The sequence below is a fragment of the Anomaloglossus baeobatrachus genome, chromosome 5, assembly GCF_048569485.1.
Source record: "Anomaloglossus baeobatrachus isolate aAnoBae1 chromosome 5, aAnoBae1.hap1, whole genome shotgun sequence".
Lineage (NCBI taxonomy): Eukaryota > Metazoa > Chordata > Amphibia > Anura > Aromobatidae > Anomaloglossus > Anomaloglossus baeobatrachus.
Window position 1 is genome coordinate 392419974 of NC_134357.1, and position 144179 is coordinate 392564152.

Sequence of the window (144179 nt, forward strand, 5' to 3'; positions counted from 1 at the left end):
TAATCGTATCATCGGTGTAGCCTCAGTCATTTCCATGAATTGGGAATGACCGATGTGATGATGTTGTTCCTCGTTCCTGCGGCAGCACACATCGCTGTGTGTGAAGCCGCAGGAGCGAGTAACATCTCCTACCTGCGTCCCGGCCGCAATGCGAAGGAAGAAGGTGGGCGGGATGTTTACGTCCCGCTCATCTCCGCCCCTCCACTTTTATTGGCTGCCTGCCGTGTGACGTCGCTATGACGCCGCACGACCCGCCCCCTTAATAAGGAGGCGGTTCGCCGGCCAGAGCGACGTCGCAGGGCAGGTGAGTGCATGTGAAGCTGCCATAGCGATAATGTTCGCTACGGCAGCTATCATCATGATATCGCAGCTGCGACGGGGGCGGGGACTATCGCGCACGGCATCGCAGCATCGGCTTGCGATGTCATAGTGTGCAAAGTACCCCTTAGTGTCACTGACAGTGCCCCATTTGATTCTTGCAGGTACTTTGAGTGGGTGTTATGCTTCTCTGATTTGCTTGGGTCTGTGATCACACCCTGCTGTTTGTATTTAACTCCTTTGATGCTGCTCTATGCTGCCAATTGGCTGCTCCTGTAATGAGGTGTTCAGGCTTCACTATATTAACCCAACTAGTTCTTTTTTCTCCCTGAACGTCAGTTCGCGTCAGTCTTTACCTATAGTCAGTTACGTTCTCTTCTGATTGTGTTTGACCCAGCACTGTTCCTAAACTTTGCCTATTGCCGAACCCTTGTCTGATCCTTGCTTATTGCCTAACCATTGCCTAAACCTTGTTAATGTGGTCCTATACTTGGACCCTGACCTTATTGTACTCCTGGTAACACTCATGCCTTATCCTTTAGCTAATTTGTATGGAACTTGTAGTTTCCTAACAACTGGTTTTGATGATGCCTAAGAGTATGTGCGTATTACATGCAGTTACGCTGCGTTCTGCACCGCAGCGTAACTGCATGCATCCTGCGTCCCCTGCACAATCTATGAAGATTGTGCAGGGGCCGTGCGCACGTGGCATGTTAGAACGCAGCGATTCGGCTGCTTGCCGAATCGCTGCGTTCTAAGAAGTGACATGTCACTTCTTTCGTGCGTTCTGCATGCTGTCTATAGGGAGAGGCAGCATGCAGAGCGCACGTTCCCTGCCGGCACCATGAGCTTCAGAACGCAGCTTTTCAGCTGCGCTCTGAAGCGCACATTTTCGGTGCGGTGCAGAGCGCACACGTGCGCACATAGCCTAAAGCGGGCTTTACACGCTACAACATCGCTAATGCGGAGTCGTTGGGGTCACGGAATTGGTGACGCACATCCGGCCGCATTAGCGATGCCGTTGCGTGTGACATCGATAAGCGATTTTGCATCGTTGCAAAAACGTGCAAAATCGCTAATCGGCGACACGGGGGTCCATTCTCAAATCTCGTTACTGCAGCAGTAACGAGGTTTTTCCTCGTTCCTGCGGCAGCACACATCGCTGCGTGTGACGCCGCAGGAACGAGGAAGCTCCCCTTACCTGCCTCCCGGCCGCTATGCGGAAGGAAGGAGGTGGGCGGGATGTTACGTCCCGCTCATCTCCGCCCCTCCGCTGCTATTGGGCGGCGGTTCAGTGACGTTTCATTGACTTCGCTGTGACGCCGCACGGACCGCCCCCTTAGAAAGGAGGCGGTTCGCCGGTCACAGCGACGTCGCCGGACAGGTGAGTATGTGTGACGGCTCTGGGCGATGTTGTGCGGCACGGGCAGCGATATGCCCGTGTCGCGCAACAGATGGGGGCGGGTACCCACACTAGCGATATCGGGACCGATATCGCAGTGTGTAAAGTAGCCTTAAGAGTATGTGCACACAACAGCTTTTTCAACTAGGTACGCTCCATAACCCGCTTGAAAACACATTAAATAAATGCTGACAAAAATGAACATGTGCACTGCAATGTATAAACGATTTGCTGTGAATATGTTCAGTATTTGTAGCTTTTTTTAACTGTATGATATTTCTAAAGATGTGAAGCAGTTAAAAGAGGGGACATGACCATTTTGCAGATAGTTTCCACTTGAAGCCGCTCACTGTTTATACAGTATAAGTAAAAGAAACGCAGATGGCAAAGACGTGACCAAAAAAAAACACTTCAGGGAAAAAGAAATGTCAGCGTTTCCTGAAGAAACATACAATGACTCCATCCAACAGTACGTCTGCCGCGTGGCCACTCTCAAGTCCTGGTCTCTATAATGGCTTGTGTCTTCATGCTGTATCCATCTGCTAACTGGTGTTCATAGTCTGGAGACTGCAACCTGAAGATACCCTGAGGCAAAGCCAAACTCCCTTTCAAAGTTACAGGAGGAAAATAATTCTATCTTAGACATCTGCACATCAGTTTAGCCAGCTTAAAACCAGTTGAAGCCACAACAAACCACCATCTTGTCTAGTGAAAACTTCACAGGATCTACCTTTGAGAAATTCTCTGGATACGTCATTAATGTCTGAAGTGAGAATAACCATAGAAATACATGAAGTCCAATATTTCAGATATGTAAACAATAAAACTAGCAATAAATCTTGTTATGAGGTAAGGGTACACTTCACACCATATTAGAGCACAAGATTGCAGGTAATTCTTTAGCATTACAAACTCATGCACTAAAGCGTGGCCACAGGTGGGCATAGCTGTCGGCCGCACTGTGAGATGCCAGGCATACAAACTTGTGGTATATAAAGACAATACAGTATATGCACCCGATATTACCTTTATGTTTCTTGTCTTGATGGAAGACTTATTGTCCTACTGTAATGTAAGAGCTCGAGCAGCAATATATTTATAAAGTTACTTAACTATTCGCTCAGATTATATATATATGCCGTGAAAGTGTATTTCCAAGAAAACCTGATTAATAATTCAGTATAGGGAATGGTATGGGGCGTTGCTGACTAGCGCCTTTTTCCTATTCTTAGTAGCAGAGGATGAATTTAACTTCAAGCAATTCAACCAAGTCATGGCCTCTGAAAGCAGGGAAGAAGCTTATCGGATGGACTGTCTTTGTTTCCTTTTTATATAGTGTAATACAAGGCTGGCTCAAGTCATACTTTGTTAGAGCTGTTGTATATTAGTGGATCTCCACCCTGGCTTATAGAGGGTGGTTCTCAGCTGGGGATCTCCGCTATTGTGTCTATGTATTCTAATGGAGTATATGGACAGAGGTTGTCTCTGTCCATATGCTCTATTAGGCTTTTAAAGGAGTATATTTACCTTTTACATTTATGGCATATCCATAGGATAGTCCACATATGTATGGTAGATGTCGGTCCCACCAATGCTACCCTTATCTATCTCAATAATGAGGCCCTGCTGTTCACTGCTTTCGGAATTCCCATTCAGATGAATAATAATTCCGATCACCTCTCCGCTGATATTGGCATGTCTCAGATGCCAATTCTTGAGATATATGCAGGCCACATTGTTGTAAGGGCAGTGCGGGAAACTATTGAAAGAACTGCTCCTATAGCTTTATATGGGATCATTCCTATTTATTGGGCACATCACTTCTTGTGTACCCTTCAAGAAGCCAGATCAGAGAATGCTACATGTTTCATTTCTTGATCCTGCTCACTAGTTTTGCATTAGGAACTGGTGAAAAAGATTGATAACAACTAATGTTGTTTTTACATCAATAATAATCCGTTGAGAAACAAGAAACCTGATCTGAATGGTACAGATATTTTTAGAAACTCAGCTTAAGAAAGGGATAGAGGGACCAAGTCTTCTTCCTTTATAGGAACCCCCGGACAAAAGAAGGGAAAAATGATCCCAGAAGACTTCCATCCAGACATCTCAGAAATCAACTCTGTGGTATCTGCATTATAAAAAGCGATGTAACTACTGAAAACGTCCACAAATACCCCAATTCTCATGGGTGAGACCGTAAGTTTAAGAACTGAGAGGTCACATCCATAGTACATGTTGTTTCCTTGTTTACGCACCACTAAAAACCCATGATCGTTGCTTAGGATATGAGGTCCCTTTAACGGTACTGAGTCTTTCACAATACCAAGTATCCAGTTGGTTTTATGACCAACATCCACCTCCCAGTAATGTTCACCACACCGAAACCCAGGCATTCCTAGTACATAAAGCCCTGGCTCGAAGAAAGTGTTGGTATATCTCGCCTGAGGGAAGGATGTGTATCTGACTTGTTTAAGATTTTGTGATACAAAGAGATTAGGGTTAGCACTGATGGGGTTGAAGTGTAGTGTTTTTTCCATTGGTTTTACAATATGGCGTATTCCTCTCCATTCTTGGACATGGTATGGTGATATGTGATTTATAAGTGGTACACTGAATTTGGACATCTCCTTCAGTTGATCTTGGAACTTCTTCAAATGTTCCGTGGTCTCATTTACCATTTCTCCTTTTTCCAATTTAATCAGAAAATTAGTAATGGAGGTGGACAAGCTTAACAACGAATGGACTCTGGATTCCAAATCCTTAATAGATGTTTGCACTGAATCCCCCTGTTTGGCAATACGTGTTTCTTTTTCATTTTCCAGATACCGGTGGACGTGGTGAAAGGATTCTTTAAGCCTTTCTCTATGAAGATTTCCATTGAAACGCATCGTGTGCAGTTGTTTTTCATAGTCTTGAAACAGCTTCCATGCTGCCTCCTGCAGGTATGTCCGTTTGAGCAAAACTTGGGACTCTTCATTTTCTTGGAGGACAAGGCATGATGGACTCTATAAAGAGGACATAAGTAAGGTTCTTATCTTATTTACCAGATGTTACTGCCACAATCAAGCCACTATAAATATATTGATGTGATATATCGCTTTTTTAATCTAAACTGAACAGTCAATGAATCCTTCTTCTAAACCCCATTAGTTCTCCCTTATGGTTCATAGCAGGGTCCAAAACAAGCAAGACCCCTCTAGAAATTTCCTATGTATTAAAGAGGTTGTTCACTAATAGGACCCCTTCTGATTTCACATGAATCCCCAAGTAAAATAAGAAAGCCTATATTAAGTCCCGTAGCGGCACACTTCCAACGGTGTCTGTGCTCGCAGTGTGGGCGCTCACATGGGGTTGTGACATCATGCGAGCCTCGAGTCCAATCTGCGCCTGCTTCCTTCTCCCAGACTTCGGTCCAAATGAACAATCAACAGGAAATGAGCGCAGCTGCAGCACTCACTTACTGTTGATTAACTCATTTGATGCGAAGGTGGGGAGAGAGAACGTGGGGCTCGCGTGACGTCACAGCCCCACGTGAGCCCCCACACTGCGAGCCCGAACACTGCTATAACAGTGCTGGTTTGGGATGTGAGTATAGGCTTTATTATTTTTCCTGGGAGAAACGTGTAATCAGAAGGGCTTGTCCTTGTAGTGTACAACGCCTGTAATAGGGCATATATATTTTCTTCATTGAAAACCTTTTTTAACTTCAGCTTAAAGGAAATTTTGATCTTTCCAAGGAGAAGGGATCATGAGCATACATGTGTTAGGCTAGAGTCACACAGACATATGACTCGCATGAGTACAAAGTGAGAAAATCTCGCATTGCACTCGTCCCCATGTAGGACAATGCTGCAGCTCCCATCTGCAAGTTTTTCCTTAGCCCTAATTGAACTGAGGAAAAAATTACAGCATGCTGCGATTGTCTGCGAATCTCGGATCATTCGCACCCATACAAGTCTATGGGTGCGAGTGAAACATCGGACTGTACTCGGATGACATCCGAGTTCAGGGCGATATACACACAGGCTGACAATGGAGGAGATGGCGAGATTAATCCCTTCTTCTCATCTGCAGCTCCCCACCTCTCCTCTGCAGCTGACATCCGAACGCAAGATCGGATCACAGTTGCATGACACTCGGCTCACACTCGCAGCAAAGCTTGAGCTGGGGGTCATTACCACACGCTAATGTGACTCCAGCCTTACGCATAGCTCTATCTCCCTGACCAAACATTGAATACTGTATGTCATGTATATTAAATGCCGCTAATAAGGGGGAAATTTGAGTCTTCTATCAAATAGATTAATAGTTAGCATGGTTAACCTATACGACAAATCATAGTCATAAGAAGTATAACCTGATACTTGGGCCCCAATGAAAAATCTGTATAAGAACCCCAAACTTCTTCCATTTATAATACACGGAGGAGGCATCTTTTGGCTACCTTATGACCCAATGCCCGGGTGCAATATTTACCTCTACATTCAATGTAGGCACACCTGTTACGCTAAGCAGGCATGTATTAGCAGACAATATCTTTTTTTCCTCCTTCAGCGGATTATCTTGATGACTTGTCTGTGGTGGAGTGCTCGCATCTTCTCCATTTATTACACCGAAGATGCTATCTGCCTGAAATAAACAAAGTATATAATATTACTTTACACAAATTCATTTCTGACTATTAACATTAGTTAAAGATAAATTGTGAATATACAGTTTATTTAAGAACATCCCAACATGCCTTAACTCCATAATGAACGTTGCACGTACAGAATATACTCAGGAACTCTGCCTGTACCCTACATGTCAAGGTTGTACAGCTGATACCAGCTTCTAACAGCATTATTTGGAGCTGACTCTGATCATCCACTGTCACTACAGCATTTTAGTGGTGCAATCTGAGGGGAGAGGGTGCGTTTTGTCATAGGATTGCAGGGTGCCAATGGCTTACTTGGCAGCAAGGGCCTAACGAAGTTTCCTATTTATGTATTTTACTAATGTAGCACTTTTGAGAGTCACAATCTAAATCTAATGTTTGCAGGTGCGAGCGGGAAGTGGATCCACTGGGCCACAGCACACAGAATACCTGAGAGGCGTGACTATGGCGCACACCAGGTTTTTACCAGAGCCTCTGATGATGAGACTGAATTTGCACTGCAGGTAGAAACCAGGTGCCACTCAAGGAGACTTGGTGTTGCGATTGCTGACCCCACGTGCATGGACAGACCATCTCTAATGAGACTGGTGCAGCCGGGACGGATGATGTGGCAGGCTAAGTCAATAGGGTAAGATGCAGCAGCGGCTGGTAACAGCAGGCTTGGTCGATAATGTACAATGCAGCTGTAACACCCCGGGGTTTTCACCCGACACATCGCCGGGCCGAGGGTCACGGGCTGGCCTGGCCCGGTTTCAAGACCCAGAGAAAGTAGGGAGGGAAGGCGGTGTACGAGACGCAGGATGGATGATGCGGGTGGTAGTGATGGTTAGGAAAGTCTTTTATGATCGTGACGCCACCTATGGTACGTGGCCAGTGACGGGCCACCACTGTGGGTGCTGCTCTCCGGGGCTGATGGTGAAGGCCGCAGCCGGGATGGTGTCGGTCCCAACAGGCAGAGCGGGATTACCCCAGGGAGGATGATGGAGGACGGACGGGGTGGTGGTGGTCCCCGATGGCGCCGCAGCGCTGGGCGACGGTAAAAGAGAGCCAGAGACAGGGGCTGCGGTTCCAGGTCTTTTACTCACTGATAGTTCAGGCACTGCCCCACAGTACAGGTCTCCGCTACAGTGGGCTCCAGCCGATCCTGGATCTGTGAAAGGTCAAGTCCGGTGTGTGTCAGCCTATGGGCCCTTCCACCTTTGATGCGCTAAGTATCGGACCCTGTGGCGGGAAGCACTTGGGGATCCTGGTGTCAGTAAAGTGTCCCGTTCTGTATGCTGACAGCGCGGTTCCAATGTGGGGCCCAGTCCAAAAACTGTGCTTACGGCTCACTCCAATCGGCCTCTCCTGCAGACGGTCACCACCGTCTGCCAACCTTGCTGTACCGTCCGGGCCACACACCCGGACCGCTTTCTGTCTACTCCTTTACCACTTCACTCTTCCAAACTTCCACCTCAAAACTCCACTCCTCACTAACTAACTGCCTCCTTTTCCCGCCACCAGGACTGTGAACTCCTCGGTGGGCGGGGCCAACCGCCTGGCCCACCCCCTGGTGTGGACATCAGCCCCTGGGGAAAGGCAACAAGGATTTTGTGTTTTGGCTTCGGTGTGCCTGACCGGGGTGTGGGGTGTGTTGGTGTTGTTCTGTGACGACCTGGCTTGTCCAGGGCGCCACATATCCGCAGGACTTTTTCCCCGTGGGCACATAGCCTGAAGGCTGATTAATAGTTTGCACCTCGTGGTGAACCCATTGTGTTTGCGCTAATAAAGTCTTCTCTTTATGGTAGACTTAGATACTGAAATACATCCTGGGGAATGTTATTCACTTGGGTGTATATTGTAAAGGAGTTTTTCTTCACCATGGAAAGGATTCTGTGATCATCCACCACTGTTATCTTCCGTGGATGTCTAGGCCTTTTTGAATTCCCAGACTCGCCAGTGACCACTTTTTTTTGTGTAGAACGCACCAAGCTGTTGAGTTGGCCACTCCTAATATTTCTGCTCTCTCTCTGATGGATTCCTCCATTTTTTTAGACATTCCATTGAGAGCTCCTTTGCATGTTGTGGGTTCACAGCAACAACTTCCAAATGCAAATACCACACCTGGGATCAGCTACAAAATTTTTACCTGCTCAATTGATGATGGATTAACTAAGGAATAGCCCATGCAGCCCATTAACCCCTTAATGACTTCCAAATGCAAATACCACACCTGGGATCAGCTACAAAATTTTTACCTGCTCAATTGATGATGGATTAAATAAGGAATAGCCCATGCAGCCCATTAACCCCTTAACTACCTAGGACGTACCGGTACGTCCTAAGTCATGTCGTGGTAATCATCTGCGGCTGCCGCGATGAGCCGGTGGTGTTTCTTGCACATGTCTGCTGATTTCAATCACCAGACATGCGTGGCTAACAGACGTGGGTGGATCCACGATCCACTTGTGAATGTTAACCCCTTACATTGCGCTGTCAAATGTGAGTGTGATTTAAATAGCCGCGGCAGGGAAATTGTTGTTCCCCGCTGCCATCAGACTCCCTGTGGCGCCAACATGGGGCCGATGGTTGCCATGGTAGCAACGGGTCATGTGATGATTCTTGTTGCTATCATGACATATTTCCTGTTAGAGCCGACAGAGCAGCGGCTCTAACAGTAACGCTGCACTTCTGCTGATCAACAGAAATGAACAAGCAATCAGACTGCTGATTCTTATAGTCTCCTAGGGGGACTAGTAAAATTTAAAAAAAAGTTTTAAAAAAATTGAAAAAAAAATCTAAAAAAACCTATCTTGTTTTTCCAAAAATAAGACCACCCCAAAAATAAACCCTAGCAGGAATTTTCAGTATTTTCGGAGCAAGGCTTAAACATTTAACCCTCCCCCGAAAATAAGCCCTAATCGCAGTTCAATAATGAAGTGTCCATGCAGCTAAAAAAGTTAACAAATACTGCACTTCATTATAGACAGCGGACACCCTGTAATCACACTCACCAGACGACGAGCAGAGGACCTGCAGTGATCGCACACATCCGATCTCACACACACACAGTCAGATCGTGCACATTAACTTCGGATGACACACACAAACATCAGATCGCACACACAATCAGATCACACACACAATCAGATCACACACACAATCAGATCGCACACATAATCAGATCGCACACACAAACATCGTATCACACAAACAAACATCAAATCACAGACACAAACATCGAATCACACACATATCACTTCGCACACATACTCACCACATCCAGCGACATTGATTTCTTCTTGCCGGCAGAATCCTGAGAGGTAGTGCAGTGGAGCGCAAGGACCTGCTGCAATGCTAGCTTACAGGACCTGCGGACACACGTAACTTCCTCCCATCATTCCCTGCGGCCGGAAGCATTCTTTAACGCTGGATGTGATGTATGTGTGTGTGTGTGTATATGTGTGTGTCATCTGCGATCTGTGTGTAAGTGTGAGCGATCTGCCGTGTATCAGCGTGTCAGTCAAAAGCAGGGAAGGACGGCATGCAGCACCCACCGGAGATCAGAAGGAGGACCTGGGAGCCACGCAGACTTCTGGGTTTGGTAAGTATGAGTCTCCTGGGAAGTGAGGGGTCTGCTTTTTTGGGGGGTAAACTTACCCCCCTGTTCTGTTGTTGTGTCTCTCAGTAATCACACTCAGTGGAGATCTTCAGGCCATTTATTAGGTGGTATTGTCAGCCATTGCATGTCTCCCTGCTGCCTGCACTCTGTCTGCAGTACCAGTGACTTCCCACTTGCTTGTGAACACATACAAGAAGAGAGACCCCTAGAGGCCCCTAGAGGACATACAGCATATACATATTGCTACATCCTTTTGTGGCGCCCTGGACAAGCCAGGACGTCACAGGTACTACAGCAACACACCCCACACCCCGGCTAGGCACATCGAGGTCAAACAAAAATCCTTGTTGCCTCCCTCCAGGGGCTGATGTCCACACCAGGGGGTGGAGCCAGGTGGTTGGCCCCACCCACCGAGGAGTTCACAGTCCTGGAGGCGGGAAAAGGAAGGCAGATCAGTTTTGAGTTGGAGGAGTGAAGTGGTAGTGGAGCAGACTGACCGTGTCCGGGTGCGTGGCCCGGGTACATACAGCAAGGTTGGCAGACGGTGGTGACCGTCTGCAGGAGAGGCTGATTAGAGTAAACTGTAAGGACCGGGGACGGGCGGTGCCCGCCGGTACCGGATCGGGGAGCGAAGAGAAGCCAGCACCATTCGGCAGGGCTTACGGACCCCAACCAGGCTAGGAGTCATTATAAAACCGGTCAAATCCGTTAGTGAAGGGAACCTCCGGGGTTTCCCAGCAGTCAAGACCCGATTGAAGGCAACAGCTCAAACCGTGAAGGGAAACACAGTCACCGCCAAGGCTACAGTTCCCAGGGCCAGAGCCTGTGGGCAAAAGGGGCTCCCTCAGCATCCATCCAAGCTGGGGAGCGGGTTACCGGTGGGAAGCCATTGGAACCGTGAACATAGCACATGTGCAGGGAAAGGCAGTCACCACCAACCTACCGGGAGGAGAAACACTGCAGCCGTCTGTGGGACCCGTCCATCCAGCCGTTTGTTTTACCGGAGACTTTGCATTCATCATTGGCTGAGTGAGTACCACCGTGCCGTGCGGCACCGCGCTGCCCCCGCAACCCTGCACCTCACCAGGCCCCGTAACCCGCCTGCCATCCCTCCCTCACCGGGCCCCGGGACAACCAACCCCCCTACCCACGGAGGGGGAGAAAACAACATCATCCAAGCTGCTCCCCGTCATCGCTCCCGGGATCCCTGTCCAGAGCAGCGGTGGTGTCACAACCTCACCACAACCGTGGGTGGCTTCACGGACAATAAACCCCCAATACCGTTTCCCCTTTTCACTCACGGGCGAGGAACGCCGCTCGAGTCCGCGGGATCCGGCCCACCGCTCGAGCCACCAACCGAGCAGCAGCAGCAGCAGCCGGACCCGAGCAGTGGGTGAGCGCAGCGTCCCCTCCCCGCCCGCGACACTTTCTCTTTAAACAAGAAGAACAATCAAACTTAATAAACACAACAGTTAATCTGACCAAGTAAAAGAGAATTACAATATATACAGTTAGATATAATCCTTGAGGTGCGCAGGCTTTCTGATCATTCTGCCCGCCCTAGTAACATAAGAAGAGTCAATGTCCACCTCTGATAGTTGTTCTGATTCTGGTAATGTGCCTTCTGATATTGCCTGTCTCTGGTTAACAGTCTCACCCTGATGGTCAGCAGTCACTGGTACTGGTACTTGGCTTGGACTTGCTGCCTCGTTATCTTGGGTATCAGGATATTGTTCAAAAGGCCAAGAATCATCTTGTTCTTGTGTTTTCCTCAAATATCTCCTATTTCTCCTTAGGCTTCTTCCGTCTTCTGTTACAATTTCGTAGGACCGAGGTCCTAGTTTCTGGACAACCTTTGCCTTTTGCCAGTGTTTGTCGTATTTGCTGCTTGGCTGCAGCCGTATGTTGTCATTCCTCTGGAGATCTGGCAGATCCTTTGCAGATTTATTGTAATAGAAAGCTTGCCTATCTAGATTTTTCTTTAGTTGAGCTTTAATGTTTTCCACCAACTTTGGCTTTAACAGATGACTAGTGGTTGGTATGAGTGTCTTTGTACGTCTACTCATGAGCCTCTGTGCCGGACTGCTGTCTATGCCTTGGGTGGGTGTGTTTCTATGATCCAGTATAGACAGATATACATCAGTACCTGCCTGTTTTGCTTTTTTCAGGAGTCTTTTGGCTGTTTTTACTGCGGACTCTGCTTTGCCATTACTCTGTGGATTTCTTGGAGAAGACGTCTGGTGTTCAAATTCCCATCTCTTGCTGAAAGTTTTAAACTCTTCTGAAGTAAACTGAGCAGCATTGTCAGAGAACACGATATCTGGAATGCCATACCTGGCAAAATGGGCCTTGAGTTTTTTAATCACTGTTCTCGCCCTTGTGTCCTGTAACAAATCAATCTCCCAAAAGTTAGATAAATAGTCCACTGTAATCAGTGTGCTGTTTCTATTTGTCTTAGTTAAAACTGTTATTTAATGTTTTTCATGCTTGTCTCTGCTGCCATCTACTGGTCAGACCTTTCGGCTCCCCTGTTTCTTTTGTCCAGCCCATGGGAGTGTCTGATGACCCTCTTGCATCACATCCTGGTATGTTCATTCCAAACCAGAGATTTGTGAGAACAACATCCCTTATAGGAGCTACTAGGAGCAAAGTCTTCTGACCACGTAGTAGCTTCAGAGGCAAGCATCGCTGGAGAATTACAATGCCAAGTACTTGGATTACTGCACTCTACATGTCCTAACCTTTGGAGAAAATAAACCACCATTGTTTCATGTCAGCATGTGCATGTTTAACTCTGGAGTGCTCTGGTCCTGTCTGCCCCACCTATAGGAAAAACGAAGGTAAGACTCTCACAACCTCTCACAACTATGCACCTTCCATCGCCTTTAAGTGGGGACAGAACAGTCAGAAGACTGCTTAAGAGCTCAAAACCCCGGCTACAGATCCCTAAGAGCCCTGTAACTTCCCATGTATTCTGCCTAGCAACAAGCCTTGTGCACTGGTCTGCCTGCACAGTGCATGCCTGGACAAGCCTAAGGGGAAGCTCTCCCATCTGCCACGTCCTGTATCACCTCTGCTTGCATTGTAAAGGGACAGTTTATGCACCTGCTGTTTCTCTCTTGCTATACCCCTTCTATAGACTTGCCATACATTACACCTCATTACTGCATATTACTGGATTGCGAACCCCAAGTTTTGCTAAAGACACCTTGGGAATCTCATCAGGGAGTCCTTGCAGAGCTGCACAATGATTTTTGGACCCCTATTCAAAAGTCAAGTTTCTTAAAGAGACAGTACACCTTAAATCAAAATGGCTGAAAAAGACCTTGGACAGTTCCCCACTGCTGAAACAGAGCACATACAATCTGATACTGTCCATTATGAAGCCCAGGAGGCAGAGCCCACGCTTTCAGCAGACCAAGTTGTCCGACCGAAGCGCTCTTCCAAACCCACGATAAAGGCCGCTGAAAACTATCACACTATGAAAGATGAGCTATGTGAACACCTGGAAGAACAGTGGGAACGAGTCACCTATTACATGCCAAGACTTGAATCCTCATCAGGTGATGCCGCATGCTTACAAGCCGCTCTGGAACGGCTGAACACAGCTCATGAAAGATACAAGAGACTGTCAACAAGGTACATTACCTTTCTAAAAGACTCTAAAATTGATGAAGCTCTTTCAGACCTGAGCAAGGCAGAAGAGGTAAACAAGGAAAGAGATGCCAAGGTGCAAGATGCCATAGACAAGGCCAAACACCGTATCTCTCACCAGCAAGAAACCAGATCACACCGATCAACCTCATCTAGACGTTCCTCTCGGTCATCCGGGTCATCATCCTCAAGAAGCTCAGCCCTGAGCGACAGGATACTAGAGGCCCGCATAAGAGCAGAGGAATCCAAGGTGAGACGTTCCTTCACAGAAAGAGAAGTAGAGGAAGAAGCCAAAAAGGGCAGAAGCAGAAGCCCATGGAAAAGCAGAAGCTGCTAAAGCGGAAGCCAAAAGGGCAGAAGCGGAGGCTCGGATAGAGATTCTTCGGTCACAGATGGAAGAGGAAGTTGCGCTAGCTAAAGTGAGACTACCTGAGCAAGCATTGATCCAAGGTCCTGATCCAGCTGACTCGCCACCACTGGAAGCAGACAATCCAGTTGATCGCACAAGAGACTATGTACTGAATCAGTTACCTGTAGCAACCCCGGTTTGTAGTACCGTCCAAGCCGACAACACCGAAACATCCAACTTACCTCTACCAGTGCCAATGCCACCTAAAGCACCCAAGCAAATTAATAACAGTCACCAAGAGGTGCCCTCTCAAACACAGCCACCACAGCAAGATGGCAACCAAGTGTTTCCTGACCCACTTCCACAGCTCAAGCAGCGGTCATCAGAATCTACAGAGGCTAAACCACAGCTCAACCCTGCAGCAACGTCATTTTACCCGGGAACATCTCATCCATTCACGCCAGGCAGCCCATACGCCCCAGGGGCATCACGAGTCGTCGTGGCAACAAGTGGTGAGAAATCAGATATGTCTGAGTTTGCCAGGTTCATGGTGAGCAGAGAGCTAATTAACACTAGTCTCACGAAATTCGATGATCGTGCAGAGAGCTACTTTCAAGGCAGCCATCGCCAATCTCAACTTCACTGCGGAACAGGAGCTCGACCTCCTGATCAAGTTGTTGGGCCCAGGCTCTACAAACCGTATCAAGAGCCTCAGAACCGTCTATGTGGGACAAGCAGAAGCAGGTCTCGCTGCTGCATGGCAGAGACTGGAACGCACCTTTGGCAGCGCAGAAGCAATAGAGAAAGCCCTATTCAAGAGACTGCAGGACATCCCAAAGATCAACCTTAAAGAAGTCCACAAGCTTCAAGACCTAAGTGATCTGCTCATGGAGCTGGAGCTCGCCAAAAGAGACCCTCGTCTGTCTGGGCTGTGCTACCTGGATACAGCCCATGGAGTGAACCCAATCGTGGTGAAGCTGCCATACAGTCTGAAGGAGAAATGGGCAACGTCAGTCTCAAGGTACAAAAGAATGAATGATGTCACCTTTCCCCCATTTATTCAGTTCTGCAAGTTCATTGACGAGCAGGCCCAGATGAGGAACGACCCCAGCCTCGACTTCCTACAGTTCAACACTTCGGCAGCTGCAACATCATCATCATCAAGGTATGAAGGTGCCATACACAAACGCAGAGACATTAAGAACACTGTGAGTGTCAGGAAGACTGAGCTACCATCACCTGCAGCACGCACAGATAAACAGAACACCATCTCGTCACGAGATAAGTCTTTCAATCAATAATGTCCCATCCATAAAAAACCGCATTCACTGAACAAGTGCAGAGGGTTTAGATCCAAAACCCTACAGGAGTGCAAAAAAGTCCTCACAGAGCTTGTGATCTGTCTCAAATGCTGCGCATCACTTGAGCACATGGCCAAGGACTGTAAATCCATCGTCAAGTGTCAGGAGTGTCATAGTGAAAAACACGTTTCAGCCATGCACCCAACCCAGCTAGCTAGAGACACACCGGCTGCAGTCACCACCACTCCCACTCCAAGTTATGGCGGGGAGCCCAAGAATCAGACTGACACCACCACAGCCGTCTCCTGCTCATGCTCAGAGGTATGTGGAGAGGGCCAAACACAGAAATGTTGTGCCCGAATATGCCTCATCAAGGTTTATCCCGAGGGACATCCAGAAAAGGCAATGAAGGTGTATGCCATCATAGACGACCAAAGCAACCGGTCCCTAGCAGAAACCAACTTCTTTGAAGCTTTCGGAATTAATGGACCATCAGAACCCTACACCTTGAACACCTGCTCGGGTCGCATAGAGACTAGCGGCAGAAGAGCCCAGGGATTCATTGCTTCTCCTATCAATAGGAAGACTGAAATACCTCTACCAACGCTTGTTGAATGTGACCAAATACCCAGCCACAGGAATGAAATTCCTACCCCAGAAGCTGCATTTCATCAACCACACCTAAGACACCTCGCTAGTGTTATCCCACCTCTGGACAATAACGCAGAGATTCTACTCCTGCTCGGCAGAGACAATCTAAGGGTACAGAAGGTGCGACAGCAGTGTAATGGGCCTGACTATGCACCATACGCCCAGAGACTGGACTTGGGATGGGTAGTCATAGGAAATGTGTGTGTTGATCGATCAGAAATTGATTCCTTCAAGACTTATGTGCATGGAGATGGGCGCACAACCTACTTAAAGCCATGTCCTCATCACTATGGAGTGAAAGAGAAGTCTCCAGACACAATACAGCTACCTGACATCGCTTCTTCTCTGCATATCGACAACTTGGGAAGATCAGTCTTTCACACAACCAAGGACGACGATAAAGTAGCCTTGTCAGTAGAGGACAGAGAATTCATCGGAATAATGGACTGGGAGTTTTCTAAAGACAAAACCAACCACTCTCCATTACCCTCCCGATCTACCAGGGGAAGACTCCCAAACAACCGAGATCAAGCTCAGACTAGGTGTAACTCTCTTCAGCATTCCATGAACAGCAAGCCTGAAATGAGAGAACATAGCGTCGCCTTTATGGACAAGGAAGTCCGCAACAACCTAGCAGAACCCGTACCAGCTGAACTGAATCCAGCAGATCACGCAACTAGACCTATGTCTATAAGTTCTTTTGCTAACTCTTCTTGGCTTACAGGTCCAGAGTTCCTGCTGAGACAGTCAGAAGAAGGTGTCCAGGAAGCCTTCAGCATCCTAGATCCGGACAACGATCCGGATGTCCGAGCTGAAGTCAATACCCTGGCCACCAGTGCAGAAAAAACTTCCAACTTCGGTTGCCAACGTTTTGAACGTTTCTCCAGCTGGATGAGGCTCGTCAGGACTGTCGCTAGGTTAGTGCATATCGCCAGATGCTGTCGTACTGACCTTAAAACCAAAGACTGTCATCGCTGGCATGTCTGCCACAAAGCCCTTTCTGCTGAGGACATCTCCCATAGCGAGTCCCTCATAATACGCCACCTCCAACAGGGTGAATTCGCCATAGAATGGAAGTGTTTATACAACAAACAGCAGATTCCATTAAGAAGTCCTCTCGCCAATTTAAACCCAGTCATCGACAGTTTCGGCTTACTGAGAGTTGGTGGTCGTTTAAATCAGGCTCATCTTGGAGTTGCAGAACAAAATCCTCTCATCATTCCCAACAAACACCATGTTACAGTCTTGCTGATCCGACACCACCATGAAAAGACTGAACACCAAGGCAGGCAAATTACAGAAGGTGCTTTACGGTCTGCAGGCCTCTGGATTATTGGAATGAAGAGACGTGTAGCACAAATACTACATGATTGTGTGCACTGTCGTAAAGCGAGAGGAAAACAACTGTACCAGCAAATGGCTGACTTGCCTACAGACAGACTTTCCACAGAGCCACCTTTCGCCTACGTGGGCCTAGACGTTTTCGGACCATGGATGGTGTCCACAAGCAGAACTCGCGGAGGCCAAGCAAACAGCAAGCGGTGGGCTGTGTTATTCACCTGCATGAGTGTTCGAGCCGTTCACATTGAGGTGTTAGAGTCCATGGATACCTCCAGCCTAATCAACGCCTTGAGAAGGTTCCTTGCCATCAGAGGACCAGTGAAACAGCTGAGGTCTGACCGTGGAAGCAACTTCGTCGGTGCATGTAGAGAACTGAACATCGACACCAAACCTATCCAAGATCAGCTGGCAGAGAAAGGTTGCACCTGGATCTTCAATCCCCCTCACAGTTCTCACATGGGAGGCTCCTGGGAGAGGATGATTGGGATTTCACGCAACATCTTGAACTCCATGCTAATGGACGTCAATTCCTCAAGACTCACACATGAGACTCTAGTCACTCTTTTAGCTGAAGTCTCAGCCATTATCAATTCAAGACCCCTTGTGCCGGTGACCATGGATCCAGAAACACCAACCATATTAACTCCTACTATTCTCATTACCCAAAAAACTGACAACGCGGTAATGCCCAGCGGAGAGTTCACCCAAGCGAACACTTATCAAAAACACTGGAAACGGGTTCAATACTTGGCTGACTACTTCTGGAACCGATGGAGGAAGGAATACCTTACCATTCTTCAAGGAAGAAAGAAGTGGCGACATCCCAAGCCGAACCTCAAGGAAGGAGACCTAGTCCTCATGAAAGATCAGACCACAGAAAGGACTGACTGGCCTATGGGACTAATTACTAGGATACTGCCTAGTCAGGATGGCAATGTTCAGAAGGTGGAGCTAAAGGTCATCAGGAAAGGTGAGACGAAGACCTTTGCAAGGCCAATCCACGAACTTGTTCTGCTTTTGCCCATAGAGAGCGTCCCTACAGGATGAACGCTACCGGACCTGAACTTTGAGCCATCCTTCTTGTTTTGGACTCAATTGAGCTTGTTTTTGCATTTAACATGCCTTTCCTTTCAGGTTGTATTATGGACTCAATAGTGAAATCCCCAAAGTGAATTTCAGACGGGGAGTGTGCTGTTTCTATTTGTCTTAGTTAAAACTGTTATTTAATGTTTTTCATGCTTGTCTCTGCTGCCATCTACTGGTCAGACCTTTCGGCTCCCCTGTTTCTTTTGTCCAGCCCATGGGAGTGTCTGATGACCCTCTTGCATCACTTCCTGGCTTGTTCATTCCAGCCAGAGATTTGTGAGAAACACATCCCTTATTGGAGCTACTAGGAGCAAAGTCTTCTGACCACGTAGTAGCTACAGAGGCAAGCATCACTGATTACAATGCCAAGTACTTGGATTACTGCACTCTGCATGTCCTAACCTTTGGAGAAAATAAACCACCATTGTTTCATCTCAGCATGTGCATGTTTTCACTCTGGAGTGCTCTGGTCCTGTCTGCCCCACCTATAGGAAAAATGGAGGTAAGATTCTCACAACCTCTCACAACTACGCACCTTGCATCGCCTTTAAGTGGGGACAGAACAATCAGGTATTCTTTGTCATTCCATGTGAACACATCTGTTCCAATTTTTGACCAAGGCCTCTGTGGAATTTCATGAGGTTGCAATGTCTCCTTTTGTTGCTTATCACTGCAGGATGCACATATTTCACATTGTGCTATATAGTTTTTAATGTGGTCATTCATTCCTGGCCAATAAATAGATTCTCTTGCTCGCCGTAGACATCCTTCCCTGCCTAAGTGCGAAGAGTGCAGTGTTTCCAGTATGTCTCTTCTGAGTGCTTCTGGTATAACAGATCTGTCTCCTTTAAAGATGATTCCTTGCTGCACTGAGAGTTCCTCTCTTATGTGGAAGAATGGAGAAACTTCCCTAGGCACATGCTGCTTGTATTTTGGCCAGCCCTGCAAGATGACAGTCTTTAAGATCTGGAGTATTTTATCCTTCTCTGTACAAGTCTGTATTTGCTTAAACTTGTCTTTTGACACTGCCAGGTAGTCACACATATTAATGGTTTCTATTTCATTCTCCTCATCATTTGTGACAGGTAGGAGGTATGCTCTGCTTAGAGTATCTGCAATCAGTAAGTCTCTTCCTGAACAGTAACAGATGACAAAATCGTATTTCTGAAGTCGTAACAGCATGCGCTGTAGTCTCTTTGGGGCATTTAGTAGTGGTTTCTTTGTAATGCTCTCCAATGGCTTGTGATCAGATTGCAGGGTTACTCATCGAGCATAGGTGTACTGGTGAAACTTCTCCATCCCAAATACCACAGCCAGTAACTCCTTCTCAATCTGAGCATATCCCTGCTCTGTTGTTGTTAGGGCTCTGCTTGCAAACGTGATTGTCTGTTTGTTCTGCATTAGTGTAGCTCCAAGGCCTTTTTCTGAAGCATCACATTGTACCACCACTTCTCGATCTGGGTCGAAATACTTCAGGGTTGCTGCATCTGCAATAGCCTTCTTTACTGACCGGAAAGCAGTTTCCTGGTTTTCTGTCCATTCCCAGAGCACATCTTTGTGGGTTAGCTGTCTCAGTGGCTCACACATATCTGACAGATGCTTGCAAAACTTGGAGAGATAATTTACCATGCCCAGAAATCGTTGTACTCCACACACATCAGTTGGGGTTGGCAAATCTTGAATTGCTCTCACCTTTTCTGGATCCACTTTTACACCATTTGAGGTCAGAAGATGTCCAATATATGCAACTTCTGTCGTTTTCAGTTTGAATTTGTCCAAGTTCAGCTTTATTTGTTTTGCTCTACATTGGTCCAAAAATTGTATCATCTTCTGATCATGATCCTTGATTGCAGATTCCATATCTTCGCCTTCTCCCACTATAAAGATATCATCTGCTATTGTTTTTACTCCAGGAAGTCCTTCCAAAGCCTGCATCTATTTCTGCTGGAACATCTCCGGAGCAGGTTTTAGTCCCATGGGCAGTCTCAGCCATTTATAGCGTCCAAATGGTGAAGAAAATGTTGTCAGTAAACTTGATTCTTCAGTCTGTTCCACATGCCAGAATCCATTTTTGACATCACATACAGAAAATATTTTAGCCTTTGATAGATCTGGGAGAATATCGTCCAATGTTGGCATCGGGTAATGATTTCTTTTCAACGCCTTGTTGAGTGGCTTCGGATCAATGCATATTCTTAACTTTCCTGATGGTTTCTGCACTATGACCAAACTGCTGATCCAATCTGTACTCTTCTGGGCTGGTTCTATCATGCCTCTTTTCTGTAAATCTTGTAGCTCTACTTTCAGTGGTTGCATTAAAGCTACAGGCACCCTTCTTGTAGGTAATCTGGTAGGCTGCACGGTTTTATCAATTTGTAGCCTGTATTTACCTTTAAAACACCCATCACCTTCAAATAAATCAGCATACTCCATTTTTATTTTTTGAAAGTCCAAATTGCGCTCTGCATTTAGTTTGGGATTTGGTATATCTGTCACGCTCCCCGGGTCCCCTGTCCAGCTCCCCGGCTCCCCTGCCACGCTCCCTGGCTTCCCTGGCTCTCTCCCCGGCTCCTCTGTCCGGCGTTCCCCGCTCCACAGCCTCCAGGCCTCCTCACCTAGGATCCCCAGGCGTCCCGGTCCCCGCTCCCAGCGTCCGCTGTCAGCTTCGCTCCAGCCCGGCTCCCCTGCCTCCTGTTCGCCGCTCCCTGCCCTGGCTTCTGGCACCAGGGCCTCGCGCATGCGCATTAGGGCGCGCGCGCGGTCATTGACCCTTTCTTAAAGGGCCAGCGTCCACATACAGGATATTGAACACACAGGTACAGGGTATAAAGGGGTTTAATGTCCAAGTGGGCGGGGCCTGTTCTTCGTGTTTCCTAAGCTAGGAGTCAGGTCTCCTTGTCTCTGTGATATACTCACCTCTCTCTCTTCTAGAGCCGCTCCTGCCTCGCCATCCGGTCCTGCCGATTCCCGAACCCCGCACGCTGACTATCTGCCATCCCGTCAGTCCGTACCATCTTTGATCCCTGTGGTGACCCGTCCTCTCGCTCCATCAGTTCTGGACTCTGCCTGACAACATCTTGGCCTCCGAACCTGAGCTCCGTCACCCGGACTACCATCTGTGACTCCGTGGTCCCAGGGACTTCTACATTCCATTATTTTGCACGGACTATCCTGCTACCTGTAGTGCTCCGGCTGTGAAGATGTAATTTACCCTCTCACTGTATATGCTGTACAGATTCCTATTTCAAGCTGGGTTCATTGTCTTATTTGAACTACTTCTGTGTACATTTCTATTGTTGTAGGTAATCACCCCCCTAAAATGCAAGGTTATATCCTCTTGAGGCACTTCCATCCCTGGGAGTAGGGGGAGGTGGGCCTAGAGTCCAACTAGTGTAAACTCTGCTTACCTGGGAGATTCAGGCAGAGTGAGCTGAAACTTGAAGGGAGCAGGAGCTCCAGCCTGTGTGGCTGTGGACACGGACGGAGCTAGGCCTGTGTGGCGGCCCGTGGGATTGTGTGGAACTCTTTGGACTACTGTAAGGACGATTGCTTTGTAATCCGGTCCGAGGATTGTCGGGAAGGGCCCCCGAATCTGTTTTACGTGGACTTATCGTGTGCTGTTCTTGCATTCCTGTTAATAAACCTGTTGGATCGTCCCTCGGCCTCGTCCATCCTTTGCTCTGTTGTACACCCCCGTCACAAACTGGTTGGCAGCGGCGGGATCAGAGCAGAAGAAATGGAGGACAACAGCCAATCGACGTCTGAAACCAGAACCTCAGGATACAGGAACTGGACTGTGGCGAGTCTACAAACAAAAGGCCCGTGAATTAGGTGTCGGCTACAAAGGACTCTCTAAGGAGCAACTAATTGAGGCATTGGAACACGCTTGCCTGCAAGATGGCACCGAGGAACAATTTCCACAGCAAGGGGAGCAAAGACGGGAGCCGGAGGTGAATACCCAAAAAAGTCAATGGGTTGTGTGGTACAAGGAAAAGATGGCACTGCTTGGAGATGAGGCCACCATAGAAGATAAGAGGGAGGCCATGCGTGGAGCTGAAAAGAAGGAGCGCAGGATGGAGGAGATGGCATTGCTGGATAAGCAGCTCGCTGTGGAAGCCGCGAGAGGTTCCAGACAGACTGTAACCCCAGCACCCATCATGAGGGAACTTCCCAGAGTGTCCCGCAAAGACTTCAAGCAGTTTAATGAGGCTGCTGGTGACATTGAGGGCTTCTTCCAGGACTTTGAGCATCAGTGTCGATTAATGGAAGTCCCAGAAAGGGAGCGCGTCCGGCATCTGGTTGGGCTCTTAGAGGGTGGAGCTGCTGCAGCCTATAGAGCTATGGACCATCAGTGGAACTGTGAGTATGCGGATATTAAACAGACTATTCTAGAACATTATGCTGTAACGCCAGACACTTACAGGACTCAGTTCCGTACTCTAGCATGTGATGAGGAAGTGTCCTTCAAGATGTATGCCCACAAACTCAAACATCTGTGGCATCGTTGGTTGGAGGCAGAGGAGGCCTTAACCTTGGAGACCGTCCTCCAGGTCCTCCTAAAAGAGCAGTTTTACTTCAAGTGCCCCGCTGAGATCCGGGAATGGGTGCGTGAGAGAAAACCAGCGACAGTGGAGGAAGCTGCTGCTCTAGCTGATGAGGTGCTCACCATCAAGCCTCAGTGGAGGGTTCTGTTGGAGGATGGAGAGACGCCTAACAGCTCCACAACACCGGATGCCCCCAGTTATTCTGTCCCCATTGTTCCCCGTTCCTCTAAGCCACCACATGTTGATACCCGTGTTAATGTGCCTCCAGTTGCTTCTACTGCACTTTCTGGAATACGCCGGGGAGAGGAAGTAACAGAGCGCAGGTGTTATGTTTGTAGGCATCCCGGGCATTTGCAGGCCTCATGCCCAGCCAGGCCATGGAGGAATCATCCTCAAACCCCTACAGCACCTTCAGGTGGGAGCCGGCCTCCAAGTTCCCCTACCCCTTACCCAAGAGGACGCCTTGGATGGAGGGAGACCCAGCTCAGATGCTATCAATGTGGACAGCCAGGGCATCGGCAAGTCTCCTGCCCAGCTGTTCAAATGAGGACTGATCCTGCGCCCAATCGGATTGTTAATTATTTACAGCCCAGCGCCATGGAGGAAGATGTGGCACCGCTATGTGAGGACTGGCCTAGTGACTCAGCCCATGTTGCACCACCAGGAGTTTACGGGGTGCGACCTGCAGTTATGACGACTTCTGCTCATCGAGGTAAGCACTTGTAGGAGGTTGTGCTGGATGGACAGAGACTTGTTGGATTTTGTGACTCGGGTGCTTTCCTCACACTGGCTGATCCCCGAGTGGTTCGGCCTGAGGCAATCCATAGAGGACCTGGGATTGTCATTGAACTGGCTGGTGGACAATGGAGGACTATTCCCACAGCCACTGTGGATCTGAGCTTTGGTTTTGGGGTCAGGCGATGTGTGGTTGGGGTGATGGGTGGTCTGCCTGCAGCTGTTCTCCTGGGCAATGATGTGGGAGAGCTACGATGCCAATTCGTGGCTGCATGAAGCCACATGTAAGTAACGCTCTGCCTGTGTGTACTTAACCAGTGACCTGTAGAGGTCCCTAGTACGTACACAAGTTGGGAGGGGGAGGGATTGTGAAGATGTAATTTACCCTCTCACTGTATATGCTGTACAGATTCCTATTTCAAGCTGGGTTCATTGTCTTATTTGAACTACTTCTGTGTACATTTCTATTGTTGTAGGTAATCACCCCCCTAAAATGCAAGGTTATATCCTCTTGAGGCACTTCCATCCCTGGGAGTAGGGGGAGGTGGGCCTAGAGTCCAACTAGTGTAAACTCTGCTTACCTGGGAGATTCAGGCAGAGTGAGCTGAAACTTGAAGGGAGCAGGAGCTCCAGCCTGTGTGGCTGTGGACACGGACGGAGCTAGGCCTGTGTGGCGGCCCGTGGGATTGTGTGGAACTCTTTGGACTACTGTAAGGACGATTGCTTTGTAATCCGGTCCGAGGATTGTCGGGAAGGGCCCCCGAATCTGTTTTACGTGGACTTATCGTGTGCTGTTCTTGCATTCCTGTTAATAAACCTGTTGGATCGTCCCTCGGCCTCGTCCATCCTTTGCTCTGTTGTACACCCCCGTCACACCGGCTACCGGACCCCTTGCCTTCAGTGAGGAGTTCGGCCAAGTGGATCCACCTCCTGGGTCTGCCCGTCCACCTGGCCCTAACAATATCCTGGGAAACTTCAACAGACATAATGTTCTGAGACTGTACTTTTATTAAGTCCATTGCCTGCACTGCTTTTACTCCCAGTATTGGTACATGGTTCCCACCATGCAGCATGGTAAATTCAGCTCTGTAACTTTTCCTGTTACATGGGTTCCGTATTTTGAGCTTACATGTCCCCATAGGTTTCAGAACACTTTTGTTGTACATCACCAGTACCTTGTCCGTTGGCTCAATGGAAACCTGTTTGTTCAGCAGAGCACTTGGAATTACATTACAGCTTGCTCCACAATCCAGCTGAAATCTAATGGGCTTCTCATCCAACAGGAAGGTTGATTACATTGACATTCTCTGTTGCAGGTTGCAGCTGTAGCCATGTAATGTCCTCTGCAGTGTCAGTGTCTGGTGTCACAGTGTGGACCTGTCCATGCTGTTTGCTTGTTCCCAGCCTGCAGACAGCTGAGAAATGATTCTTCTTGCCACATAACCTGCAGGTTTCGCCATATGCTGCACACTTGGTCTTATCTCTCTCATGTCTCTTACCACAATATTTGCAGTGGATCGTGCTTATAGGGGAGCTTGGTCTTGTCTTTCCTTTCATAGATACTGCATGTACCTCATCAGAAGAGTAAGTAATGGCATACACAAGTTCTGCATAACGATGATAAAAAATTATCACAATAAGAATATAATGTGCAGAATGAGGACTACAATGACAGGACCAAATCGCTATTATACTACAGAAAAAACACACAGGACAAAAGGCGATCAACTAGGTCCAAATATATTTTATTAATAAAGAGTGCAGACAGGTGGAGGGGGTCAAAAACCGGTGTACATCACTGCAGCTAACATATGCAACCAATGTGCAAGACAATATACGATGTCAAGAGTATATATATATATGCACAGTCAAATAATGCAATATGCACTCAGTACAGAGAATTTTAAATTATTAGCATGTTCACAAAGAGGACATATATATCCCTTAGTGGTATACGCAGCTCAATTATCTTCAGTGCACACAAAAGGATTTAGGTGTTGTATATAATGCAACAATAAATGCCACAAAACTTGCTCCGGACTCAAATCATGGAGCACATTGTAAATCGTAGGCATAGCCACAATGAGTATATATCAGTCAATCCTAAAGTGCACGCCCCCTGACGAAGGTTAATACCGAAATGCGCATTGGGCGCAATCCACTGCAGCTATCCATATCTTCAGGTAATATGTAGGTCTTGTTTTGCCCTTCAGCAAATGCCCTTACTTATCTGCTCTCTTATTTGTGGACAATTTCTATATCCCTTATGGCTCACTCTCAGTGCACTTTAGGATTGACTGATATATACTCATTGTGGCTATGCCTACGATTTACAATGTGCTCCATGATTTGAGTCCGGAGCAAGTTTTGTGGCATTTATTGTTGCATTATATACAACACCTAAATCCTTTTGTGTGCACTGAAGATAATTGAGCTGCGTATACCACTAAGGGATATATATGTCCTCTTTGTGAACATGCTAATAATTTAAAATTCTCTGTACTGAGTGCATATTGCATTATTTGACTGTGCATATATATATATATACTCTTGACATCGTATATTGTCTTGCACATTGGTTGCATATGTTAGCTGCAGTGATGTACACCGGTTTTTGACCCCCTCCACCTGTCTGCACTCTTTATTAATAAAATATATTTGGACCTAGTTGATCGCCTTTTGTCCTGTGTGTTTTTTTATGTACCTAATCATCATCATCATTCTCACTGGTGCCTGCCATCATCTTCAGGCTGCGCTTTGTCAGCTCTGCAGCCCTGCAGATTTGCATGCATCTCTCTAAGGTCAGCTCTTCGTCTCTGAGTAACCTTTCTCTGAGGCGAGTGTCCATATTGCCACATACTCTTATGAGACTATCTCTTATTTCCCCAAAGCCACATGTTGCAGCCAATGTCCTCAGCTCTGTCACATATCTGTCTACATTTTCACCATCCGCCTGCTGTCTTGTGACAAACCTGTATCTTTCCACAGTCTCATTTCTCTTGGGGTCACAGTGCTTATCAAATGCCTCCACAATCTCTGCTAGGACGAGGTGGTCTGTGTCTGGCAGTAAGGTCTGGGCTAGTTCTCTGCCTTTTTCCACAATTAAGTAATAAAACAGCTTTACTTTACGTTTGTCATCACTGGGGGCCACTGTCAGATCCACATACAGAGTAAACTCCTCTTTCCAATGTCTCCATGTCTGGGATAGATTACATGATGAGACATCCAGTTTCTGAGGGGGCTTCAGACCAGTCTCCATCTTGTATAATGACAGAAAATCTGTACTCACAGTTGCTATGATGTTCTGTACAGTCCCAGTCTCACACACACGCTCTGAGGATTTGCAGGTGTGTCACATAAAGGTTCTGTGTCCAGCTGCCACCATGTTCTGTTGTGTCTCTCAGTAATCACACTCAGTGGAGATCTTCAGGCTATTTATTAGGTGGTATTGTCAGCCATAACATCTCTCTCTGCTGCCTGCACTCTGTCTGCAGTACCAGCGAGTTCCCACTTGCTTGTGAACACATACAAGAATAGAGACCCCTAGAGGCCCCTAGAGGACATACAGCATATGCATATTGCTACACCCCCAACCGTGTTTCTCCAAGAATAAGACCTCCTTCAAAAATAAACCCTAGTGCTTTTTTGGGGGGCAAAAAAAGTATAAGACTGTGTCTTATTTTTGGAAAAACACGGTAAAAGTTCAAATCACCCCCATTCGCCCCATTGAAAAGTAAACGGTGTAGTGGCAAAAAAATTCCAAACGCCAAAATTACGTTTTTTGGTTGTCGCAAATTTTGTGCAAAACGCAATAACAGGTGGTCAAAATGTCACATCTGCACAAAAATGGTAGCATTAAAAACGTTAGCTTGGGACGCAAAAAATAAGCCATCACTGAGGCCAAAATGAGAATGCTACAGATTGCGGAAAACGGCACAAAAATTGCGCCTCTCTTTTTGGTCATTCTTCTGAATTTGTTTTTACTCTTTAGACAAAAGTAAACCTATTTGGTATCTACAAATTCGCACCGACCTGAGGCATCATTCTGACACATCAGTTTTACCATATAGTGAATGTGGTGAATAAAATACACCCAAACCAATCGTGCAATCAAACTTTTTTTGCAATTTTTCCAGGCATGGATTTTTTTTTGAAGTTTTCCATTACATTATATGGTAAAACTCATGGTTTCATTGAAAAGTGCAACTTGTCCCGCAAAAAAACAAGCCCTTATATGGCAAGATTGACAGAAAAATATAAAAGTTACGGCTTTTGGAAGAAGAGAAGCAAAAAACAAAATTGAAAAATGGAAAATCGCATAGTCCTTAAGGGGTTATAGAGCTTTTGAGATAATTGTTCAATTACTTTTGGTCGCTTGAAAAAGTTGCAGCTACATGTTAGGCCTCCGACACACATCCGTTAAAATCACGCACGTGTAATACGGGCCGTTTTTCAGGTCCGTGATCCGTTTTTATGGCCGTTTTTATAGTACGTGTGGCATCCGTGTGAACAGTGTATGCTAGCCGTGTGTGCGTGTGGAATGTACGTGTGTGCGTGAGATACATAACTGACATGTGAGTGTGTTTTGTCCGTGTGAAATGGTACGTGTGTGATGTAAAATGACGTTGATGCTTACCCGCTGACAGCAGACAGTGTTGCGCATAGAGAATGAACTCAGGTGGCCTTCACCCAACTTCATTGTCATACCGCGGCTCTGTCTGTGTGTCGCATAATGATTAGCGGTCACCCGTGAAGGAATCACCGGTGACCGCTAGTCCCCAGAGTAACTGAAGTGAGCAGCGCGATTTTCGCTGCTGTCACTCAGGTTACCAGCGGCCAGCTGGAGTCACCCACCCGAGACCGCAACTCACCTGTGACTTCATCACTGTTACTCGGGTGACTTGCTGTCACAGTTGGAGGATCCAGCGGTGGCCGCGAGTTACCTGAGTGATGTCATCGCTGATCGCGATACTTACATTAGTTGCTGCGTGGAGCTGACAGGAGCGGCGGTGTTCTTCCGCAGCTCCTGTCACCTTCATGTAGCAGAGCTGGAAGCGATGCGGGACCTCCGTGGATTACGCCGGACATGGATGGGTTTTTGGGGGTTAATAAAGTGGTGAACAAGGGTATTTGTTAGTGTTTATTATTGCAAATAAAGGATTTTTCATTGTGTGTGTTTATTAACTTTAAATTACAGGTTAATCATTGTAGGAGTCTCATAGACGCCTGCAATGATTAATCTAGGACTTATTGGCAGCTATGGGCTGCTGCCATTAACTCCTTATTACCCCGATTGCCAACGCACCAGGGCAATTCGGGAAGAGCCGGGTAGAGTCCCAGAACTGTCGCATCGAATGGATGCGGCAATTCTGGGCGGCTGCTGGCTGATATTGTTAGGCTGGGGGGCTCCCCATAATGTGGAGCTCCCCATCTTGAGAATACCAGCCTTCAGCCGTGTGACTATACCCTGGCTGGTATCAAAATGGGGGGGAACCGCACATCGTATTTTTTTAATTATTTTTTTTTTTTACTGCACATTATAGACCCGCCCACCGGCGGCTGTGATTGGTTGCAGTGAGACAGCGGTCACTCAGCGTGTGGGCGTGTCTAACTGCAACCAATCATAGGCGCCGGTGGGCATGGAAAGCAGGGAATACTAGATTGATTAATGAGCGGTCAGCATTTTCAAAATAGTAAAAGCCGCCGGAGCGGTGAGAACGCCGTGCAGCGCCGCGCGATCGGGGATCGGTAAGTATGAGAGAGGGGGTAGACTGACCGACAGAGAGAGAGGGACAGACAAGACAGAGAGAGAGAGACAGACAGACAGAGAGAGACCGACCGACGGACTGAGGGAGATTGACCGACATACACAGGAAAAGAATGAATGACTGACATCGCTAGACAACAGCACAAAACGTACACGGAGCATACTGAGATGCATCCGTGTCACATACTTGTGCGCACCAAACCATTGACTTTCATGGTGTCTGTGTGTGCATGTTCCGTGCAGGAAACGGACATGCTGCCGTGAATAACGGAAACACATATGGATCACGGACCCGGACATGATGAAAAATGTAAGTTTGACCACAAACATAGATTAACATTGGTGCACGTTTGTCCGTGTCTCCGGTATATACGGAAACGGACAAAACACGCACGTTTTTAACGGATGTGTGTCGGAGGCCTTAAAGAGCTATAATTTTTAAACCCTTACTCCATTTAAGATGTGAATACCCTCAAATTAAAGCTGAGAGTCTGCACTCCAAGGACACATTGATTATATAACTCTATCTTGGATATGTGTTGGTAAACAGCTAAAATGAAAAACGTAAGTTACTGTCCAAATATGTCTGGACCTAACTGTACATTGTGGATATTAACCTTTGTACCCTCCACTAGGGTAAAACATTAAACAACTTGCATCGAAGCCAATAGCAGGTCCGTGATCTGCATGGAAATTTCACGACCACTGTCTTATACCTAAAAACTGCCTTCACAGTGGGATATCAATTACACCGGGATGTCCATGATTAATCTATAAAACGCTCATAATGCTGCCTAGATTTAGCTTATTATGGAATGTTGCCAGGGATTTGGTGATCTGCCAAGTCACAATGTGTGACATTCAATGTGAAACTGTGTACACACAGAGACTGTTCATGGGAGACGCCTGAAACGGAATTATTTTCTAAAGAAAAGTTAGACAACTTTCTTACATACTTTGTATTTTAGTTTCTTAATATTTTTCAGATCTCTGCTTGTTTAATTTGGACTGAAACATTCTTGTTTACTTGAGGGTTTGTAACAATTTTTCCACTTTAGGCAATCCTTTGTGAAACAGATTGGTTGGTAGCATAAAGCCACCAATATACATTAGACTAATGTTGGCCGAACCCACCGATATTGACAGGTTTGTCCAACAGTCTAAAGTGTATGGGACCCAGGAAAATTTGTCTGGGAAAATAACAATCCAGCATGTCCAACTTCGGACTGTCCATTGTATTGTCTTTCAGAAATAGATGTCTCTAAAGATATCTGAGCATAGACGTGTTCTGGGGAGTTTTTTGAAGATCTACTCAAAAAACGATTGAAAGACTCTTCCTATTCATTTCAAATGTCAAAACACTTTGCTATTCATATATTCAGTCTTTTCAATGTATTTTCTCCAACTTTTAGTTTTGGAAAAAACACTTTGTGAGAAAATATAATGTGAATGTTCTTTGAAGCAGCTACTAATGGAAACGGTACCAAACTAACCTCTTTCCAATGAAAAAGCTGGAATAAAACCTCTTGCAAAAACTGCCCAAAGAAGGAATATTTTTTGCAGCGGTTTGCCATAGAAAGCTAATTAATTTTGGTTGCCTCAAATAATGTCTGTGTGCATACCCTTAGGGGCACTTTGCACACAACGACATCGCAGGCCGATGCTGCGATGCCGAGCGCGATAGTCCCCGCCCCCGTCGCAGCTGCGATACCCTTGTGATAACTGCCGTAGCGAACATTATCGCTACGGCAGCTTCACATGGACTCACCTGTCCTGCGACCGTCGCTCTGGCCGGCGAACCGCTTCCTTATTAAGGGGGCGGGTCGTATGGCGTCACTGCGACGTCACACGGCAGGCGGCCTATAGGAGCGGAGGGGCGGAGATGAGCGGGATGTAAACATCCCGCCCACCTCCTTCCTTCCGCATATCCTACGGAAGCCGCAGTGACGCCATTAGAAGTTCCTCGCTCCTGCGGCTTCACACACAGCGATGTGTGCTGCCGCACGAACGAGGAACAACATCGGACCGTCGCGTCAGCGTAATCATGGATTACGCCGACGCTGCACCGATGATACGATTACAACGCTTTTGCGCTCGTTAATCGTATCATCGAGCCTTTACACACTACGATGTCGCATGCGATGCCAGAAGTACGTCATTTTCAATTTGACCCCACCGACATCGCACCTACGATGTCGTAGTGTGCAAAGCCCGCCTTAGCCTCTCATTGCCTTATCTATCAGATGCAGGTTTTAGATGCAATAATGCTTGTGTTGTGAAAGAAGGATTTGCTTTGCTGCAAACGCCGTCTCCTTCACATTTGAATGGTACCCCTATATAGATGATTTGTTGATTGTATGTCAGGGAACGGAACATGAACTTCAGTGTTTCATGTCGGAATTAATAACAATACCCAGAAGATAAAATTAACATACAAGTATAATACTAAATGCTCAAAATTTTTGGATATTAACTTACTGGTTCAGGATAATGGCATGACTCACACTGACGTGTTCCGTAAGGAGACTCAGAGACATCAGTCAACTCACTTTTACATGTATTCCCAGCTCATACCACCTCCACTATTTGCCCCGTTCCAGTTGGGCAGTTTTTGAGGTTAAGACGGATCTGTTCTTCTGACAGTTATTTGAGAAACAGGATTTAGAGACCAAATTACTTGAAAGGAGTTATAGGAGGGGATGCATAAAACATGCTTTTAATTGTGCTAAACGCACTAGTCGTAGCGATTTGCTTAACCCTAATATAAAGAAACCAAATCAGGAGCCAAATATTCGCTTCATCTCAAAGTATAACCATCAGTAGGATACTCTGTAGACATTGGTCCATTTGAAGACGGATCTGTCGTCTGAATTTCTCCCTTGTGCTCCGTCTTTGATTGCCCGCCAAGGGAAACATCTAAAAGGTTTCCTCGTTAGGAGTCACTACGTTGCTAAACACCCCTAAATCTTTGGTGCAGGTAAACAAAAATTATACACAGTATATATACTGGTGGATTGAAAGGTTCACTCCTGAAGACTATGTGGACTCTTCCTGTCTGGATTCCATACACTTATGCATCTTAAGCATTTTGCACTTTTCTGTACATATATGTGTGTTTGCATTTATGTATGGGTTTATGTTATCTGTATTATGTGTTTTCATAGCACGTTTCACGTTAAAGGATTTGACTTTTTTTCTGGTGAACATTGTGCTTTTTTGCACTGTCTTCCCTTCATCTTTTTACTCAGTTTTTCTTTTCTCTTTTTTCACTATTCTCTTAGTTTTTTGCACTTTTGGCAGAAATGATGCCCTCAACCAAAATGGCATTGTTGAAATAGATACCTTCTCACTTTACATGGGTTTATATGATTTGTGACCTTCCTAAGATGGCGTCCATAGTAATATGTTGATTTTTGGACCCTCCAAAAATGGCGCTAGGCATCTACGCATAAGCAGTCCCTTCTCCATCATCTAGACGGGTGTATATAGCTTTTGATTTCTTCCCAATCGGCACAGCACTTTTTGGTTGCAGATTTGCAGCGAACATGGTGAGTTTTAAGACTGAAGATGTGCAACTAATTGCGGACTAACAGTGGACACCTGTGGGTTTTACTATTTATGACTGACCTGATACACAATTATGACGACCCCCAGAGAAAGCCCATGCGAAATGCACATCGAGGTTACACTGGTGCAGGCTGACACTTGAGTGACAATGAGTAAGCTGTGCTAGCAACTTTGCTTATATCCTGAATGTTTCTTAGCCTTACATTGGACTAACTTTATTTGTTAATTCTATTATTATGGATTAGGCTATGACTTCATATCTATATATGATGCACTATTCTTACCTTCCTATCCTTTTTGCAGCCTAATATGCACCTTTTGTGCTTAGTATCCCCATCAAGACTGCTGTTTTTCCATTGTCTTGTATGTAGTGATTTCAATAAAATAGGTTTTTAGGTATTTTCTTTGTGGATTAATGACTTCTATGCTTGTAGGAATTATGTGCCATATTGGGTGTTCATTATAGTTGACTTGTGATCTCAACTAGCCTGCACACCAAGCAACCATGCAAAATATACATCCAAGTTGCATGCCTAACATTCCTTTGTGTATAACTTTTCCTTAAATAAAAAGATTATGCAGCTCGTAAATGATACAGGGCGGCTTTTTTGGCAGTCTAGGTGTACAGTGGCCACAATTAGGCATTCCATAGAAATGGCCAGCATGAACTGAACAAAATCCAAGACTAGGCAACATAACTGGCTGGCGAGTAACTTTACTGCTCAAGTGCAAGACTTCGGTTCAAGGATAATATCTTGGTTGTGTCAAAATGTTTTGGTTTAACCCCCTTGCTATGTTGCTTTCATGGAAGCATTGGTGTCCTAAAGTGGTAAAACACTTCCAGATCTTATCTCACAGCAGTCAGTGTGGGGGGAGGGTCAGATCTGTCAGCACTGTAAGATAAGATCTGGAAGTGTTTGTAATGGTACATGACTAAGCTCTGCTGTATGTTTAACAGTAGCTTCAGAGATCAGGGAGGAGGGTGTATTCTTTTCACTCCTGAATAAAGCTGCCTACTTATGATTGGCTATCCTCTTGCAGGAGAAGTACACACCCCCAGAGACAAATCTCAGGTAACGATTAGTTAATCTATAACATAAACTATATAACCTAAACTTTACAAGCTAATATCTCCCCAATGAACTGGAGAAATAAAACTAAATAAATAAAATTACCGTAATTAATTAATTTTTAAAAAAACTACATTTTTACTCAGCTCCCCAGCTACTATTGCATGATGTGGTTAGTTTAACATGATCAAACTCCTCTTAAAGGGTGCTTTACACGTTGCGACATCGCTACCTATATATCGCTGGGGTCACGTCTTTAGTGACGCACATCCGGTGCTGGTAGCGACACCGCAGCGTGACACCAAGGAGCGACGATCAACGATCGCAAAATCGTTCAAAAACGGTGATCGTTGACACGTCGCTCCTTTCCTTAATATCGCTGCTGCCACAGGTACGATGTTGTTTGTCGTTCCTGCGGCATCACACATCGCTATGTGTGACACCGCAGGAACGACGAACATCTCCTTACCTGCGTCCACCGGCAATGAGGAAGGAAGGAGGTGGGTGGGATGTTACGTCCCGCTCATCTCCGCCCCTCCGCTTCTATTGGCCGGCCGTTTAGTGACACCGCAGTGACGTCGCTATGACGCCAAACACACCTCCCAATTGAGGGAGGGATTGTTCGGCGGTCACAGCGATGTCGCTGACAAGGTATGTTCGTGTGACGCTGCCGTAGCGATAATGTTCACTACGGCAGCGATCACCAAATGTCGCACGAGCGATGGGGGCGGGTGCTATCGCGCTCGACATCGCTAGCAATCGCTAGCGATGTCGCAGCGTGTAGAGCACCCTTTAGAGTCCCATTCATTTCTATTTCAATAGAAATAACTTGAAAAACATTCACTGAGCTGAAAAGTTGTACACTTTGGGTATTGAATAGCAAAGCTACAGAATGCTAACTTTTTTGCTTATACAATTATAATTCAGAAGAAAGTGGATCTGGAGGATTGAACCCATACTCTAAAGTATAGGTGTTGCTTTGTTTTCTTAGTTTGCGATTTGTATGCCCACACATACAGTGACTCTTCTCTGAAAAATGGGATTCAAAACTCCCAAAGTGTTGCAATGTAACTCAAAAATCTGACTTTTGTAATATGTCTGATTGGTATGGTAAGAAATATAGGTTTTTAGTAGCTACAGTTTAGGTGGAATAGCTCCCCTATTGGCATAAAGTCTTGTGAGACTGTGACCGGGGTTATCTATGACGGCCGGTATGTCTCGCCCCGGTTGTGCTCACTCCATGATAGAAAGTAACTCCACTCCAGGGTTAATGCTGTTTCCCTACAGGCTGAAGGAAGGGTTAAAAGGAAACAGGAACAAGGGCGGGGGTGCCGAGTGTGAGGGAGTGAACACAACTCCCTGAGTTCTCTGCCGGAGAGGCACATGTGTGGCACATGTGTGCTGTTGTGGACTTTTGTTTGGATATTAAACTGTGTGCTGTGACCCTTGGTGCCTGGATCCCGTGTCTTCTGCTGCGCAGCCGACCACGCTACCTCACATATGGTGGAGAATCGGCGGGCATGCCAGCCCGGTGAGGTGTAGCGTCCATTTCTGGTGACCCGGTAGCACATGTCCTGGATTCAAGCGGCTATACTACAGCCCAAACCCGGCGACGCCATGGAGGAAATACTAAAGCAGCAGCAACAGATCAATGCACACCTGCTCCGGTCGTTGGATCATCAGCAGCAATCTTTGAAATTGCAAGAACAAAGGCACCAAGAACAGATGGTTCTCCTGGCCAAGTCGATCCGTGCCGGACCGGCAGCAACAACCCCGGGACCGGGTGACGACGGCAGCGTCCGGAAAGCGGTGAGACAAGCGTTGCAAAAGATGACCCCGGGGGATGATGTGGAAGCGTTCCTGGCGGTGTTTGAGCGGGTGGCCGAGCGGGAAAAACTGCCGACCCCCCAGTGGGCTGAGGTATTGTCGCCCTATCTGACGAGGGAACCCCAAAAAGCGTACCTGGACCTCTGTACCGAGGACGCCATAGAATATGCGACTTTGAAAGCCGAAATACTGGCTCGGTTGGGGGTGAATACCTATGTACGGGCTCAGCGGGTAAATCAGTGGTTCTATGAGGAAGCCAAACCCGTACGCTCCCAGGCCTATGACTTGTTGCATCTCGTAAAAAAGTGGTTGCAGCCTGACACTCTGAGCCCGGCGCAAATGGTGGAAAGGGTAGTAGTTGATCGTTTTGTGCGCACTTTACCCGTCACCATTCAACGGTGGGTAGGACAGGGCGACCCGAGTACCCTGGACCAATTAGTGTCCCTGGTAGAGCGGCATGTGGCTACGCAGGACTTGATACGGGACACTGAGACTTTGCGTACCGCCCGTCGGTCCGGCCCCTCCAAGCCTAGGGCCAAGGACCCACCGCTGACACCGGTGCAGGAGTCCGCTACCGTCCCGTCTGAGGCCGCGCCCGCCGTCCCTGAGGTCCGAAAGGTACTGTACCCTAAACGACAACTCGTCAAGGGGGTTTCCTTCCCTATTAGATGTTGGCGGTGCCAGCGGGTGGGACATAGGGAAGCCCAGTGTCCACTCACCACGGAGCCCATGGATTGTGGGGTTACCCGGCGGGGTTCAATGTATGCTCAGGTGGTGTGTACCGCTGACCTGGTCTCCCCAGAGACTGAGCCCCACTTGTGCCAAATACAGGTGAATGGATGTCCGGTTACAGGATTGTTGGATTCCGGAAGCTTAGTGACCCTTGTGCGATCAACCTTGAGGGCTAAAGTAAAGGCCACAGGACGTACCGTGGGGGTGGTTTGCATACATGGGGACCGCCGAGACTATCCCACGGGGATTGTCACCATCACAGCACCTTGCGGTCAGGTGCAACATGAGGTGGGACTTATTAACACTCTTCCCTATGATGTGATCCTAGGAAGGGATCTGCCCTATTTTTGGACTTTATGGAAGGGACCTCCTAAGTCCCCTCAGATATTGGTCAGTCCGGGACCTGAGCCCTACAATCCTGAATCCGGGACGCCTGCCGTAGGGGTCCCCATGATAGGGACAGAATGTGAACCCGATAGGTCGCCCCTAGAGGTATTGGCAGGAGAGGCTGAGACGGTCGAGCCCATCCCGGAGTTGGAGGCGTCCCCGGATACGTTTGGGACAGCCCAACTCCAGGACCCTACATTAATACATGCCTGGAGTCGGGTGACAGTAGTTGACGGGGTGGCACAGCTGCCCGGTGCCCAGGTAAGGTACCCCCATTTCGCTCTTAAGCAGGATTTACTCTACCGGGTAGATGAAATACGGGGCGTGGGGGTAGAGCAGTTGGTGGTGCCCCAGCCGTATCGCCGGCGGGTCCTCGACTTGGCTCATCAACACCTGATGAGTGGCCACCTAGGGGTCAAGAAAACGCAGGAGCGAATATTGCAAAGGTTCTATTGGCCCGGGGTCTTTGGGGAGGTAAAACGGTTCTGCGAAACCTGCCCGGAGTGTTAGCTTACCGCACCCCTGACCCACTTTCGCAGTCCGTTGGTACCGTTACCCATTATAGAAGTCCCTTTTGAACGGATAGGGATGGATCTGGTGGGGCCCCTCGTAAAGTCTGCTCGAGGGCACCAACATATCCTAGTGATCGTTGACTATGCCACCCGGTATCCAGAGGCGATACCTCTCAGACATACTGCGGCGAAGCTTATAGCTCGGGAGTTGTTTGCTGTGTTCTGCCGGGTGGGGTTGCCCAAGGAGATCCTTACGGATCAGGGGACCCCATTCATGTCTAAAGTGACCAAAGAGCTATGCCGGCTACTCCAGATCAAGCAGTTGCGCACGTCTGTTTATCATCCTCAGACGGATGGGTTAGTAGAACGATTCAATAAAACCCTGAAAACCATGCTCAAAAGGGTGATCTCCAAAGACGGGAAAGACTGGGATATGATGCTTCCCTATTTGATGTTTGCCATACAAGAGGTGCCACAGGCATCCACGGGGTTTTCGCCTTTTGAATTGTTATACGGGCGACATCCCCGGGGATTGTTGGACCTGGCAAAGGAAACATGGGAGCAAGAGCCCACCCCCCATAAAAGTGTGATTGAACACATTTTAGGAATGCAGAACCGCATAAGCGCGGTCATGCCAATTGTGAAAGAGCATTTACAGGAGGCTCAGGCCGCGAAAAGCGGCCGCTACAATAGACAAGCCACCGTGCGGACCTTTAAACCCGGGGATCGGGTGTTGGTTTTAATCCCCACGGCGGAGAGTAAATTCCTGGCTCAGTGGCAAGGCCCCTACGAGATAAAGGAAAGAGTCGGGGTGGTCAACTATAAAGTATTGCAGCCCGGTAGGCGGAAACCTGAACAAATGTACCATGTCAACCTATTAAAACCTTGGCAGGAACGGGAAAGCCTGATGGTTGTTTTTTCCCCATCTCCCTCCTCTTCGTGTCGTTCACATCCGGCTCCAGCGACCTCCGGAGAGGACGAACCGGAAGTAAGGATTGGAGAAGCCCTCACCAAGACACAGAGGCGAGAGGCCAGACGGCTGGTTCAGCAGAACCCCGATGTCTTCTCCGAGCTGCCTGGTAGGACCAGTCTGATACGACATGATATTGTCACCGAGCCCCACCTGAAGGTAAGCCTGAAGTCATACCGCGTGCCGGAGGCTCGAAGACAAGCCATATCAGAGGAAGTGAAGACAATGCTACGCCTGGGGGTCATCGAAAAATCCCGGAGTGAATGGGCTAGTCCCATTGTCCTAATACCAAAACCCGATGGCTCCTTAAGGTTCTGCAATGACTTTAGGAGATTGAACGAAATATCCAAGTTCGATCTCTACCCCATGCCCCGGGTGGATGAGCTGATTGATAGGCTGGGACAGGCGCGATATTTTACCACGCTCGACCTGACCAAGGGGTACTGGCAGGTGCCACTGACGGAGTCCGCCAAGGAGAAAACCGCTTTTGTTACGCCGGAGGGTCTCTTCCACTATGTTGTCTTGCCTTTTGGGTTACATGGCGCTCCGGCCACGTTCCAGAGGTTGATGGACTTGGTGCTGGAACCCCACCAGGCGTATGCATCAGCGTACCTTGATGACATCATTATTTACAGCTCCGAGTGGCAGACCCACTTGGAACAGGTACAAGCGGTGGTGGACGCGCTTCGAACAGCCGGATTGACAGCCAATCCCAAGAAATGTGCGTTGGGACTCACGGATGCCCGCTACTTGGGCTACGTGATAGGCCAAGGAGTGATTAAACCCCAAATTAACAAGGTTGAGGCGATCCAGAAGTGGCCTAGACCCCTGACCACGAAGCAGGTTAGGGCCTTCCTGGGTATCGTGGGGTACTACAGGAGGTTTGTAAAAGATTTTGCAGGACTATCAGCCCCCTTGACGGACCTTCTCAAAGGCAAGAAGTCCGTCATGGTGCGCTGGACTCCGCAGGCCGAGGACTCCTTCCGGGCCCTGAAGGGGGTCCTGTGCGGACAGCCCGTTCTTGTAAACCCTGATTTCCGGAAGGAGTTCATAGTACAGACTGACGCCTCGGAGGTCGGCCTGGGGGCAGTGCTGTCTCAGGTGGTTCAGGGGGAGGAACACCCCGTCACCTTCTTAAGTAGGAAGCTCACCCCTCCCGAGCGGAATTATAGCGTAGTGGAGAAGGAGTGCCTGGCGATCAAGTGGGCCTTGGAGTCCCTACGCTATTACCTGCTGGGACGGCAGTTTCGCTTGGTGACGGATCACTCTCCACTGGTCTGGATGAGGTCCGCCAAGGAACGGAATGCCCGGGTTACCCGGTGGTTCCTTTCTCTGCAGAACTTCCGGTTTACGGTTGAACACCGGGCCGGTGGGTTGCAGGGCAACGCCGATGCCTTGTCCCGCGGCCCGTGTTTGATGGCGGGAGTTCAACCCCGCATGCTTGAACTGAGGGGGGGGGTATGTGAGACTGTGACCGGGGTTATCTATGACGGCCGGTATGTCTCGCCCCGGTTGTGCTCACTCCATGATAGAAAGTAACTCCACTCCAGGGTTAATGCTGTTTCCCTACAGGCTGAAGGAAGGGTTAAAAGGAAACAGGAAGAAGGGCGGGGGTGCCGAGTGTGAGGGAGTGAACACAACTCCCTGAGTTCTCTGCCGGAGAGGCACATGTGTGCTGTTGTGGACTTTTGTTTGGATATTAAACTGTGTGCTGTGACCCTTGGTGCCTGGATCCCGTGTCTTCTGCTGCGCAGCCGACCACGCTACCTCACACCAGTAAATCCTATGGGGAAAAAAAATGCTGTGCGCACTAGGCGGATTTTGACAGCCGCATGTTTTGCTGCGGGATTCCCGCAGCAAAAACAATTGCATGTCACTTCTTTTCCACAGATAGCTGCGGGATTTCACTCCATTGACTGTAATGTAATCGTGAAAATTCCGCAGGGAATAACGCAGGTAGCATATTCTGTGCAGTTCATTGCGTTTTCCTGCGTTATTTCCTGCGTTATTTCACGTTTTTTGGGACCTAATGTTCATCACTGCCCTGCGTTTTGCAGGGAAGTGATGTCATTATGACAGGAAGAGGAAGCGGAGCAGAGTAAACCCACACATCACACACACACATAGAACACACACAGATCACACTCACACACAGACATATAGAATACACATAGAAATCAAACGTACATATAAAAATTAAAAAAAAAAAAAAACCCGTGCTCCGCCGTATTTTTACCGTCCAGCCGAGGTAAACACACAGCGGCGGCCCGGTATTCTCAGGCTGGGGAGGGCGAGGGCCAGGTTTAATTCCCCTTCCCCCTATCGCAGCTGAGAATATCAGCCCGCAGCTGCCCCGAGACTGTCGCATCCATTATGCGACAGTCCCGGAGTGTCCCGGCTCTTCCAGATTGCTGTGATGCGGTGGCAATCCAGGTAATAAGGAGTTAAATGGCAGCGGATCACTGCCATTGAAGTCCAGGCTTAATCATGGCAGCGTCTATGAGTCGGCTTTCATTATTAACCGGTAATTAAAGTGAATAAACACACACACCGAAAAATCCTTTATTTTAAATAAAACACAAAAAGCCCCCTCTTTCACCCCTTTATTAACCCCTCCCAACACACAGCTCCAGCATAATACACCAAGGTCCCACGACGCTTGCAGACTGCTGCAGCCGCGTCTGACACACTGTACTTAATGCAGCCTCGTAACGAGCCTGTAGAGGTAATTACAGGTCATTTCTCATGGTCGGTAATGTGAACACATTACCGCTCGTGAGAACTGCAGTGTGTCCTCACAGAGACCCCATCTATTGATTGATCTGTCCTCTATCTATTGATTATCTATCTATCTATCCCTCTATCTATCCCTCTATTTATCCATCTATCTATCCATCTGTCCATTATCTATCTAATATCTATCCATTATTTATCTATCTAGCAATTTATCTATTCATCTATCCATCCTTCTATCTATCTATCTATCAAATGACTTTTTTTTTTTTTTTCCAATGTGCTTTATTGAATTGAATGCATTAAAACACATCTACCAACCCGCGGAAAAACCGCATCAAAACCGCACCAAAGCCGCAACAAAACCGCAGCAAAACATAACAAAACGCATGCGGATTTCGGTGAGTTTTTTTTGCGTTTTTTTTCCGCGGGTGCGGAAATCTTTCAGAGCCTGCGGAATTTTCTTAAGAAATTTCCATTTTCTAGTGCGCACAGGGCCTTAAGCTTCATGTTGAAAGATATGGTGTTCTACTTGAAAAGAGAAAGAAACATTGATATAGAATCAGCTGGTAAATTGATTGACAATTAGGAGTAGTAAAAATACAAATATATAAGAAAAGGGTCATGTAATGATTTGGGTCACATTATTTTATTACATGTTGCACGTAGACAATTCCTGTCCACATAGCTTAACTGCTGAAGCTTCAGCTAAATGTCTCAGTAATCCAACACAGTTTGCTGTATTCCCAGCCAATGCCAAAGAAAAGGCTTTGTCAGACAACATATCATTAGCAAACAGTCTCAAATTGCTCATCTGTTCTTACTATTTCTTATAACCATTGGAGCGTAATTTTCTTATACTGAGCTTCAATCCATCTGTTGTCACCACTAGAGGGAGCTTCAAATCTTATTGCATACTACTGGATTGTTAAGGAGAACTTGTCAGCAAAATGTAACAGTATATGGCGCTGTTATACTGATTGAACTGATACCTTAGGTGAAGGAATCCGATCTGTGGTTGTTTAATTAGCTTATGAATTTTTCTTCTAATTACAGCCCTGTGCATCAGGGTGGGACTGGGGGTAGGGTCTTCTTCTGGTCCTCAGCTTCTCCACTTGCCTCCTGTGTGTCTATAAGTCACTGATTATATATTGACCTGCCTCTTTTTGAAATTTCATGTCACCGCCATCATTGGGGTGGGTGGTGCATGCGCAATGTCATTCCATGGCAGGTCTTTAATAAAATGGTACCTAAAGTGGCACATGCGTAATGAGGCACTGGGTGGTAGTCATGGGTGAGGTGCAGTTTTCTTACGCCCCGATATGCTACATGAAAGATGTCGGAATGAGTGGACTTGTGTCATGAGAGCAGTACGCCCGTGCAGGCCACTTGGTGTCTATAACGTCTGCTGGCTAGGACAAGGACTACATGTTGATTCATTCAGGAAAGGAAACCACCAGTTCTTTAACAACAACATAGTTTTACTCTACATTCCTTTGATGACAACTATGTACATGATATAGTAGGTACACAGCTTCTCATTCGTTTCTAGAGCACAGAGCACCATTAAACAAACCTTTTCCACTTTCACCAGAGTTGTTCCTGTTCTCATGGTCAGTTCAGCACAACCCAACCTAGTGCAACACTAGTTTTATAGTTTCATAGTTTTTTTTTTTTTTCCAAAACGTTTTTTATTGATTTTTCAAATTTGTAAAAACATGACAAGTATCATTGCAAAAGAAGAACATTCGTCTGACAAAATGTGACATAGAGGTGGGTGATACCCCAATTTGGAGTTCCATGTTGCTGTTCGATTTAAGATAGTATACAGTAACATTAAACCAAAACATAGGTAATGAAATATAATATAACATATGCAATACAATTCGTTAAATCTCTGTGTCGTCCCTGAATGATTTCAATTTTGCTAGCGTGTCTTGGTATTCCCAACCGTCTCGTCTCCCCCTCCCGCCAGAGCCCCCTCCTAGGTGATTCTCAGTTTACCCAGGCTGTCCTGGATATCGCTCAGGATATACCACTCCGAGTGAACAAAAGGTGCCATCAGGTTAATTATTTCTCCCTGTGTGAATTGGCTTTCAATAAAATGTCTCCATCTCACAAAAAACTTGGCTGTCAACCCATCTTTATCCCTCTCCGCTTCTAGTTTTTCCCACTTCAGAAGGTTGTGTAGTTCGCCCACAACCTCCTTTATGGATGGGCCCTCCCTTTGAATCCAGTGTTTTAAGATGCAACGCTTAGCTATCAAGGCTATGTCATGCATTATTGCGTATTTCCTCTTTTCCTGCGTGCTCGGTCCTCCTCCTACTCCTCCCTCAAAGGAGTGGAAAATCCACACCATTAAGTCTAGTTTGCTGAAAATTCCCCATGTTGACTGGGCAAATAGTCTGACTTGGTTCCAGAACCTAGCGATTGTCTCACATTCCCATAGCCCATGCAGCATATCCGTTTTTTCTTTTTGACACTTAGGACACCACCTATCCCTACCTGGTATGTTGAAACCTATAATGGCCCTATGTAGAATTCTGAATTGAGTGTCTCTCCATCTCTCATTGGTAATGTGTTTCCGCACTTGTACCCATCCTCTCAGTATATCATCCACCACTTCTTCCCTTCCCAATTGTTTCCCCCACGCTTTTAAAGTCCGACTATCCTCCCGAGAGATAAGCACCCCCCTTAGCGATCGATAAATTTTAGAGACATTTATACTTGTTACATCACATTCCAGTAACTCATCAATCGAACTTCTGTTCAGCTCTCTTCCAACCACACCCAGGTCTCCTATTATTCCATGTTTCAATTGTTCATACTGGATGACATGTGAGCTATTAAGGTTGTACTTATCCAGCACTTCCCGACCTGTCATCCACCTCCTGTCCTCCACATTCATAACATCTATCATTCTCCTGACTCCCCTCTCTTTCCATCTAGTAAATAGCTTGTTTTCTCGTCCCAGGGGAAAATTTGGGAATGCCCAGGGGTTCAAGTACTTGGACACTTTCCATGAGAGCCCCAGTTTTTTCCTTACCGACTTCCATGTTAGCATGGTGTCTCGGAATATAATTGAGTTCCTTATGTGCCCTTCAACCCTGGATAGTGGGGAGTGCAGAATGGACGTCAGATCCCACGGTGACGCATATTTAGTTTCCATCGCATGATCTGAGTGCCTACTCGTTCCTCTCACCCAATCAATTACATGCCTCATGATACATACAAGATTATACCCTTGGACATCTGGCAAGTTTAGACCTCCCTCCTCTGCTGACTTCATCAGCGTACGCAGCTTTATTCTGGGTTTCCTTCCCCTCCACAGAAATTCTGTATACGCGGAGTTGAGCTTATTCACATCCTTTAGTTTTAGCAATAGCGGGATTGTCTGGAAGGGATACAGCAGCCTAGGAAAGCTCATTATTTTTATCAGGTGACATCTTGCCAGTAATGGAAGTGGCAGACCTTTCCATCCCTTTAATTGAACTATAATTTTCCTGATTAGCGGTCCATAATTCAAGTTATAGATTGTTTCCACCGATCTTCCTATATGCACTCCCAGGTATTTAATTGAAGATTGTGCTATAGGAATTCCACATAGACAGCCATCCCTTATTTGTCCCCCCATTGTCCCATGATGCCCCTTTAGGAACATGATCTCGCATTTTTTTTTGTTCAGTTTGAAACCGGAGAATGAGCCAAATTTTTCAATCAAGGCAAGAGTCTGTGGCAAATCCGCACCGGGGTCCCCCATATAAAGTATGATGTCATCAGCAAAAAGCGCTGTCTTTACTTCTGAACCCCTTATCTTGATTCCTTTAAAGCTATTTTGTCCCTGTAGTATTCTTGACAACGGCTCGATTGCCAGGTTGAATAAAAGAGGAGATAATGGGCAGCCCTGTCTTGTTCCCTTCATCAAAGGGAACACGTCTGATAGAAAGCCCGGAGTGTGAACCCTAGCTCCCGAGTTGGCATAAAGGTTTCTAATGTAAAGTCTCATCTTGCCTACAATCCCTATGGCCTCCATTACCCTGTCTAACCACCCCCAATTTACATTATCAAACGCTTTTTCTGCGTCAAGTGTAACTAGGGCAGGTCTAGCCCCTCCCTCAGTGAGACCCAGTCTAACCGCGTCTACCACTAGAATTGTCTTTCGGATATTGGTAACGGCATTTCTCCCCTTAATAAACCCCACCTGGTGATTCGTAATGATCCTAGGTAAGATCTCGGCCAGTCTATTAGCCATGATCTTGGACATAATTTTTAAATCCTGATTTATGAGCGATATAGGTCTATAACTAGAGGGATCATCCAGGTCCTTGGTTCCCTTGGGGAGTAATTTAATATATGCTATGTTGGAATTTTTGGGTATTTCCGCCCCTCCCAGGAAAGCATTAAAGACTGAGGTTAGATCCGGCGAGATCAGATCCTTCAGAGCCTTATAGAATTCACTATTGAAACCGTCAGGTCCCGGTGCCTTGTTGGTGTTAAGCTCCCCAATTGTTCTCGTCACCTCCTCTACTGTGATATCTGCGTTTAAGGCACTCAAATCTTCCTCCGTCAAGCTAGGCATTTGGGCTTGTCTTAGCCACTCTGCCTCATCAGTCATGTCGTTATTCCCTGACCCATATAGTTTTCTATAGTAATCTCCCAACAGCTTATTAATGTCCTTAGGATCCGTAGTCACCTCTCCCCCCTTTGTTTTCAGTTTAGAGATCACTGTCATCTTTCTGCTGCCCCTTGCCAGATTGGCCAACATCCTTCCCGCCTTGTTGCCAAACCTATGTAAGTCAACCTCCTTGTGCGACCAGAATAGAGTTGTTCCTTTTTTTTGGCCCATTCGTCAAATCCCTCTTTTGCCTCCAGCCATCTGCCTTTTGTCATGGGAGATCTATTTGTCACATAATTTGTATATGCTACCCGTACTGCTTCACTATGGAAATTATAATTCTCATTGGTTTTCCGTTTGATCATGGCTGCGTACCCCACCAGACGGCCCCTTAGGACCGCTTTTGCCGTTTCCCAAAATATCACTGGGGACTCTCTATGTTCCTTATTGTCCTCTGCGAATTCTCCCCACCACTCCTGTAGCACCTTGTGGAAATTATCTTGCCTGAGAAGGAACGATGGGAATCTCCATATGATATCTGTACCTCTCCTGAATTTCTCTCTAATGCCCAATCTCACCGGACTATGATCAGAGATCACCATATTCTCTATCACACAATCTTGCGTTCCACTCAGTAAGTCTTGCGAGATCCAGAACTGATCAATACGTGACCAGCTATCATGAGGGTGAGAGAAGTGTGTATACTCTCTGTCATGTGGGTGAGTTAGTCTCCAGATGTCTTTCAGTCCTACGTCTTCTAATGTTACATCCCTATTGTCTAAACTCCTGCCCACATTAGCTGTCCCCTCCTCGCCCCTCCTCCTATCTTCAGCTGAGTCTGGGACAGTGTTAAAATCGCCTCCCACTATAATGTTAGCCTCTCCATCTGCTAATATGGTGGCCTTTATGTCATCATGGAATGTGATTTGTTGTGAATTTGGGCCATAGACATTATAAATACTGAGTTTACCCGCTGGACTAACGATTGTTAAGTGCTGCCACCTTCCATGGTCGTCTGCCTCATGTGCCACTACCTCATGACTGAATTGTTTATTTATTAGAATCATAGTGCCCGCTTTTCTACCTTGTGCCGCTGCCCCGTAAACGGTGCCCACCCAATGTTTCTTCATGCGGAAAAAGTCCTCCCCCCCCAAGTGGGTTTCCTGTAATAAGGCAATGTCTGTCTTTAGTCTTTTCAGATGTCTCAATATCATTGCTCGTTTGTTAGGTGATCTCAGCCCTTTAACATTCCACGTAGTTATCTGTATCATGTTAACCTGTGTATTCTGCTTTTACTACTCCCTCCCCTATGGGCCCCTGCATCAAGGAAGACGAGATGTTCGACACTAGAATCACAGTTGGTACCACAAAATCGACACTCCCTTTCCCCACCTTGCAAATATAACAAATACAACAAAAAGCATGTAACTGTAAAACATATTTTCCCTTCCGAGAAATCCACGGCGTTTCCCGCCACGTTGGTGAGCTCCCCTATTCCTAGCCAAAATATGTAGCTCCCTAATCACCCCCCAAAAAATATATGTTCTATCCCCGGACTAACTTGAATAAGCCTTTGAAAATTATGCAAAAATTAGCACAGTATGTCAAAACCTCAGCAAGATTCTCCAGTCCTACTTATCTCTGACTCCAGGTAGCCATCAGTCCGCCCAGAACAGGCCCACTTCATTTGAATTTGGATGATGTTCCTGGACAAAGGAGAAAAAGAAAAAAAGAAAAAAAAAGACCAAGGGGAGAGAAGATGGAGAAAGAAAGGAGAAGAACAAAAAAAAAAAAAAAAAAAAAGAGGGGGGGAAGAGGACCCAGACTTTGGGATGTTTTCCTCTCTTTTCTCCCTTCCCCCTCCTCCTCTCACCTCCCCAACCCTCTCTCCGTAATGCATCCTCCTCAACGCCTCTCCCTGTTTGGGAAGAGAGAAAAAAAAAAAAAAAAAAACAGGCAAAAAAAGGAAAAACAATGAGCGAGTTCCAGTTCAGGTATCATGGTTTCTCTCCAAGGGTTGGTTCCTGTGTTCCAGGCGAGAATTATGCTGTCGACCCGGGCTTGGCCTCCTTTCCTCCCTGGTCTCGACTTGCTTTTGTCCCCCAAGACGTCCCACATCTCTTCCTGAGCTTGTGGGGGATCCTCTTCTATTATTCCCTTCTCCACTAGCTCCTTTTTCTTGCCTTTCTGACCTAGTCTTGTTGAGCTCTGCCATGAGAATGTTTTCTGCTTCTTTGTAGTCCTTGTAGTATACAAACGAGCCATTGGGGTTTCTAACTTTCAGTGTAGCAGGGTATAATAGCTGGCACTTTACTTTTTTGTTGTACAGAAATGAGCAAATTTTGGTAAATTCTTTTCTCCTTCTGGATACTTCCGCTGAATAATCCCCAAAAATTAGCAGTCTGTTGCCTTGATATTGTAGTGGACGCTTTCGTTCTCTAAAGGCCCTCAATATTTCCTCCTTATGCTTATAATCAAGGTACTTGACAATCACCTGCCTGGCTCTTATCGGGGTATTCTTGTTTGAGTTTTGGCCCTCTCCCTTATTCGCCTCCTGGTGTCTCAGTGGACCCACTCTGTGGGCTCTTTCAACTCTGAATTTCGCCTTTATGCCCAGGGCCTGCGGTAGCTCCAACTCGCATATATTATCCAACCGTCCAATCGACACAGACTCTGGCAACCCGACTATACGTAAGTTGTTTCGTCTCGATCTGTTTTCCAAATCGTCCGCTTTATCCTTCAAGTATTCATTAGATTTTGCTAGAGCTGCTATTTGTGCTTGCATAGCCAGTATTGTCTCCTCGGAGTCAGATATTCTCTGCTCTGATTCTGCCAGTCTAGAGGCATGGGCATTTATCTGTTTTTGCATATTAGCTAATGATGTTTGTATGGCTGCCTCAATGGCCACTTTAACCTCTTTTGACAAGTGTGATGTCACTTCTTCAGCCAGTTTTTTATAGTCCACATTAAGCTTTTGTGTGTACTTGTCTTGGCCTGCAGGTGGTGCTGTTTTCTTAGTTCTCTTTGTCTGGACTGGGCCACCACCTCCATCCCCCAATAGCTTGCAGGCTTGTGATGTTGGTGTAGTAGGCTGCTTTTTGTTTCCTTTGGAAGGGGTACTATGAATTCTTGCATTTGACTTCCTGTGAGTCTGAGTGGGATTAATCTCCCTGTGCTGTTTGTCAGTTTCATCCTCCAACACTGCTGTGTCTCTGAGCTGCCCTGCTTTGCCTGCATCTTCTCTCCCCTCTGCCTCCATATCTCCTTCATCCTCCCATTGCGATCCACCATCATCAGTCCCCTGCATCCACCTCTCTCCTGCTGTGTCCTCCTGTGACTCCTCGCTCATATCTTCCTTATCTCCTGTCTCCTCGCTCATATCTCCCTTATCTCTCCCCTTCCAGCTCTGTGTTTGCTTTTCTGTGTCTCTCACCATGCGTTCAGGCTCCTCCCCCATCAGGCTCGGTGCCATTATCTTATCTTCTCCTCTGTCCATATCAAAGCTTCTCCAGGCTGATTCACCGCTCCCAGAGCTTCTCAGGAGGTACCGTTCCATAGCTGTCTGCTTTAGGTAACCTCCTGTGCTGCTCTCTGTTTGGTGGCTCGTCCGGGGGGTCTGTTTTTAGTCGGTTTCTGTGAGGGGTGGCAGGAGCTTCTCCCCTAAGCTGCCACCTCAGCCAGGACAGGAACAGGAAGTCGTTTCATAGTTTTTAAGGTTGAAGGGAGACTCTAAGTCCATCTAGTTCAGGGGTGGGGAACCTCTTTTCTGTCGGGGGCCATTTGGAAATTTCTACCAACCTTCGGGGGCCGCACAAAATTATCAATGTTTAAATGACCCTGCTATATTGGGTGAAGCAATTAATTAACTGGGGGCATGAGGCTGGGGGGGGGGGGGGGCTGCACACAGGACTGGAGGGGGATGCACACAGGACTGGGGGGGCTGCACACAGGACTGGGGGGGGGCTGCACACAGGACTGGGGGGGCTGCACACAGGACTGGGGGGGCTGCACACAGGACTGGGGGGGCTGCACACAGGACTGGGGGAGGCTGCACACAGGACTGGGGGAGGCTGCACACAGGACTGGGGGGGCTGCACACAGGACTGGGGGGGCTGCACACAGGACTGGGGGGGCTGCACACAGGACTGGGGGGGGCTGCACACAGGACTGGGGGGGGCTGCACACAGGACTGGGGGGGGCTGCACACAGGACTGGGGGGGGCTGCACACAGGACTGGGGGGGCTGCACACAGGACTGGGGGGCTGCACACAAGACTGGGGGGTTGCACACAGGACTGGGGGGGTGCACATAGGACTGGGTGATGGGCTGCACATAGGACTGGGTGATGGGCTGCACATAGGATTGTGTGGGGGTGCACACAGGACATTGGGGGGCTGCACACAGGACTGGGGGGGCTGCACACAGGACTGGGGGGGGCTGCACACAGGACTGGGGGGGGCTGCACACAGGACTGGGGGGGCTGCACACAGGACTGGGGGGGGCTGCACACAGGACTGGAGGGGGGGCTGCACACAGGACTGGAGGGGGGCTGCACACAGGACTGGAGGGGGGGCTGCACACAGGACTGGAGGGGGGGCTGCACACAGGACTGGGGGGGCTGCACACAGGACTGGGGGGGCTGCACACAGGACTGGGGGGGTGCACATAGCACTGGGTGATGGGCTGCACATAGGACTGGGTGATGGGCTGCACATAGGATTGTGTGGGGGTGCACACAGGACATTGGGGGGCACACTGCGCTGAGAGTTTCATGCAACTCTGGGGGAGAAGGTTTACAGAACTGGTAAAAGGCACAAAGCATTGGGCAGGGCACATAGCAGCAGAGGGTCGGTGCTGGACTCACAGCAGCATTGCAATCACATCACCGGAGTGCAGGAGCCGGACACACTGCATCAGAAGGAGAAGGCAGGCACTGATCTCCGGAGGGCAGGGGGCGGACACACAAGGCTGGAAGCTGTGAGGCTGCTGTGGACCCGCCCACAATTGGCACTGGCCGACGGGAGAACACATTGCAGCACAAACAGCAATGTGTGGATTTAAAGGGCCGGCGGCAGCAAGACCGCGGTGACAGCACCAGCACTGCCTCCCCCGGGAATTTGCCCGGGGGCCACATAAAAGGTCATGGCGGGCTGCATGCGGCCCGCGGGCCGGAGGTTCCCCACCCCTGATCTAGTTCAACCCGTAGCCTAACATGTTGATCCAGAGGAAGGCAAAAAAAAAACCAATGTGTCAAACAAGCTCCAATGGGGAAACAAATTCCTTCCTGACTCCACATACGGCAATCAGACTAGTTCCCTGGATCAACACCCTGTCATAAAATCTAATATACATAACTGGTAATATTACATTTTTTAAGAAAGGCATCCAGGCTCTGCTTAAATGTTAGTAGTGAATCACTCATCACAACATCATGTGGCAGAGAGTTCCATAGTCTCACTGCTCGTACAGTAAAGAATCCTCGTCTGTGATTATGATTAAACCTTCTTTCCTCAAGATGTAGCGGATGCTCCCGTGTCCCAGTCGCAGGCCTAGGTGTAAAGAGATCTTTGGAAAGGTCTCTTTACTGTCCCCTCATATATTTTTACATTGTGATTAGATCCCCCCTAAGCCTTTGTTTTTCCAAACTAAATAACCCCCAAGTTTAATAACCTGTCTTGGTATTGCAGCCCACCCATTCCTCTAATAATTTTGGTCGCTCTTCTATCTACCTGTAAGATTATGCTATTTCTAACCTTCTATACTTTTGCTATCAAGAAAAGCATCCATTCCTCTCTTAAATTCATTCAGTGAATTGGCCATCACCACTTCCTCAGGAAGAGAGTTCCAGAGCCTCACTACTCTTACCGTGAAGAACCCTCTTCTATGCTGATGTAGGAATTTTCTTTCCTCCAATCGAAGAGAATGCCCCCTTGTTCTTGTCATAGTCCTTAGTACAAACAGATCATGGGAGAGATCTCTATATGGCCCTCTGATATATTTGTACATATTTATTAGGCCTCCCCTAAGTCTTCTCTTTTCTAGAGTAAATAGACCTAATTTTGATAACCTTTCCGTGTATTGTAATGCACCCACTCCATTTATTATTTTAGTAGCCCGCCTCTGAACCCTTTCTAGTTCAGTAATGTCTTTCTTGAGCACCGGCGCCCAAAATTGCACACAATACTCCAAGTGTGGTCTGACGAGTGATTTGTACAGAGGGAGAATGATGTTTTCATCTCGTGCCCCCAGACCTCTTCTAATGCATCCCATCACCCTATTTGCTTTGGTGGCTGCTGCCTGACACTGGGCACTCCAATTTAGCTTCTTATTGACTAATATGCCTAAGTCTTTTTCCATGTCTGATTTCCCCAGCAGTTTTCCATTTAGTAGGTAATCGTAGCATCTGTTTCTCCTTCCCATGTGCATAACCTTACACTTATCTGTGTTAAACCTCATTTGCCTTTTTTCAGCCCAATTCTCCAATTTACTCAAATCCATCTGTAGTTGCAAACTGTCCTCCTTTGTGTTAACTACCTTACATAGTTTTATATCATCTGCAAATACTGATATTATACTCTGTAAACCATCCACCAGATCATTAATAAATATATTAAATAGTAGGGGGCCCAATATAGACCCCTGTGGCACCCCACTAGTAACCCTGGCCCAATCTGAGTATGCGCCATTAATAACCACTCTTTGTTTTCTATCACTAAGCCAGCTACTTACCCATCTACACACATTTTCCCCGAGCCCAAGCTTTCTCATTTTACTTATCAGTCTTTTATGTGGGACAGTGTCAAATGCTTTACCGAAGTCGAGATAAATGACATCCAATGATACTCCTCGGTCCATGTGAAAGCTTACATCCTCATAGAAGCTGATCAGGTTAGTTTGACAGGAGCGATCCTTCATAAATCCATGTTGATATGGAGTTAAACAATTATTAACATTGAGACATTCTATAATAGTATCCCTTAAAAACCCTTCAAATATTTTACCCACAACAGATGTTAAGCTTACCGGCCTATAGTTTCCAGGTTCCCTTTTACACCCTTTTTTGAATATTGGTACCACATTTGCTTGCCGCCAAGCCAGTGGAACAGACCCAGTTTCTATAGAGTCTTTAAATATAAAGGAATAGAGGCCTGTCTATCACATTACCGTATTTTTCGCTTTATAAGACGCACTTTTGTTCCCCCAAATTTTGGGGGAAAGTAGGGGGTGCGTCTTATAAGCCGAATATACGGGGGGGGGGTGGTATATATATATGTACACTGCAGCGTCCAGGGGAGGTGGGGGCAGCAGCTCTGGAGCACAGGGGAACGCAGCCTTTGATCTCCTGCACCCGCTCATATAATATGCACAGCTGCTGTCCATCTCCAATGGTGCTGAAATCGCACCGCAGTGAGGGGCTGGTGAGCGGTGCATATTATATGAGCCTGCGTCCCAGTGTGATGGCACATGCCCACCCCTGTGTTAGATTTGGCCCCCAGGCTGCTGCTCATTCTAAAATAAAAAAGCTTTACTTACCCCTGCAGCGTTTCTCCCCGTGTCCCTGCTTCCACTGTGATCAGGCAGAGAGCTCAGCCTGCTGTGCCGATCACATGACCGCACTGAGAACCAGGAAGTGGAAGAACAGAAGCACGGAGCCAGACAGGAGGGAGCTCAGCGCTGGAGGAGATAAGGAAAGAGGGTTTTATTTTACTTTGGGCAGCAGCCTAAGGGCCATATCTGACACAGGGGGACTTGTGCGATCTATAGGGGCCATGGGCAGCACTATGGGGGCCATATCTGACACAGGGGGACTTGTGCGATCTATAGGGGCCATGGGCAGCACTATGGGGGCGATATCTGACACAGGGGGACTTGTGCGATCTATATAGGGGCCATGGGCAGCACTATGGGGGCGATATCTGACACAGGGGGACTTGTGCGATCTATATAGGGGCCATGGGCAGCACTATGGGGGCGATATCTAACACAGGGGGACTTGTGCGATCTATAGGGGCCATGGGCAGCAGCATGGGGGCGTTATCTAACACGGGAACGTGTGCAATCCATAGGGGACCATAGGCAGCACAGGGGAACGTGTGCCATCACAAGGGGGCTATATTCAATATAAGGGGGCCATATCCAGATTAAGGGGGCTAATTTTTTAGGATGGGGGGCTATGAGGGACATATACCCTATATGATTTGTTAGAGGGACACTGGCATTATAAGATGGACCCCATTTAACATTAAAAAAAAAAAATTCTCTTTTCCTTCACCAAATTTGGGGGTGCGTCTTATAATCAGGTGCGTCTTATAAAGCGAAAAATACGGTACTTAACTCCCTTAATACCCAAGGGTGAATGCCATCAGGGCCTGGTGATTTGTCAATTTTAATGTTACTAAGTCGGTTCTGCACTTCTTCCTGGGTTAGGCAGGTCATACTTAATGAAGCGTTTACATGATCACTCTGCATTTCCCGTGGCATATGCTTTTCCTGTGTGAACACAGTTGAGAAAAAAGCATTTAAAACATTTGCTTTTCCCACATCGCTTTCTATGAATTTACCCTCATTGTTCTTTAAAGGGCCAACACCATCAATTTTAACCTTTTTTCTGTTTATATAATTAAAGAATAGTTTGGGATTTGTTTTGCTTTCCTTAGCAATGAGTCTCTCAGTTTCTACTTTTGCTAAATGTATTTGTTTTTTAAACATTTTATTTTTTTCTCTATATATTTTTAATGCTTCTTCGCTGCCTTCTTGTTTTAGCTTTTTAAATGCCTTTTTCTTATTATTCATTGCCCCTTTTACATCCTTATTTAGCCACATTGGTTTTCTCCTGTTCCTAGCCCTTTTATTTCCATATGGTATGGCTCGCTCGCAGTGGGTGTTTAATACCGATTTAAAAATTTCCCACTTATTTTCTGTGCTCCCATTTTTGAGGACATTGTCCCAATCAATTTGGCAAAGGTCTTCTCTAAGCTGATCAAACTTTGCTTTCCTGAAATTCAGCATTTTTGTTACCCCCCTCCAAGGCACCTTACTGAAGGACAAGTGGAATTGTATTATATTGTGGTCTCTATTCCCTAGGTGCCCATCCACTCATACGTCTGTTATTCTATCTGGCCTGTTGCTTAAAATTAAGTCGAGAAGGGCTGCCCCTCTAGTTGGGCCCGGCACAAGTTGGGACAGATAATTATCCTTAGTTACTGACAGAAGCCGGTTTCCTTTCTGAGATACGCAGGTTTCAGTTTCCCAGTTTATATCGGGGTAGTTGAAGTCCCCCATAATAATCACCTCATTGTGATTTGCTGCTTTGTCTATTTGTTTCAATAATACATTTTCAGTGGTTTCTGTTATATTTGGTGGCTTATAACAAACCCCTATGAGGATTTTATTAGTTTTCCCTCCTTGTATCTCCACCCATAGAGACTCCACCTCTTCATTTCCCTCTTGGATATCTTCTTTTAGTCTGGGCTTTAAACTGGACTTTATATATAGACAGACTCTACCCCCTTTCCTTTTTTTACGATCCCTCCTAAACAATTCATATCCTTGCAGGTTAGCCGCCCAGTCATAATTGTCATCTAACCATGTCTCAGTTATTCCTACTATGTCGTATTTTTCCTCATACATTACCAGCTCCAGTTCTTCCATCTTATTGGTCAGGCTTCTTGCATTGGTCAGCATGCAGGAAAGAAGTTTTGCTCCCCTTTTCTTAGCTTCCTTCTTAGTACCCTGTCTTGGGTCCTCTTTACGGCATCTAGTGCCCTTGATTAGTTTGTCCTTCTGCTGCATGTTCTTGTCTGCTGTTTTTTCTCCCATCCCCTCTTCTTCTAGTTTAAAGCCCTCCTGATGAGTGTGGCAAGCCTTCTGGCGAACGTTTCCCAGGTTTTGTGAGGTGTATCCCGTCTCTTGCGAGAAGTCCATCGTAGAGGTAATTCACTCCATGGTCCAAGAATCCAAATCCTTGCTGCCTGCACCATCGTCGTAGCCAGTTGTTCAAATCTAGTATCCTATTCCATCTTCTGACACCATGGCCATCGACTGGGAGGATTGATGAGAAAACAACCTGTACGTCCCGTTCCTTTATTTTCTTCCCCAGAATTTCAAAGTCTTCGCAAATAGTTGGTAGATCATTTCTTGCCATGTCGTTTGTTCCTACATGTATCAATAGGAATGGGTATTGATCCTTGGATCCAAGGATAGTTGGTATCCTGTTGGTCACATCCTTGATTTTTGCTCCCGGGAGGCAGCATACTTCTCGTGCTGTTATGTCCGGCCTGCAGATAGTTGCCTCCGTGCCTCTTAGTAGTGAGTCGCCCATAACTACCACTCTTTTCTTTCTGGACGCACTGCTTGTTGCTCCTGAGTGTTTTTGAGTGTCTTTTTGTTTCTGCTTTTGTTGACAAAGTAACTTCTTTTGATGATACTGTGTCTTCTGTAGATATGGTATCATCCTGAGCTGTGCCATTTCCTTCTCCAGCATGAGGGCTTCATATTGGTTGCTAAGCTGTGTGGGTGGTGACGACCACTTGATACGCTGGCTTCGTTTCGTCACATGTGTCCACTTTTTAGCCTCTGTATGTGTTCTGAAGCTTTTCTCACTTTCCATATCCTGAATGGTTGCTTCTACCTCATCCAAGAAGTCCTCATGTTCTTTAATTAGCTTCAAAGTTGCTATTCTTTCTTCCAGTCCCTGCACTTTTTCCTCTAAGAGGGCAACAAGTTTGCACTTTTGACAGGTGAAGTTGTTTTTTTTGTGCGGCAGATCCGTAAACATGTAGCATGTGTTGCAGGTGACCATGTGGATTTTCTTCTCTTCCATATTGCTGATGTAGCATATGATAGGCGAAAGTTAAAGGAGTTATCCGACATACACTCCAAAAAAAATTGTAAGCTAATCTGTGCTGTATTGTCATATAAATCACCCCTACATTGTTATTTTTAGTTTTCTAACTTTTGTTCCTCTTGAATTCACCCTTTATTCTCTGCAGCACCTTGTTTACATTCAGCTCCAACAAACATGACAATTTCCTGTATTCTTGGTTGCCAAACCTCAGTCAGAGCTGGCACCACCCAGCCTCAGTGTCCAGAAACGCCCCCTGCCCGGCCTCAGTGTTCAGAAACGCCCCCTGCCCTCCCACTGCACATTCAATGGCTGTCAGTATTCTGCCCAGCACCTGACCTCTCAGCATGTGACAGAGCAGAGATCCAGCTTCTCTCATCTGTGACACAGCAATCACATCCCATCAACAATGGTAACAGAAAGAGTTGTTACATGTTCCTCACCCCTTATAGATAAATGAATACTGTGTAAGGCCCCTTTCACACGTCAGTGATTCTGGTACGTTTGTGCTTTTTTTTAAACGTACCAGAATCACTGACATACGCAGACCCATTATAATGAATGGGTCTGCTCACACGTCAGTGATTTTTCACTGCATAATATTTTTAATATTATATATATTTTTATTTTCAATATTTTGTTGCGAATCCTTTGGAGGCAATCACTGCCTTAAGTCTGGAACCCATGGACATCACCAAACGCTGGGTTTCCTCCTTCTTAATGCTTTGCCAGGCCTTTACAGCCGCAGCCTTCAGGTATTGCTTGTTTGTGGGTCTTTCCGTCTTAAGTCTGGATTTGAGCAAGTGAAATGCATGCTCAATTGGGTTAAGATCTGGTGATTGACTTGGCCATTGCAGAATGTTCCACTTTTTTGCACTCATGGACTCCTGGGTAGCTTTGGCTCTATGCTTTCCATCTGTACTATGAAGCGCCGTCCGATCAACTTTGCGGCATTTGGCTGAATCTGGGCTGAAAGTATATCCCGGTACACTTCAGAATTCATCCGGCTACTCTTGTCTGCTGTTATGTCATCAATAAACACAAGTGACCCAGTGCCATTGAAAGCCATGTATGCCCATGCCATCACGTTGCCTCCACCATGTTTTAGAGAGGATGTAGTGTGCCTTGAATCATGTGCCGTTCCCTTTCTTCTCCAAACTTTTTTCTTCCCATCATTCTGGTACAGGTTGATCTTTGTCTCATCTGTCCATAGAATATTTTTCCAGAACTGAGCTGGCTTCATGAGGTGTTTTTCAGCAAATTTAACTCTGGCCTGTCTATTTTTGGAATTGATGAATGGTTTGCATCTAGATGTGAACCCTTTGTATTTACTTTCATGGAGTCTTCTCTTTACTGTTGACTTAGAGGCAGATACACCTACTTCACTGAGTTCACTGTGTTCTGGACTTCAGTTGATGTTGTGAACGGGTTCTTCTTCACCAAAGAAAGTATGCGGCGATCATCCACCACTGTTGTCATCCGTGGACGCCCAGGCCTTTTTGAGTTCCCAAGCTCACCAGTCAATTCCTTTTTTCTCAGAATGTACCCGACTGTTGATTTTGCTACTCCAAGCATGTCTGCTATCTCTCTGATGGATTTTTTCTTTTTTTTCAGCCTCAGGATGTTCTGCTTCACCTCAATTGAGAGTTCCTTAGACCGCATGTTGTCTGGTCACAGCAACAGCTTCCAAATGCAAAACCACACACCTGTAATCAACCCCAGACCTTTTAACTACTTCATTGATTACAGGTTAACGAGGGAGACGCCTTCAGAGTTAATTGCAGCCCTTAGAGTCCCTTGTCCAATTACTTTTGGTCCCTTGAAAAAGAGGAGGCTATGCATTACAGAGCTATGATTCCTAAACCCTTTCTCCAATTTGGATGTGAAAACTCTCATATTGCAGCTGGGAGTGTGCACTTTCAGCCCATATTATATATATAATTGTATTTCTGAACATGTTTTTGTAAACAGCTAAAATAACAAAACTTGTGTCACTGTCCAAATATTTCTGGACCTAACTGTATATATATATATATATATATATATATATATATATATATATATATATATATATATATATATATATATATATATATATATATATATATATATATATATATATATATATATGCGCACATAGATTCTCCAGGCTTATCCCTCTATGTGTCACTATATGAATTGACACATCGGGCTCCGAATGTGGAGTGTGCAGATTGCATACGAGTGGTCACATGACCATTCATTCTGACTGTCGACAACTGTGTCTGCTGCATGTGATGTGAGGATTCACATATCTACACTGTGTAGCAGCAAGCAAGAAATAGTGCGATAATAATAATAATCATCATCATCTACAATAAAATATAGTTACTGCAGATTTTTGTGAAAAATCTTGACCACTATTTTTTCCTTGGGCTACATGATATTTTGGTCATGCTGTCATACATCACAGCATGGCTATGTCACTACTAGCATGATGCAGGTCTGTGAGGTGGCTTTCATTTCCGCACTGTCTCGTTCACCGTCTGTCTCTGTCTGTCTCTAGCTTTCCGTCTCTTTTCTTTCCCTGTCTGTCTCTCTCTATCCGTCTCCCCACTGACATCTTATTACCTCTTATACGAACACTGTCCTTTGTTACTATAGTAACCAATCACAGCTGAGATTAATAAACTGTAGTTCCAGGCTCCATTCACTTTAATGGAGTCATGTTTTTTGGAGAGTAACTGTAAAGCGCAGGGTTACATTTTCCTGTGAAACCGTAGTCTACGACGTTCCCTGGGTCACATGGGTCATCTGTGCAAAAAAACATTGTAAATGAGAGTGCGGATTCCTTTAGCGGACTCACACACACACACACACACACACACACACACACACACACACACACACACACACACAGCTTTATATATTAGATTATATATATATATATAAATATTTATTTAAAATTGAAAGATATATACAGTTGTGTACCGCTCATGGCGGCAGACCACGTTGCTACTAAGGGACCTGTGAGTCAGGGGGCCAGTTCCAGGGCCTGCACTGGACCCTCATCCGTCCTGTATTGCACGTTCAACTGAACGATAAATGCCAATATAATTGAAAGCAATGATCTGACGGCTCCCTCCTCCATTATTCTCCCTGTGCTTATGAGCTCTGATGTCTCAGTGCAGAGGGCACAATAATGTCACTTCAACGCACCCTCTGCAGACCAGTGCCGAACATTCAGGACACCTGCTGCGAAGATTGGAGCAGCGGGAGAATGGGGAGAGATGAGCAATTTTTTAATCATTAGGTGGGGCAGCCATTATACTGTTTTGATCTGTGTAGGGGCCAAAATATAGTTTGCTGGGCTGTATGAGGGGGACATTATAGTATTTGGATGTCTATGTGAAGCGCATTATACTGTGTGTGAGCCATTATAAAATGTGGTGGGTTGTGTCGGGGCTATCATACTGTGTTGATGAAACTGTACTTTGTGGGTTGTTGAAAATGGAGGTTCATGAAACTTTGCGTCATCTTTTCAGAGTAGCTACTGAAAAAACTCGTTCTATCAGTCAGTGTAGGGGTAAACAGCCCTCTTTTCAGAGTATCAGAGGCTATTGTTGGGCAGAACCAGGCCCTGGATTACGTATGTGTCATCCGGATCAGGCACTTGTGAAATTAAAAATTAATAGTAAAGTAAAAAAAAAAAAAAGAAGAAAGCGCTTCATACTGACCGAGGCTCCGTTGCAGCTGTACACTGCTCCCGTGGCTTCTCCTTCACTTGCTGGGCCGCTAATTACTGCTCATTCATATGCACTGCTTTCCCCGTCCTCCGGCTGTCCTGTCTCCTGTGATTGGTTGCAGTCAGACGCACCCTTAGCGTATGTGACAGCATCTGCCTACAACCAATCACGGGCGCCAAGACGGTCGATGAGCGGGAAAGCAATTCAACTCTGCGGATCATTATTGTGGTATAAAACGCATAACATTTTTCACTGTGTTTTTCTCCCATATTATGACACCAAGAACAGAAAAAGCATATGGCTACAGTATGCAGCCCCCAGCCGTACGCTTATCTTGGCTGTGTATCCAAATAAGAGGAACTGCATGCGGCTTTTTTCTTGATTTACAAAAATAATTTAAAAATAAATGAAATTCAGTCCCCCCGAATTTTGGTACCCAGGCATGATAAACCACAAAAGCTGGGGGCTGGTATTGTCAGGCTGGGGAGACCCCTATTTATTGAGCCGCCCCGTGCCTAAAAATAGCAGCCTGCAGCCACTCAGGATTGTCACATCCATTAGATGTGACAATCCCAGCACTTTACCTGGCTCTTCCTGGTTGCTCTGGGACGGTGGCAATCAGGCTAATATGAAGTTAATCACAGCCCACAGCTGCCTCTAAGCCAGATATTAATCGTTAGGGTCTATGAGACCCCCCCCCTTAGTAATCTGTAAGTGACAGTAAATAAACACATACACCAAGAAAAAACAGTTTTTTGTAATTAAATACATCACCCTCATAAGCCTCTTGATTAGGCTACATTCACAGGACTGCCCCGTTTTTGCGGTCTGCAAAAAAATGGTCATGTTTTTTCACGGATGCAACTGTGTGGCATCCGTTCCGTTCTGTATATGGTCCGTGTGTCATCTGCGTACCTTCCTATTTTTTTCATACTGCAAAAAAACGGAAGCAGCTAGATAGAGGGATAGAGACAGATAGCTAGAGGGATAAATAGAGGGATGGATGAATGAATCAAGGGATAGATAGAGGGATAGATAATAGATGAGAAAGACCAATATAATGTCCTACCCCCCTGCATATTCTAAGCTGGCACCCTTTAGTGCCTTTCATGTGGCACTAAAGGGTGCTTAGCCTTGTCTTTAGCCAATAAATAAATAAATAATTAAAAAAAAACCGACGTGAGGTCCCCCCTATCTTTTGTAGCCAGCTAGGGTAAAGCTGACGGCTGCGTGCTCCTCACCGTCATGTCTTAAATTCAGCTGTCAGAGACAACATGATTTGACTGGTTAATAGGATGTCTGATCCACCCACGACTGTTAGAGACACATGACGGCTGATTAATTCAGCCGTCATATGCAGGGAAAGATGTAGCAGGGACACGACCTTTGATATAAATGTACGTTAAAGCTTGTGAAAGTGGTTAAGGATCTGTAAGCTACTCGTGGTCTTGCTGCTACGCATACTTTCCCCAGACCCTCCTTATTGGGTCATTCTGTTCTTTGGTCAGTTCTGCCTGTGCTGGGGAAAACACAACCTCCTCACAATACAGAGCAACACAGTAATAGGCTAGGTGCCCACGTAGCGTATTTTCATGCAGTTACGCTGCGTTCTACACCGCAGCGTAACTGCATGCGTTCTGCGTCCCCTGCATAATCTATGAAGATTGTGCCTAATCCATGCCCATGTAGCGTATTAGAACGCAGAACGTCTGCTGCTGCCGAAGCGCTGCGTTCTAAAAAGCAACATGTCACTTCTTTCATGCGCTTTGGATGCAGGTCCCGCTCTGTCTATGGGAGAGGCTGCATCCAGAGCGCATGAAATCGGTTTTTCATTACGGACTGTTTCTGCAGCGATTTGAAGCACACGTGTGCTGTTCAAATCGCTGCAGAAATTTCTGCAGGGACAGAACGCAACGTGGGCACATAGTCTACATGTAAGCATGACAATTCACATTACACATTAATATGTATACAATGTAGTATAGTTCTACTATGTCTACTGATTCACTATGTCGCTTACCTCATGTGCAGGGCATTGCAGGACCTTAGGTATCCATGGTTATGACCACTAGCAACTAACTATCTGTCACTATACTGTATGTGTGATCATAACCATGGATACCTAAAGTACTGCACATGAGCTAAGCGACATTCACTTCACTTTATAGGGAACCTGTCCCCAGATTTGGAGACTATCAGCTGCGGCCACCACCAGTGGGCTCTTATATACAGCATTCTAACATGCTGTATAAGAGCCCAGGCCGCTGTGTGGAACATAAAAATAACTTTATAATACTCACCTAAGGGGCGTTGCGGTACACACTGGTCGGATGGGTGTCACCGTTCTCCGGTATTGGTGCCTCCTCTTTCGGCCATCTTCTTCTGAAGCCTGGTAGCATGACGTGTCCTACATTATGCACACAAGTCGGCATTGAGGTACCGTGTAGACGAACTACAATACTTTGATCTGCCCTGCTCAAGGAGACAGGGTACTGAATATTCAGTGAAATGTCATAGATACACAGAAAGCAAGTGGAGAGGCAGAGGAGCAGAAAATGATCCTATCCGCAGTCCTGCTCCGATGAACAGAGCTGTCATTAGATGAAAACTTCAAAGGCTAATTAAAAAACAACCAAAGATTGGATTCCTTCACCAAAGGTATCAGTTTCGCAGTGCCATTATAGCCATGCCTATAATTTATATTGCTATATCCTACTGACAGGTCCTCTTAACAGTATGCAGAAAGCTCCTAAGCTCCCTCTAGTGGTAGATGCAGATTGCCTACATGTTGTTATTGAACTTGGGGATCTGTACCTGACACAAAATAACAACACACCTTACTAAAGAGGTATTGCCGACATTTCCTGTAAGTTGCCTAATTACTGGCAACACTATAACAAATAACTATAACTCATCTTCCAAATCCACTGCAGTGCTTCTGATATTCTTGCAGTAATGATGTATCCAACATAATTCACATGACCACTGTAGCAAATCATTGGCCTCAGAGGCCACATTAATTATGTGCCATCATGAATGCTGAGGCCAATGATCGGCTGCAGTGGTAATCTGCATGATATAGATGGTATCATTGCTACTGGTGAGAGGTTTAAACATATGTTTTGGTATTTTTTATGTTATCATATTGCCTGCCATTAGACAACTTTCTTCAATTCTGTGCAGCATCATGTAGATATATCAGCACAGAAGTTGACACCTAAAAATAAGGAAGTGTTAAAAGTTGGAACGCCCCTTTAAACTGACCAGAGGAGAAAGCAGCAAGGCAGCCATCACATCATGCCATTTCTCAACCTAACTGTTTTCTATTTGTATTTTAAAACCTTATGTAGATTGAGCAAAAATTGTACTAAGAAGAGTCCAAAGCCAAAGGAAAACATTTTAAAGCAGAAATGGATAACAGTAAACAAAAAGGATATAAGGTGTTTCATCATATAGGGTTTCTGGATGTCTTCCTGACAGAATCTACTCTGGTTAGCCCCTATACATGTTAGATTAAAGTTTGCAACTCTATGATATTGGAAGTATCAAACTTTATACACCTAATGTGTATAAAGACTTCTCTGCCCTCCCCCGAAAGATAATGGAGATATTTTTTTTTTAAATTTGTTTAATTTAACTTATTGCAAAAGAAAATGCAATGAGCTAGAACAAGTTATGCAATCAATGAAGTGGTTACATATATAAAACAGAAGTCATATTATCACAGCCTGGAAGAACATATCCATGGAGCAGAAAAATATACAGGGTTCTTTGGCTAGAAAAGACATTAAGACTGATCAGAGACTCAAGCCATGAGCAAAACATCAGAGGAGTGTGGGTATCAGGTTCACAACACTTCAGGCTGAGATAAGGGAAGGAAAAAAAACCAGAACAGGTATAGCACAAATTAACATATCAAGAACGAAATTTAACTACCTGCTATAACTTGAGGGTCAAGAGGTTAGGAGACTACCCACCCAAACACCCCAAAATTTAGCTGGGAATTCCCTATTCTGAAAGATAATTTTGCAATATGAAATATTAATGTTAACTATGACTTTCCATCTACCAATTGTGGGGGGACAGTCAACGATCCAGTGGAGAGCTAAGGGTAAGATTTCACGGAGAAAGATTCAAGGGTGATGCTGTCAATGTTCTTAAATCGAACAACGCAACTAAGGCCAGTTTAGTTCTCTCACAATATAGTGATTGACAATAGAGAGGATAGCAACATAAAAACATTAATCCAAAAAGAGGGATTAACATATGCCAAAAGTCAGCATTAGGAGAATGGCCACATGGTATTCTACGGAAGGGGTCCTGCTCATCTTGTGTAGACGAACAGGAGTCAGATAAGTTTGATATCTATATATATAATTGCCTTATTCTGTCTGTCTGTCATGCTCCAAAATTGTGTCCTTATGGTGACCACAAAGCTGATTGGCCGCTGGGCTCGCCATGGCCCCGCCCCCCCACACGGATTGGCCTTTTCGCCCCGGCTCTCTGCAGGCCCCCGCCCCCCCTCACGCAATGCACGCTCGCTCTGGCTCAACTGACACGGAGCTACCCGACTCCCAGGTGAGTACACACACACACATCAGATCACACTCACTCTCACACACACCTCACACATCACATCCACACACTCACAACATCCTGGGATATCGCTTGCTTCTACACCGGCTCCGTCACGATCCCAGCAGCGCCAGACATAACCTTGCGATGCTGGGATCTTGACGGAGCCCCGGTGAACGCTGGTAACCATTATACACATCGGGTAACTAAGGTCCCTTGGTTACCCGATGTGTATCATAGTTACCAGTGTACACCGGCTCCGTCACAATCCCAGCAGTGCCAGACATAACCTTGCGATGCTGGGATCTTGACGGAGCCCGTGAACGCTGGTAACCATTATACACATCGGGTAACTAAGGTCCCTTGGTTACCCGATGTGTTTCATAGTTACCAGTGTACACCGGCTCCGTCACGATCCCAGCAGCGCCAGACATAACCTTGCGATGCTGGGATCTTGACGGAGCTTGTGAACGCTGGTAACCATTATACACATCGGGTAACTAAGGTCCCTTAGTTACCCGATATGTATCATAGTTACCAGTGTACACCAGCTCCCGGTACACATGTGCAGGGAGCCGGCATTATACTCCTCTCCCCCCCAGGACTACTTCCTCCTATTACAGTCCTCCTATTATACTCCTCTCTGAGTATAATAGGAGAACTATTATAGCATGGGGGATGTTAGCACGATGGGGGGGTGCGCAGCATGGGGGATGTAGCACGATGGGGTGCGCAGCATGGGGGATGTAGCACGATGGGGGAGGTGCGCAGCATGGGGGATGTAGCACGATGGGGAGAAGTGCGCAGCATGGGGGATGTAGCACGATGGGGAGTGCGCAGCATGGGGGATGTAGCACAATGGGGAGTGCGCAGCATGGGGGTTGTAGCACGATGGGGAGTGTGCAGCATGGGGGATGTAGCACAATGGGGAGTGCGCAGCATGGGGGATGTAGCACGATGGGGGATGTAGCACGATGGGGGATGTAGCACGATGGGGGGTGCTCAGCATGGGGGAGGTAGCACGATGGGGAGTGCGCAGCATGGGGGATGTAGCACGATGGGGTAGTGCGCAGCATGGGGGATGTAGCACGATGGGGGAGTGCGCAGCATGGGGGATGTAGCACGATGGGGAGTGCACAGCATTGCGGATGGAGCACGATGGCGGATGCGCAGCATGGGGGATGTAGCACGATGGGGAGTGCGCAGCATGGGGGATGTAGCACGATGGGGGATGTAGCACGATGGGGGTGTGCGCAGCATGGGGGATGTAGCACGATGGGGAGTGCGCAGCATGGGGGATGTAGCACGATGGGGAGTGCGCAGCATGGGGGATATAGCATGATGGGGGGGTGCGCAGCATGGGGGATGTAGCACGATGGGGGGGTGCGCAGGCATGGGGGGATGGAGCATGATGGGGAGTGCGCAGCATGGAGGATGGAGCACGATGGGGAGTGCGCAGCATGGAGGATGGAGCACGATGGGGAAGTGCGCAGCATGGGGGATGGAGCACGATGGGGGGTGCGCAGCATGGGGGATGGAGCACGATGGGGAATGCGCAGCATAGGGGATGGGGCATGATGGGGGGTGCGCAGCATGGGGGATGGAGCACGATGGGAGGTGCACACCTCCCCCCCAACACACACACACACACACACACACGGAACCACAAACACCGCCATACACAGACACCCACACACACAGACAACCGCTGCACACACACAACACCCAACACACAAACACCGCGGCATACATAAATATACGCACATACCGCACAACACACACATTGCACAAAACATACCTCCCCCCCAAAACCACACCACACCCACACAAAACCGCGCAAACACACACACACAACGCGACAGACACACAGCGCTCCACAAACAACGCAACACACATGCAACACCGCTCTCACCCCCCCGCCCACACCCAGACAACACCCAGAACATGTACAGCGCCCCTACACAAACACTTGGTAACTACACACAACAACATCTATATATATATATATATATATATATATATATATATAGTATATATATAAAATCTATAACAAAAATCATACATGAACTACACAATACGTAAATTCTAGAATACCCGATGCGTAGAATCGGGCCACCTTCTAGTATAATATTAAACTGGATCAGCTTATCAATAATCACAGATGAGGGCACAAAATTGTGAACAAATAACATCCATCCAGTCTTCCACCGACAATAGGTAATTGGGTGTTCTCCATCTCGTCTCCACTGGCATTGAGGAAAAAAACAACCTTGGCCAGCAAGAAATGTGTATAGTTAACAGAGATCAACTCTTTAGGGGCCCTGGAATCAAAGAATACCATTGAGGGGATATGTTGATATAGAGATGGCATGCTTCAACTGAAAAGTACCTAAACATGTATGGGCAAGGGATAACAGAGTTCTCAACTGTGGATATGCATAAGGTACATTATTATTGTACACATCGCCCAAACTTCTAACTCCCCGAGCAATCCATAAAGAACTGTTAATATGGATGGAAGGGTCAGATTGTGCCAAAGGGAATGGTCAGAAAATTAAACTGCAGAAGCTTTTTAGAATCCCACCAAACCTGGAGTGCCAATTGACGAATAGGTAGGAGATTATTATTATTAGTATAGGAAGGTCACTCCAGAAAACTTAGCAAACAGCCACCTGTCACATTAGTAGATAGAAAATAATCAGCCATGGGCATAGGGAAGGATTGAAACTACGGCATAACGTTACATAACTGGTTCTACTAGATAATTTGATAACAGAAGTCTTAAGCTGGGTTCACACACTGCAACATCTCAAACGACATCGCTGTAACGTCACCGGTTTTGTGACGCAATAGCGATGTCGTTTGCGATGTTGCAGTGTGTGAAACACATCAGCGACCTGGCCCCCTGCTGTGAAGTTGCTGATCGCTACAAATCGTTCAGGACCATTCCTAGGTCCTTTTGTTTCCCGCTGTGCAGCATGCATCCCCTACAAAGTTTCAGTGTGTGAAAGACTTTGCAGCGACTTCGTTAGCAACTTCCCTTTCAAAAAGCTGCTTATCAACGTCCCCCAACAACCAGCTAGGTCGCTCTGCAGGTCCGGATCGCTGTTGCGTTGTTGGCCAGGTTTGCCTGTTTGACAGCTCACCAGAGACTTAGCAGAGACTTAGGGGAGGTCGCTGTTACGTCACAAAACCGGTGACGTTACAGCGATGTCCTTTGCGACGTTGCAGTGTGTAAACCCAGCTTTAAGTTTCTCTAGATAACGGAGATATTTTGTTCTCCAAAAGATAAGCTGCCAGAGATGTTACAGGAGCTGATTTTTCTGCTATACCTATTGAAAACATATGGACACTGTTAATTTTTAATGGTGGAGTCAGCAGAGATAGCTCTTGGACAAATGAGCATTAGATCATATATGCATGGCAAATTGTAGTCAATCATCTAGAAATCTGAAGATCAACAGGTTGATATAGTAAAAATGATGCTTATATTCCTAGGCACATATACTTAGTGGGCACCAGTCGTCTTCTCTCATAGGATATCCAGGGCAGAAAAAAGGAAGCAATGTCTCCTTTACAAAACAGAGAGACACTTGAAAAATGATAGTTGTAGTATTGGCATCGTAAAAGACCAGGTGGCTTTTAAATAAATCCAAGCAGACTCCAATCCTCGTAGGAAAAGAATTATATGTTAGCCTTTCGCAAGTGTCCCCAATGCCATAATATACAGTGTCTCCTTGCTTACGTAAAACCCAGTAGCCATTTGATGAATTCAAGTCCCATAAGCCCTTGCGTTCCACTGACTCCTTTACAACCCCCTATGAGCCAATTACTTTTATTTTCCTACGTTTACTTCCCAGTAATGCCGACCAGACTTAAATCCTGGTGTTCCCAAAACATATAACCCTGGCTCAAAAGATTGTGAAGTTACTTTTATCGTTTGGGGGCTTGGCTCAAATCTCACTTGTTTGAAGTCTGGGGACAAGGCGAGATTCTGGATGTGCAGTTTGTGGATCCAATAGTATTTGTTCTGGTACTGGTTTCACCATATGCATCATCTGTTTTGAAGTTCGGAGCTGCCACAGGAGGCTCGGCTATATCTATGCTCTTCAGGTCTTTCTAAATTCTTCAACATATCTTCAATGACACTGAGTTGGTTTATTGTTTTTGTGCTTTCAATTTGTTCCATAAGTTGTAGAACCAGTTGTAATGATTTCTCCTCCAACCTCAACATGGCTTGGTCTTCTTGTTTCTTACTTTCGGCCATGCTCATCTCTTCCTCCATTTCCAGTAAGTGATGACAATCACGGTAGATTTTACAGAGATTTGACTGGTATAGTGCATGGTTCCTTTGCATCATGGTAATATTGCTGCGAATGTTACTGACGGTTTCCCAAGAAAACATCTGCATTTGGGAAAGTTGGAGATTTATATCACTTATCAATTGCTTGGTTACCTTTGGTGTTGGCTGTATTACTTCACCATTGATTCTTCTTGCAGTAGCAAGTGCATCACTCTTCGTCTATAGAGAAGAAGATAATTTCCTGTTAGGAAGCTTCATTTTACTAAATTATTAAGGCTTCACAATGAATGAGATAAATAGACCATACAGGCCCATTTCATTAACACATTTTATATTTTTTTCCACATTTCTTATGGATTTAAATAGAATCAGTTTAAGATCACTATGTTAATATTATGAGGCTGGATCCCAAAAAAAATTCAGATGGAGTAGCAAAAATCTACCAACTATAGTGGAAGGATATCCAAAACGTTTGACCCAAGTCATAAAGTTTAAGGGCAATGGTACCAAATACTAATGAAATGTATGTAACTTTTGACTTTGCAGAAAGTAATAAAAATGCCTTAAAACATTCTCTCTCATTATTCTGGCATTTGGCAAATATAAATAATCTTGGTTCCTAATTGACCTAAAACAGGAAAGGTTTATTATGATTTCATGTCAGATAGTGAGAAAAACATGCAGATGTGTCTTTTTAGATAGTGTATGTAAACTTCTAGTTTCAACTGTATATATATATATATATATATATATATATATACACATATATATATATATATATATATATATATACATATATATATTATATACACCGTGTGCAGAATTATTAGGCAAGTTGTATTTTGGAGGTTTTTTTTATTATTGATCAACAACTATGTTCTCAATCCACCCAAAAGACTCATAAATATCAAAGCTTAATATTTTTTGAAGTTGGAGTGGGCTTTTTTTAGATTTGGATATCTTAGGCTGGACTCACACGAGCGTATGGCATCCGATGCGAGATGCTAATGACCCCCAGCTCAGGTTCTGCTGCGAGCGTGAGCTGAGTGTCATGCGACTATGACCCGATCTTCCGATCAGGTCACAGCTGTGAAGCTGAGTGCGGGCGCTGCGGAGGAGAGGGAGGGGTTAATCCTCCCATCTCCTCCATTGTCAGCCTGTGCGTATATCGCACTGCACTGGGATAACATCCGAGTGCAGTCCGATGTATCCCTCGCACCTATTCACTTGAATGGGTGCAAGTGATACGGCTGTAGCAGAAAATCGCAGCATGCTGCTGCTTTTCTCGCATCCAGAATCTGGATGTGATAAAAGCTGCACAACTGCTCACCCTCATTGCCTAACATTGGTCAGAGTGCAATGCGAGATTTTCGAGTAATTCGTGTCATCCATGAACTGTCTCTTAGGGCTGCTGTATTATTTCACCTGGTATCACAGAGGACCCTCCCTTGCATTTTCTAAAGTGTCCCTGACAATCACAGTAAGAGAATCCATCCCTTGCCATTCCTTTGATTGTAAGGAGACATGTCTCCAGCTCAAAAATATTTCCTGGATTTGAATATTCCTTTCCCAAGAAGCTGTGCATGCCCTTATTATCTCCCGCATGGATTATTGCAACCCCTGCTCTGTGGCCTCCCTTCTAACAGTCTTGTACCCCTACAATCTATTCTAAACTATGCTGCCCGACTAATCCACCTGTCTCCCCGATACTTCCTGACTTCTCTCTGCCAATCCCTTCACTGGCTTCCCATTGCCCAATGACCCCAGTTCAAAACCCTATCCATGACCTACAAAGCATCCACAACCTGTCTCCTCCCTACATCTCTGACCTAGTCTCCCGGTACTTACCTGCACATAACCTTTGATTCTCACAAGATCTCCTTCTCTACTCCCCTCTCATCTTCTCTTCCCACACTGCATCGAAGATTTCTCCCGTGCCTCTCCCATAATCTGGAACTCTCTGCCACAACATATCAGACTCTTGCCTAGCTTGAAAAGCTTCAAAAGGAACCTGAAGACTCACCTTCTTTCGACAAGCCTACAACCCTCAGTCTGCTATAGCAACGCAAGACCATCTCTACCTTCACCTGTTTCCTCACTCATCCCTTGAAGACTGTAGGGCCTCGCGAGCAGGGTCCTCTCTCCTCCTGTACCTGTCTGCCTTATTTTGTTTATGATTATTGTACTTGTCCCATGTCCCAATAATTAAGGCAAAATAATGACAACCCTGCTCGTAAGAGCTTACAATCTACAATGAGGTGGGGTCACACAGAGTACAGGTGCTTATTTACAACGATGGTCCAGCCATCTATATCAACTTATAAACAAACCTTGCCATATGACTTAGGATAAAAACTGAACCCTCATCAATACAAATCATGAGATCTGATTTGGATGAATGAGAGGCTTCTGACTGAGATCTAAGATATAATGTTTCTATTGTGGAGAGTTTCAAATTGTCTCTCCAGTAAGGGTACTTTCACACTTGCGTTGTTTTTTTTTTTGGCGCAATCCGCTGTCTTGGGAAACAGCGGAATCCGTTAACGGATTCCGCTGTTTCCCATAGACTTGCATTGATGACGGATTGTGCCAAAAGTACCTGCGCTGCTTCCGTTGGCTGACGCTCCGTTGCTTCTGTGCGGAAGCAAAGCAGAATGTAACGTTAAATGCTTGCGTCAAAATGACGCCAACCAACGGATTCCGTTAAAATTTATAATGGTTCCCTGTGGTAGCGGATTCCGTTGCTAAGTGCTTAACAACGGAATCCGCTGCTGGATTCCGCTAATTTCTACTGAGCATGCCCAGAATGAAAAAAAATGAAAAAAGAAATAAAACAGAGCCGATTGATTCCGTTAGACGGATGCCTAACGGACGCCAAACGGATGCAACGGTCCATTATTTCACAGGAATCAGCTAACGGATTCCTGTGAAATAACGGATCCGTTGCATCCGTTGACACCACAAAAATAACGGATGCGTCAAAACGATGCAGCAACGGACCCAGCGGATTCAACCCAACGCAAGTGTGAAACTAGCCTAAAGGAGACAAACCTTAGCGCAGCGCCACCTATTGGAAGTAGCGATCCTAAAAGTCACAAGTGGATTTTTTAACAATCCTTTGCAATATGACTCAGGATATTTGCCAGATCAGAATCCCAATTTGCAGACACGGTGTTTCAGGGTGCTTGTGGAGAGTGACATGCCTGGCTTTTTTCTTAAGTCATATGGCAAGGGTAGATATTGACTTTTAGGATTGTTCTGTCCTATTGGTGGCCCTAGAGTTCACTTCATCTGCCTCTCTGAAGAGGCAATTTGCATATCTGTCTAGTGTGAAGCCTAATCTGGTATCAAGGACCAAATGTTTTATTTATTCATTAATGATGTATGTAAAACAAAACAATCACTGATCTCGGGGAGACCAGCCAGAGAAAACACCGCCAGCAGCCAGCGAGGGCGCTCAAGACAGTGAAATCCTAGGTACATTGCCCCCTGGGAAATATGCAAATCAAAAAGGTCCGTGGAGCCTCTGTTAGGAGTCTCAACACAGAAACCAGCCAGATATCCCTCCGGGAAGGGCCCAGCCAAGGGGTGACTCTTTTTAGGAGACCACCATAACCACCATATTAAGTGGCCCTTTTAGTCAATATCCAACTTTTTGACAAGTTTAAAGATATGACAAGGGAAATTGTTTTTGTTGGTCTACTAGGCATTGCTCCCACCCAGCCAGAATCCTACTCCACACTGATGAGGGGCAGTACCCCGAAACAGCTGTCTGTGGATGGATACCTGGCCTTGGTATTTCCCTTGTCATATCTTTAAACTTGTCAAAAAGTTGGATATTGACTAAAAGGGCCACTTAATATGGTGGTTATGGTGGTCTCCTAAAAAGAGTCACCCCTTGGCTGGGCCCTTCCCGGAGGGATATCTGGCTGGTTTCTGTGTTGAGACTCCTAACAGAGGCTCCATGGACCTTTTTGATTTGCATATTTCCCAGGGGGCAATGTACTTAGGATTTCACTGTCCTGAGCGCCCTCGCTGGCTGCTGGCGGTGTTTTCTCTGGCTGGTCTCCCCGAAATCAGTGATTGTTTTGTTGGTCTACTAGGCATTGCTCCCACTCAGCCAGAATCCTACTCCACACTGATGAGGGGCAATACCCCGAAACAGCTGTCTGTGGATGGATACCTGGCCTTGGTATTTCCCTTGTCATATCTTTAAACTTGTCAAAAAGTTGGATATTGACTAAAAGGGCCACTTAATATGGTGGTTATGGTGGTCTCCTAAAAAGAGTCACCCCTTGGGCTGGGCCCTTCCCGGAGGGATATCTGGCTGGTTTCTGTGTTGAGACTCCTAACAGAGGCTCCATAGACCTTTTTGATTAATGATGTATGTGACAGGCCAAATTTGTAAACCTTATTAATTTTTTTCTCTTTAGATTTTTATACAAATTTTGAGGAAAAGCACGTGTAGTTCAATGTGAGATCAGTCAAGGAGGAGGGTGCTTCTTCTATAAGCAAAAGTCAATATAAATACACAAAATGAAAGATAAGGGGGTTGTCCCAGCTTGTACATTTAATAGATATACACAGGATATGCCATGAGTGTTAAATATTTGAGGAAACTAATATTAAAAAGAGCATCTATCCCAAGAACAGGGTCTCGCGCTTCAGGGAATTATCAGATAGCCCGTAAGTGTCTGACCTGATCTTGTCTCGTTACCTAGTTCCGCTGTTCCCCTCCTGTCTCCTTACCTACTGACTTGATTCCCTGAACTCGGTTCGTTCCCTGACTTTAGCTCTGCTCGCTCGCTTGTACTTATGTGACCTCTCTGTTTACCGACCCTCACTCGTCCCCTGACTCTGGCTCTGCTCACTTCTTTTGTCATGTTATCTTTTGGTTTTCGACCCCTGGCTTGTTTATAGAGACACCTAGTGTACAAACTCGACAGATCCACTTTACTAGTGTGCCTGGCAACACCTAGTGGTTTGCTGTCTTATTACACCTGGGTTCTCGTCATCGCACATTCCTAATTTGCTGGGTTTCCAACAGAGAAATTTATAAAAACTTCTTAGTGACACCTAAGTATTGAAGACATCATACTGACCCAGATGACATCTGTATCCACAGAAAAGTCTACTGAGAAGAACACATAATATTCTTCCACTTACAGCAACCAGAATAGAATGAATTTTTGACTATGGAACAGGCTATTAGACTTGGTTTTCTGTAGCAAGACTGTCTGGTAATTTATTATCTCTAACAGAACACATATCCCCCATTACACAGTGGAGCAACAGGTCTTATGCCCGACCGCCGCTTCATTTATTCTTTCTGGGGCTGCCAGAAATAGTGTACGAAGAACCCATAGGCCTAAGGGGTACTTTGCACACTGCGACATCGCTAGCCGATGCTTGTGATGCCGAGGGCGATAGTACCCGCCCCTGTCGCACATGCGATATCTTGTGATAGCTGCCGTAGTGAACATGATCGCTACGGCAGCTTCACACGCACTTACCTGCCCTGCGACGTCGCTGTGGCCGGCGACCCGCCTCCTTCCTAAGGGGGCAGGTCGTGCGGCGTCACAGCGACGTCACACGGCAGGCGGCCAATAGAAGCGGCGGGGCGGAGATGAGCGGGACGTAAACATCCCGCCCACCCCCTTCCTTACGCATAGCCGGTGGAAGCAGGTAAGGAGATGTTCCTCGCTCCTGCGGCTCACACACAGCGATGTGCGCTGCCGCAGGAACGAGGAACAACATCGTATCTCCTATTGGTGCGACAGTATGAAAATGTCTGACGCTACACAGATCACCGATTTACGGCGCATCTAGGCTTTACACGTTGCAACGTCGTTACTGGCGCCGGATGTGCGTCACTTTCGATTTGACCCCGACGATATCGCAGTAGCGATGTCGCAGCGTGCAAAGTACCCCTAAGAGGTTAGACCTCTTTCAATCTATAAGCTATCATCATCTATCCTGGAAATAGGTCATTCCTTCTACGGGACCCGTAGAAGCGCCACACTAGCGCAAATCAGTCACCATTGTCTGAGGCTTCGGCTCCCTCTCCCTGCAATATATGTCACCCGTGTTCACACAATAAAGAAGACTTGATCTCATCCCCCGGTGAGTTGCTGCTTTTTTCCTTTTTCCTGTGTTGGATCTGAATTTTTGCACTGCGACTGCAGTCTGTTACTGAGCGTGCAGCTCCGGCGCAGGTGTGCCATGTCCGCAATAGCGGTCTGGTTCCTTAGACAAGTGCGAAGCTGATTGTTGCTCGTCTGTGGTGCCCGGTCTTTTCTCTCCACAATTAAATATTTCAATATTAATATCAAACAATACAAATTCAATGCTTGGTGAAAACCAAGGTGTACAATTTGATATAGAATGTGAGTAAATTGACAACTGGTACCTCGTGATCCTGCGGTGAAGTGTTGAGGTGGGTGTCCACTGTAGAATCCATGGGTAGTACGCCTTTTTTTATCCGCTGTACTATCACAGCTTTGCCTTCTGTAGCCTCTGAGAACAATATAGAAGATACCTTATGAGAAATACAATTCTATATTCAGACCGAGCAACGCCTCTAATTCTAACTATTGACAGCTGGACAATAGCTTCTCCTTGACATGAAATCTGTAGATACACTGGGGCATTGGTGAACACCTGACGTGGTATCTGATAAAGGAGCACATTGTTCGAATCGCATAGAAATAAAATACAGCTCCTACACTGACACGTGGCACCTGTTATTGCATTAATAGAACAACATGTGCATATAATGCCTCAGGCCAACATCTACAGGTGACCTTTCTGGGTGTTAGCTAATGGAACAACCAGTTTATTATTAAACTGTCAATCTTTTTTTTTTTATCTAGTAATCTGCAACTTGAAGCTGCTGCAAAACTCTCCACCAGTCCCGACAGCTCCATTAGGACATACAGTAGTTATTGATCAGTGATTATAGCTTAGGCTGCTTTCACACATCCGTTTTTTGCTGAGCGGCACAATACGGCGCTCTGCAGAAAAAATGCAAACGTTTTTTTTTGCTGCCGGTTGCGTTTTTTTCCCGCATAGACTTGCATTAGCGCCGTATTGTGCTGCATGGCATTGAGTTGCGTCCGGTTTTTGCCGGATGCAGCATATTTAGCCCATGCGGCGGCCGGATGGAACGTTGCCTGGCACGTTTTTTTGTGCAGCGAAAAAAACCGCATCGTGCCGGATCCGGCGTGATGCGGCACGATTCACGATGCAAGCCTATGGACGCTGGATGCGGCGTCCTGCGGCAAAAAATGCATCCGGCCGCCGGATGCGTTTTTTTCTATTGCGCATGCTCAGTATCAAACCGCATCCATCAAAAACCGGACGGGTCGCATGGAAAAACTTATGCAACAGATCCGTTTTTTTTCGCTGCATCCGTTGCATATGTTTTTGAGCCGGATTGTGCCACTCAGCACAAACCGGATGTGTGAAAGCAGCCTTAGCTGCTGTGTCTTAAGGATATTTGAGATGGTCTGAAATACAACTTTTAGGCTATGTTCATACACTGCATGTTTTCTTAACCACAAAGATGAAGCGTTTTTGGCCCCAAAAACGCATCCAATAACGCATGCGTTTTTGACGCATTTTGCCTAATGCGTTTTTTAAAGAGAATCTGTCACCAGTTTTTTGCCCTAAAAGCTGCAGCCACCACCAGTAGGCTCTTATATACAGCATACTAACATGCTGTATATGAGAGCCCAGACCGCTCTGTAGAACGCAAAAAACACTTTATAATACTCACCTAGAAGGTCGCTCCAGTAGATGTGGCTCAGATGGGCGTCTTCGTCCTCCGGTGCTGGCACCGCCTCTTTCGGCCATCTTTGTCGCCGCCTCTTTTGGCCATCTTTGTTGCCACCTCTGTTGTCCTTCTGAAGCTGCAGTGCATGATGCGTCCGACGTCATACACACTCGCCGGCATTCAAGTCCTGAACAGGCACACTGTGTTCTGCCCTGAGCAGGGCAGATCAAAGCATTGTAGTGCGCATGCGCGGGACCGGCGAGTGCATATGACATAGACGCCTCATGCACACAGGCTTCAGACGGAGGATGAAGATGGCCGAAAGAGGAGGCGCCGGCACCGGATGATGAAGACGCCCATTTGAGCCACATCCGCAGCAGCGACCGGTTTAGGTAAGAATTATAAAGTGTTTTTTATTTTCTACACAGCGGTCTGGGCTCATATACAGCATGTTAGAATGCTGTATGTAAGAGCCCACTGGTGGTGACCGCGGCTTATAGGGCCAAAAAATTGTGACAGATTTCCTTTAAGTCAAATCTATTGACTGGAAGGGCTCAAAAACGCTGGAAAAACGCAAAAGAAATGACATGCTGCATCTTCACAAACGCAGCCAAGATGCAGCGAAAAAAGATGCACTGTGTAGACAGCAAAATAGAAATCTCATAGACTTTGCTGGGAGAAGGAAATGCATGCATTTAGGTGCATCTTTGTGACCTCAAAAATGCACCAAAAACGCAGCAAAAGATGTCCTGTGTGAACATAGCCTTATCTATGCGCCACCAATATTTCATGTTTTATACCACAGCTCTTTACGTTCAGATTGGCTGCTGGGTAAAATCACAAGCTCACCAGAAAAAAAGTATCTTATTATAAGGGAAATGTAATGTACATTGAGGAAAATTCTACAGATATTGTAGAAAGGATATCTTTACATTTGCACTCAATACAAATATTTACAGAAGAAGCCAATTGCATTTTGACACAAGATTGATTCAACAGACTTCACATGTAAAGCGCCATGGAATAAATGGCGCTATAATAATAAATAATAACATACCACTTCAGGTCCAGACACTGTGTTTCTTTCCTTCAGGATGTAAACTCCCTGAAAGCAATTCCTGGGCCGCCTTCGAAATGGGTGTATATGCAAATCTATGCAATACAGACTAGTTTCAGTTTTCATGACGTTGCTGGTTTGCTAAGTTTCGTTTCTGCTTTGCTGATCAAAGGTCTGATGAGGAGTGGAGAAGGACTTGTGTTAGCCCCCTCCTCCACATAGTTGTCTATTCCTGAGCATTAGGACTGCACCACATCACTTCCTGCAGGTGGAACCCCAGTTGTGTATGACAGGGAGGAAACCGAGTGTGGGGACGATATCTAGCAGAAAACTAGCTGGATCAATGCTTCAAGGGAATCTATCAGCAGGGTTTTGCTACCTCATCTGAGAACAGCATGATGTAAGGCAGTGCTCCCCATCCCTTCTTACCTTGAGAGCCATATCCAGCTTTGAGAGAGGTTCACGAGCCACAACCAGCTCCGAGAGAGGGTCGTGACCCACATCCAGCTCTGAGAGAGGTTCACGAGCCACATACAGTTCTGAGAGAGGGTCGTGAGCCACATCCAGCTCTGAGGCCTAAAACACAGTTCCGCATAAAAAACGTCCGTGTGACACGGTCCGTTTTTCGGGTCCGTGTTCCGTTTTTTTGGGGCGTTTCTCCGGTACGTATGGCATCCGTGTGATGGCGTATGCGAGCCGTGTGTACGTGTTAAATGTCCGTGTTTGTGTGTAAAATGCCCGTGTATGTGTACGTGGAATGTCAGTGTGTTGCACAATGTCGTTGATACATGTCGGCTGACAGCAGACAGAGTTGCACGATGAGAATGAATTCGGGTGAACTTCACCCGACTTCATTGTCATGACGCGGCTCTGTCTGTGTGCCGCATACTGATTAGCGGTCACCTGTGAAGGATTCACCAGTACCGGTAATCCCCCAAGTGACTGAAGTGAGCAGCCCTCGCTCATACTTACCGCTCCCCGATCACCAGCACGGCGAGGAACAGCTGTGCAGAGAATACGCGGCAACAATTACTTTGAATATGCCGGCCGCTCATTAATCAATCTCGTATTCCCTGCTTTCCCCACCCACAGACGCCTGTGATTGGTTGCAGTCAGACACGCCCCCCACGCTGAGTTACAGCTGTCTCACTGCACCCAATCACAGCAGCCGGTGGGCGTGTCTATACTGTGCAGGAAAATAAGTAAATAAATAAATAATTAAAAAAAATGGCGTGCGGTCCCCCCCAATTTTAATACCAGCCAGATAAAGCCATACGGCTGAAGGCTGGTATTCTCAGGATGGGGAGCCCCATGTTATGGGGAGCCCTCCAGCCTAACAATATCAGTCAGCAGCCGCCAAGAATTGCCGCATACATTATATGCGACAGTTCTGGGACTGTACCCGGCTCTTCCCGATTTGCCCTGGTGCATTGGCATTCGGGGTAATAAGGAGTTTTTGGCAGCCCATAGCTGCCAATAAGTCCTAGATTAATCATGTCAGGCATCTCCCCGAGATACCTTCCATGATTAATCTGTAAATTACAGTAAATAAACACACACACCTGAACAATCCTTTATTAGAAAAAAAACACTAACAAATGTTCACCAATTTAATAAGCCCGAAAAAGCCCTCCATGTCCGGCGTAATCCAGGATGGTCCAGCGTCGCTTCCAGCTGTGCTGCATGAAGGTGACCGGAGCTGCAGAAGACACCGCCGCTCTTGTCAGCTCCACGCAGCTAATGAAGGGAATAGCGCGATCAGCTGTATTCAGCGTTGGCCGCGAGTAACCTCAGTGACAGCTCAGCTGATCGCGCTATTCCCTTCATTAGCTGTGTGGAGCTGACAGAAGCGGCAGTGTCTTCTGCAGCTCCGGTCACCTTCGTGTGTTGCTGCTCTGAGAGAGGGTCGTGAGCCACATCCGGCTCTGAGAGAGGGTCGCGAGCCACATCCGGCTCTGAGAAAGGGTCGCGAGCCACATCCGGCTCTGAGAGAGGGTCGCGAGCCACATCCGGCTCTGAGAGAGGGTCGCGAGCCACATCCGGCTCTGAGAGAGGGTCGCGAGCCACATCCGGCTCTGAGAGAGGGTCGCGAGCCACATCCGGCTCTGAGAGAGGGTCGCGAGCCACATCCGGCTCTGAGAGAGGGTCGCGAGCCACATCCGGCTCTGAGAGAGGGTCGCGAGCCACATCCGGCTCTGAGAGAGGGTCGCGAGCCACATCCGGCTCTGAGAGAGGGTCGCGAGCCACATCCGGCTCTGACAGAGGGTCGCGAGCCACATCCGGCTCTGAGAGAGGGTCGCGAGCCACATCCTGCTCTGAGAGAGGGTCGCGAGCCACATCCGGCTCTGAGAGAGGGTCGCGAGCCACATCCGGCTCTCAGAGAGGGTCGCGAGCCACATCCGGCTCTCAGAGAGGGTCGCCAGCCACATCCGGCTCTCAGAGAGGGTCGCCAGCCACATCCGGCTCTGAGAGAGGGTCGCAAGCCACATCCGGCTCTGAGAGAGGGTCGCGAGCCACATCTGGCTCTGAGAGAGGGTCGCGAGCCTCATCCGGCTCTGAGAGAGGGTCGCGAGCCACATCCGGCTCTGAGAGAGGGTCGCGAGCCACATCTGGCTCTGAGAGAGGGTCGCGAGCCACATCCGGCTCTGAGAGAGGGTCGCGAGCCACATCCGGCTCTGAGAGAGGGTCGCGAGCCACATCCGGCTCTGAGAGAGGGTCGCGAGCCACATCCGGCTCTGAGAGAGGGTCGCGAGCCACATCCGGCTCTGAGAGAGGGTCGCGAGCCACATCCGGCTCTCAGAGAAGGTCGCGAGCCACATCCGTCTCTAAGAGAGGATCGCGAGCCACATCCGGCTCTGAGAGAGGGTCGCGAGCCACATCCGGCTCTGAGAGAGGGTCGCGAGCCACATCCGGCTCTGAGAGAGGGTCGCGAGCCACATCCGGCTCTGAGAGAGGGTCGCGAGCCACATCCGGCTCTGAGAGCGGGTCGCGAGCCACATCCGGCTCTGAGAGCGGGTCGCGAGCCACATCCGGCTCTGAGAGCGGGTCGCGAGCCACATCCGGCTCTGACAGAGGGTCGCGAGCCACATCCGGCTCTGAGAGAGGGTCGCGAGCCACATCCGGCTCTGAGAGAGGGTCGCGAGCCACATCCGGCTCTGAGAGAGGGTCGCGAGCCACATCCGGCTCTGAGAGAGGGTCGCGAGCCACATCCGGCTCTGAGAGAGGGTCGCGAGCCACATCCGGCTCTGAGAGAGGGTCGCGAGCCACATCCGGCTCTGAGAGAGGGTCGCGAGCCACATCCTGCTCTGAGAGAGGGTCGCGAGCCACATCTTGCTCTGAGAGAGGGTCGCGAGCCACATCTTGCTCTGAGAGAGGGTCGCGAGCCACATCCATCTCTAAGAGAGACAGTCACAAGCCATATCCAGCTCTGAGAAAGGGTCATGATCCACATCCAGAGTCCTCCCTCATCCATCCCAAGTATTGACATGCAGGTCCAACCTCCCCACAGTAGTGACACCTAGAGTCCCTATTATTTGTATAATAACAGCCAAAGCTTGACTGCAGAAATAAGGAGGCAGTATACTTATATCCAGGGGTTCCAACCTTACCTACATTCGGTATTCTTGCGTCAAGCACTTGCCCTTCACTATCACATGCAGCCTCACGCACCCTGTCTATCTGGCTGTAACATCATATCTTCAGCTTACTACTTAACTTATCTCTCCAACTGCAAGCCCAGTCTATGTGCATGTGTGTAGCCCCACATTACCTTCAGGTGCAGGTCGCCGCAGGCTCTCCACGGGCTTGGAAATCTTCTGGTCACAGGTAGGTTAACTTCAATGGGGAATTCGTGACACCACTTTCTGTTTTTGCAGTCAGGGGGTGACTGCCACTGCAGTTTAGGGGATGCCTGGGGCTGATGTTAGCTGCAGTCAGATGTTGTAGCCTCCCGAGAGTGAGGCTGGCCCCAGGGCCCAGTGTAAGTGTGTAGTACCACAGGTCACAGAAGAACTCACACACAAACAGCAAAGTCTTTCAGGGTTTTTACTCACTTTCAGATGTCAGGGGTGAGTTAACCCGGGCGATGCTGTGATACTCCAGGAGGGGAACCAGGCTCCTTCAGGCTGACTTAGGGATGGCTGCTGACTCGCCTTCCTAGCCCTCTTGTTTTTGTGGTGACCCAGACTTGAAGTCCTACGGGGTCACCCAGGGAAGTTGCTTCCGACTGTTCTCCCCTTTTCGGCCCATTTGCTTGCAGCCTGGACCAAGTAACTCCGGATGCTAGCCTCTTGTCACTTATGGGCCCTCTCGTTGCTGCGTGGCTCCAGACTCTGTGTAGGTTTGGTGAAGGGCATGCAGTGCCGTCGCCAGCAGGTTTAGCAGGCCAACTGAATGGGCCCCTGCTCTGGGAACTTGTTTTCCCATGCGGGCCTGGTCCACCAGGCAGTCCCCTTACTCAGCCACCTGTTAGCACTCCGGCCCTAGGTGGTTTCCAGGCGGCACTGCTAGGTAGCCGTTCTCCACCACCAGCAACCACTGCACCTGCGGTGTCCGACTAGTGACAGCCTGCAGGTTCTCCCTCTGCGACTTCTCTCTCTCCCTGAGCTTCACTAACTGACTCGGTTCACTACTGCCTGCCTCCGCAACTTAGCAAACAGCCTCTCTCCACACCCCTTGAGTGGAGATGGAGGCCACGCCCCCTCCTGGATTCCCCAGGGATCCCTTCAAAGGTAAGTGTGGGAGACCTGGTTACTATGTACCTGCGTGTCCACACCCTAATCAACCTTCTGGATTATCTGCGTTGTACTGACCCAGCATGGGTGCAGTACTCAGTGGTGCCTGACCAGGTCAAGGGTGCCACACATGCAAATCTGCTCTTCTGTATGTGGCTACTCACAAGTTACCATCTGAAGATATGCTCTACATAGCTCTTTGCCATGACCCTGGAATTGTTGACTCCGGTCTTCTTCACATCTCCTCCCTCCATTCCCATTCTTATCTAAAATAACTACACGAACACCGAATATCTTTGGATAATTCTGGCCATAGCAGCCATTTAGTAAACAAAATACATAACCAATAAAATTGCAATATGGTAAGGTCCTTGAAGCTACAAACCCTGGTGATTCCTATAAACCGAACCATAAAACCAACTTGCTCCCAGCCGTTACCCACACTGGCTCAGGCGCACCATACTGTAAGGGTTAATCCTTAGTTAACCCCAACACACCCACAGGGGCCCCGACATCCTGGTCGGGATTCTCCTCAAAATCACCAGGTGACCAGCCATTCTGCCAATGAGGGGATCCATACCCGTATGGATTCCCCGAAACAATTTTAAACCAACTTCAAGGACCCACCAATAAAACGCCACAACGAAGGCACCTTGATGACCTTCAAGTGGCTGAGACCCCCCTCAACCGCAGGGCCCTTTCAATACCTCCCTGCAGGCCGAGGGCCCACAAATCGATCCCCACCGCATTCAAGTGCACCCCATCAGCCAACCAGAATTCCTCTTCCATCCTTTCCAACTCACCATGCCGGATGAAAACACCCCCATTCTGACTAACAAACTTCGAAATCGCCCTATTAACCTTTGCCCGCGCCTTGTTCAGCCTATCAACAGACCGCGCTTTCCGCCAACTCCTTCTTGCCACCATCTCCGACCAAACCAACGTTATCCCTGGGAAGGACACCCATAGCCGTAACAAATCATGCTTGATGTCTTTTATCAAGATTCTAAAAGGCCGTTCCCCTAGATCATTCCCCCCAACATGCAAGACCAAAACTTCAGGAGGCCTGTCTAATCGGGCATGTCTATGCACCTCTTGTAACACCCTGTTCCACCCTAACCCCCGAACCCCGAGCCATCGTACGAGAGCCACGTCCCTGGCGAAACCTAACTGTCTCCCGTTCCTTCTCGCATCCGCTCGCCGGGCTCCCCAATACACGTACGAATGGCCAAGGATCCAGACCAGCGAGGGGGAGGGAAGGGGTGTTTCTGCAATACAAAATGCACACACAAACAACACCATTTTAGTGCATTATACCCCCAAACGAAACACAAACACCCAGGCCGCCCCTCCCCCTCCCATTCTATTGTAGGGCTCCCTACTTAGTTCCCGACCACCGCCTGGGGCGGACATACAACTTAAAACGCCCTGACTTCCACCTACCAATCTGCTTAACCGTGTCTTCAGACAAACCACACATAGAGGCCTCTGTTGCCGCCCCGATGCGAAAGGAATGTGATCCGTAAGACTTCGGATCTAACCCCACCGACTTCAAACACGCCCTGAAAACACTCACAAATTGGTATCGCGATAAAAAAGACCCATCGTCATGATATAACAGGGGGCCGTCCACCTTTGGACGGATCTGTTCGAAATTCTCAAAACACTTAAGCGGGCACATATCCGATCCCCCAACCACTCCCAAACGGACTCGTCTGCCCGCCCCTCGTTGATCAGTTTTAGATTTTCTTATCCAAAATTTGATTCCCCTGTCCACCGCCATAATGTCACCATGACTCAACCCCCCGGGGGACGCCTTACATGGAGATACCAATTCCCCAACCCGCAGGGCTCCAAAAAACGCCAAGGAAAACGCTAACCTAAACAAACGTTCCTCAAACGGAGATGTACAAACCTCCCGCAACACCCCACCCAGCCGCTCCAATAAGCCGAATGACACCGGTCGTCTACCATCTCGTAGCTTTCGCCCTTTGCGAAACCCCTTTAAGGCCTGGGCAACCAAAAAACTCTTAGTTAAATCCTGTAACCCTCGCAACCGGAAACCAAATGCTAAGCCTGCCACAAAACGATTTACCTTCGCAAAAGACCACCCTGAAACCGCCACCTCCCCCAACTTCTCCAACAATATTCCCAACTGATCCTCCTCAGAAAACTCCCCACCCTGCAACCACTGCTCCCAAAGCACCCATGCTGCCTGATACGCTGTCCATGTGTTACCCAACAAGGAAGCCCGAATCAGTGGTCCCGCTGCCCGAAGACCACGTTCCAAAGCTGTGCTGGGCACTCCAAGCCGCTGGCCTCTGCCTCTGGTGCGCAAACCCGGAACCGATCCCACTGGAAACGAGAGAGGGAATTAGCTATTAGGTTCTGAACACCTGGCACATGAGCCGCCGTAACACACGCGTTGATTTGCAAACAAACCAACACCAACTCCCGTAACACCCGAACAACTGGAGGAGAGGACGCCGAAAATGTATTAATCGCCAGCACCACCCCCATATTGTCACAGTTAAAACGAATCTTCTTGTTCGCCAACTGGTCTCTCCAAAGATGAAGTGCCACCATTATTGGAAAAATTTCCAATAGCGCCACATTTTTTGTCAAGCCTTCAGCCGTCCACTTGTCCGGCCACCGACCCACACACCACTGACCCTGGAAAAAAGCTCCAAAACCCGAGCTGCCCGCCGCATCCGTGAACAACTCCAAGTCGAAATTGTCCACTACGTCCTCCATTAGCAGAGAACGACCGTTGTAGTGCTCCAAAAACTGTCCCCAAACTGCTAAGTCCGCTTTGTGTTCTGTCGATAACCGAATATAATGGTGCGGAGCAAGCACCCCCGCCGTGGCCCTGGCAAGTTGTCGTGAAAAAATCCGACCCATTGGCATCACCCGACAAGCAAAGTTAAGTTTTCCCAGTAGGGACTGAACCTCTCTTAATTGCAACTTCTTTACCCGTCGTGCCCTTGCCACCTCGTCCTTCATCGCAGCAACCTTGTCCTCGGGAAGCCGTACTTCCCAGGCCACTGAATCGATCACAATACCCAGAAAACTTATGCTAGTAGTTGGCCCCACAGTTTTCTCAGGTGCCAAGGGCACCCCAAAGCGGTCCGCAACACACTCCACAGTCACCAAAATCCCGGCACACTGCGCCGAATCGGCAGGACCTACACACAAAAAGTCATCGAGGTAATGTACCAATGCTGACAAGCCTGAAACGTCCCGAACAACCCACTCCAAAAAAGAACTAAAAGTTTCGAAAAATGCGCATGAGATCGAGCACCCCATGGGCAGACAGCGATCTACAAAATAAGCCCCCTCCCAAAAACAACCCAACAACCGGACGCAATCTGGATGCACTGGCAAGAGCCGAAAAGCTGATTCAATATCTGTCTTAGCCATAAGTGCCCCCTTTCCACATTTTTTCACCCACCTTGTGGCCTCATCGAATGACGTATATACCACCGAACAAAGTTCAGCCGGTATCCCGTCATTTACCGACCTACCTCTTGGGTAAGACAGATGGTGAATCAGCCGGAATTTCCCTGGCTCCTCTTTTGGCACCACCCCCAGCGGCGAGACCACCAGATCGGGAAAAGGAGGGGCCCGGAACGGCCCCGCCATCCTCCCCAAAGCCACTTCCTTGCCTAATTTCTCTGCCACGACCGCCGAATGCTGGTAAGCTGACAAAAGGTTCCTAGTTGCCCCCGGAACATCAAAATCGGGTGCCGGAATTCTGAAACCCTCCCCAAACCCCAACCGCAACACTTCAGCTTTATCCTTATCGGGGTACCTATTTAGGTACGGAAGCATCGCGGCTAAGCTCACCGGCGTCAGACCCTTGTGTATGAGTGGTGCCGGGCTTGGATTTGCCTTTCTTAAAGCACTTAGCCGCTCCATGTGATGTCCCGTTGCAATGGGTACAGAGGTGCTTGAAACGGCAGGTGGCCCCGAACTTACATTGCCCCTCATTGAATTGCCAACACACACCGGGCTTTTGCGATCCCCCCTGACCCTGTTGACTACCGGCACCCTGTGTTCCAGACTGGCCGGCCGACCCGGCCCCGCCTTGAAAGGGCTGGCCATACCTAGACACGGCGCCATAACCCGCAACCACAACCCGATATCTTTTTGGTCCCATCTAATAGAAGGCCGAACGGCCTTCCGCTGACGAAACTGTTCGTCATACCTAAGCCAAGTCTGTCCACCATACACCCTGTAAGCCTCACCAATGGAGTCCATATAGCAAAACAAATGTGAACAGTTCTCCGGCGCCTTTTCGCCAATCACGCTCGCCAAAATTGCAAAGGCTTGTAATCAATTATTAAACGTCTGAGGGATCAAGCGCCATCGCCGCTTCTCCTCATCCTACTTCTTGCTATCCTTCTTTTTTCCTTTGTCCAAATTAAATTTGGCCAACGGAAGGAGGGAAAAAATCTCAACATATTCATCTTTCCAGATCTTTTCCCTCACCTCTTTCTTAAGATGGGAACTCAAGGGGCCCTCAAAACAGACGTAAACCTCGCCACGCCCCCGATCATCTAAATGAATCCTATCCTCCTTATTCTTTTCTGTCTGAACCGACACCGGGGAAGAAATACCTGCAACTGGCATTTCAGTAATGCCCAGGGCAGGTGGATTAATCCAAGCCCCCACTGGCCCTGAGTGTTCCCCTGCCCCCCCAATCCGCTCCAGCAACGTACGCACACAACCTATAAGCTCTCCCAGCTCCCCCCTTCCCGACGCATACCCTCCACCACCCATAGGTACCCCTTGACTAAACCCTGGGTGACCTACATCCCCCCTTGCATTCTGGTCCTGACAATACTGAGCAGACAAACAAGACATAGAGGCATACTCACCGGGCTGCACGAGGGTAGAGGCCCCGCCAGCCGGACCACCGGACTCCAGACGTCCCTCCAGCTGCTCTGTAGACTCCCGGCTCCTCACATCCGCTTCCCCGCCGTTGGCCCCTGCCGCCGCAGGGCCGGAAGATCCCTCCGGTCGCTGATCCTGCAGCTGACGTCCGCCTCGCCAGCCGGCTGCAACAGGGGGCTGCCTGCGTTCATCCCACTCCTGCCGTCGCAGTTCCCCCATGCCGCTCCACGGGGCCCCCCCTCCGTTCTGGGCCTCTGCTGATGAGGGCCCTGCATGCCAGGCCCGGTGCACTACCGATCCCAGCCGTCTTGCTCCGCCTCCTCCGCTGGGCCCCGCCCCCTCATCCATCCTTTGCTGCTGACAGGGCTCAGGGCGCTCGGCAGGCACATCACCAGAGCGCCCCGCCGCAGCTCCAACATCCACCGCTGACACAGTGGTAGCAGGCCCCGCCCCCAACTCCAGCGGAAGCCTGCTCACCGCCGCTGGACCCAGCCGTACATTAGAATTCCTCCCAGACCGGGGCCTGCTAGACTTTTTTGCACGTGGCGCCCGGCCTGGAGGGTCCCCGGAGGGGCTTCTGGGGCGTCGCTGGGCCCGGGGAGTCAGTTCAGGGGATAACCGCTCTGGCGGTTTGGACCCACGGAGGCGCCGCTCACGTGGGGGGGAAGTCCCCTCCGCCTCCAGACTCCCTCCGATGATTCCCTGCACTGTCGCCTGCAGCCAGCCTGGAGGACGGTCACCAGCCACAGCTCTCAGCCGCTCCAGGATTTGCTCGACAGTCTCCATAGCCGCAGGTAAGATGGATGCGACTCTTCCTTCAGTCAAAGGAGCGGGAAAAGTACCGCTCCTCCCCTTTGGCTATCCAATCATTTAAAAAACGGGCTCCCTCCCCCTCCCCCACCCATGACACCCTGACCTCCCCACCAATCAGGGGTCATGCCGGCCTCCGCAAATGCCCCGGGGGAGGGGGGGGGCAATGCTCCGTCCTCTCTGACCTGGTGCTAATGTAATAAGTTGTCAGACAGCTGCAAGCCACACATCATGGTCACACGAGCCACCAGTTGCTCCCGAGCCACCAGTTGCTCCCAAGCCACGTTGGAGATCGCTGATGTAAGGGCAGAGATCCTGATTACAGTGATGAATCGCTTACAGGGCTGTTTGATGCAGTTTTAATAAAATCAATGTTTCTCCATTGAAAATCCATCAGGTCTATCATGTCTCTCAATGCTGAGTTATGTCTAACCCCATCCATACAACTGTTTGGCAGCTTTCTGTGTAAATTGTGCATAGGCAGAAAGTTGCCAATTAGTTGTGGAGGTCGGGTTATACAGAGCTCATGAATATGGAGGGCTACATGACAGCAGGTTTAGTTTAGTTTTAGTCTTCTAATAATAATCTCCTGCTGATAAAACAGTGATTTTATCAAAACTGCAGCAAGTAGCCCAGCAAGTGACACATTGCTGGAATCAAGGGTTTCTCTCCCTACAGTATGATACTCTCAAATTAGGTGGCAAAAACCTGGTATCAGGAGGCTTTTAAGGGAGACAATGTAATTCTATGTTTTTCAGTTTTGACAATTCAGAACATATGACCAATTTCATCTATATGTGAAAGTGGCTCTGGGCAGCAATCACTGGTGAGGGGATCACTCCTTTAGTCTGAACACCAGCCATCTGATCTCCACAGGGCAAGGAGGTATGTGCCTGTGGTGCTCCTAGCTGGGTGTGTGGTCTTCTGGAGTGCAAATGTAGTGCCCCTGAATACATCAGGGTGCTACAGGGAACTGCATCCTTACCCAGGGTGCAGGGCCTACCCCCCATGGTTCGAGGTGCCCAGGAAACTGGTGTCACTCCCATCTGCACCACAAAACCCAATCACCTCACATCAGTCACTGCCAGACACACTAGGGGGGTTGGACTAGCTGGAAAATGGTCCAGCCACTTGGGAACTGGGCAGACTAAAAGGGGAGAGTGGAGAAGTGAGCTCCAGAGAGTGAGGAGCTGGGAGAGTTAGCTCCTGGGGAGCTAAGAAAAACTAATTGGGTTGCAAGCAGTGATCCGGGTCCAGAGGAGTCGGGGACCGGTTGCAGGGACGTTGGACAGGGGTGTGACGGACGTAGTCTTGGATGGACTGTCGGCACAAGAAGGGCCCAACAGAACTGACCGGTATCGAGCACGACGGAGTACAGGACCTTAGGTCAGGAGCCGATTCAACGTCCTGACAATTCACCTGAAAGGGAGAGGATCTTCAAGGACTTCCCTAAACGCTCAGAGATTGAGTGCATCAGTACAACGAGTGAGACAGGGTTTTTCCAGACACAGCAACCCACTGAGGTCCCAAGTGCCAGCCCTTAAGAGCACGGCTCCACTACACATAGTGAGCAGGGCCCCCAACAGCTTCAAGCCACGGGGACCATCAACGACAACAAATTGTGCACGGAGGCAGGCTTCGAATCACTAACTGACACTGGTGGGACCGGGTACTTGGACGGGCTCCCGGCAGCTGTTCTTAGAGACACGTGGTGAGCGCAGAAGGTGTCGCCCCAGATCCCGAGAAGATTACTGCTATCCAGAACTGGCCGAGACCGACCGCAGTGAGAGAGGTGAGACAGTTCCTGGGCTTGGTGGGCTACTACCGTCGCTTCATCAAGGGGTACACGAAGATGGCCGTCCCCATGCAAGACCTCCTCGTGGGACAGACCAAGGGTGGCAGGTCCCCTGGATCTCCGTTTGTGTGGGAGAAGAAGCATGAGGAATCCTTTCACCAGCTGAAGACGGCCTTGATGGGAGAGGAGATCCTGGCGTACCCCGACTACGGCCTCCCGTTCGTCCTCTACACCGATGCCAGCAATGTGGGCTTGGGAGCAGTCCTGTCCCAGGTCCAGGACGGGCGAGAAAAGGTGATCGCCTATGCCAGCAGAAAACTCCGGCTCACGGAAAGGAACCCCGAAAATTACAGCTCCTTCAAGCTTGAGTTCCTGGCCCTGGTGTGGGCAATCACCGAGATGTTCCGACATTACCTCGCAGCGGCAAAATTCACGGCTTACACGGACAATAATCCGTTGACCCATCTGGACACGGCCAAACTGGGACAGCGATGGGTGGCCAGGCTGTCTAATTATGACTTCACTATCAAATACAGAGCCGGCCGCAAGAACACCAAAGCGGATGCGTTATCCCGGATGCCCCACCTGCCGGATGGGGGGTCGGAAGACGATGACCTTGAAGAAATTGAGTTGCCCACGTTCCATCGGCCAACAGTCGAAAATTTACATGTCAAACAACAACAGGCGAACCTGGACCCGCTACCCAGTCAGGGATGGCGAGAAGCCCAAGACCAAGCACCTGCCGTCCAATTGGTCAAGACCATGATTGAGCAAGGCTCCTCCGGAATAGATACGGTAGCTCCCCCTGAGGCCCAGTGGCTGTGGAAAGAACGAGCCCGGCTGTACCTGCACGAGGGGAAGCTGTATCGAGGGCTGATCAACCCGAAGACTCACGAGAAGGTTCGTCAGCTAGTGGTCCCTCAGGCCAGCGTGCCCAAAGTCCTATGGGCATATCACGATGGTGCCGGGCATTTCGGCTGGAAAAAGCTGGAGATGTTGCTGAGAGAGCGGTTCTATTGGAGTGGGATGCGGGAATCCGTGGAGGCTTGGTGTCGAGAGTGCGGCCCCTGTGCGCTGAGAAGGAAGGATGAAGTCAGCCAAAGAGCCCCTCTACAGCCGATTGTCACCCATCAACCACTGGAGTTGGTTGCCTTGGACCACGTCAAGCTCACACCCAACCGGAATGGATATACCTATGCCTTGACCATCGTGGACCACTACTCCAGATTCATGGTGGTTGTTCCAGTCAAAGATTTGACCGGCCATACCGCAGCCAGGGCATTCCGGGCCTACTTCTGTCGACCGCACGGATACCCGGAGAGGGTGCTTACGGACCAGGGTTCAGCCTTTGAAGCAGAGGTGTTTCAAGAATTCTGCCAATTTTATGGTTGTAAGGAGATCAGGACCACGCCATACCATGCCCAGACTAATGGGATGTGTGAGAAGATGAACCATCTGGTCCTGGATCTCCTCAAGGTGATACTGTTGGAGGAGCGGAACCTGTGGCCAGAAAAGCTGCCTGACCTGATAGACATGTACAATAACATCCCTAGTAGTTCTACCAAATGCACCCCGGCGTATCTGATGAGAGCCCGGCCGGGCCGGCTGCTGGTGGACATAGAAATGGACTTGGAAGCTCCAGAGGCTCTTCCTTTAACTGTTGGCTGGGATACCCGGCAACAAATCCAATACTGACAGGTCCAGGAGTACGTGGAGAAGAATCTCGGTCAGAGCCGAGAGAAACAAGCACAACGCTTCAACAAACGAGCGTCAGCCGTCCTCTTTGAGTCGGGAGATGTAGTGCTGAAGCGGAAAAGAAGGACCCATAAGCTTGATGACCAATGGGAAAAGACCCCGCATGTCATACAGCCCACTGAATGGGAGAATGAGAAGGCTTATCTGATCAGTTGCAACCAGGGGAGGACCGCCACTACAGTTTCCAGGGACCACCTGAAGAAATGCCCTCACCCCTTGAGAGTGACAAAGGAGGTTCCGGTGCCCATGCCGAGCGGGGAGAAGGAGGTGATCCACACAGTGATGGGTGATTTTCCAGCAGACCGGCCTATGCAAAACGGTGCGGTGATTGTCCCGGTGATAATGTTCCCACAACACGTGGAAGAAATGGAGACGGAAACGCCCGCCATTGAGCCACTTGAACAAGCGCCCAGGGATGCACCTATACCCCCTCCCCTTGGGTCTCCACTTGCCATACCTGGCATAAGGGAAGAGGAAACGGTCGTCTCCTCTATCCCCTTGCCCATTACTAGCGACCCTGTCCTCCGAAGGTCCACACGCCCTAACCTAGCTAGGCCCCCGCTTAGGTATAGGGAAACTACCATCTAAGGGTGCAGTATGTTAATTGTGTAAATAGCTGAATGAATGAACGTAAATTAATCCGAAGTCTCACCTGATCAGCAACCAGTTGATTATCCCGGCCGTTGCCGGCAAGTTGTCCCCGGAGGGACTCTACGTGTTTTACCGCCCACATGAGAAACTGCTCATGAACATGGCTGAGAACTAGCAGGCCCCCCACGAACTTGTAGGTTTGTAAATAATTTGTGGGCCGTTTTCCGTTCCATGCTGCCTCCGGAGAGGCAGATTGGAGGAAGGGCCCGCAGCAGAGGAGGTTGGGGCCCGGCCACCACCTGGACCGGTGGCCATCCTCCGGGGTCAGGGGTCCCCCTGGACGTGGTGTCCCCTGAAGTGACAGCCGGGTGCGAGACACCGTACCCGTTCCCACTCGGGTAACCTGGACCAGGACTGAGGAAGAGGGGTGCTGCCCGTTTCTTAGGGGCAGCACCAAGGTTTAGGTTGCTTGGGTGGGGGAGCGGATGACCATGAACCCGTCCGTTTTAATAAAAATGTTTACCGTTTGCAACGTTAAAGTACCATGCCTCCCGTAAAGGAAGAACTAAAATTTGCTTATGTTGAATGTTTATATGTTAATTTATCTTTTTCAGAAACAAAAATAAAACCGGTGATGGACGGGCAGCCCGTGGACGGTCTGCATTTTACCAAGGGGGAGTGTGACACCCTGGACTAGCCAGGTAGTCACATACATAACAACATACACACCCCCCACCCTAGACAGTTACATCAGTCAACCAAAAACCCTTGATGCCTCCCTCCAGGGTCTGATGTCCACACCAGGTGGGGCGGGGCCAGGCGGTTGGCCCCACCCACCGAGGAGTTCACAGGCCTGGAGGCGGGAAAAGCAGTAGATTGAGTTTGGAGGTGAAAGTGAGAGGACACAAACTGCAAGTGTCTGGGTCAGAGCCCAGGCACTGACAGCAAGGTTGGCAGATGGTGGTGGCCGTGTGCAGGAGTTAGTGGAACTCTGCAGAGCCGTAGGGAGCGGGGTCAGGCGTTGGCCCGCCGGTACCGAGCCGGGGAGCGGAGTGAAGCTAAGCACACAGGCAGGGCCATCGGACCCCGACCAGGCTTGGAGCCGCCGACAATAGTCAAATCCGAGTGTGACAGGAACCCCAGGGGTTTCCCAACAACCAAGACCCGACAGAAGGCAACAGTCCACACCGTGAGGATACACAGCCACCGCCACAGGCTAGAGATCCAAGGGCCAGCGCCTGCGGGCAAAACGGGCTCCTACGGCACCTATACGCCGGGGAGCGGACTACCGGTGGGCAACCACAGGAGTCAGAACATTCTAACAGGTGCAGGGAAAGACAGCCACCATCAGCCGTCCGGGGAGAGCACAACAACACCGCAGCCGGCTGCGGGACCCATCCATCCGGACATTTTGGTTTACCAGAGACTCTGTCATTGATTATCTGAGTGAGTACACCAGTGCCGTCCGGCACCGCGCCGCGCTGTCCCTGCAACCCTGCACCCCAGCCGTCCAGCCTCCCCGTCTCACCACCGGGCCCCGGGATCACCAACCCCCTGCCCACGGAGGGGACAACATCCTAGCTGCTCCCTACCATCTTTCCCGGGATCCCCGTCACCAGCAGCGGTGATGCCATCATCACCACGTCCCGTGGGTGGCGTCACGAACTCTCTCCCCAAACAAACCATCCCTTTTCACTCACGGGTGAGGAGCGCTGCTCGAGTCCCCGGGTCCGGCCCACCGCTCGAGCCACCGTGCAGCTGTAACGGTGTGCCAGGGGCGCCTCTGGGCTTGTAGTTGTGGCCCCTTCTGTCAGGCTTACCCCTGGCGTCGCCGTCACTGGGGGGACAGGAGGTGCCTTGGTGGGGCAGAGTGTGGTGGTGCAGGTGTTGTCCGGCGCACAAATACTCTTCAGGCGTGGGTCAATGCAAACAACAAACATCTTTTATTCTCCGCAGTTCTTCACACTTGGCAGTAATAAAGCACAATGCTATGGCGCTTCCTTCAGCTGAGGGGGAGTCTACTATAGCGTTCCCTCAAGTGGGCGACGTGCCTGACTACTTCACTTCGCCCGGCTCCCACTTCTGGCTACCCACAGCCCGGACCCACACCGGACTGCTTCACCCTACGAGGTTCCGCCCGCTCCTGTCTTCTCCGGCTCCCCTATACTTCAGCTGCCACACTCTGCCCCGGGCTGTTCCTTCCTCTTTTCTGTCCCAGAGCTCACTGCCCGTCTTACACACTCCCTTCCCTCCTAACCTGCCGGCTCCTCTTCCCTACTGTGGTGACAGCCGTCCCACCCGGCCACTAGAGGGTACCCTGACAACAACATACATGCATATAATAGAAAACATTTTTATTAATAACGTTTCCGGGTTAACTAGGCTTCCTGGTGAGAGGTCTACCCACCCCTTACACTCCTCCCCTCTTTAACCTGAGCCTCCCGGCCAGGCTCCAATCTAAAATTACAACTGTTAAAACCACATAAAACATGTTCAATCAACTGCGAACCTGTCCAGCGCCCGGAGGCTTGGCAGCGCTCCCGGTCTTTGGTGTGCCCGGAGGCTTAGCAGCACTCCCGGTCTTTGGTGTGCCCGGAGGCTTGGCAGCGCTCCCGGTCTTTGGCGATCACCGCAGGAACACGGAAGCTTTTCTTTCAATAACACGAAGGAGCCCCCGGCTCAGTCCAGCAAGCAGGCTCACTCCGGAATATGCAACTCAAACGTAAAACTTTCTCCGGCTTGAACACGCCGGCTTCAAACAAAACAGTCCCGCCATCCTCCGGTCTCGATACTCATTCCGGTTGGAAGGCCCGTTGCCACTCAGCCCTCTGAGCCTGGATGTATTCCGATAGGGACTGCCCAGGTAGTCGGCGCAGCCGCCGGAAAGGCTCCTGACTGATGAGCTGCTCCGCTGCTGCAGCCCCCGGCTTGGGCTCCTCAGTCTCTGACGGAGGTGAGGGGGTCGCTGCGCGGGACGGTGGCGGACTGCCCATAACAATCGTCGGGTGAGTAATAATGTTCTGATTTATCGCCAGTACCGGCGAGGTTCCCTTCTCCGGGTCGGTACTTTGCACGGGCATGACTTCCGGAGCTACAGCTACGGTATGTCGGGGTCGGGAGGCTTCAGCCAGCACCGGTCTTCGTTGCACTTGTCGCCGGGCCTGGTGCTCTTCCCATTCTACCTCCTGCTGCCATTGGGCAGCCTCCTGCTCGGTAGGCGTACGATGCACCCCCACCGCAAACAAGCCCCGGCAGCCCACTTCCCTCAGGAATCGTACTTTTTCCCCTGGGTATAGGGTATGCAGCCGCTGCGGGAGGCCTTCTGTATCCAAGTTGACGCGATTATAAAAGTAGTCGTCGCCGGTTTCGCCATCCCGGATGAAGCCATACCCTTCTCTCTGGTTGAACTTGACGACCACTCCGGTGGTATACTGACGCTCAAGCTCTTCGCCGTGGGGACCCGCCATGATCTCCCGGGCGACGGTTTCAACAAGAAGCCGCTCTTGCACTGGGTCCGGCTCGGGTGACGGGGATCTTCGGGTAGGTAGGGGAGACGGCAGCACCGGGTCCCAATAGAAACCCCAGTCGTCTCTCTCTAATTTCGGGGCGTAGGTTTCTGCCGGAGTTTGGCTAGGTGCTCCAGACCCCACCGCAGCTGGCGGGGGTCTCTCTGGGCAGGGATATGGGGCTCCCAACATCCGGCTCCCCGACGGCAGTTGGGCGGCGTAGGTCGCCCGGACCTCGGTTGTGGTCGCACCGGTCTCCGCGTCCCACGTCGTGAGCCAAGTCACCCTACTGGCTTGCCCCGGTCCTCCGGGTACAGCCGGCAAGTAGGTAGGGAATCCCTCCGCAGACACCACCTGCTTCAGACGGCTTTCGTCCAATTTCTCCATATTCTCGGCAACACTAGTTCTCAGTAATGGCATCAGGGTCAGTGGCGAGACTAGAGGAAGTGGAGGCAGGCTCACTTTTCCCACTCTTGAAGATACTCCACCCTTAGCCTCGCACCACAGATCGACCCCTCCGTGACGGCACTTCTTTCTTCTTACAACACCGCCCACTGTACATGTCTCTGTTCGTGCCCTGGGACCGGCACCTCCCCTCTTTGGGCGGAGTACTCCGAACTTCTTTTTCGGCACCGGCCAGCCCCAGGCTCTTCTTTTGGCGCCAATTCTCCGCGCGCTTTCTGTTTCTTCACAGACGACGGCCACCTTGCCGCCATATTGTGCCCGGTCCTTCACCTCAGGCACTGTTTCTTCTTCCCACCATGGGACTGTAAATCTTCGCTGAGAGTCCGGATCAGGGGCCCTTGGCACCACTTGGTCTCCATCTTCTTGGAGCGGGTCCCCTTGCATATGATCCGGATCCTGCCGACTACGCCAATTGTAACGGTGTGCCAGGGGCGCCTCTGGGCTTGTAGTCGTGGCCCCTTCTGTCAGGCTTACCCCTGGCGTCGCCGTCACTGGGGGCACAGGAGGTGCCTTGGTGGGGCAGAGTGTGGTGGTGCAGGTGTTGTCCGGCGCACAAATACTCTTCAGGCGTGGGTCAATGCAAACAACAAACATCTTTTATTCTCCGCAGTTCTTCACACTTGGCAGTAATAAAGCACAATGCTATGGCGCTTCCTTCAGCTGAGGGGGAGTCTACTATAGCGTTCCCTCAAGTGGGCGACGTGCCTGACTACTTCACTTCGCCCGGCTCCCACTTCTGGCTACCCACAGCCCGGACCCACACCGGACTGCTTCACCCTACGAGGTTCCGCCCGCTCCTGTCTTCTCCGGCTCCCCTATACTTCAGCTGCCACACTCTGCCCCGGGCTGTTCCTTCCTCTTTTCTGTCCCAGAGCTCACTGCCCGTCTTACACACTCCCTTCCCTCCTAACCTGCCGGCTCCTCCTCCCTACTGTGGTGACAGCCGTCCCACCCAGCCACTAGAGGGTACCCTGACAACAACATACATGCATATAATAGAAAACATTTTTATTAATAACGTTTCCGGGTTAACTAGGCTTCCTGGTGAGAGGTCTACCCACCCCTTACACAGCAGCAGCAGAAGCCCCGGACCCGAGCGTGGCAAGCGCGTCCCCTCCGCCCGCGCCACTTGCTGCTTCACACCATCTGCCCCGGTCCTCTCTCCAGCAGCGACGGTACTCCCATTACCGCAACCTGCAAGTGGCGTCACAAACTTTTCCCCTGTAAATAACCCCTTTTACAGATCAGAGTGTCCGCCAAGTCGGGTCTGGACCCCTCAAGCCACGACGATCCCGGATCTGAGCAGCCCGACTAACAGCAGGGCGGCATACAAGTTATACCTTGTTTTTGGCCATCTAATAGTCCAAGACCTGTCTGCAGGGCAGACACCAACACAGACTCGGAGTTCTTTTCTAATGGTCTTTTACTTAAACTTACACACAGTACGTTAAGCACATCAATACTGCGGGCACACTTTAGTTCTTCGAGACCCGCAACACACATCCGTTTAATTTGTACGTGTGCGGTACGTATTTGCACGTACCGGAGACACGTACACACGGAGACCCATGTTATTCAATGGTAGATGGCACACACGTGTAAAATCACACGGAACGTGTGTCCGTGTGATAAGTACGTGTGTGCGCTTTTCTACACGGACAACATGTCCGTTTTTGGCCGGCAGCACGCAGGCACGGACCCGCTTTAGTCTATGGGTCAGTGCCTGCACGTACCGCACACGGAGTATGTCCGTGTTCAGCATGTTTCGTGCGTGTGCGTTTTTACACTAGCGATCTTTTTTTTTTTTTTGTGGAGCTGACAGGAGCGGCGGTGTCTTCTGCAGCTCCTGTCACCTTCATGCAGCAAAGCTGGAAGCGACGCTGGACCATCCTGGAGTACGCCGGACATGAAGGGCTTTTTCGGGCGTATTAAATTGGTGAACAAGGCAATTTGTTAGTGTTTTTTTTTCTAATAAAGGATTATTCGTGTGTGTGTGTTTATTTACTGTAATTTACAGATTAATCATGGAAGGAATCTCGGGGAGACGCCTGACATGATTAATCTAGGACTTATTGGCAGCTATGGGCTTCCAATAACTCCTTATTACCCCGATTTGCCAACGCACCAGGGCAAATCGGGAAGAGCCGGGTACAGTCCCAGAACTGTCGCATATAATGTATGTGGCAATTCTGTGCGGCTGCTGACTGATATTGTTAGGCTGGGGGGCTCCCCATAACGTGGGGCTCCCCATCCTGAGAATACCAGCCTTCAGCCGTATGGCTTTATCTGGCTGGTATTCAAATTGCGGGGGACCGCACGCCGTTTTTTTAAATTATTTATTTATTTTCCTGCACAGTATAGACACGCCCACCGGCTGCTGTGATTGGGTGCAGTGAGACAGCTGTCACTAAGCGTGGGGGGCGTGTCTGACTGCAACCAATCACAGGCGTCTGTGGGTGGGGAAAGCAGGGAATACGAGATTGATTAATGAGCGGCCGGCATATTCAAAGTAATTGTTGCCGCGTATTCTCTGCACAGCTGTTCCTCGCCGCGCTGGTGATCGGGGAGCGGTAAGTATGAGAGAGGGCCGCTCACTTCAGTCACTCGGGGGATTAGCGGTCACTGGTGAATCCTTCACAGGTTACCGCTAATCAGTACGCGGCACACCGCCAGAGCCGCGGCATGACAATGAAGTCGGGTGAAGTTCACCCGAGTTCATTCTCATCGCGCAACTCTGTCTGCTGTCAGCCGACATGTATCAACGACATTTGTGCAACACACAAATGGACATTCCACACGGACATTCCATGTACACATACACGGGCATTTTACACACAAACACGGACATTTTACACGTACACACGGCTCGCATACGCCATCACACGGATGCCATACGTACCGGAGAAACGCCCCAAAAAAACGGAACATGGACCTGAAAAACGGACCGTGTCACACGGACGTTTTTTTTGTGGAAGTGTGTTTTAGGCCTAAGGCACACTTCACTCTGGAGCACATTTTTCCCTGAGGCTTCATCATACACTCTTTCACTATGGATATTGCTGTTCCATACTTCACTACACTGCTTAGCTTCAGACTCTCATACGACAGAGTCATTCAGTCCTCATCAGCTTGAGGTTGGCATCCCACCCACAGTGACTCGTTCACTAATGATTAGTGATGGGCAGTCTGGCTCTTTTATGTGATCCGTTTCCCATGGCTCCCTATTAAATATGTGTTCACCACCAAAACCACGCCCACATGTGGCTAAACCCCACACACCCACAAGTTTGCTCAAGTAGGCGAGGATTCGCTGATCAAACACCCATATTTTACGCCCAGTGAGTGCGGTTAAGAGAATTTAGTGGCTCTCACTGGGGATCCGGCTCCTGTCAGTCACATCAGGGAGCCGGATCTTTGTGTCGGATTGTTCCCGACCGACACATCACTACTAATGATACAACCGTCAACCAGAGAGTACACTGACTATATAGCCGAGATGTCAGCCCTGTATCAATCAACCTGTTCGCCGAGATCTCAGCTGAATATCCACCTGAAGTCTCACACTACTGGAGACAGATAGACAACAGAAGAGTCTCTCTAGACTTTGAAGCCTGGAGTACCTTATAGTGAGACAGAGCTAGTTTTCTTTATATCCCCACTTCTTGACTCCTTCCCGGGAGCTATACTGTCTCTCTGTCCACTGAATGTTATCACTGTAGTAGCCACAATCATTCACTAGCTGCGGCCTCAGTATTTCACACGACTTGCTCTGGTCTGGTCACTCTATTTCTCTATACACTACTAAGATTGAGTCTCCCCTCTATTCCTGGAGACTAGCTTCACCCCCAGTGGGCTGACCCCACACTTTACTGCTTAGGCCTCTTTCACACATCACTTTTTTGCTATCAGGCACAATCTGGCGAATTGCGGATAAAACAGATCTGGCTTTTTTTACTCATAGACTTGTATTAGCGCCGGATTGTGCCGCATGGCTTCGTGTTTCATCTGGCATGCGCCACCACTTTATTAATTCCCAAATACCCCTCCAGGTAATCCACATGAGGTCCCACGACACATTCAGCTCTGCTACATCGGAAGCTGACAGGAGTGGCCGTAGAACACGGTCGCTCATTGTGCGCTCCACGGAGCAACTGAAGTGAGTCGTGCTGTCAGCGTGACGTCACTCAGTTTATCCGCGGCCACTGCTACAACTGATCAGTTTTTTTAACGGATCCGTCCTATCAGTTTTGCCACAATCTGCGACGCATCCGTGGCATCAGGCACAAACTGGATTGTGCCTGATGGCAAAAAACTGGTGTGTGAAAGTAGCCTTAATTGTACTCTTAGCTATTTCTACAGACTCTATCTAAGGCTGGGGCCACATGGGGCTAACTGAGATTGTGCCGCCCCCGCGACAGCCGAAAGGCTGCTCGGACCCAGATCCACAGTGGCTTGAGGGGTGTCCGGATCCGAGGCGGGGTCGCGCGGCTACCTCGGAAATAAAAGGGGGGTTTGTTTTGGGTGGTGAATGGGATAATGTTTGTGACGCCACCCACCGTGTGTGGTAACGTGAGGGACCACCGCTGCCGCTTGGGGGGAGAGCCCGGAGACGATGGTGTGGCAGCTCGAGATGTTAACCCCTCCGTGGGCAGGGGGAGTGGTGCCCCGGGACTTGGTGATGGATGGAGTGGGGAACCCGTCGGGAGTGAAGGGATATCGGGTACTCACACAGTCCAAAGTCACTGACGCTGACACCAGGTAAACCAAACTCCTGAATGCTCTGTTTCTGTTGGTTGAGCACGCTGGGTCTGTGCCCCTTTGGTGTTGCTAGTTGGTCTGAAGCCTTGTCCCTTGGCACTGTATGTCTCTCGTATGGATCCCTTTCAGTTGGAATTACTTGGGTCCCGCTCACCTGCGTGGCTAGCAGGGTGAGCTTGCTCTCAGGGTTCACGCTTGGGATTTTCTGGACGGTTGTGGGAAGTCCTATCCCCCTTGTTGCTGGATTCAGATTCTGGAGCGGGTGGGGAACAGTTCTTGAAGACTCCGTTCCCGTTGGGTGAATTACTGGGCTGCGTGAAGCTTCTTCCCAGTCTAGGATCCGCGTACCCTGTCGTGCCCTGCCCGGTTGTAGCACAAGGCAGCCGGCCTGCTCTCTGTAGCAGCACTGTACCCCCTGTCACTACCCCCTGCGACCGGGCTTCCAGCTCCTTCTGGCCAGGCCAACGTCTGGCACCTGGGACGGGTACAGGAGCCCAGCTCCACAGCGTGACCTGTCCTGTCACCGCTGTCTCACTGCTCAACTACTACTCAACTACTGACAACTCTGCCCTCCCTCTTCCATCCCTACATCTGGGTGGCCCTATTCCCCTTAGGCTGCCCAATGGGTGTTTAGTGGGTGCGGTGCAGAGTGTTCCTCAGGATTTATGTACACCTGTTGGTAGCAACACCAAATTGACAGGACCCGTAACCAAGGAAGAGCGAGTACCATGCAGAAGGGCAGATTGCACGGCACCCTTGTGATGACCTGATAGACCAGGGCGTCACACGATCCCCTTGCGTGACACTCGGCTCACGCTGGCAGTACAGCAGAGCTGAGTGTCATGCGAGTGTCCCTGCGACTCAGGTCCGATCATGCGATTGGACCTCAGCTGCGGGGGGCGGGCCGGCTCTGAGGAGGGGAGGGGGGATTTATCTCCCTCTCTCCTCCATAGCTGGCTATTGCCATTCTCGCACAGCACTCGCGGTACACCGGTTTACCGCGAGTGCAGTGTGATTTTTCTCTCGCCCCATAGACTTGAATAGGTGCGAGAGAAAGCAGGAGCGCATTACAATCGCAGCATGCTGCGATTGTTTTCTCAGTCCGATTAGGGCTGAGAAAATAATCGCTCATGGGTGCTGACACATAGGCTAATATTGGTCCAAGTGGAATGCGTTTTTTTATTGCACTCCACTCGCACCGATTTTCATGCTGTGTGGCTTAGGCCTAAGCCAGCCTCTAGATGGCAACATTTTCCGCAATATCCAACATAGCAATCCTTCTCTTTACATCAACACTTAAAGGGTGCTTTACACGCTGCGACATCGCTAGTGTGACGGCCTGGCAAAACCAGGTAGTCACAAATAGTCTAGCATTACACCGTTCCCTCACTAGGAAACATACAGCCAACCAGAAACCCTAGTCACCCCCCTTAGGGAAAGATAGACACACCAGTGGGCGTGACCAGGCGGTTGGGACACGCCCACCCAGGGGTCTAGCCAGCCCGGGGCAGGAAAACAGTGAGTCTAGTCTAAGTCTGAAGTTCAGTTTGGAGAGGAGTGTGGGCTGGAGCTAAGTGTAGCTGCAGCAGGAGAGTTCAAGTTGAACGGTCCAAGGGTTGGAGCCCTGATGCCACTGGCTAGGAGGCAGACGGTGGTCTCCGTCAGCAGTTGACGGGATGACGGCTCGGCAGAACCGAGGTGGACCGGGACAGGGTTGTAGCCCGCCGGTACCGACACGGGGAACCGACCTGGAAACCGTAGCACAAAGGGGGGTACTTGGACCATGAAGCCAGAAACCAGAACCAAGCGGACTGGTTAATTAACCGATTGAGGCCAGGACTAGAGGTCCTGACCCACCCAAAGTCCCTCATAGAAGACAACAGCCCACCGATAGGGATAAGAGGTCACCGCCAGGGCCCATAGATCCCACGGGCCAGAGTCTGCAGGCATGGCTCCTTAGGCCACATCCAGCCGAGAGCGAACTCCTGAGTTTCATACTAGGAAAGTCCACCTTACACAAGCAGTGCAGGAAAAGGATAGAGACCACCAGCCGGGTGGGGGACCTGAATGCAACCGGCCACGGCACTGGCCACCATCACCTTGGTTTACCAGAGACTTGTGTGGTTTATTAACAGTGAGTACACCAACACTCCCTGCGGTCGCTACCCCCCTGCACCAAGCCTCCGGGTTCCAGGGCCACCATCCCTGCCCACGGAGGGGTTAACAACTTGCTGCACAACATCTCCCCCGGGTTCCCCATAACAGCAGCGATGGTGTCCCACCTTACCACACACTGTGGGTGGTGTCACAAACTTATTATGGCCTAGTCCGTACATCTACGTCCCCCCATTTATTCGGCATGTCCGCGAGACCCCCGGGTCCGGAGACCCTCGGGCCACCTCCCCTGAATGCCCGGACCCGAGCAGCACCGGCTGCTTACACGGGGGCGGCACACTAGCGATTGCTAGCGATGTCGAGCGCGATAGCACCCGCCCCCGTTTCTCGTGCGACATTTGGTGCTTGCTGCCGTAGCGAACAATATCGCTACGGCAGCGTCACATGCACATATCTTGTCAGCGACGTCTCTGTGACGGCCGAACAATCCCTCCTTCAAGGGGGGGTGTGTTCGGTGCCATAGCGACATCACTGCGGTGTCACTAAGCGACCGGCCAATAGAAGCGGAGAGGCGGAGATGAGCGGGACATAACATCCCACCCACCTCCTTCCTTCCTCATTGCCGGTGGACGCAGGTAAGGAGATGTTCGTCGTTCCTGCGGTGTCACACATTGCGATGTGTGATGCCGCAGGAACGATGAACAACATCATTCCTGTGGCAGCAATGATATTAAGGAAAGGAGCGACGTGTCAACGATCACCGTGTTTGAACGATTTTGCGATCGTTGATCGTCGCTCCTTGGTGTCACACACTGCAATGTCGCTACCGGCGCCGGATGTGCGTCACTAACGACGTGACCCCGACGATATATCGGTAGCGATGTCGCAGCGTGTAAAGCACCCTTTAGACTACCCATGTTTCCTTGAAAATAAGACAGGGTCTTATATTAATTTTGCTCCAAAAGATGCATTGGGGCTTGTTTTTAGGGGATGTCTTATTTTTCCATGAACATCAATCTACAGTCATGGCCAAATGTTTTGAGAATGACACCAAAATTATATTTTCACATGATCTGTTGCCCTCTGGTTTTTAATTGTGTTTGTCTGATGTTTACATCACATACAGAAATATAATTGCAATCATATTATGAGTACCAAAAGGTTGTATTGACAGTTAGAATGAGTTAATGCAGCAAGTCAATATTTGCAGTGTTGAACCTTCTTCTTCAGGACCTCTGCAATTCTCCCTGGCATGCTCTCAATCAACTTCTGGACCAAATCCTGACTGATAGCTGTCCATTCTTGCATAAGCAATGCTTGCATTTTGCCAGAATTTGTTGGTTTTTGTTTGTCCACCCGTCTCTTGATGATTGCCCACAAGTTCTCAATGGGATTAAGATCTGGGGAGTTTCCAGGCCATGGACCCAAAATCTCTATGTTTTGTTCCATGAGCCATTTAGTGATCACCTTTGCTTTATGGCAAGGTGCTCCATCATGCTGGAAAAGGCATTGTTGGGCGCCAAACTGCTCTTGGACAGTTGTGAGAAGTTGCTCTTGGAGGACATTCTGGTACCATTCTTTATTCATGGCTGTGTTTTTAGGCAAGACTGTGAGTGAGCCGATTCCCTTGGCTGAGAAGCAACCCCACACATGAATCGTTTCAGGATGCTTAACAGTTGGCATGAGACAAGACTGGTGGTAGCGCTCACCTCTTCTTCTCCTAATTAGCTGTTTTCCAGATGTCCCAAACAATCGAAAAGGGGATTCATCTGAGAAAATGACTTTACCCCAGTCCTCAGCAGTAGAGTTGAGCGCGGTTCGTGGTTCTCCAGTTCGCGGTTCGAGTGATTTTGGGGGCTGTTCTAGGTCGAACTAGAACTCGAGCTTTTTGCTAAAGCTCGATAGTCTAAGTTACGTTCGAGAACGGTTCTAGCAGCAAAAAGCCAAGCTAATTACTAGCTGGCTTTCCGCTCTGTGACTCACACTATTATGAAATTTCAGCGTATAGTGTGCGGGAACAGCGCATTCAGATCACTGCTGCTGGGATAATGGCGATCGCCATTTTTTTTTTTTCCTTGTCTTCCTTCCCCAAGCGCGCGCGTGTAGTGGGGCGGGCCAGCATGTCAGCCAATCCCAGACACACACACAGCTAAGTGGACTTTTAGCCAGAGAAGCAACGGCATGTGTGATAGGATGTCTATGTCACATGTCCCTGCATTATAAAAACAGGTATCTGCCCGTCCAGATGCCATTATCTGCCTTCTGCGTCTGGGTGTCAGTCACCGCTGGCGTAGCTCCTGTCTCCGATACTGCTGTGTACGCTCTACACACAGCGCTATACAGAATAGGGATAGAAGTTTCTATTAGCCCTTGTAAGGGCTAATTCCAGCAGGCTCAGAGCCATAGGTGACAGTCAGGTCCGTGGAAACAGATTTTAACAGCTACAGAAGATACCAGCGTCTGTGTAGCTAAGCTCAGGGATTTCCTCGCTGCATTTCCCCATTAGGAGGGATAGAAAGTGAGGCTTCCTTTCCTGTACACTGACCCACAACCCTGCCACTGTACCCTCCTGCCCTTTGCACACTCAAGCTCATTGTTACTAAGCCATTATACTAGCAAACACTGAGTAAACTTAGTGGCATCCTAAAAGTGGCTGTTGGACTCCATTTGTGCCCCACTGGTGCAAAGATATTTCCAGCACCTCTGCATTACACCCTCCTGCTCATTTTTAATAAGCTATAATAATAGCAAACACTGAGGAAACTTAGTGGCATCCAAAAAGTGTCTGTTGTACTCCATTTATATCCCACTGGTGCAAAGCTATTTCCAGCACCTCTGCATTACACCATCCTGCTCATTTTTAATAAGCTATAATAATAGCAAACACTGAGGAAACTTAGTAGCATCCAAAAAGTGGCTGTTGTACTCCATTTGTGCCCCACTGGTGCAAAGCTATTTCCAGCACCTCTGCATTACACCCTCCTGCTCTGTTTTTAATAAGCTATAATAATAGCAAAAAATGCTGCAATTTAGTGGCATACAAAAAGTGTCTGTTGTACTCCATTTGTGCCCCACCGGTGCAAAGCTATTTCCAGCACCTCTGCATTACACCCTCCTGCTCATTTTTAATACGCTATAATAATAGCAAAAAATGCTGCAACTTAGTGGCATCCAAAAAGTGGCTGTTGTACTCCATTTGTGCCCCACTGGTGCAAAGTTATTTCCAGCACCTCTGCATTACACCCTCCTGCTCATTTTGCTACGCTATTTTTATAGCAAACTCATGGAATTCCTTGCTACATTTCATCATTAGGAGAGATAGAAAGTGAGGCTTCCTTTACTGTCCTGGTACACACAGAACACGGCCACTGTACCCACCTGCCCACTTTTGCCACGCTATTTAATTTGCCCAAAGAGCTGACTCTTTTTCTGCCATCCTAAAATTGTTTGGAATACTAAGTTAGTGTTCCTTTGCTGCCAAGCAAGGTGCAACACATGGGCATTCTACACTCCTTTCCAATTGTGGAACGCAATTATTAACTGCAGGTAGTCCAGCCAATCTTTGACAAAGGTGCAGGCGTGGATATAATGTTTCCTTCATCCAATGGTGGTTCTCTTGATGTCTGCCAGCTCAACAATACCATCTGTTTTCACTTACAAAACAAGTGATGACCTGCCAATCACACTCCTGCTTACGGGTAACGGGGTGGAAGTTCAGTGTGAAAAAGCATGAGTGACTGCTGTCCCCACAGTCACAGAGGATGAAGAGCACGCAGATGCACTTGATGGGGCAGGCGGTGGTTGCACAGCCCCGCTAGGCTGCATTGTAGCACAGTGAAATTACCATTTTGACTTATGCTACATTTTAAGTCTTGTATTTGATGGGCTCCCCAGTATGCAGCAAAACCACGCAACATGAAAAGCACTGTATGCAGTTGGGTTCATAAATGATTGTTTAACTTTCCCAAAACAAACAATAAGAAACATGCATAAAATTGAAATAATAGAACAATCTATTCAGTTGCCTACTACTTGCTAATCCCTCTGCATAGCAGCAGTAATTGTGTGTGTTTGTGTGTGTGTGTGCGAACACGCCTTACTAGTGGCGCATCACAAGAGCTTCCCAGTTATGTACCTAAACATAGACAAAACACATCACCTACCCTGAATACCCTTGTTAGCTGAAGCCTCAAAGATAAGGCAGATGATAACAGTGTGAATGCAAACCACACAGCTCTGCAACACAGTCATGGAAATCTTGAAAATCAACAGTCAATGCAAACATGTGTCGCTGTCCCTCTATGATTTAAACTGTACGTGACAATTTGACAGTGCAGATGCAGCAAGTCTGATTGTCTATATAGTCGTCCTACCCAGAACAGATATGTGTTTTGATAATAAAACAAAGTGTTGCGTGCACGCATTACTGTCTGGGCACAGCCTACCGTATCCGGGTACTGTGATGTCCATTTGCCATAAATACAGACTTTACGCTCCTATCATGGTAAACAGTATAGACAGCACCGGAAGAATGTTGGTCTGTGTCACAGGATGCTGCTCACTGGCGTTACAGTACTCCTCACCAAACTCCAAAAAGCCTCCCCTCACAATTGAACAAAGTGTTTCCGCGGTTGCTCCTTGCTGTAACACACACATTTATCTTTTCATTCTGTTCATAGACAGCATCTCCAAGTCCACACAAGAAGATCGTTTTGCTATTGCTATAGTGACCAAACAGACAAAAGCAGCTCCAAAAAAACAGCAGCCCCTAGTGTGTAGTCTGCAACAATGCATGCAATGAACGGTAAATAAGCATGTTGCATTGACAGTGGCTAAAGCTGAGCAATACATCCTCACGCTATAAATTCATATCCATGTGACACTTCATGGTGGAAGTACTCAAAGTTGAGATTTTTTGCCTTCGACTTACAGATTGTTACAGATTACATGACTTGGGTGATCCTTTGCTATGTCCAAAAAATTCCCAGGCTAGGCAAGGCTTACAGCCCATGCGAACTGCATAGCCAACATAACTTATGCTGATAGGCAGAGTTGTGGCCAAGGATTCTGTTCACAGGCTATAGTGTGACTGAACAGCTCTGCAGACTCAACCATCTCTGTTACCCCATACTCAGCAGGGCTGGTTGAAACTTGAGATCTGTTAGGAAGCAAGTGCGATTGGGTTGACACCACAGTGGAATGGAGTATTTGTGATATTGAACTTGAGGTGGAGGAGAGGCCACTTTATGGCGCACTTGAGATCCATTGAAGCAGCTGCTGTTTTGGTGCCTCATCTACATTTGTTAGCGATGGTCATGTCCATGAAAAAAGGATCATATCTGATTATCCACGGGAAGAAGTACACCTGTTATTTTGGCTGTTATTTGTTGTTATGAATTGGTGCCGCCGTAAACGCAAGCAACCTGCTGCGGTTCCAGTTGCACCCAGGCGTCAGCTGCCATTTAGGGCTGTGACTCAGGTTGTCCAGCTGGATGCTTTCTCCTCCACGTCTAAGTGTGGAGAGGCGGCTAGTGCGCATGCGTGTGCCGATTTACCCCAGCCTCAGCCTAACTCCAGTGTTTAGCCTACTGAGTATGCTCAGCCTGACTGTGCCATTCCTGAGGCTAAGTCTTCATTTCAGGCTACAGCGCATGCTCATTTGGACTGTGCCTGAGTCATTCTGCGACCTGTGGTTCCACACACTTACAAAGGGCCCTGGAGCTTGCCTCACTCTCGGGAGGCCGCTAAAACTAACTGCACGCAACATCAGCCCCAGGTGTCCCCTTACAGTGCAGTGGCGGTCCACACTGACCGCAATACCGAGAGTGGCGTCACGAAACTACATATAAAGAAGCAACCTACCTGTGACCAGACTGTTCCTCCACGTGGAGTCCCTGAAGGTGGGGCTTAACACTTAGTGCGAAAAGCATCTTTGCACAGGTACTTGCACTCCGTGCCGGGTCTAAGTCCTGTGTTGTGCCTAGACAGCATGCTGAAGCGGATAGTCTTTTTTCGGAGACTGTATTTCATGCTATTGAGCATGCTCAGGCACTTACTGCATCAGATTCTAGGTCCGGTAATGAACTCTTGGCCCTGTCCCTGATGTGGGGGGCCCATATAGACCACAGGGCATCAGGTGTCCTGACGATGTGGGCAGGCCACTCCCAACTGGCTTGCAGAGGCCCGCCCCTATGACTTGTCACCTCATTATTGTTGGTCAGACGATGACTGGTGAGGTGTTTGGGTCATGGCTGCCATTCGGTCATCATTCAAGTGGCAGTTCCGAATAGAACGCTAGTTATGCCACTCATGATGTGTCACTCTGCTTTTGTCTCCAGGAGGTGCATTGTGGTCCACCCTGGTTTGGGGCGGACCCAGGTTATAAAAGTGGGCTGGAGCCAACAAGGAGGTGCGCAGTCTTCTATTATGCTCCGAAAGAGCACACCTCCATGTGTTGAACCCATTGCGGCTTTAGGCCAGAGATAAGCAGGGATAGGGCGTCGATGCAGGCCGCCACCACAGTTGGTAATGCAGAACGGTTAAGACCAGCTTCTGTCCTACCAGTCCTGCTAGTGCAGCCCAGTGGCATTAACAGGCCTGCTGCTGCTGATGTGCCTGCTGTCCACAGGTGTGGCCCCTACGCACACGGACAGCGTACCCAATGGCTCCTGTGTTGTTAACAGGGATTTCCTGGGCTGGGTGGGCGTGTGGACCCTGTCCTGGTGACCTCCTGGTGACGCTAACAGGGCTCCCAGTCTCAAGATCCAAGTGGCGTCTAACTCAGTTCAGGCTACTATTAGTTTCATAGCTACTTAGCTCTGTATCCTCCACCTAACCTTCCAGTTGCCAGCCTCTCCTTTTCCATCTGGGAGCACAGTGGACACCGACTGGCGATGGGGATATATACCTTTCTCTTTCTTTTCTTCTTAATTTTTTTATATAGCGTTAACATAGTATATACCACATTATCCAAATCTGCCATTCCCACCATAACAGATGTTGTTTCTTCAGCAAATGTTACTGTTGCTTAACCACCAAACCCACGCACACAAACTTTTTTCCCCTTTCCAACACACATGTTCCCCTTTCCACCAGCATCTGTCCTTTTTCAACTCATTTTGTATATGACCAAAAGTGCAACTCTGCGGGCACACCGTACTCAACGCCGTCTTAGCACAGCAGCCAGCCCTCGGTCCCTCAGATCTGGACAAGTAAAAGACCATTTCCTCCTATCCCTGACAAAGCGTTGAGATTCTCTCTGTGCAGCACAGGTGTTTAGTGGAAAAGCAGATCTAAGATTGCGTACCACCTTCTGCTGATACTCCTGCATATGTGCGTCCCTTTCTATGGCTGGAATTATTTTGCAAAATTTTGTGTTGTACCGGGGATCTAACAGTGTGGCAACCCAGTAGTCAGCATTACTTCAAATTCGTACAATCCGAAGGTCATGTTGTAGGTAGTCCAGCAAGAAGGCGCTCATGTGTCTTGTGCATCCAGGAGGACCAAGTCCTTGGTGTGTTGGTGGTGGAGAGGTGAAAATCATGCCTCCTTCCTCTGCCCTCTCCCCCCAACCTCGCACAACCGAAATGTGATCTAGCTCTCACTCATCTGCTGAATCTTCCATGCCCATTGCCAGTTCGTCCTCCATTTCTTCATGGGCTCCTGTACCTTCCTCAACAGTTTTGCTGATTATATGCATCCTTATTAATCCCTCTCCCCCACCGTCCCATGACTGCCGCCTAGGTGCCGCTGACCGTCTGGACCTTGTAGATCTTGTTATCCCTTCCGCATATGACTCCTCCTGTACTTCCTCCCCTTCCTCTTGTCCCAACACCTCACTCCGAATAATGCATACCGTGTGCTCCATCATGTAGATAACCAGAATTGTCATGCTGAGAATGGCATCGCCAGTGGTAAACATCTTCGTTGACATTTGTAAACTGTGTAGAAGGGTGCATCGGTCCTTTATCTGAAACAGCAGAAAAAAAGTCTTTAAATTTGCCTTATATTACATCATATCCCATGGCCCAAGAACCACCAACACCAAAGTAAGTTGCACATAGAAAAACTTTAATTGGTTGGGTCAAGCATATAAATATTACATGGGATATAAAAATTGTGACAAGTAAGAAGGTTAAATGACATATAAGAGCGAATAAAGAACCCCATGTGGGGCTGCATGGATCAAATTAGGTGCACACAAAAGGGTGTACTCCCAGCAGGGCCAGTGCAAGTGCCTTTTACAAAACGCAGGTTCACCTAATCAAGAACTCTAGGCACATTACAAATAAATGAACAGGAATATATTCCCAGCAGAGCCAGTGTAAGTGCCTATACAAAAGATAAATTCACAGTCAGTGACAGAATAACACTTTAATAGATGACAATAGGCATGTTACTCACACACATCATCCGGTGAACAGGGATATGTTCCCAGCAAGGTCAGTGTAAATGCCATTGCAATAAACAGGTTCACAGTGAGTGATAGAGTAACACTTAAGTATATGAACATAGGCACACTGCCCAGGCATCTAGTCCAATGGACAGGGATATATTCCCAGCAGGGCCAGTGTACGTGCCTATATCATAAACAGGTTCACAGCAAATGACAGAGTAACACTTTAGTGAATGACAATGGGCACATTACACAAACACATGGTCCAACGGACAGGGAAGTATTCCCAGCAAAACCAATGTAAGTGCCTTTCCAAGTTCACAGTAATGACAGGATAACACTTAGTACATAATCATAGGCACATTACCCAAACACATAGCCCGGTGGATATTCCACCAATTATAGCACTCACATGCAGTCACACAAGGGGAAAAAAAGTCCCAATACGTATTTCGTGATGACTTCCTCAGGGGACCATGGACAAAAGGAGGGAAATGGTTGCATTTATACACTAGTGTATATTAGATCATTTGCAGCACCTGTCGCTGCTACAGAGCACTAAGGCACACTGAGCAGGCGTGGGTGGCTACTCCAGCATCACCTGGGCCAGGGAAAACCCCTTTGATGACGTCAATATTACCCAGGGGAAGCTTCAAGGAGAGCCACACACACTGCACATGTGCAGAGCCGCAAACAGGAAGTAAAGCTGCAAATGCCATGTCTACTCCTGGCAAAAGAAAGGGCAAATCGCATTGGGAATCATACAAAGTGCATAGCACTATAGAGGGATAAGAATACATATAATTACATCATAATTACATCCAGTACTGTATACATAGAGCGTAAGGACATTATTCATGCATATAACAACATATTAAACAGTAAGACGCAGTCCAATGAACAATCTCATATAGACAATCAGGATATACTGTATTCCTTCCCAGCTCATTCTCCAATGCAGGCAGACCACCAGGTTAGTGACACAGAGAAATATTGCACCAAGAGCACAAACGTAGACAACTGTAGAAAAAAGAGGACACAAAGAATCCAGTTAAAAAAATATTTATAAAAACCATTATGTACAAAGCAGATTCAATCACAGGGGATCCGCAACCAAACAAATATTGCCCGTAATGGGGTATATGTCAAACGCAGACGAGACCTACTGGATTATAAATAGGAACTAAAGGTCTGCCTCTCATTCAAACCTCGAGGGGCCACTGTGTCGAGGAGAAATATCCAACGACATTCAACCCGTGCCAACACCTTATGAATATTACCACCCCTCAATCCAAGGTGTACACGGTCAATCCCCCTCACCTTAAAGCTTGAGGGGTCAGACCCGTGATGCACCCTAAAATGGCGGGGGATGGTCTTCAGGGAATCAACATCCTCAGGTTTCGCTTTTTTAGCCGCGATGATGTCCCTAGTATGCTCCCTCGTCCGGACCCGCAATTCACGACTAGTGAGTCCGACATATATTAAGTCGCAAGCGCACGTAGCGTAATAAATTACGCCCGTGCTACTGCAAGAAATATATTGCCGGATCTCGAATGTTTTGGAGCCGTCCGAGGAGGCAAAGGATGTTGCCCTGATGATGTTACCGTGACGGCACGCAATGCATGAGCCACATGGAAATGATCCACAGATAGAACGTCCCATCATAAATGGTGGTTTCTTTTGTGCCACATAGTGGCTGTGGACCAACATATCACGTAGGCTCCGGCCCCGACGTGCCGTCATGAGGGGTCGGTCTGGAAGCATATCTTTCAGCACAGGTTCCGTTTGTAGGACAGACCAGTGCTTAGTTAATATGCCACGAATATGATCCCATTGACGGTTGAATGAGGAGATAAAACGCACCTTCGGTTCAGCAGGCTTCGTCTTATCAGGATTGAAACGTAAAAGAAGTCGGTCTCTCGGAGCTACTTTAGCCCGACTATAGGCCTTTTTAATGGATCTGGAGCTGTACCCTCTCTCCCTGAATCTATCACGCATCTCACTGGCCCTACCCTCAAATGTATCCGTCTCTGAGCAAATCCGTTTCAAACGGATAAATTGCCCAGTAGGGATAGCATTGATGGTCGAATGCGGATGGCCAGAAGATGCGTGTAACAAAGCATTCACAGAGGAGGGTTTCCGATAGATGTCAGTGGTCAGAAGACCCTGATCATTAATGGAAATGCCAATGTCCAAAAAATTGACCCTAGTCGGATCAGCCTGATAAGTGAGGTAGATGTTATAAGAATTGGAGTTCAAGTGGCGCACAAAGCCCTCAAGCTCCGGGGCGGCCCCCCCCCAGATGACAAAGATGTCATCGATGAAGCGGAGCCAACACTGCACATGGGAGCTGGCCGGCACGCCGTCGCCGAAAACCTCCCTCTCCCAGTATCCCAGGAAGAGGTTTGCGTACGACGGCGCGCAAGCCGCCCCCATCGCAGTGCCGCGCCGCTGGAGGAAGAACCGCTCACCGAAGGTGAAGGCGTTGTGCGTCAGTACGAACTCCAATAATTCCAGAATCAGGTGTTGTAATGGTGGTGCCCAATTGCTCATACCCAGGAAATACTCAACTGCCTGCAGGCCGTGCTCGTGACAGATATTCGTGTATAAGGTCTCGACATCCAGAGTCGCCAGCAAAATCCCACGCTCAACCGTCAAGCCATCAATCCTCCTAAGGACGTCCGAAGTGTCTCTGACATGGGAGGGCAGCGTCTCAACCAAAGGTTGGAGATAGAAATCGATAAATTTGCATACTGCATCGCATAGCCCTCCGATGCCAGAGACAATCGGACGTCCCGGGGGAACCCGAGGGTTTTTATGTATTTTAGGCAAGAGGTAGAACGTGGGTGTTACCGGCATATCTGGAAGGAGACCATCATACATCTTTTTAGTAATGGTACCTGAGGCAAGAGCATTCTCGAGTATGAGCATCAGCTGGGTGAGGAAAACACTAGTTGGATTAGAGGGCAGCATCTGGTAAAAGTCTGCATTTCTTAGTTGTTTATATACCTCCCGCTCGTACATGGCAGATGGCCAGACCACCACGTTACCCCCCTTATCCGCCGGTTTAATGATTACTCCCTCCATTTTCCTTAATTCCTCAAGGGCCCGTCGATGTTTAACAGAAAGGTTGTTATTTTTTACTCTCTTGGAGAGAGATCTCAAGTCACCCATAACTAGGTCATGGAAGACTTGGACCTGAGGGCACAGCGAAAATGGGGGGAACGTGGTGGAGCGCGGGTACAAACGTGTAGGAAAAATATTATCCAACTCACCAGATGCCTGTCCCTCCAATTCTTCAAGTATCCGCACAGCCTCCTCCTCCCTCTCCATGGTACAGGGATTCAGACTGGATCCTCTAGCGTGTATTTTATGGAGAACCACCTTTCTGAGGAACAGATTCAGGTCCTTAGCGACTGTAAAAAGATCAAAACTACAATCAGGTACAAAGGTTAAACCTAATTTTAGGACCTCAATCTGGTCATCAGACAGTTGGACCTGAGACAAGTTAATCACCTCCAGTTGGTTGGAATTGCCCTTCTTTGGAATTGCTCCCAAGGTAGATTTTCCAGGGGCTGGGGGTGTTTTATCGGGTCTATTTTTACCCGAAAAACCTCTCGTTACAGGTCTAGATGAAGCCTGAGCTGTAGAGCTTTCATCCTCCATTGAGGAGATGGAGGAGGCCGATACGGAGTTAGGGAGTCCGACAAAATGTCTCCTCCGGCGTGTTGTCCCCTTCCATCGATACACCTGCTGGTTTTTATAATCAGTAACGTCACGTTGATATTTTTTTGTTTTGGTAGAGACCAACTCCTTTTCCCATTTAACAAACTCCTCATTCAATGTCTCATGGAAATTCGATAACTCAGCGGGGGTGAGTTCCTTCGTGGTCCGGTCTTGTAACACAGAAATCTCCTCATCAATGGCACGGAGAGAGGCCTCATTGTTATTAATAAGAAGCCCCATAAAGGACCTGGAGCAAGCAGAAGCTGCTTCCTCCCAGTCCCTTTTAAACGTCTCATCCGTGACTTTTACCTTATATAAGTCTGCTTTAACTGTCCTGGTTGTTGCTAATTGGTCCTTTATCTGACTCCACTCCAGAAGCGTGATCTGCACCACCTCTGGATCAAGTTAGCCCAGGGTATACGTCATAACGTATTTCAGCAGGGCTCGGCGGTGCTGCCACAGACGCTGCAACATGTGCAGATTCAAATTCCGGCGTGTCGGCACATCGCATTTCAGGCGTTGACCCGCCAGACCAAAAGACTTCTGGAGTGATGAAAGTTGTTGAGCTGCTGGGTGCGAACGATGGAAGTGAGCACAAGGCCATGTAGGCCGGGATGGTGTTTTAAAAATTGCTGGAGAAGCAGATTCAACACGTGATCCATTCAAGGCACGTGTGTCACAATGCCCTGACGAAGGCCTGCAGCCAGGTATGCATCATTGCCGCACACGGCTGTTAAATCACCACCGGAGTCAGCTCAATCAATTTGTACTCCGGTCGCCAGGTGACAATGTGTTCCTTTCGTGCATAGTGCTGATGATGGGAAAGGAGTCAATGCCAGCGGCACAGGTGGACACAGGTTATGCTCACCCACTGGGCTGCGTTACCTTGACCGATGCAGAACCACAGGCTGAATGTAGGTGGTGGGTATCTCACAGATGAAGTACCATCATTTAGCTACAACCAATGGGAATACACCAAAACCTTTTTTAGGCCCATCCTCTCTGCAGACCACTGCCAGACAAAGCTATGAACCTCTTGTTACTGTTACCCCCAGTTCAGTTTTATGACTTTGTGTGCTTGTTACCTGACTACTTTTCCTGCTTGCTGTTTATGTACCTCGTTGGCCGATCCGCATTTCACCTCTGCTTGTTTTCTGATTAAGTCCTGGCCATCCCATTCTGTTCCTCTTCCTCAATTAATGTTTTGACCCTGCTTGACTACCATTCTCTGGAACTGCAGCCTTCCACAGGTATTGATCAACGTGGGCCCTGTGTAATTCGAAATTACTGTCTAGGGGTTAAAGGGTTTCAGGTTTCTGGGGGTCCACCTTGGTGAGTGGCTTCCATCTAGCCTATCCTTTACAGCCCGTATGAGTGTGTCGATCCAGGCAGGCGTTACACCGTGCCCTCTGCAGAAGGCCATGTAGGCCGGGATAGTGGTTTAAAAATTGCTGGACAACCAGGTTCAACACGTGAGCCATACAAGGCACGTGTGTCACATTGCCCTGAAGAAGGGCCGCAGCCTGGTTTGCATCATTGTCGCACCCGGCCTTCCCTGGCTGCTGGTTGAGTGGAGACAACCATTGATGAAACTTGGTCTCACTCTCCAGAGCTTACCGTCCACAACTCCTCAGCGGTGTGACTCACATTTCCCATACATTTCTAAGTAAAGAGTCGACCGCATCATGCTGTTGAGCAATGCTGCCAGCATAGTAAGGAGGTGTGTGGGATTCCTTGGGCACACTTACAAGGAAGGGTGTTACACGTCGTGGCTCTCTTGTTGCAAGGAATGAGGTGGTCCCCCATTCCTTGTCGGCCACGAGCCCTACTGCTCAGCAGCACCAAAGGTCTGGGAGACTGTGCAGTCTGCAGGAGTTGCCTTCTCTGAGACACAGCAGAAGGGTGACACCTAGTGGTTCTCCCCTTGCAGGGAATGGAGCGGTCTCCCATCCCTTGCCTGCCACGAGCTCTCCTGCTCAGCATCATGGAGGCTCTGGGAAGTTGCGCAGTGTGCAAAGAATAGATGCTCAGGGAAGCAGCAAGACTTCCCATGTCTCTGCACATTGTGAAACCGGGGATCCCGCTTTTATGACCCAGAGGCAGGAGGATGAGCATGTGCTCCACGTGACATCTTCTGATTCGCTCACTGATATCACACGGCCCCATGACGAGGCTGGTGATGTGCTGAATCCTGACTGGCTGGGCCAGGACGTCACGAACCCTGATTGAGTCACGCCCGTCTCGCGCCCGCCCTTGGGTGGAGCTACACCTCCTTAAAAGCTCCCCCTGCCATCATGGCGGGGCGCGACCGTCCTTCTATGTTTGGATGTCTGGCAGCGTGCTGCCACGCCACTGTACAGACGTCATTGTCTTTCGTGGGCTTTGCCCTTGCTGCTCAGGCAGCACCTGGTTTGCAGGCCGTGTTCCTGCCTTGCTGCTCCGGCAGTATCTCCTTCAACAGGCCGTGTTCCTGTCCCAGGTGAGCTCCTCGAGTCTCCACCGGACTCACCTGGTTATTGAAAGCACACGTGCGTGGGCACCTCTGTGCTACCCTCGTGCCATATCCTGTGACTCCCGCTGGCACACGTGCGTAGGCACCTCTGTGCGTCCCCGTGCAACAGGTACACTGTACGAGAAGCCCCGAGCCATACAACCCTCACGGGTTAGGGCGGACCGGTGTACATAGATCGTCTGTGACGTTCCAGACGATCACTAGTAGCAACCCGCTCACTCTTTCCTGACCATAGCAGCGGTCCCTTACACCGCACAGTGGACCTTGACCGGCGGAAGCTGTCCATTTCCCATCTTGGCACGCTTCCCCGGGTCCCCCTCGTAACAGAAGGGTGGCCTGACCACACAGGGTTTGGGCCGAGGTGGAGGACCCACACGAGGTTGAGGAGGCAGAAGCAGTGGAGGACCATGTACATACAGAGGAAGGATTGGCACACAACTCGTGGGGACGGAAAGACTTGTACAGCAGAGCCTTCTCCATCTCTCACCATAGTTACCCAGTGCCCAGTCAGCAACATGTAACTTCCCTGTCCATGCTTAATGGTCCAAGTATCTGTGGTGAAATGAACACTGTCACACACAGTGTTTCTCAAGTAATCGGTGATGTTGTGTGCGACCTGCTGTGGTAGCGCGGGCACGTCTTTCTTGGAGAAGGAGTGGTGAATGGCCATCGGCTCTTGGGGCACCGCAATGGGCATAAGGTCTCGAAAATCCTCGGTCTCAAAAGGGTGTAAAGGCAGCCTTTCTGTAGCCAACAAGTAGCAGATGCTGAAAATCAACCTCTTAGGCATGTCATGCCCTTCGAAAAGCATGTAAAACACAGCGAGGGGACTCCAACCACAGTCTCCCTCGTTTCCACTAATTGGGCCACACACACCCCACTTGACTGGCATCAGTTGACCCCCCTTTTCAAGATGAAAAAGATGCTTTGCATGAAGCACTCTCAAAAATACACCAGCCTTTCGCCTCCCCTGGCTGACACAGGGGAAGAAAAGTCCTCTGTGATCCTTGACTTCCTCATCTTGGTGAACGTTAGTATGTCCACATTGTCAGTGGACAGATGCGTGTGCTTATCTGTCAGCAGACCCCCAGCAGCACTGAGGACACGTTCCTAGAGAACGCTGGCTGTGGGACACGACAAGATCCCCAAGGCGTACGTGGTGAGCTCAGGCAATTTATCCAGATTGGAAGCCTAGAATGAGCAGGGCTCAAGTTGCACAGTAATGGCATCGATGTTCCCTTGCATATACTCATATATCTGTCTCCTCCTCCTTTTTCCTTGTCCAGCTCTTTTGTTTTCGCATGAGTATATGTCCTTGTCACTTTTCCATGTGTTTGTGTTGTGTTGTGAGTTGTTTGTCACCTTTTGGACACCTTTGAGGGTATTTTCTAGGTGTTTTTATGTGTTTGTGATTGCCTGCCATTGTTTTCTATGCGGTTCGAGTGGTTCACCGAACCGGTTCGCCGAACCGAACTCTAACGAGACCTCCGTTCGGCGAACCGAACTCGAGCCGAACCACGGCCAGTTCGCTCATCTCTACTCAGCAGTCCACTCCCTGTACCTTTTGCAGAATATCAGTCGGTCCCTGATGTTTTTCTTGAGAGAAGTGGCTTCTCTGCTGCCCTCCTTGAAACCAGGCCTTGCTCAAGCAGTCTCCGCCTCACAGTGCGTGCAGAAGCACTCACACCAGCCTGCTGCCATTGCTGAGATAGCTCGGCACTGATGGTAGTCCGATCCCGCAGCTGAAACAGTTTTAAGATACGGTCCTGGCGTTTGCTGGTCCTTCTTGGGCGCCCTGGAGCCTTTTTGGCAACAATGGAAGCTCTCTCCTTGAAGTTCTTGATGATGCGATAGATTGTTGACTGAGGAGCAATCTTTGTAGCTGCGATACTCTTCCCTGTTAGGCCATTTTTGTGCAGAGCAATGATGGCTGCACGTGTTTCTTTAGAGATAACCATGGTTAACTGAAGAGAAACAATGATACCAAGCACCAGCCTCCTTTTAAAGAGTCCAGTGGTGTCATTCTTACTTAATCATGACTAATTGATCGCCAGCCCTGTCCTCATCAACACCCATACCTGTGTTAATGGAACAATCACTAAAACAATGTTAGCTGCTCCTTTTAAGGCAGGAATGCAATGATGTTGAAATGTGTTTTGGGGGTTGAAGTTCATTTCCTTAGACAATATTGACTTTGCAAGTAATTGCTGTTAAGCTGATCACTCTTTATGACATTCTGGAGTATATGCAAATTGCCATTAGAAAAACTTAAGCAGTAGACTTTGTAAAAATTAATATTTGTAGCATTCTCAAAACTTTTGGCCATGACTGTACATTTATTCTTGAACAAAAAGAAAAAAAATCAACATTTATTCAAATATAGTCGTGACCAAAGCCTTGCTCACCTGTCAGCACCCCAATCACAGATCATGTCTTCCAGCTCAGGAAATAAGTGTTGCCGACCCGATCCACACTTGCGCTTTTTAGCATTTCACTTGTGACCTGTTCAATGAAGTTATCATACTCTGCTCTCCCTTTTTGGACTATTTGGATATCCAACATCTTTTTGCAGAAAGCAGTAAGATTTTTGCCGTGGGGAGAGTCCTTCACGTTTCCTCTCTTGTAATTGATAAAATAGCTCTTTCTTTACTCACTCATGTTGCATGGAGGTCAAAACACTAGTATGTTATATTTCTATTTCATCCGTTTACATGCCATACTCTACTGTAATATACCGTATTTTTTGCTTTGTAAAACGCACTTTTTTCCCCAAAAAATTGGGGGTAAAACGCGGGTGCGTCTTACAAAACGGATATGGCTTACCAGGGTGGCGGAGGTGGAGCGTAGTCATAGGAGACAGATTCACAGGATGCGCTTGGGGGTGTCACGGCGGACGGCATTGATCGCCGGGTGGGAAGGCGGGCTGTCAAGCCATGGCCATTTTCTTGAAGTCCATCTCGTCAACCACAGGCAATTGAATGGAGCCGGCAATCAGCTTAATGCACCTGCCGCCGAGACACCCCATCCTGTTACACCTCCGCAGCCCGCCCGCAGATCTATGTCACCCACCGCGACACCCCCAAGCGCACTCTGTGACCCTGCCTCCTATGACCCTGCTCCACCACCATCGCCCTGGTAAGCCATATCCGGGGGATTCAATAGTGCCCGCCGCTATACCTCCGAGCCTGCAGTATCGCCGACCCTCCTGAGCCGCAACACCCCATCCTCTGAGCTCGCAGCATTGCCTACCCTGCCTCCTGTGACCTTCCTGAGCCGCTCCAACACCGCTGCTCCCTTCTGGTGAGCATTAGGTTTAAGACACACTAGGATTATAAGGATACATGCGCACGTTGCAGTTATTGTTGCTTTTTTGTCGCTTTTTTGGTGCAGTTTTATTGTCCCCAGCAAAGTTTATGAGAATTCAGATTTGCTGTGCGCATGTTGCACTTTTTTTGTCTGCAGTTTATTTGTCACAAACTTCGGACAAAAAAGAAGTAGCATGTTCATTCTTCTTGCTTTTTTGTCGCTGTTTTATCACACTTTCTATACTGACAAACACATGAAGTCAGAATTGACAAAAACGCGACAAAAAAAGCATCAAAAAAGCTGCAAAAATGCATCATCATTAGAAGCGTTTTTTTTACATTTCCAGGCTCTCTCAAAATACCCCATGAGACCCAAAACAATAAGGGTTGGCAAGTTCTGGGCTCTCACACACAGATCAGGTAGTCCTACTGGCAACACTCCTGTCACACACGCGTGACTGGTACCGTCAGGTCCCTAGGCATTGTAGTTGCTGTCTTCCATGTTCGATCGCAGCCAAGTGTAGCAGTTGGCTCCCTCTGGTGACGGGAACAGCCACAATTTTCTAATGTAATGGGCTCAGGACTGGAATGACGTCCTACACCATCCTACATTTATAGCAAATGTGACGCCCTGGCCTATAAGGTCGTCACAGGGTATTGTGCAATCTGCCCTTCTGCACAGTATCCACTCCTCCTTGGTTACAGATCCTGGTCCTTTGGTGTTGCTAACAGCTTAGCCAGTCAAAATCCTAGGAACACTTTACACCGAACCCACCAGACACACCCTTGGGGGGCCTGAAGGGAATAGGGCCGCCCACATGGGGGGTTGGTAGGGATAAGGGAGAAAGTGACATAGAAGTGAAACAGGAGTGAAAGGAGTAGGAGGGGGAAAGTGACTCTCTGGGAGAGTGAGGTCACCGGTCCGGAGTAGGGCTCGTGGTGTTTACTAGGTGGCAGACATTGGTCTGAGCCTGGTAGGAGCTGGAACCCCGGTCGCAGGGGATCTCGTCAAGGGGCACGGACTGCCGAGGAGGGCAGCCGGCGGCCTTGAGCCATCACCGGGCAGGGGCGAGGGCACGACGGGGTACGTGGACCCTAGGCTGGGAAGTAGCTTCACGCGTCCCGGTAATTTACCTGACGGGGATTAAGACTTCAAGATTCACCCCCAACCCGCTCCAAAATCGGGGTACTAGCGCACCGATGGGATAGGACTTTTCCAAATAAAGAAATCTTACGCATGAACCCTGAGAGCAAGCTCACTCCGTTAGCCATACGGGTGAGCGGGACCCGAAAAGTTTCAAGCTTGAGGGTCCAACTAGTGAGAAGGTGCCACGGAAAAGGCCACAGGCTAACAGCAACACCAAGGGCACGGATCCCAGCGTGCTCTCTCCAGGCTGCAGTGGTGTTCAGAATTCTGGTTTACAAGCTGTCGGTGTTATCCCTGGACGACTGAGTAAGTGTGCTGAAAAGCTCCTTTTCCTCTACCCAACGGCACCCCAAACGCCAACACCCAACGGGCCCTGGGGCACAAACCCCCTACACACAGAGGGGTTAAACATCCTGCTGCTACACCATCGCCACCGGGCTCCCCCAACAGCAGCGGTGGTCTCCTACATTACCACACACCGTGGGTGGTGTCACAAAATTTCAATCCCCCTGTAAATATCCCCCTTTCACTGAGTGGCCGCACAACCCCCGGGTCCGGAGACCCCTCGAGCCACCGCAGATCCGGATCCGAGCAGCCCGGCTGCTGGCACGGGGGCGGCACACCTCTTTACCAATTCTACCAGTGCAAAGGAAAAGTTAGCAAATCTCCCAAACTCTCCTGAATTTTGGAAACCCACACAAAATTTCCTGAACTTCAACCTCACATTCTGGAGAATAGACACACTGTAGGTTAAGGGCCATGACCTGATATAAAGGTGTGTGATTATGGTCAAATTGTTCTCTTTGTGCACAAAACTGAGATTGCTCTAATGGCCAAGTATGCCATTTCCCATTTTTCTACACCATTAACCTTTGGAAACAATCTGATCACTGATATTGCTTATTGACCCTGGCTAACTGACATATTAATGTATACTTGCACAGATGGCATGCCCTGGATGAATCAGTCGTGTAACCATTAACCCCTTCAGCCCCCGGGCACTTTCCGTTTTTGCGTTTGTGTTTTTTGCTCCTTTTCTTCCGAGAGCCCTAACTTTTTTATTATTCCGTCAATCTTGCCATATGAGGGCTTGTCTTTTGCGGGACGAGTTGTACTTTTAAATGAAACCATAGGTTTTACCATATATTGTCCTGGAAAACAGCAACAAAATTCCAAGTGTGGAAAAACTGCAAAAAAAGTGTGATCGCACAATAGTTTTTGGGATGTTTTATTCACCGTGTTCACTATATGATAAAACTGATGTATCTATGTGATGCCTCAGGTTGGTGCGAGTTTGTAGACACAAAACATGTATAGGTTTACATGTATCTAAGGGGTTAAAAAAAATTCACAAGTTTGTCCAATAAAAGTGGCGCACGTTTTGCGCCATTTTCCGAAACACATAGCGTTCTTATTTTTTGGGATCTATGGCTCAGTGATGGCTTATTTTTTACGTCTCGAGCTGATGTTGATAATGGTACCATTTTTGCACAGATGCTACGTTTTGATCGCCTGTTATTGCATTTTGCGTAAAACTTGCGGCGACCAAAAAACGTAATTTTGGCGTTTGGAATTTTTTTGCCACTACGCCGTTTACCAATCAGATTAATTGATTTTATATTTTGATAGATCGGGTATTTCTGAACGCGGCGATACCAAATATGTGTATATTTATTTATTTTTTAACCCTTTAATTTTCAATGGGGGGGAAAGGGGGGTGATTTGAACTTTTAGGGGTTTTTTTAATTATTTTTTAAATCTTTTTTTTTACTTTTTTTTTTTTATTTTACTAGTCCCCCTAGGGGGCTATAGCGATCAGCAATCCGATCGCTATTATCTATCTGCTGATCACAGCAGTAGAGCTGTAAACAGCAGATTCAGTCACTTTGTTTTTCCCTCTGCTCTCGGCCGAGGGAAAACGAAAGTGAAACTTCGTAGCTGCAGGCGTCATCACATGACCCTGTGCTACAATGGCAACCACCGATAGTCACGTGATAACACACGTGACTTCCGGTGGGGGCGGCGGTAAGTAAAAAACATGGCCGCGCGCATTTAGATCTTGCTGCCAGACTTTGGCAGCAAGATTTAAGAGGTTAATGGCCGCGGGTGGAAGCGATTCCACCCGCGGCTAGCAGGCACATATGTCAGCTGTTGAAAAAGCAGGGGGCGGGGCTTAACGGGACACGATCCTGGACGGATAGATCCATCCAAGGTCGTGAAGGGGTTAAAGAAGTGGTTCACCCATATTTATTATATGCTAGATCGATATTATGCTGAGAAACAATGTTTCTCTCAAATACCTTATGTTGGTGTGACGCCCCTGAACTACTGTAGTCAGGGTGTCACAGGGTACTGCACTTCTTTTTCCTCTGGTGCAGAACTCAACCCCCCATGGTTCTGGGATCTTAACCTTTGGTATTGCTCCATCAGCATCCTAGTCACACCTCACACTACACACTGTCAGGCACACCAGTGGGTGGTCTAGCTGGGACAGGGCCACACGCCTAGGGGTCAGGCAGACTGGTGAGAGGGAGAAAGAGAGAGGAAGTGCAGAGGAAAGCTAGGGAGTTCAGCAGTAGCTCCCAAAGAGTGAGGAGCTGGGAATAGTAGGTCCCTGGAGTTGAGTAGTAGCTCCCAAAAAGTGAGGAGCTGGGAGTTGGACTTCCCTGGGGACTTTTGGCTAAGTCGCGGACGGTGGTCTGGGACCGAAGGAGTCAGAGACCCGGTTGCAGGGTAATGGAGAAAGGTGCCAGGCTTAGTTTTGGGGAACGGTCGGCATCAGAGTACCCAGTAACAGAGCACAGCGGCGTACTGGACCCTAGATCAGGGAGTAGCTTCACGCAACCTGATAATTAACCTGTGGAGGATAGTCTCTTTATGAACTTTCCCCAAGAGCTCAGAGATCGAAGGCATGAACACAAAGAGGGCTTTCCAGCTTAGGCGGCCTAATGAAATCCCAAGTGTCAGTGTGAAGCCCCTCACCTGCAGGTCGCTTCAGGGTCTTCACGTGCTGGGAATCTTCCGGCAACAGGTATGTCAGGTTAACTTCAATAGGAATCGTGATGCCACTCTCGGTTTTCAATCATTTTCTGGTGGTAGAGTGAGGGAACCCGGGTGATGCTATGATGAACCAGGTGGAACTAAGTATCCTTCAGGCCGACATAGGGGTGACTGCTGACTCGCCTTCCTAGCACTTCTTGTTTCGGACAATCCCTGACTTAGAGTACCATGGGATCCATCCAGGGAAGTCGTGGCTGACTTCCTCCCCTTTCTGACCCATTTGCTGGCAGCGTGGACCAAGGTTAAGATGGCTCCAGGCTCAATCCTCCTTATGGGCCCCTTTGTTGCTGATGATGCTCGGGCTCTGTGATGGTTGGTGTGGGACTTGTTGTCCACCCCACCGGCAGGTTTAGTAGGTAGTTAAACTTGAGCCTACTTCGGGAACCTGTTTCCCCTGGGTGCCTAGCCCTCCAGAAGTCTCCGTACACGACTAGCTGTTACCTCAGGGTCCTCCAGAGTAGCTGATTTCCCAGCGTCTTTCCGTCCAACTTCTGGTGACTGAACTGCACAACAGGTGCAGGGTCTGACTAGTGTCCGCTCAGTTGCGTCTGCACTTCAGACTCAGCTGCTCCACTCCTACTCCTTTGACTGCCACTGCACACTCCTTAGCTTCCAGTCCCACTACCCACTACTAGCTGAGACGCAAGGGCTACACCCCCTCCTGGGTCTGCCCAGGGGTCCCCTCTAAGCTGTGTGTGTGTGGCACCCCAGGGTTGCCACAGTAACAACACAAAGGGTTAACTCCCCACACACAACACCAAGACCTCCTGGCCAGAAGGGGGAGACCAAGCTGCTTCCCTGTATATTCTGGTGGGGAGGGGAAATGGTCAGGAGTTTCAGTTTGGAAGTTCAGTGCAGAGAACTGAGGAGAAAGGATCTCTGCAGGTTGGAAGCTGGCTTTAGCTCACCTCAGGATCCACTGACCAATTCCAGGCCTAGCTGAGGGTCTGAGGAAAGGAGAAAGAGTACACAGAGGAACATTCCTGGGAGGCAGAGCATTGCTGAGCTCATCCCAGTGGAGCACACAGAACGGATGCTGGATCCGAGACTGCAGGTTACATACTGTACAGTGAACACCAGAGAAGTGAGGATTCCACATTCTCTACCTGTACCACAGACACAAGCAACAAACGCAGAGTTCAGGAACATACAAGTAAGGACGCGAGTTGCCTGTCAGGTCGGTACCTAGGAGCAGAGCAGAGCAGAGCCGGCTGCCTAGTTCACACAGCAGCAGGGCCACAGACACACAGTGCAGGCAAGGAAGCCAAAACGGCCCGGCTGGGTGGGAGAAGCCCTGAACCCCTCACAGACTCCGTGGACAGTACTCTGCTGAATACCATCATCAGTAAAGGACAAAGAAACTGCAAAACCGTGAGTCTGCCTGTTTATTGTGCTCGTGTCCTGCACTCCCCCCATAGACTAACACACTGCCCCGGGGAAAAGGCTCTACCCGTGGGGAGCCGTCCCATCTCAAGCTGCCTTCCATCACCCCCGGAGGTTCTGCAGCAGCGGTGGTCATCTCTGATCACATTCCACGGGTGGCGTCACGAACATAACCCCCCTTTTTATTGTGGAACCAGGGAGCACGGACCGGGTCACGACACCGTGATCCCCTTTCCAGAAGCAACCCCTTGGCCCGGTTCTGGGTATCCCCTTAACCCCTGGCGACACAACTTTGGCGTCACGAACAGGATGCGGACTGGACCCGGCTGCAACCCGGGTGACGTGTGCCTGTAAAGACTTATTGCATCGCATAAAAGACTTGCACTGTGAATTGTTGCAACAAAGAACGGACTTTAAACTTTGCAAAGATACCTGGAAAAATCCAAAAACATCATTGGTAAAATTTTCCAGGCGCCATCTTTAATCGCGCCATTAGCTGCTACGCGCGGGAAAACATCGCGCCTAAACTAAGACTCCGCCCACCGCTTGCAGAGGAGGTGCGCTCGGTGCTGCGACCCGAACGAAAACGCAGAAAAGTGTCCCAGGCTTGCTGTCAAGAAGACTGGTGAAATTAACTAAGGGGGCGCAAAGATGTCGCAGCAGGGAGACGCTGTTGTACCCGGCGGTGCAGCGGCACCTATCATGCCGTTCCTGATGCCGTACACCCCGTGTGCAGTGTGGCTGCCGCAGTACTCAGGTGAGCCCAACACACTTAATGACTTTATCGGAAAGCTAAAAATCTACTACAGCATGTACCCCCTGACAGAAGCCCAGCGTGTTGGTATGCTTATGGGACAGTTAACTGGCAATGCCCAGCGGGAGGCTACATCCTGGCCAGACGATGCAAAGGACACTGTAGAGCATATAATAGCTGGACTAAAAGCAGCTTTTGAATCAACTGCTGGCAGCCGGGCTAAAATGAGGTTCTTTGGATGCAAGCAAAAACCTAGAGAGAGCGCAAGAGACTTTGCCTTAAACTTACAGGAGGCGCTCAGTGCACTTAAATTAGCAGAACCTGCCTTAGCCCCTGGAGCAGATAAGCTGCTGATAGACCAATTCCTGGATGGACTCTCATCCTCTTCCCACCGGGGACAACTGAGCATGATGGTGATCCAGGATCCAGGACTAACATTTGCCCAGCTAAAGGATAGAGCCATCCGCCTCCAGCAGGTGGAGGAGCCGCAGGATATAGACTCTGTTCAACACCTTACAGTGGCACCCCAGCAGCCAGTAGTACCGGTGACATCGGCCATGTCAGCGGCTGCTGCTAACCACCTGGAGCCCATCACTAATGAGGCTCTCCATCAAAGGCTTGATGCCCTGACAGACACTGTTGCTTCCATGGCTAGAATCGTCCAGGAGCTGCGTGGATCCAAGTCTGCACCCAAGATTGAGATGGCGACCAGCAAGGAGGATGTCCCATGGATGAGGCCTAGGAGTTACCAAGCGACGAGAGGACGACCCAGCGACCGCTACCAGCCGGATGGACAGCCCATTTGCCGCCGTTGCAATGAGCCAGGTCTCTTTGCCCGTGAATGTGCTTTAAATGGGGATCCCCGGGGGCGGGCCGCTCCTCAGGAATGAACTCTCAAGGTCCTTCACCCTGGCACGACAAGTATGTGGGGGGACGTCCAGTCATCCCCATCGTGCTGGATGGCATTCCGCTCAATGCCTTGCTGGACACTGGTTCCCAAATAACATCAATTCCGCATGTCCTTTATAAGAGGTACTGGGCTGATTCAGACGTTAGCAGTGGTCCATCTAATGTTGCATTGAATATATGGGCTAGCAATGGTGAATTAGTACCACAGATTGGTTTCAGAGAAATGACCATTAAGATTGGGAGAGTAGAATTGCAGAATCAGGGTATTATCATTGTTGATGTTGACCGACGAGAACGCGAACCAACTATGCTGCTAGGAATGAATGTAATTGAAAATTGTTTTGCAGAGGTAATTACTGTCTTGCAGCAGATCGTCGAGACTGCCAAACCTGGGCAACAGAGACTCCTGCAGGAGGAAATTAAAGCCTTGATGCTGAAGCAGCAGGTAGAAATGTCAGGAGGTGAAATTGGCAGTGCAAGGGTAAGTGACCCAATACCCATTGTAATTCCTCCCAAAACTGAAATGCTGGTCTGGTGTAGAGCCGCAATAGGCATCAGAGGGCGAGACTATCAGGCCCTGGTAGAACCCGTGTACTCAGACAGTAGGCCCACTGTACTGACGGCCAGAGGAATAGTTGAGGTACACAGGGGGAGAGTGCCAATACGCCTCCTAAATTGTGGGGAAGATGAGGTCACCCTACCTAAGTATGCTACCATGGCTAAGCTATATACGGTTGATAACAACGCCATCACCACCGTTGAGCCCTTGAAGCCGTCAAATCAGGCGGAGGACAATGGCTGAGAGGGAAAGCTGGAGGATTGGTGCCAAAAGCTACATGTAGGTACCGATTCTACACCCTCCCATCAAAAGCATGGAGTATACAGGGTAGTGAATGAATATGAACAAATATTCAGCAAACACCCATTAGACTTTGGGCAGATCAAAGGGGTAGAGCACACTATACCCACAGGTAACCATCCACCCATAAAGGAGAGGTATAGACCAGTACCATCGGCTCACTACCAATGCGCCAAAGACATGCTCAAAGGAATGAAAGAAGCAGGGGTAATAAGAGACAGTTTTAGCCCCTGGGCAGCCCCACTAGTGCTAGTTAGAAAAAAAGATGGGACCATGAGGATGTGCGTAGACTACAGACGGATCAACCGCATCACACACAAGGATGCATACCCATTACCTAGGATAGAAGAGTCATTGGCTGCATTAAAATCCGCTACTTACTTTTCCACCCTAGATCTGACTAGTGGGTATTGGCAAGTTCCTGTGGCAGAGGCTGATAAGGAGAAGACAGCGTTCACCACGCCGATGGGCCTCTGTGAGTTCAAGTGTATGCCGTTTGGACTCTGCAACGCGCCTGGTACCTTCCAGCGAATGATGGAGTGCTGCCTAGGACATAAAAACTTTGAAACTGTCCTCCTGTACCTGGATGACGTCATAGTCTACTCCAAGACCTATGAACAGCATCTACAAGACCTGGCAGAAGTGTTTGAAGCCTTATCCGGATACGGCATGAAAATCAAGCCATCCAAGTGTCACCTTCTAAAGCCAAGGGTACAGTACCTGGGACATGTCGTGAGCTCAGAAGGGGTAGCACCAGATCCTGAAAAAGTTACCGTGATCAGAGATTGGCCAAGACCCACCAGCGTGAAAAAGGTGAGGCAATTCCTGGGACTGGTGGGCTACTATAGAAGATTTATAAAAGGGTTCACGAAGCTAGCAGCACCCCTACAAGACATCCTGGTAGGACAGTCAAAGAAGTCTGCAGCCCGAAATCCTCCTGTCCAGTGGAGTGATGAGAGAGAAGAGTCCTTTAAGAAGTTGAAGTGGGCACTGACAGGAGAAGAGATCCTGGCATATCCAGATTACCATCAACCCTTCATTTTGTACACGGTTGCCAGCAACGTAGGACTGGGAGCAGTATTGTCTCAAAAGCAGGAAGGCAAGGAGAAAGTTATTGCCTTTGCAAGCAGGAAGCTCCGGCCTACAGAAAGAAACCCAGAGAATTACAGCTCCTTCAAGTTAGAACTACTGGCAGTAGTTTGGGCTGTAACAAAACGTTTCAAACACTACCTGGCAGCTGCAGAATTTACCATCTTTACTGACAACAATCCGTTGACCCACCTGGACTCTGCAAAACTAGGTGCGCTGGAACAGCGATGGATAGCCCGACTGTCAAACTACAACTTTGTCATCAAGTACAGGGCAGGCCACAAGAATGGGAATGCAGATGCCTTATCCCGGATGCCACACTCGGGGGACGTGGAAGAGCAAACGGAGGGACTGGAAGAAATTGAGCTGCCGGCCTTTCACCGTCCTGAGGTGGGACAGTATCAACCGAGTGTCTACCAAAAACAACAGCAGGCAACTCTCAACCCATTAGCACACCACGGATGGGCTGACACACAAGACAGCGATCCGGCTGTGAAGTTAGTGAAAGAACTGCTTACACAACAAGGTGCGTACCCTAATCAGAATGCCCCAGCTGAGACACAACATCTCTGGAAAGAGAGAGGTAAATTGTTCCTGTACCAAGGGAAGCTCTGTAGAAGGCACACCAATCCAAAAACACATGAGTTGATCTGGCAGATCATCGTGCCCAAGAGAGACGTCAAGATGGTTCTGGAAGCTTACCACGACGGTGCTGGTCATTTTGGTTGGAAAAAGTTGGAAGTGCTCTTAAGAGAAAGATTCTACTGGGTTGGCATGAGAAAATCAATTGAAGATTGGTGTAGAAAATGCGGACCGTGCAACCTCAGAAGAAAGGATCAACAGAACCAGAGAGCTCCACTCCAGCCCATAGTAACCAAGCAACCACTCGAGCTAGTTGCATTAGACCACGTCAAGTTGTCACCAAGCCGGTTCGGCTATGTCTATGCCTTAACCATCGTGGACCATTACTCACGCTTCTTAGTGGTGGTACCCGTGAAAGACCTTACAGCTAAAACAGCAGCTAAAGCATTCCAGATGTACTTTTGCAGACCCCATGGTTACCCAGAACAAGTGCTTGCAGATCAAGGTCCAGCTTTCGAATCACAGATCTTCCAAGAATTCTGCAACATGTATGGCTGTAAAAAGATCCGCACAACAGCATACCATCCCCAAACAAATGGCTTATGTGAGAAGATGAACCATATTGTGATTGACCTGTTGAAGACCTTACCAGAGTCAGAAAGAAATCAATGGCCAGAGAAATTGCCAGACTTGGTGGACTTGTACAATCATGTCCCGGTGAGTTCTACAAACTGCACCCCCGCTTACCTCATGCGTGCAAGGCCCGGTAAACTGCCAATTGATTTAGATATGGGAATTCTGAAGCCAGATGCAGAAGTTCAAGAATCCAATTGGGATACCCTACGTCAGCATCAGTATCGCCAAGTACAAGAGTGCGTAGAGAAAAGTCTCCAACAAGCTAGGGGAAGACAGGAGAGAACCTTCAACCAGCATGCTCTAGCAAACCCATTGCAACCTGGTGACCAAGTTCTCAAGAGGAAACGGCGCACAAACAAATTGGATAATCAGTGGGAAACCACCCCATATACAGTCTTACCATCCAGTATGGATAATCCCAAAGTGTGTCTCATCAGTAAGGATGAAGGAAGGACATCAGCTGTCGTGTCAAGAGATCAACTCAAACCGTGTCCTGAAACCCTGAAGACACCAGAAGTCACCTTACCCATACAGGTACAACCTGTCAAGAAGGAAGAAGATGTGTTCCATACAGTCTTAGGAGATTTCCCAAAAACATGGCCAAATTACCATGGAGCAGTAGTAGTCCCAATGATCGCCTTCCCTCAAGTGGCAGAACCAGCATCAGAACTCGTACCACAAGAAGTCTCAAGACAAGAAGAACTGGAAGTTGAAACCGTAGAGGAAGAACAGATTCCTGGTCTCAGTGAGCTTGCCAGTCCTACAGTCAGCCCCCCATCCTCACAAGTACCAGAAACACCAAATAGGTACACTTCCACTTACACCATTATGCTAAGTACACCCAGTACACCAGCAGTACGCAGGTCACAGCGTAGTACTCAGGGTCAGATACCAGCAAGATATAAAGACTAATGTGGAATTGCATATAAAATGTACATATGTTATAATGTTTATATGAAAAACCGTAACAGTTTAGTGTACAGAAAAGGTGAGAGAAGAGTGGTGTAAGGTGGCAGCACGGAGAGTTACAACTTGATCACATGTTGGTGCCCCGAGGGCCGTGAGGCCTACTGCACTTATGACCAGAGTAGAGACACCTTTAAGAAGTGTTTGTTGATTGAAATGTTTATTTAATTTCAACGTTAAGACCAAAAGCCCAGTACCTACAGAGACTATACTGTATGACCACTTACATATTCTTGAACATTTTGGACTCTTTTTGAACTTTAAGGTTTTTGTATTTTTTCCTTTTGAGACTCTGTATTTATATATACACTTGTTGTTGATAACTTGTTTGTTTGTTTCACAGTCCCGGAGTACTGTTCTTCACTAAGGGGGAATGTGGCACCCCAGGGTTGCCACAGTAACAACACAAAGGGTTAACTCCCCACACACAACACCAAGACCTCCTGGCCAGAAGGGGGAGACCAAGCTGCTTCCCTGTATATTCTGGTGGGGAGGGGAAATGGTCAGGAGTTTCAGTTTGGAAGTTCAGTGCAGAGAACTGAGGAGAAAGGATCTCTGCAGGTTGGAAGCTGGCTTTAGCTCACCTCAGGATCCACTGACCAATTCCAGGCCTAGCTGAGGGTCTGAGGAAAGGAGAAAGAGTACACAGAGGAACATTCCTGGGAGGCAGAGCATTGCTGAGCTCATCCCAGTGGAGCACACAGAACGGATGCTGGATCCGAGACTGCAGGTTACATACTGTACAGTGAACACCAGAGAAGTGAGGATTCCACATTCTCTATCTGTACCACAGACACAAGCAACAAACGCAGAGTTCAGGAACATACAAGTAAGGACGCGAGTTGCCTGTCAGGTCGGTACCTAGGAGCAGAGCAGAGCAGAGCCGGCTGCCTAGTTCACACAGCAGCAGGGCCACAGACACACAGTGCAGGCAAGGAAGCCAAAACGGCCCGGCTGGGTGGGAGAAGCCCTGAACCCCTCACAGACTCCGTGGACAGTACTCTGCTGAATACCATCATCAGTAAAGGACAAAGAAACTGCAAAACCGTGAGTCTGCCTGTTTATTGTGCTCGTGTCCTGCACTCCCCCCATAGACTAACACACTGCTCCGGGGAAAAGGCTCTACCCGTGGGGAGCCGTCCCATCTCAAGCTGCCTTCCATCACCCCCGGAGGTTCTGCAGCAGCGGTGGTCATCTCTGATCACATTCCACGGGTGGCGTCACGAACATAACCCCCCTTTTTATTGTGGAACCAGGGAGCACGGACCGGGTCACGACACCGTGATCCCCTTTCCAGAAACAACCCCTTGGCCCGGTTCTGGGTATCCCCTTAACCCCTGGCGACACATGTGTGTCCTGGGTACTACGTGTCTGTGCGTACACACCCTAGTCAGCCTTTGGGATTACCTGTTTGTACTCACCCAGCATGGGTGCAGTACTCAGTGGTGCCTGACCAGGTCAGAGGCGCCACATCAGCCATCGAGAGAACAGCTTCCCTACTTAACAGGGAGGGAACGTCATCTGGCTGCCCCGCTCCATCTCCCCTGGGTACTCCCATCGGCAGCGGTGGTACTTCCCTTACCGTGAACCACCGGTGGCGTCACAAACTCTTATCCCCTGTAAATACCCCCTTTACATTTGAAGTGGCCATGAGCCCCCGGGTCTGGAGACTCTTTTTTTTTTTTTTTTTTTTAATCCAATTAGTTTTTATTGAAAACACGGCAGATACAAAATCATACATGGTAATTTAAGAGAACAATTGTCAACTGCCCGCACATGAGGGCTCCATACATTAATATACTCCGAGACAATCCAGTTACAATTCCTCTGCCTTACACTTTAACCACACAACAACATGGGGAGGGAGGAGAGGGGAGGAAAGATGGGGACTTCATTCAAGTAAGGGGGAACAAGAACAAAGGGGGAGGGGAAGAAGGTAGGGTTGGGGGGGAAGTGGGGGGGGGTTAGTAGGGGTACAGGGTTAGATGCCTGCCTGCATTACCAACCCCAGTCCACCAGCCGGGGCCATCAACTCCTCCTAGATTTCTCTCATAAACTGCTGCCTCAGTCAGGGTCTCAATGCTTTAGCCCCCTGGCTAGCCGAGCCAGGGCTATAATTCCATCGGCTCTATCTCAACTAGGTGCTCTTCGCCCGGGGAATAGTCGTGTAATAGGTGTTGCATGGCTGGATGACAGCCAGGGTTCCCATATTGTAAGAATTCTAGTTTTTTGTTTTAGGGAGTGGGCAAGGCAGTATTCATATTGGCATTGTTGGTCGATCCTACTATATAACTCGGCTCCAGAGGGACCTTCAGTGGCCTTCCACGAATGGCTCAGACACTGTCTGGCAGCTATTAGAATTTGCACAATCAGTCCCCTAAAATTCTGCGGGTACGAGTCTATGCCCAAATTCAGAACTGCCAGCCTTGGGTTGGGGTTGGTGTGCACACCTGTTATTTCACTAATGAGTCTGAAAACTGCTATCCAAAAAGGTTGGACCCTCGGACAGAGCCACCAACAGTGTCCCAGTGATCCCCTCTGGAGGCAGCCCTTCCAACAGAGCGGTGAGTAGTTGGGAATGTAATGCACCAATTTTGCCGGCGTATGGTACCAACGTAGATGCACCTTTTTCAGCTGTTCCAAATGGTTAATGCATTTTGAGGATCTTTGCACCCACTGCGTCGCAGTATGCCACGCCGAGGGGGAGGTGTTAATGCCTAAATCTGATTCCCATTTAGTCATGTATGGGAGCTTTTGCTCGTCAGAGGGGTTGTTCAACCATTTGTAGGTTAAAGAGATTCCCGGTTGCCTCATTAGTTTTTTAAACAATAGTGCCTTAACAGTGGGTAAGGTCGGGTTTGATCCCGGGGGGAATTTTGTGCTTAGAAAATGGCGAATCTGCAGGTGTTGATAAAAACACCCCTTTAGGGACGGGTGCTCCCGAAGTATATCGTTGAAGGGCCTAATCTCTGCACCATCGTAAAAGTCTGCCAAAATTCCAAAACCCGCTGCTTCCCATCTACTCAAATTTGTATATGGAATGTGGGATTCTATTGCTCTGAGCGAAATTTCTGACAGCGGGACCTGGATCTTAGGGATCATCTCACTGCGCCATATGGCTATCGATGCTGTCATAGTAGGGAGACACAGGGTGGACCTAGTACGTTTTAGATATTCCACCTCCATCAGTTTCCTCGTCGAACCCTGGTCTGTCAGAGAGTTCTCAAGTTGAACCCACCTATGGGAGCTCTCCGTGTTCCACCATTCTTTGAGTGATTCTATAAGAGAAGCTTTATAATAGGCCATCACATTAGGCGTACCCAGACCTCCCATTCCATATGGCAGATGCATAATCTTACTAGCAACTCTAGCTCTTTTATTACCCCAAATAAACTTATTGGTCATCGACTGCAGTTTTATCAAATATCTATATGGAATTTTAAGAGGGAGACACCTAAACATATACAGCAGCTTAGGAAGGAACGTCATCTTAAAGGATTGAATTCTCGCCATCCAAGATAGCGACAACTTCTCATACCTGCCTAGAGCCTGACCCAAGTTTTTGAGTAGGTGATCGAGATTTGATCTGATGAGGGAATGGGTTGGTGTCAAACGGATACCTAGATAAGGGATACTGTCTTCGCACCACTGGAAAGGAAAAGCTGCCTCCAAAATCCTTCTGGACCTTGCGGGTACATTAAATGGTAGTACTAAAGACTTAGTGGCATTCAATTTGTAATAAGACACCTCAGAAAAGGTCGACAGGGTGGACATCACTGCTGGAAAGGAATATTCAAGGTTAGTACATGATATTATTACATCATCCGCATATAGACCCAATTTATGTTCATGCTCCCCTACCCTTATACCAGTTATGTTCGGGTTCACCCTAATTGCCTCCGGCAGAGGTTCCACCACCAGAGCAAAAACAATAGGGGACAGCGGGCACCCCTGGCGGGTGCCATTGGTTATAGAAAATTTTAATGAGCGAAAACCCGAGGCTAGAACTGAAGCATTTGGGTGAGAGTACAAGGCCAAAACAGATGACTTAATTCTTCCTTCAAAACCAAATTTCATAAGCACTCTTTCCAGATATCCCCAGTGCACCCTATCAAAGGCCTTTTCGGCGTCGAGTGACAAGAATACACCAGGGACACCCGACTTCTCCATCACCCCAATTAAATCCAGCATCCGCCTGGTGCCATCTTTGGATTGCCTGCCCGCCACAAAACCCACCTGATCCGGGGCTACCAAGGAGGGGATTATTTTATGGAGTCTGGTGGCTACCATTTTTGAGTAAATTTTTAAATCACAGTTGAGCAATGAAATTGGTCTGAAATTCCCAGGGGTATCTGCCGTTTTCCCCGGTTTGGGTAGTGTAGTGATAACTGCTTCTAGGTTCTCTGAGGAAATAGTCCCGGCCATTTGCCACAAATTAAAGGTCTTTAGTAAAAAAGGGGCTAGAATAGAGGCAAATTGCTGATAATATTCATAGGGAAGCCCATCTGGGCCTGGGGCTGAGTTTCGTTTAGAAGCTCTAATGGTGTCCAAAATTTCCTGTATAGTAAAGGGAAGTTTTAAAGATTCTAATTGCCGGTCTGAGACCCGAGGCAATTCCAGACCGTCCAAAAACTCCTGAATTTTTTCCGGTGTTGGCTGAGGGGTTTGCGGGTCATCCCTTAAATTGTACAGGGCAGCATAATACTTGGCAAAGGTGTCTGCTATCCCATTAGGGTGCCTTATAAGTAATCCGTCGGGGCCCTTCAAAAATTCCATTTTAGATTTAATTTCCCGTTTTTTTGTTCTTCTAGCTAGTAAGGTGCTGGCTCTATCCCCCATCGCATAAAAAGTTGATTTACTCTTTTTAAGATTATGTTCATATCTATACAACAGGAGGGATCGCAGTTGAAACCTGCAAGTAAGAATTTCCTTGGACAGTGTAGACGACGGGGAGGCCTTGTTAATAGTTTCTAAGTGTTGAATATGGGCTATAATTTCTTTAATTTCTGCTTCTCTTTGGTTTTTCAAGAATGATGCAGTTTTTAAAAACTGCCCTCTAATAACTGATTTGTGTGCAGCCCATAAGGTCTCGTCAGAGACCTCCCCATTGTCATTATGTCCAAAGTATTCCAACAGGCCTGCCACAACCTCCTCCTGAACGTTCTTTTGGTTCAGTAAACTAGTATTAAGTCTCCACTGAGGCACCATAAATCCACTAGTAGAGTCCTGTACAACCAAAGTTATCGGAGCATGATCCGACCATGTTATCAGACCCACTTCAGCACCCGTACACTTGTGAACAGTCTTACTATCCATCAGGAAGAAGTCGATCCTGCTGTACGACCGATGCCTTGGGGAAAAGAAAGTATAGTCCCTTTCCGATGCATGAAGGTATCTCCATATGTCATGTAGATGAAACTCCGCGACCAACTGTTTCAGTTCCTTTCCTGACTTAGCGGACCCCGCCGAGCAGTCCATAGATCGGAAAACTGGAGTGTTAAAGTCACCGCAGATTATCTCTGACCCCTGTGCGGTGCTCCTAAACATCTGGAAAAATTTCCGGGCAAATGTTAGTTGAGATGAGTTTGGAGCGTAAATCGATGCCAAGGTATACAAAAGCCCATTCAGGAGGCACTTTAGAATAATATATCTCCCGTCTGCACCATAGGTTACATCAATCATTTTGAAAGCCACAGAGTTTTTAATCAGGATAGCCACTCCTCCTTTTTTTTTTTAGAGTCATTTGCAAAGAACATATGTGGAAATCTTGGATGTAGTAGCCTTTTATTGTCATCAGTAAGAAGGTGAGTTTCTTGAATACATGCTATATCACATTTGGATGCTATAACTTCTCTCCACAGCATGGATCTTTTTGCAGGAGAATTGAGACCCTTCACATTGAGAGACAGAAACTTAATACTCATGGTGGATCCCAGAAAGGACGATGTTTCCAGGCAGGCCGACTGAGAGGCATAGGGCAGGCAGAGGCAGGCAAGGAGGACCAGTTAGGGACGGTGCACGGGTGGAGGGAAAAAACAACAAAAACAAAAAAACTTGAATACTTCAGCTTCATCCTTACCGGACAGCTGGGAAGTACTTGCTCGCCATAGGCGAGAACAACAGAGGGCTTAAGTGACATCACAGGTCACATGAGAGCTACACGCGCCTGCGGCTGGCGAGACTCCCTCAAGCTGGTTCCCACTCAGGATTGATCTTTTTCTTCTGAGCATCCCCCTGCTCCCGGCGTGAGTCTGAGTGCATTGTAAGGGGTAATCCCCAGGACTCAAGTAGTTTGCTCAGTTGAGGAGGGGACTGGCATACATGTGTTTTAGAATCCCTGAAGATAATCAGTTTCACCAGGAATCCCCATTTATAGTGTATGTCATGCTCCCTCAGGATTCTGCAGAACTGGGAAAATTCTCTTCTTTTTGCCAGAGTTGCAGCAGACAGGTCCGGGAACACCTTTAAATCATTAAATTCATCTGGGAGGATAGGGTTATCCCTCAGTATCTGGAGCACTGCTTCCTTTGTTTTATAAAAATGCAGTCGTGCCAGCGTGTCCCTGGGCAGAGTGGGGTCGATACCTTTAGGTTTAGGGATTCTATGTATTCTATCCACTATGAGATCTCTTTCTGTGTGTTCTGGGAGCAGTAGTTGGAGAAACTTGTGAAAGAAATCTGGCAGCTCTTTATCAGCTACTGACACAGGAATGCCCCTAATTTTAAGATTGTTCCTTCTGGATCTGTCTTCCAGATCCCCAAGCTTGTTTTTCAGTATTCCCACCTCCTCCTCTAGTGCTGTGTTAGCATCAATCAGATCATTGTGTGACTGAGCAAGTTCGGCCATTTTAGACTCCACATGGTCTGTACGGTCCCCCAGTGATTTGATTTCCTCCTTAACTTCTTTAATCATGTTCTTAAGATCCCTGAAATCCTCCTGCAGTGATGACTTCAGAGAACTGAGCATGGCTTGCAGCCTTTCCTCTGTGAGAGGAGTGCCTGTGACACTGCTTCCCAACCCTGTCTCTTCCTGGTGTAAGGGAGACACTGCAGCAGCAGACATCTTCTGAGGAGAGGGGGATCCCCTATCCCTGGGATAAAAGTCAGTAAGCTTGGCTGGGGGGCCAGATTTCCGGGGTCTACCCTTTGGCATACTGTGCAGGGGGGATTACTCACTGTTTCAGAGGAGAGTTCTCAGCGATTTGAAGCAGCTTTGAGCCAGTTTGTACAGCCACAGCACAGAGCTTCCCTCTTAAGCAGCCATTGCCTTCAGCATGCAGGCCACACCCCCCCCGGGTCTGGAGACTCTTGAGCCACAGCAACCCCCGGATCCGAGTGGTTTGACCGCTGCAGGGGCGGCACATTGGCAATAGTGCCTGTGAGAGGCGCTATTGTGGACTGCTGTTCCCCATCGCATGACTCTAGGCTCCATGACCTCGGGGATCTGATGATGTCACGTCAAGTTCCGGATCACGTGACACCACCACGGCCGGCCGCAGTCTTCCTGAGTTTCACTGCTCATCACAGGCCAGCGTGACAGCCCAACAGCTCCCTCACAGCAGAGTGCTGCAATCAGGAGACACACTGGGTTGTGATAAGCGGTGAAACACCGCCCACAGCCCAGTGACTCAGGAAATAAAGTAGAATAAACCTGGCTGAACTATCACAATGTAGGTGCTCTGGAGAAAAAAACATAAATATCAATAGTTACAAAAGTAGTAACAAAATGACAATATCTACCATCATCAATGGAGAAATACAGATAATACATAAGTACATAACAATAATCATGAAATAACAAAAATAAAAATAAACAATAAGCCTCCTGTTTGATTAATTTCATTACAAGGGGGTCTCCTATACGTGATATGATACCTATCAAAATATAGAAAATACGATTTAGGGTATGTGCGCACGTTGCTTTTTACCTGCTTTTTACCTGCTTTTTTGCTGCTTTTTCTTCTGCGCTGTTTAATGCCAAAATGGATGTGTTCTTCTATTCAAGCAAAGTCTATGGGAATTTGGGTTTCTTGTTCACACTATGTTGTTCAAAATGCTGCCTTTTTGAGGCAGAACTTTGGTCAAAAACTCAGCTTTTCAAAGAAGCAACATGTCAATTGTTTTTGCCATTTGGGTTTTGCACTGCAAAGCTGAGTTTTTGACCAAAGTTCTGCCACAAAAAGGCAGCATTTTGAACAACATAGTGTGAACAAGAAACCCAAATTCCCATAGACTTTGCTTGAATAGAAGAACACATCCATTTTGGCATTAAACAGCGCAGAAGAAAAAGCAGCAAAAAAGCAGGTAAAAAGCAACGTGCGCACATACCCTAATACTGGAGAAAAAAACAAGTACCAGTACCAGTATCTAATGTATGAATCTTTCAATTTTTCCATTTTTTCATACAAGGAATAAAGTAGGGTCAAGGCCCATGACCATCTAAAAATGGATGACAGTATAATTATCGTATTTGAATAACGGTATAACAATGACATATTACGGGTTCTTCAAAAAATATTTGACATTTGTGTGATATCATACCCCTTTTTCCGCTTCTCTATTAGTCATTCAGACATGGATCAATACAGGTATTTTATATCCTGTTATAAGTCCGACCCACATCTTTGATGTTCTACAATTTGTTCTAGTGATAAAGGTATGCAACTTTGAAGAACCCGTAATATGTCATTGTTATACCGTTATTCATATACGATAATTATACTGTCATCGATTTTTAGATGGTCATGGACCTTGACCCTACTTCATCCCTTGTATGAAAAAATGGAAAAATTGAAAGATTGATATTATATCATACATTAGATACTGGTACAGGTATGCCCCCTCATAACCCTTATTCCTTCCTTTTCTAATACAGGGCAATGTCCAAATATAAGAGAACTTCATATCAGATTCTCTTTGTCACTTTGTATACATTAATCAGATTTCCTTTTATTACTTTCGAGATATCTGGATCTAAGACCATTCAGATTTTCTTGACCTTTTTTGGGTGCTTGTAGAGAAGTGATCCTTGTATACATAGGTATGTTGCAGTCATTCTTGTTTTTTTCTCCACTATTAATCGTATTGTCTATATTTTGATAGGTATCATATGACGTATAGGAGACCCCTTGTAATGAAATTAATCAAACAGTAGGCTTATTGTTTATTTTTATTTTTATTTCATTATTATTGTTATGTACTTATCATGTATTATCTGTATTTCTCCATTGATGATGGTAGATATTGTCATTTTGTTACTACTTTTGTAAATATTGATATTATGTTTTCTCACAACATTCTTTCTTTCTGTATTTGATATCTTTAGATATAGTCCTTGAAGAAGACCCTAATTGGGTTGAAACGTTGGTCATTGTCCAAAAAATAAAATACATCTTTTTGAGCACCACTTTGGACTTTTTCATATTTTCATTTAGTGTGCCGGAGTGTATCTATATATTCAGTGACTCAAGAAGACTGTGGCCGGCTGCGTTGATGTCACTCGATCCGGAACTTGACGTGACATCACCGGATCCCCGAGGTCACGGAGCCCGGGGTTATGCGATGGGAAACAGCGGTCCGCAATAGCACCGCTCACAGGTACTATTGCCAACATAAGGTATTTGAGAGAAACATTGTTTCTCAACATAATATCAATCTAGCAAATAATAAATATGGGTGATCCACCCCTTTAAGACGAGCTGAGTTTGTCTTAGGCCTCACAAATAAAGGAAGTTAGGTATCGATGTGGCAACCACAAGAACATGCGGCAGTGCAGCAACATTCCCATATGGAAGAGAAGGGCTGGAAAGAGATCCAGGAAAAAACAGCTTCAAAAGATACCCAGCCAGAGAAAAGATCACGATGCAACATGTCTCTCAGAATGAATGGACGGTGTTCTAGTTTTGACACCTGCAGTTTTAACAGTAGAGGCAAAATCCAAAACCTAATGATACGTAAATCAGATAAGGCAGGATCTGTAGTTTTACTTGATGCAGGTTTATATCAGCATTTGGCATCTGATATTTTCGATTGTAATGACACAGGTTGCCAGCAGATCCTACTGAGCCTTTTCCCATTACTTTCTCACATTTGTTGGACAAAGGAGAGTCTTTGACAGTGCTTAAAGGGAACCTGTCATCAGAAATTTAGCTATAAACCTAAAAGTTTCCCCTTCTGCAGCTCCTGGGCTGCATTCTAGCAAGGTTCCTCTAGTTTTTCTGGCCCCTTTTATACCAAAATAAACACTTTATAAAGTTCTACCTTTTCGTATGTAAATTTCGTAAATTATCCATGGGGGCAGGCTCTCTGGTGTCCGTTACTGTCCTCCTGCCGATTTACGCCACCCCCAAACGCTGAATTTCAAACATCAGGACGCCGCCCCTGGGCGCCGGAGGTCCCGTGCATGCACTGTGCGACTGTAGCGGGACTGTGCACTGTGTGCACGTGTGACCGCTGGTGACGTTTTGGGCAGGCACGAGGTTATGGGCGGCGCTGTGAGTGTCATCAGCAAGTGCCGCCCATAACCTCGTGACCGCACTTTCCCCTCTTCCTCCAGCGTTCTGCGCCGGCCAAATGACCAGACGTCACCTCCTTCCCATCGTACCCTGCAGCAGGAAATAGATGGGAGGAGCGAAGCAGGACACCACAGGAGAAGCGGAGAGGATCTGAACGACGTACAGAGCGCGGCCACGAGAGTATGGGCGGGCACTTGCGATGCAATCACAGCCACCAGGTGTCCTGGCGTGCACGGGACCTTGGGCGCAGTGGGCGGCGTCCTGAGGGATGATTTGGAGCGTGGGGGGACGGCGTAAGGGACAGTAACGGACACCAGACGGCCCACCCCCATGGATAACTTACAAGATTTTCATACCAAAAGGTATAACTTTGTAAGGGGTCGTCGGACCCCTGGTAGTGAAGGAGCGGTTTTTCCCCCCCTGAAGACGCCACAGTAGTATGGTGGCAAATTGTAAATGTTGATGGTAAAATGTTACCTGTCATAAACTGTTTCCCCACTAGGTGCCAGTGTAGAGCAGTGGTTCCCCTGGTAACAGTGGCAGGGAAGGAAGGGGCAGGGCAGCCTAGGTGGGGAAGGAAGGGATCTGAATGCAGAGTCCAGTGTGCAGTGAGATGTGAGAGGCGAGCAAGCTCGGTCTGAGGTGACGGGGCAGAGTGTGGGAGTGAGACGAGGCAGCCAGCCTGAGTGAGTACTCTTGGCTAGAAAGCAGAGGAAACCCATGAGAAACGGTGGAAGAGTTGGGACTAGTCCGGAGCCGGTGGTGTGTACTAGAGTGGAGTGCAGCTATCAGGGGGATAACAAGTGGCCCCTGCAGGCGA

General features: G+C 48.3%; 1 protein-coding gene and 1 pseudogene across 1 annotated transcript; both read right to left on the reverse strand.

Moving 5' to 3' along the window:
* Positions 1 to 1150: 1150 nt before the first annotated feature.
* On the reverse strand, positions 1151 to 78245 carry LOC142310186 (E3 ubiquitin-protein ligase TRIM21-like). The gene is made up of 5 exons (XM_075347668.1): positions 78100 to 78245; positions 75678 to 75784; positions 69422 to 69487; positions 6200 to 6352; positions 1151 to 4728 (listed from the first exon to the last, which is right to left on the reverse strand). The coding sequence occupies exons 2-5, from the start codon at positions 75726 to 75728 to the stop codon at positions 3733 to 3735; spliced, it is 1266 nt and encodes a 421-aa protein (XP_075203783.1). The 5' UTR covers positions 75729 to 75784; positions 78100 to 78245; the 3' UTR covers positions 1151 to 3732.
* Positions 67957 to 69376, reverse strand: LOC142310525 (nuclear factor 7, ovary-like; annotated as a pseudogene).
* Positions 78246 to 144179: the final 65934 nt, after the last annotated feature.

What these genes read in the sequence shown, in the direction of transcription:
- LOC142310186 (XM_075347668.1), bottom strand. Translation starts at nt 75,728, where the DNA reads ATGGATTCTACAGTGGACACCCACCTCAACACTTCACCGCAGGATCAC. An exon ending in TAATACAGCCAACACCAAAG is followed by an intron (nt 6,353 to 69,421) that starts GTAACCAAGCAA and finishes TGTTTATTTCAG; the next exon opens with GCAGATAGCATCTTCGGTGT. An exon ending in TGCCTACATTGAATGTAGAG is followed by an intron (nt 4,729 to 6,199) that starts GTAAATATTGCA and finishes TCCTCTTTATAG; the next exon opens with AGTCCATCATGCCTTGTCCT.